Raw genomic sequence first — 126,167 nt, forward strand, 5'->3', positions numbered from 1 at the left:
CTCCTTGTTTACTATTTTAAGGTTAAGGTAGTTGAAATTTAAAACGTGCTTTTGGGCAAAACGGGTAGGGGCATAACGGGTGACTACCCGATTTGAAATAAGGGGCCACTTTCTCAATTGATTCCACAGAAAGCTAATCGAAGACAAAGGAAGCCACAGAGAGCTGAAGAAGTACTGGAACAGCGTGAAAAAGAAATTAAAATATGTTTTCTCTGATTTTTAACAAAATTATCTGCTGGTAGGATTATAATTTCAAATGTAACATTTAATAAAGTAAAAAAGTGATCTAGACTGATCAAAATAAGAAAACTGTTTAACATAATTAAGGAGACTAATTAACGATAAAGATTTCCTGGATAACAGGAGGCCAAGATACGTTTTCTAATTCATTTATCACATATATTCATTCATTACCTGCTTTGCCCAAAGGCGCTACCCGTTTTAGGACCCCCCTGAGGGCAAAGCGGGTATTTCGAAGGGGTTTATTTTTTTTGATTTTTTTCAGAATTTTGAAGAAGATTACTAAGACTATCTTATGTTTTCCAAAGTTTATTATATAAACAACCCTATGAGTACAAATACAAGTCGCATGTAATGTTCTTGGTTATTTTATTTAACATCTTCCCTTAGCTTACCCGTTTTGGGAACATCTCCCCTAACCTTTATAAAAAAAAAAAAAAATATTGATAGAAGAAACCTTAAAGTAACTTCTATGTATGAAATCTTAAAGCACAAAACAACCATACTTTTCCCTTATTATAACCTTTCCAAACTATAACTATTACTTTGGAATAGTTTCTGGTAGTGTGTAGCCTACTTAGGCTATCCAATCAAGTTGAATGAACTTCGCAAGGAGCTATGTATCTTAGCCTCATATTAGGACGGATAGTATCGGCAGCCACCAACTTTAGGATCAGCTCAACTTGTTGAGACCTGGTGAGTGGGATTGAATATTCATGAGGAACCATGATTAAAGTGAGAATCTTAAGTATGTCCTGAACATTTTATGATGTCCTTTCAATTTTGTAGTGGTAATCTTTGGGCGATTTGTGGACTCATTAACTCTTTATCGATTTAGCTACTTCCCACATACAGATAAAATAGTAGCCTGAATGGTTTTCTGAAACTTAAATCGATACTAATATTATAAAGCTGAAGAGCTTGCTTGCTTGAACGCTCTAATGTCATGAACTAGTGGACTGATTTGAAAATTGTTAGGTAGCCCATTTGTAAATGAAAGCTATGGCATTTTATGAAAGCTATTATAGGAAAGTATACCTATGCCACGTTTCTTTAAGATCCGTTCAGCAGGTTTTACGTTTGCCTAGAATCGTCATGATTGTCAAGTTTAAAATCAATTTTATTTAGGAGACTAATTTAGTGTTTCAAGATTTTATTGTTCTCACACCTTACCAAACTAAACAGTAAGACGATACTTAAACTTAGCCTTTAACCACAGTTATGAAACAGCTAATAACAGCGAAACATTATGACCTGACCTTATCGTGGGGTCAATGGGTCAATTAACAGCCAAGCTGCACCCCGCGGCTACGAGAATAAACAGTTGACTGCAGGCCATTAACTACTGTTTTGATAGATCAAGATTATTATTGAACATTCAGTCTATGGCTGGGAATATTCAGTTTATTGGTACTGATGTTGTTGTTCGATTGGACGTGATAATCTGAGGAATTGCTGGTCCGATTTGTAAAATTACTTGATGTACTGAAGGAGCTTTAGGCTTCTGTCGAACTGTGTTCTTTTATTTGGGTGTGTGATGTAGTTCCTAATGAACACAGGAATTAAAATTTTAGTACGTGAATGTGTAGTTTGCGGCTTTTTCATGCAAAAAAACGACTGAACTAATATTGCTGAAACTTTGCAGTCATACAGCTTATCATCATAATCATAATTTTTTTAGACTCTTTTTTATCCAGTTGTAATGTAATTTGTGAAATTCCTCCAAAATAAAGGTTAAGCTAAAACGTGACCGAAACTATCCCTAATAGCTATGAATTTAAAAAATATTTTGAACATTACATAATTATTATCTTCGCCATAAAGCAATCATTACAAGAAATTTCCTCAAACATCCCAGACAAGAAAATCTAATATTCCAACAATGAGCGACCGAAAGCTTCCTGAAGATGTTTACAGCGGCTGCAGTCACTTAAGAGTAAATTCAGTCCAAATTAAACAAGTGCCTGACCGGTACCGCTGTAGGACTTTCTGTTAGTGGTCTAAGGGAAAAGATGAGAAGAGAAATTAAGGTGTAGGTAGCTTAACTACACCTTAATTTAGTTAGGAAAATGAATGTTTAGCTTCTACCAAAAGGTGCTGCTTGCAGAAAAATCACTTTCAGTACCCGAATAAAAGCAGCCTATATGATATTCTGATATCACAATTATGAGGTATGTCACTGTCAAGTGTTATCAAAATACGAACGGACATCCATACACAAGTATAAATTAAATGTTCGTGTTTATAGGAGGACTAGCTTTTGCCCGCGGCTTCGCTCGCGTTAAGAAGTATTATTTATCACCCGTGGGGGTTGAATGGGGGTTGAATTAATCAAAATCGTATTTAAGCGAACGTCATCATAAAATTCTGATTCGTCATCAGGACTTCTTCATAAAATCTAAGATGTATACAAACTTTCATCCCCTATTTTATCCCCTTAGGGATGGAATTTATCAAAATCCATTCTTAAGGGTTGCCTACGCCATAGTAGCTTTATGCATGCAAAGTCTCAGTCCGATCGGTTTAAAATTGACAAAGTTTCATACAAACTTTCATCCCCTATTTTATCCCCTTGGGGGTAGAATTGATCAAAATCCTTTCTTAGCGGATGCCTACGTCATAACATCTACCTGCATGCCAAATTTCAGCCCGATCCGTCCAGTGGGTTCAGCTGTGCGTTGATAGATCACTATGTCAGTCAGTCAGTCAGTCACCTTTGAGTTTTATATATTTAGATGTGTGAAGTGAGAATAGTAAGTTCATTTTAAGTTACAGTTAAAACACCTCTACCGGACCTTGAAACACCACTATCAATCTTTTCTTTTATACATAAAAATTTTATGAATATTAATTATGTAGTTCTTTCGAGACTTTCAAATATTTTTTTTAGGCTAATAGATAATTTTTAATATTACATTCAAGAGTCCATAATTTTATCATGCAAATCGTTAAAAAATATAATTGAATTTTTGCTTTTTGTTATCTTTTATTAAATTACATTTTTATTGTCATGAGTTCGATGCAAAGATTAGATTCTTTTGTAAGAGAAAATAAAATTACCGTCGCAGCGTGAACAATGATGGAAATTCTTCTATGAATAACGTTTAGTTTTTAGGGTTCCGTACCCAAAGATTAAAACGGAACCCTATTGTTTTCGCTCCTCTGTCCGTCCGTCCGTCTGTCACCAGGCTGTATCTCATGCACCGTGATAGTTAGAGAGCTGAAATTTTCACAGATGTTGTACCTATTTCTGTTGCCGCTATAACAACAAATACTGAAAACTAGAATAGGATAAATATTTTGGGGGGCTCCCATACAACAAACGTGATTTTTTTTGCTAATTTCTGCTCGATATCGGTAACGGCAATAGGTAGATACGGTTTTATAAATAATGGTATAGAATCCTTCGTGCGCGAGTCCGACTCGCACTTGTCCGGTTTTTTCTTTTCTGATTAGACCAAAGGGACTCGTTAAAAACAGATTAAGGGCGTTGAACTGGTAACTTTGTAACCTACAGTTAATGAGTTTGTTAGTTCAGAATCAGCTAAACCTTTTGTAGGTGTGTCTAGCACATATAATTTGTGGTCAAACTCGTTCCTTTGATGTGAATTATTTTGCTCTGCAAGCCGATTTTACTTTATTTTGAAATGGAATATAGTTGATGTAGTTGCTTAGTTTAGTAACGCTCTTGTAATAAGATCTAGGTTCTAATTTGTGAATTTTTGCTGTGAGATAATGTGATGTTAGTGTTCGGGGTCTCTTTTGGTAATTTTTGGAGTCGTATTAAGTTTTACAATGTAATTGTTATTTTGGTATAATTTTGTACATTCCTACGAACAACATGAGACTACTTGTTTAAGTGTTCATGTTGCTATCTTAAGTATGTTTTTTATCTATACTAATATTATAAAGGAGAAGAGTTTGTTTGTAGGTACTAGTCTCAGGAACTATTGTATCGATTTAAAAATTATTTTATTGTTAGCTGGGCCACTTATTATTAAGGCTACATCATCATGCTTTTTAGCCAACCGCGGGAAGTCGTTCCTTTAGAAAATGGGCTTAAGCTAGTATACCACAATTCGCTGTCACCACTCTATTAGACAGTTCCTCAAGCACTTGTGTCTGTTGAAGATTCCCATTGTTTGCGCGTCTCCGAGGCCCTGCTTACTGCCTAACTACCGAGTCTCAGACTCACCGGCTTCCCCATAGAGCAATGTGATAATGTAACTCTTTGATAACAAACTTTGTGATTCCATTGAAATTTTCGAAGCTGGCTTTAAGATTAACTTTCGCAAGGCGCAAAAACTCATTTTATTATATCTTTTAATCCGCGAAATCGATGGGGCCAAAATTTTATCAAATCAAATCATCTTTATTCTCAGACAACAAAGGCCCATAGATAAATACCTTAAAACTAGCATACATATGATATACAAAATTGTTAGTAAATAAAAATGATAATAATAGTAATGCTGGAGGGTAGCAATTAGGTAGCAACTAATGGTAGCTGGTAGCAATTGGGTAGCCACTTGTATCTGGTGAGGATCCCCATTGTTTGCGCGTCTCCGAGCCCTACTTACTGCCTAACTACTGAGTCTCAGACTCACCAGCTTCCCCATAGAGCAATGTGATATTACACCAGCGGTGATAATGTAACTCTTTGATAACAAACTTTGTGTTCCATTGAGATTCGCGGAGCTGAGAAGATTTGTGTGCTTACTTCGAGAATAATAAAATTGTGAAGTTTTTGAGTCATATTTGTTGGTATCAAGTTAATACTACATATAAGCAGATTTGATAAGTAATAGTTATATGGTTCTATCATGTCATTTATTCACAGTAAAAATAAATACACTCTAATCCTAGGATTTTAGAGATTTGTTCATGTTTTTTTTTTCGGTTATTTGATTGTTCCAGTGCTATGTATGACTTTTCCAGAATTTTAAATTATGATGATCAGCTGTAATTTAATCATTGATATCCAAGACAGTTTTTAATGCTTACTTGACCTCAAATTGACCTCACACACCTAAGAAGCAGGTGTTTCAACAAACAGCTTTCAAAAACAAAATAATTTTGATTTAGCAATACTTTAAACACGGCGTTCCTAAACCATTCTAACCAAACCCATTCGATAGAAAGGTCGATTTCGCAGCCGTATTTCAATGTGAAAATATTGTAATGGAATATCTGGGCGGAGCGGTTTGTGGCCACGATTTTAAGAGTCGTATAAGAGAATTATTGTCGGTTACGGATGCTGATAAAAGAAGTTTCACGGGGTTCTGTTATGGTGGAATATGGTTTTCAGTATTTTTCTAACGTTAAACAGTTTAGGATTTAGAGTATTAGATGGAAGTAAGTTCTACTCCTGGTGTTTTCTTGTGATGTGATTAACATGATCCAAGTAAATGTGTAAAGAGATTCATAATTTTTGGAACTAAAGCTAGATATATGTACTGTAAGTTAGTAAAGATCGTTATAGATAGGTTGAAGATAGCTTTGTTTTGTGAAATAATTGAAGAGCAAAATATTTGGCTTCAAATACAATGTCATTAAAATCGCATTTGTGGCTAAGTAAAAACCTGTTTTTTTTATATAATGAAGCTATTTCCTCATATAATTATTTACTGGCAGCCCTAACCTAGATAGAAACATATAAAAGTCACGTGTCACCCACAAACTAACAAAAATATCTACAAAGTTACTTCTATCCAGAAAACTTACATCTTATCTCAAGTAAAACTAGTTTTATCAGAATCGAAATCTTTTTGCCGAGGCTAAATTTTGTTAGATATTTCAGTCTGCCTAGACCGAGTTCGTAATAACTGGTTGTCATGGTAACGAGCAAAAGTTTAAATGAACATGCCGTAAGGAAAGATTAAGGCGTTTTGGGAGATGTAGTTTTCTTCATCATAGTGCTTTTTAAGGTTCCGTGTCCAACCAAGTAGAAAAGGGGACTTATTACTAAATCTTCGTTGTCAGTTGGTCCGTCCGTTTTTCATCGTCCGTCGTGTGTTGTATCGTAAGAACTGTGATTCAGTAAATATTAATATAGGTAGCAATATAATTATTTTAGCTTTGTAAGTTTCTCAAATTCAAATCATTTTATTTTATTTTGGCTTTTACAAGCACCTACGAACGTCAAAAATATAAATAAAGATTCTAGTTTTTTCGTAGTTCAGATACTAAAACATCCACTATTTGGCTGTTATGTTTTTCGTACTCCTGTGTTAAGGCGTAAAATCATAACTTACCTTTAACACCATGTTTAAATCTGAAACGAAACTAATTAATAACAAGAGACATAACTTAAATTAATTCAAAACAATATTGAAATCAATATAGTTCTCAGAACTTATAACAGAGACATAAGTTTTGCTACCGAACAATTTGACTCAGGGTATTGTATTGAACTATCCTATTCACTACTGAGTTTCAAGTTTATAAATATGTCTGGAATCTTGCGTGCCTACTGGGATAATTGTTTAATTTGCTGTTTGAGACAAGTTTAATGAATTTCTAGTTAAGATTATTGGGAATCGGATATTTGGAAAAATATAAGGTAAAAGACCAGACACCTCAACAGAGGATTGTCAGATTACTACTTTCCACGAAGCTATGTATATTATTTATTGGTAATATAAAAATTAAACCTTAGTTGACGATTTGCTTTCCATATGCAGTAAAATGCCATAATAAACAAGAAATATTGAAAAAAAAAGAGAATTAATACTTATTTGAACACCTAATTGTAACTAACAGGTTCAATAAATATACCCTAGAATTTATAAACTCTTTTGGAAGTCATTAAACAATATTCATATAAGTAAACAGGCGTAAAGGCGTTAATACCCATAGATCTCCATTTTCGAACACCCTCGTAACATTTCCGCGCCCCCAATTTTAGCAGAAGCAAACCCCATGTGTTATATAGTAATCCCGAAAATATTCCTACACATACATATACGTAGGATAACAGCAAAAATCTTGTTTAGACAAGTTGAAATCTTCGTACGAGCGGCGACGGATTAAGCCGTAATAACATGCAAATTAGTCCTTCATTCCTTATTGCGCGGCTTAAGATGGCGGATGAAGCGACGGTGATGTTGAGGTGTTGTGTTCCTATTTTTGTGTACAAGGTGAGTGTGTGTTGTGTAGAGTGAGTTTGGTGATTATAATCACCGATAATTATTGGTGGCTTAACTTGTTGGAATAGTGTTTTAGGTCTGGTTGGTAATGTTTTGGAAGTGTTAGATGTACATTATTGAAAGTTTCTGTTTAAAAATCCAAAGCTCTTGCTATTCTAGTGGCCATAATCGCTTATTGGGTGATCGGACTGACATTTACACGGGAAAAGATAAAATATCCTTGCATTTTTGACGGTCTAGAGATATGAAATGCAAACCCGATTCAAGGTTTTAGGATTGTTTTGCTCTTAGGTAATTTGAAATGGATTCGTATGTAAATTGTGTTAAACAACATTGGGCTTGGAAGTATTTATTGATCATCTATAAATGAATCTGTGTCTGATTACAGGATTTTTTCGCACACCTCTTTAAGCTCTTCTGTCCTTATCCCTGTCAATTCTTATCACTGCACTGAACATGCGATCTCCATTCAAAATCCAGTTTGTCCCAAAGGTTATTGGCCATTGCCAATCCAGCTTGCTAATTCATTGATTTCTGTATTCCTCAACCTAAGCCTTCAGGGAATACATGCAACATATGTGAGCAATTCAATGCTACATCTATTCCATCTCTCAAGCCATAGGCTCGCTGTCCCCCACAAATTGCACTCCATAGACCCTCATACATAATTCATGACTGTAAGTTTTAGTTTTCAAGGTACACACACTGAGCAACCTGTGGGTTGCCTGTTGTTAAGCATTTAATATGCTCTGGCACAGTTTGATGTGGTAATCCGTGCTGAGGGGCAATTTAGCACAAATTTGTCTTGAGGAGTCTACCTGTAAACAATTTGGCTTTATTATCCTTCGGAGCCAACCCGGGGATTAAAGCTATCGATGTTACACGAGGACCGCAAATAGGTCAAGAAGATTTGCATTATCTTGGCGAAGTTTTGCCCTTGATTGAAAGCAAAATTACAAGCAACTACAGTACTAGTTTGGTTTACAAAGAAAATAAACTAGAAGGAAGAAAAGTAATTTTATTTCACTCAACTTCAAAACACTGAATTATAATCAAAAAGGTACAGAACACAGCAAATAATATAAAAACAACGAATAAATTACTACTGAATAATAAAAACGAAATAAAACTCCCTCACAACACGGTCGAAAAAAATATGGAAATCCATAAACAAGTTAATAAAACGCTCAATGTAAAAGTCGCGTTTTACGTGAATGATTGATTTGAGCATTAATAGGAAAAATGCAAGCATTATTTATTAAAGTGCAATCTCCCTTTGTTCGAAAGCTGAATGATATTGATTTTTAAAGTCTGGAACGGATATTTAAAAACGGATTGCGAACTGTCAACATGCACAGATGTAATAACAAGCGTACCGACTTGTATTGGATATTTATGAGAAACTAGCTTCGCAGTTTTGCTAACGTAAAAACTTTTACTGTGACGACGTGGAGAATTTTAAATATTCCCTATTGATTTTTGCAGTTTCATTTGAACGTTCTTGTGAAAGGGGTATTGGCAAGAGTATTGGATGCGATTTTGTTTTTATTGGTTGCAAACAAACTGACACATACCTTACCCATACAACCATTTTTGGTCGCAGATATGATAAAGATGTAACAAGTCGCAACAGTTTCGTAACAGGTACGACACAACGTGACTGTGTAGGGATTAGCTTTTATGTGTTGTAACGGTTCAGTAAAAATGTGACGGAAACTAGATTCAGTAACTTTGTGTGGTCGCTGTGTCGATACTTTACAGCTTAATTTGTAACCACACATTTTAGAAACTTTGCGTTTGGTTTGTAACCAGTGTGCAATGTTGACACAATTGTGTTGTAACTGGGTAGTAACATGGTGTAGTCGATGTTCCAGAACCCTTTAACACATTTAAAACATGACGAGAGCCAGTTATTCTCAAACTGTCTATGTTTTCTGCCGTTACCAACCATTTAATGAAATTTAAAATGAGTAAATAACCAAAAACCTTATACGTAAATTCCGATGGACTTCAACTTTTTACAGAAGAGTTAAAGAAATAAGTACCAAGTCCCAAAATATCTCTGGTCCCTAATTGTACTCGTACACAAGTTTTTCTTTATTATAATAATATTTTTTTCATGATGTTATATTGTTGGTAGGGCAAATTGACGGATACCCATTTTATTGAACTTAAAACTTATTCTTTTCTAGGCCATTTACAGGAAAACAGTACGGAATTTAGTGGAGGGGCTTAGTGGTATCGTCCCTAGTGCCAAAGTTTCAACTTTCGAGCTCCAAATCGCAGTTTTTTCTTTTTCTCGGCCAAAACAAGACGTCTTCGTCTTTAACCCAAGTACTCGGCACAAGCGATATTAATTCTGATGAACAATGCAAAAAGGCATGTTGACTTGATAAAAACTTTGGAAAACACTGTAACCAAATATTAAGAGAAACCATCTTAAAAATCTAGTAATTTTGTAACAATTTACTGTAACATGTCGACACGTGTCGACACATTATCGTAACTTTGTGACTAGTTGCGACGAGCATATTTTTCATAACAAACATCAAAAATGTTTTTTCATAGTTCATTATTTACCAATTTAATGAGTAAATCTTGCTAAAATAATTTGTATTAGGATTAAAATATTTGATATTGTATTTAAATGGAAGCTATTAAGCACTCGATGTGCATCATTTTATATTTTTATTTTATTTAACAAAAGTTTTTCTTTCGCCAGAATTATTAAAACATGATATTACGGTGGCGCGTTGGAAATATCAACATATTCAAAGAAATTACACAGTAAACTTTTTTTCCCAATAAGATTTGAGCATTATAAACCATATTAATTAATGAAAACTAAAACTTTGTTTACTTCATTATCATTATCATACTTCAACCATCATTTTGGGATTTCTTGTATTTTGTATTATTCGTCGTGTCACTCACGCACGAGCCAACGAAATTGATCGAACGAATGAATGATTGAATGATTAGTGGGATCTCTGGTTAAAATATGGTAACAATGTTACGACACGGCGACGTAAATTAGAAACCAAATGTTACTTGTTTATTGTGTCGAGATCTTCCCCATTTTTAGTTGCAGCGACGGCGCTAACACGGAACGTCGACGAGATTATGTTTCGAGATAGATCAGTGTCGACACTAAGTGTCGAAACGGTTACGTTATGTTCGCAAAAATGGTTATATGGGTACATCGAGCGGCAGAGAGCCTAAAAATACAGCAGCAGGTTGGTTGAATCATACTGAAATGATAATGATATTGAATGTAGATTATCATAATCAAGATGGTAGTAAACAATCAAAGGACGATTATGATTTTAGATATATAATTTTTCTTATGTAGGTATGTAAAACAACAAATTATTATAGTTCCATAATTAAACAGAGAGCACATGAGCCTTGATGAATATGGAGGGTGTCAATGTCAAATAAAACAACCATTTTAGTATTCCCAGAAATATCGATTACTTCCTAAAACAGTATCCACTCTAAACAATTACATTGCGAAACATTCAGAAAAATAGAATAGTACCGTTTATTTTTGTACCGTATCTTTAGAATCAATGAAGCTTGCCAGGTATCCGGTACGGTGTGTTTACTTTGTCAAATGCACTTTGAAACGTAGCCTTTGTATCAGCACACTGCAGACTTTTAGTCGGCCGATAGTTTGGGCTCTTAAATCAGAATGAATTGACTACCTCGTTGGTCTAGTGGTCGCAATCGACTGCTAAGACTGAGGTCTCGGGTTTGATTCACGGGTGAGGCCGAAATCGCTTTGTGGGTTTTATCAACTTTCACAAAGCAGCTCGTAGTCTTTAAGTTGGTGATTGACCTGTGCATTGGAGAGCACGTAAATGTCGGGCCTGCGCCTGATCTCTCTGCGGTCGTGTCGGATTACCGTCTTATCGGGCTATGAGAGTGAAGGAATAGTGTGTGCACTTGCCGATTTACTTTTAAAAAAGTTGCCAACTGTCAGCCGACTGTTCAGTCTTCAGTGTGCGGAAGCCCTTTGTGTAACTAATGTTAGAATAGGGATGTCGTATTTCGTTTCCTAAAAGTCTGTTCTGTGTTTCAGTTTGTATGTTTGTACGTTTGAGTAGAATGGATGTAATTTACTTTATACGCGTTTGTTTAGACTTGTTTAATTCATACTAGCGCATGTAATACAATTCATTTTGTTTAACTTTAAATTAGTCTGCCCTTTAGCAACCATTCCTAGAGTTCCGTGTTCAAAAAATGAAATGGGAACCTTTCATTAAGACTTCGCTGACCTTTGATTCTGTCTGTCCTTCCGTCTGTCCACAGACTGTATCTCATAAACCATGATAACTAGAAAGCTGAAATTTTCATTTTGATGTATTTATGTTGCCACTTCAACAACAAATACAAAAAACTAAAATGACTACGTCGTACCTGTTATTACTAAAATCCTTTCAAAATAGCCTATCTTACATACTTAACTCACATTGTCGAATTGAAAAACAGTAGAAAATTGAATAGGTTTTCAATAAAGCCAAAGAGACATAAATTCAGTTGTGACATTCTTATATTGCGGGCCTTAAAACCAGCGTGTCTTAAAATAACGCTAAGTGGCAGTAAATATAGAAATGCAATCATTAAAAAAAACATTTTAAGTGTTTTAAATATTATTTTTCATTCGTTTAACTATATCAAATTTTAGAAAATGATATCAGTTTTTTTTCATTCGTTTTCAATATCAAATTAGGTATGATATCAGTATTTCAAATATTTTTGTAAAATAAATAAACAAAAATATTTTTAAAATTTTTGCTTTTGCTCCGGCCAATTCCACGTTATCAAATTGCACGTTATTTTGTATCTGAAAAAAAATCATCATAGAACAAATGAATAAAGCTTTGAATGAACGTTGTTTTTTTGGTGTATGACAAAAACAGTATGATGGCATTTTAAATGTTATGTGCCTGCGGTATTTGTCAACTCCATAGGAATAAAAAAAACTGGATATACAGAATGACGAATTTTTCTCTAACCGTAATTTGACCAGTTATTGTGAATTCTTTTTTTTTATCGTTACCAAGCTAATATAAGCTAAGTTATTAAGCTGTTGTTTGTTTCGGAGGACACGGTAAACTGTAGGTCACTGCTGACATTGAACATTATTGGCAGTCCTTAAGGGTAGTCAGAAGCCAGTTAGTCTGACAATCAGTCTTAGACCTGGGTACTTGCCTGGGTTGAGCAGGTCAAGTAGGCAGTCGCACCTTGTAAAATACTGGTACTCAGCTGCATCCAATTAGACTGGAAGCCGACCCCAACATGGTTGGGAAAAGGCTGGGCAGATGATGAGGTTACTTATCTGAACTGAAATCGCTTCTTTAATAAATAAGTCGCTCACTTAGAAGCCCAAAACAAATGCCGGTCGAGATCACACCATAAAAATACTATCTAGTATCAATGAAAATGTTACCCAGTTTCATTCCTTAGGCTATTTTGGTATCTATATGTTGATTTTTGTTTGTAATAAATTATTATTCTTCTGTCTCGTAATAATAAATCCAAATAGTATGTTGCTTGTGTGCTTGTTTTTCCTGGGAAAAAAAGGGTATTTTTTTAGGTAAACATATTTGTTTTTGTCTAGACTCAAGTTTTGTAGTTCCTTCAACATTTTCCTTTTATCGCTGAGGTTTTAGGGTAATTCAAACCGGTTCAAGGAAATCAGCCAAACGGTCACAACAATTCCCAAGCACATGTACAAGACAATCGGTTACTAAAATAACCACATTCCTATATTATGAAGACGCTAAAATTCCGAAAAAGATTCTCATCAAAATAGATCCTATTGTATATCAACAACCACAATCCAAAGGTCATTGACCCGACAAAATTGCCTCTCGCCCACGTAGAGAGAACTCTTCTATTCTCAGTCGAGATATCTTAGAACACTTTGTTGTATTAAGTAGTAGTACAATGCAAGAAAACAGTTGAATACAAATACAAAGCAAGAACTCTGTTGTTGAGTTTCTATTTATTTGCGCTCACAAAGTGAATGTGGATGGTGAAAATAATTGTGTTTTCTGCATATGTTCGTTCAAAGCGAATTGGCATTCTCTTTTTTTTCATGAGACTATATCCCGACATACCTCTTTGATTGAGTTCCTACTAGCTCTTCTCTGCATTCAGATGGAACTATTTAACGGACCAGGATAAAAATTGTCTTTGTCCTTTCTCAGGCTTTAGCCTCTAAGTCTAAGTCATCTGCCTAACCTTTTCCCAACTATGTTGGGGTCGGCTTCCAGTCTAACCGGATGCAGCTGAGTACCAGGGTTTTACAAGGAGCGACTGCCTATCTGACCTCCTCAACCCAGTTACCTGGGCAACCCAATACCCCTTGGTAAGACTGGTTGTCAGACTTTCTGGCTTCTGACTACCCGTAACGACTACCAAAGATGTTTAAATGGTAGCCGGGACCTACAGTTTATCGTGCCATCCGAAACACGGAAGAACTCGTTATGACAAGATGGTCACCCATCCACGGACCGACTGCGCCAAGCGTTGCTTAACCTTATGATCGATCGATCCGCGCGGCTTGGACTTAGCCACGAGCTCTTCTTTAGCCTAGCCTCTAAGTCTAAGTAAATACACATAAACAGCGATCTAAACTCTGACTTTTTGTCCGATAGGTGTCTCTATGAAATATTCAACCCAAGTACAAGGCATCTTGTTTAAAAAAACTCCATACTCCATAACTCAATTTCATAATATTCATTTATTCTGTTCTCTACATTCACCTTAGTCCTTACAATATACCGCTTTAATGAACTATAAAATAAAATAATCCTAATGAGCACACAGCTAATTGAATTATTTAGAAAAATACAAACACAGTCTACTCTTAATAAAATTAAAATACAGTGCTTAGTTACTGTTAGTATGCTCATTAGCAAGCTCGTTTGTAAAGCTTTGATATTTAATGGAATTGAGCTCCACAAAATATATATTTTTAATTTAAAATTCTCAGGTTTTTCGTACCTTCAAAGGGTATTAAAGGTCAATCTTTGAGTAGCTGTGTAAGGTCAAATAACAAATGAATAAAATACTAGCTTTTGCCCGCAACTTCGTTCGCGTGGAATAGTGACTACCAGCAGATTTTTGATTTGACCAATAGATGGCGCTATATGTCCGGAATAATTATTATTTTTTTGTAATAAAAACTATCCTATGTCCTTTCTCAAGTTTCAAACTATGTCTGTACCAAATTTCACACAAATCGGTTCAGTAGTTTAGGCGTGAAGAAAAGACAGACAGACAGACAGAAAGACAGACAGACAGACAGACAGACAGACAGAGTTACTTTCGCATTTATAATATTAGTTTGGATGAAGCTGATATTGATATAATGCGAAAATATTTTTTTGGAATGGACGCTGAAGACTTTTATGCTCTTAGAAAGGTACTTTAGGTGAAGCCACGGGAGATGGGAATCCTACAGTAATTTGACACTATAGAGTCTATCTATCATCGCCACCCGCAGAACATCTGTCTAATAATCTATCGGATTGCAATCAGGAATATTGATACTGACTAATTTGCTTGTCTAAATAAGCTAGTTAACTGACAAACAGGTTGATTGACAAGTGATACGGCTGGTTGAGTCTATAGGGGATCAGCAGATAGGCTCAGAATCACATTAGCTAGTTTAATTAAACTCTGCGTATAAAGATTTATTTTTTTACCACATTGACATTGTGGTGGCAATAATTCAACCATTCGAAAATACTAAGATGAAACTAAACACACCCAAATGAAATTCGCCAATACCCTTTTGGCTATAAAATCTCACCATAATTTGGCCTGCACAGATACCAAAAACAAATGAGAGTAGCCTTGACCTATATCTACAAAACTAATTGTACCATTTGATACATAACATTATGTATCGATGTTTACGTTTATTAGGAACGGTCCGAACCCTTCTAACATCTTCTGCCTACAACAATATATAGACACGATAATAATGAAATTCAGTTGCGACTCGACTATGGAAACTTAATGGGGCGGTGTATGGCCGTTTTAATCGAATAAGGTATTCCACAGACTGCGTGCAGCCAATTAACTGTTATTGTGTTGGAGACTTAAGTGATAAGGCATATTCCGATAGATAGGCGGAACATGTAATCGAGTGATGAGTTGGAACGTTGCTAACTGTTGCTTGGGAGAAATTGTGTCTGGAACCAGACGGAATGGAGATCAATTTTGAGCCTCTTTTGGGAATGGAATCCGATGTGAGGCAATTGATGTCTTGAATGACACTGTAGGTGACAACATACGACAATGTTTTGTTGAACTCTTGAAGGAAAAATAGTTTTGTTTGTGCTCATAATGAGAATAATTGCGACGCTAACTTGACATTGAATCGAGGTTGAAAAAAAAACTCACTTCGAGGGTATTATTTACCTATTCAATAAAGACAGAATTTATGTACCCGAATTCCTGATTGAATATAAATGTACGAGTACAAAGTTACAATCCTAACATTACGAACTTTAAGTAACCAAAATACCCGAATCGAGCTCCTAATTTTACCCATTACCTAAGTATCATAATTCGTAACACTGAAGACAAAATTGCTCAGTATTTCCACGTAACTGGTTTAAAAGGGGTGAAGTTATTCACATAAAACTGAGCTTGGCCAGTGAAGCGTGGAGACGTGTCCGTTATGGGCACCCGCACTTTGAACTCGCTAGATTCTTTAAAATAGCCACTCTTGAGATTTTCTCCCAAGTGGACGGGAATGGCCCTGAGGATTGTATAAATAATGATAGAAGTAGACAGAAAGTAGAATCTATTGTTTAATAGATTTTTTAAAGTTAAGAAGGTAGAGATAACTTTTTAGAAGTAATCATTTGTGAAGAATATGACGCAAAAATGTGCTATAGTGAAATACATTGTGAAAAACTTAAAAACGAATTTTAGTACTACAAAATAAGACTTGAATGTTATCATGCATTGTTATATTTAGGTGTAGACAAAATCTTTTTTCACGGCCAAAGTTTCAACCAAGATCGTATCACACATACATTTTGCTCACCCCATTTTAGCCTATATTCTGCACTATTTCTACCACTAGCAGTCTGAAACCCCCACGTGCCTTCGATATAATCTTATTAGACGATACACGACCATATGTTTGACGATATACATATAGCTATACGAATATAATAAGATTTATTACGGGCACAATTTCTGCAGTGCTTACATTTTATGTATGTTTTACTGTTGTTTCTGTGGTGTCTGCTGATAATTTTGGTGTTGTGTTTTCGTCTTGAGGTACTGTTTTATGTTTGAGCTTTGATTTTGTGTTCGAAATTGGTTTTTCGTCATCAGTATTACTGTAATAAAGTAGTAACGTTCAAAGTAAGATTTTTTACTTCGGACTTAAGCCTGACTTCCGAGAGGCATGACTCGCGATAGCAATACTATTAAATTCGAGGCAACAGAATGTATGAAAATTATTCCGAGGCACTCAACTTCTATAGGTACTTATAACATTATATTACCTACTTATTATACAAAAATGAATTTTAAGCAGACCAAAAAAAAACTGGTGGCCCAGAATTTTTAACAGAAAATATCTGCATCATCAGTATAAAAAAAAAATATGCGCCCGCTCTAAAATCAGCAAAATATGGATACCAACTATTCTTACGCGCTTGGAGCAGCGCTCGCTTCAGTAAACCGGTTTCGCGTTGCCGTCTGCGCCGTGCCTACTATGACGACTGTGACAATCAGTTACAAAATAAACATCTTTCGCTATCAATAACTATACTTTTTTGTACTAAAACACAGCAAAATAAAAATATAGGTATGTATAAAACTTATTTAACTATAAGTTGACAAAGTTTTCACACTGAATACAGTTCATTCCTGTATTGTAAACAGGATTTAATAGATACTCAAAGGTCGTACACGACCTTTACAAAAAGTTGTTATCTATGAAACTTAATAAGATAACTAAGATAATTATTCCCGGTACTACAATACTGAACGAATATTTCTTCGTTTTATTTATAGGTACAATGGCTTGTAACGAAACCATAGCGCGTTCTTATTTGAGGCAACGCCATCTATCGAGCCATGTGTCTATTAACCTTTTTACATAAAAAGTAGAAATTTACCCGAAAAAGCCTAAAATAAAAAAACATTTGGGAGAACTTGAGGTTGCTGCTGTTATTTTTGTCAACGTCAGGATTGCATCAATCCGCAACATTTATGAATTAAATGGAAATATAAGATTGCAACTGCTAGCTACTGTTAAGGAATTCCTTAAACCATATTTCGATATCATTATACCTCTAGAGCCTGCAATGGCAGTCTTACACAACTCGGGAAAATTATCTCGTCAATATCTATATGCATAAGTGTAATAAATCTGTGAAGAAGTAATTTTTGTACATTGAATATTTTATATTAAAGAACAAATCGGCCAGCGTGCTTTATTAAAACCAACAGTAGGTATCTCATATTTCTAAAATTAAACAGGCTTCTTTTTAATAACATTTTTCGCCCCCAAAAATGTATGTAGCCTTCTAAATTACTAAGTCAGCCACAATTAACGAGCATCTAAATAACACTATCTCTTAATTTGTAGCATGCATTCTAACAGTAAACTTCTAAAATACTATTAAATGACATCATAAAATATATTTATTTAGCTTCTAATTTTTTAACTCAGTATGTTTAAAATGTAACCATGCAACATGCAGCAAGCATCACTTCTGTCACGGCTCCGGCGCTGCGGAGCTCCGGCGGTCCCATGCGAGCTTATCGTCGCAGATGGTTTTCACGCTCACCACCGCAGCTTCGGCTTGCTGGCCGGCTCAGCCGGCCAGCCACAGCCGCGTCGGCGGGCGTTAAAACTACCTGCGCCTCAGCTCGCAGGCCGCCTCGCCCCTCTGCGCCTACGCGGTTTTGAATTGCACTCTAGGGGTAGAGCAGACAAGACTACGTAGAGTCGGTTTTGCAGCGATTCGTTTTCGTCACTAACTTCAATTTTTAATACAATGTTTTTTAATTGAAGGTTATAAATGGCAATATGCTAAAAACGAGGCTGAGTTAGTAAATTAGATGACAATGTATAAATAAAAAGGACAAGTCTTGAAGCTTTCTATAGAATATTTAGTTGGCTTTGTAAAAAAGACGAATTAGTTTATTAGAGGCTATGCCATTTCCCCGTTGCTTAGTTATAAAATTAGAAGTTTAATCATGTGTCCAATAAATAATTTTGTGGCTAGACTTATAATTTCCCATTTCTAAATAACAGATCCAATAAAGCAATACTTTGATAATTCATAATGTTATTTTATTCTTATAAATACACTAACTTCTGCCAGCGGTTTCACCCGCATCCCGTGGGAACCTCTGCACAAACCCGGATAAAAAGTAGCCTATAGCGTTCCTCGATAAATGGGCTAACTAACACTGAAATAATTTTTCAAATCGGACCAGTAGTCCTGAGATTAGCGCGTTCAAACAAACAAACAAACTCTTCAGCTTTATAATATTAGTATAGATTTACCCCATGTCCTTTGAGGCTGATGAGAAACCTTTTTAGTATGAAACAACGGATTATTCTATTATTAGATCGACATAAAACCCATGTATTCGTTTCATCCGAAACATCGGTACCCTATTACTCTGCCAAAAATAAGGATAGATAATAACAGTACGAAGACACAAAAGTTCCGTCCATTAATATTCTACGAGCTTGTATCGAGAATGATGTATTAAAACTTCTGTTCTCGTTTTGGGATGAAAAATCGATTTTATTTTTTATTAATAGCAGATACACGTGTCCAATTTTTTTTTATAAACTTTTAATGGATATATTTATTTCTACTGGATTCATTTGTTTTCTAGACAATATTAAAATTAGAATTTACAGTACATACACTGATCCTTTGAAATGTTAAAATAGAATTTCACTATTTTATACCTAATGTTAAAATGTTATCCCTCGTATTTCGGATATCGAAAATTTCCTTTCAATGTCCAAATTTCTGTATCCACGTATTACTATTCCTTTAGAAATTATTCCAGTTTGTCGCTTCACCAGTCTCCTAGTCTCTGTCCTTTGGAAATAATTTATGACAGCCCGCACGTACGAAAGACATTCTGGGCCGGTTATTTGGGTAGGCGGAGTGGGATAAGTGAAAGGAATATTTCGGAAAACGCTCATAATCATTTATCCGTACGGGGTGTAAAAGGATTATGTAAGCTCTCATTATTTGGGTTGTTTGTTCTACAAATTAACAGCCAGCTGATTATATTAGTCTATTTATACCTAAATATTCCTTTGTGTAATGCCGAATATGACATTGTTGATGATGATCTACTTAGATTAAATAGGTGATAAATGGTTAGAAAAAAAAGACTGTGTGAATAAGCAGTGAAACAATTCCAACTCAAAACTTGGACCACTTGCGTCATAAACGTAGCGACACTCGGCTAAGCTCTAACAGAATTTGTATCAGGAATAAAAGAGGCAGAAACATACATAGATTACAAATGTTACCTAAATGGAACTTGTGAAAGGATACCGCCATAGAGACATACAATAAACGTTTAGGTTGAAAACGAAGGGAGAAGGATATTGGACATAAAATATTCCAAGACGGTAACACCTTATTGAAATTATAATTAGAAAATAATTGGATTTTCAAGGGAAGGATAACGTGCTTTGTTATCGAATGAAATCGATTTGCACCTCGCTTACATGGATGCTATTATTATTTTATACTATTATGAAAGGTTTTAGCAATATCAAACTCTGGGATTTCAGATATTGTGTCTAGGAATGTTTATGGTTAAGTGTACCGAATGTAAGAAGCCGTTCTGCACTATAATTTAAGTACCTCATTAAAAACTGCAAGCAAGACAAGTTGCGTCACACACGTGTTGTCTTAGCATAGACTGACAGAGATAGAGATACTTCATTATGTTACTTTTTATTATTTGGGAATATTGTCTTATGATAACGACACAGCATTATTGTGTTATGCTTGTGTAGTGGTGATGAAACAAATTGAAAATGCAAACTTAAGTAGCAATGCGTATTTCGTTCTACTTAAAATCGTGTACGATTTTTTATTTAATCTTTATTGTGCCTACATTTTCATTTCATTCTAACAGCTAAATACCTAATGACTCGTCTCTTTTCTGACTTTTATCTTAAAAAAAAAATTTCAATCCTTCGCTTATCCTCAGGCTCACAAAATTTTCCCTTGCCTAGTTTACGACATTTATTGTGAATCTAACCTTGAATTACTAAGCTACACGTTTACGTTATTCATTTGTGGCATTTATACAATGGCTTTAGGAAAATCAGTTTGAAACGGTGACAGTTTTATAGATTGAGCACCGGGTTGTTCCACATTTGCTGGCTAATCGTGCGGGAGGAATTAGTTCACACAATGTCCTGTCTGGTTTGTTTGTGTCATGTTTGTGAGGTCGCTTGTTGGACAGAACAACCTAGATTTGCTGTCAGTACACGACAGATAAAATAAACAATAATAGGATATTTTTCAATGTAGGTTTGTGAGATTTGTTACCTATATTTCTTTACTATAAAATAAAGATTTTTTTTATTTGTACTGTAAAAGCTACGAAACCACTGAAACTTTTTGAAAATTTTTGAAAATTATTAAATTGTTGGAAAGTTACACTTTTTGCAAGTAACATTGGCTACATGTTATCCCAGTACGAGCAATGGTTCTCACGGGGTGAAAGTGAAACCGCGGGAAAACTGCTAGTTCAGAATATTTTACTCTCAATTCGAGACACAGAAGAAAACCCATAGGATGAAGAAATGTTTAATCAGGAACATAATATTGCATAACCAAAAAGGGCAATAGAGCTTAATCACAAAAACCGTTCATAATTTTCGAACTATCCAAATTAATCTAATGCAGATAAAATTTAATTGGACCCATAAATTATCCGAACATAATAAATTTTGTACCCACTCTAAACTTACCAATTAAACAGGCTGATGAAATATAAATTAGATGATAGATTGCATTGATAAATTATGAATTTTAATAATAATATTATAGGTATTTTAATTGAATGTATGCAACTAGAATGGTTTAATTAAAAAGTAATAAAGTTTTAATATCGAAACATTCAGTGTGACAAAAACCTGATATTATTTGTAATATATAGTACCTAATATAAATACGCGGGAATTTAGAAAAATTATACTGTTACCTTACAATCCATAGATCGAGTATTTAATATCAGCTTCAGCCAGTGGTTTCACTAGCATCCTGTGGAAACTTCTGACGAACCCGGATAAAAAGTAGCCTATAGCTGTAACTCAACAAATGAGCTATCTGACATTGAAAGACTCCTGTTCCTGATATTAGTGCGTTCAAGGAAGCAAACAAACTTCATCTTTATAGTATTCTTATAAGTAGATTGATATATTTATTTATCGAACAACTAAGATAGCGTTTACTGCGTACTCAATACTCGTGCTTATGAATTTATCCACTGACCTGAATGAGGTCGAGTCTAATAAAATCACTTGTCAGACCCAATTAAAAACGGTACTCTTTCAACAATAATCAGATATAATTTTATTCATGTTATGCTGAGAATTTATGCTTTTTATGTTCGACGATTTATAAAAGGTCCTTTGAACCTTCTGCAAGATCAGGAAAGAGGTGAAATGGAATGGTTACGACTAGAAAAGCGTCTAAAATAACTACCATTCGGGAATGGTATTTGGAGGTGTACGGGTATACCACCAAATTCAGTAGCTGAATATAACATCAGGATCTATCGTCGAAGGATCGGGTGGCATTTCTTAAGGATCCACCTTAAAAAATGAAACGGTACCCGGTAAATCTTTCGAACAATCCCGCAGCCCGGACAAGAGTTGATCAGTTGAAGTAGGTATCTAAAAATCAGAACAATTGAAATCTGTATGAAATTCAGGCATATCACACTGTCTTGCAATTTATATACTGTGATGTATAAAGACTTCCATTTTCATGAAAAGGCAGAATGTTGATGCTAAAACATATCAGAAACTTATACACAGTACGTACATCAGCCAATATTTCTGCACTTATCCAATAAAATATGAAACATTACATGAAACGTTTTGCTCGTTCAAGTAACTCGTAAGTTTTCTTTGCTACACTGAACTTTTTGAGTAACTCTCAGGGTGTTTGAATAGCTCAATAAAGATGAGGAATTCAGCAAAAAAAGGATTCTTTGCTAAGTATATGAACGTAATGGCTTAGGAAACTTAATTCTTGGCGTGTTGGATTAAATATGTTAAAGGACTTGTTGGGAAGTTTTCGATTTAAGAGTTTCGTTCGTTATTTGGTACGAGCTCTTCCAAACTAGTTAAAATATAAACGTTTCTTTTTTGCAAACCTCATACATCTACAACAACCTACAACCATTTCATATTCGTTTTTTTTTTAACTTGATTTTATACAGTTTAACACGTCTAAATTTCGTATCATCATCACCATCATAGGTAGACTATTATTCCAATGTTAAAAATTACATAGCTTTGCGATTTAACCATACCAGTCTTGGCAATCACTATCTATTCACCGTCCACCGTCTTTTTCAAATCTTTCTTATAGCCGCTGTCAATGTCTATAGATACCTATCATTACTCGGTCCTACTATTTTTAACAACACCACGAATATAACAAAATGCTTACCAGTAACTGCTCCATAGGAATTGTTACCAGCTAACCACAAGCTTAGCGGTAAATCGATGGGATTTGGGGCTCGCGTAAATACTGTGTGGTAGATTGTATGTGCTTCAGTGATCAAAGGCCGGCCTGCGTGTGGTCGGCTAACAGTTTCTGTACAATGTCTATGTGAGGTGCTGTTTTTTAATGTTGGTAGATTCCAACAGCGGTTTTGTCTGCTTCCTGAGGGAAGTACTTACCGCACTCCATGATGAATAGCCAAAATTCTTTGCCTATGATAAACAGCCTTTCTGTTCATACTGAACTTGAATTTCATTATCATCCACCTAGCATTTTTGTCGACTATGTAGGCGTCAGCTTCCAGTCTACCCAGAAGCGGCTGAGTACCAGTGTTTTACATGGAGCCTGTTTGACCTCCTCAACCCAGTTTCCCGGGCAACCCAATAACCATGGGCAAGATTGAACTTATACAGGTTTTATACAATTGCAGAGAGATATATCTCAGTAGTAGTCAAAACCAGTCTCTCCAAAAAATCCGCAACAATTTATCAAAAAAAAAAATCTTTTTCCAACCATTTTAAAACATAATAAGACATTCATCTGTGAAATCCATTGATGTTACTGACGGCGTACAATTTACATTGTACAATGTACATGACAGCCTTAAACCCGTAACTTTACCGTCCAATACAGGAATTTACGTCTTTTAAAAGCCTTTTTGAAAGTACCGGAATGAAAACATAAAGCGTTGCCTCAGGCGAACGTTTTTTATTAGCCATGGATATCCATTGGTATGAGATGTGGGGAATCCTTTTGCTACTACGGTAGGTCGATTGCATTTGTCAGGTGTGTGTGTGTGTGTGTGCGTGCATGGGTATGTGTGACTTTAATATTCTAAAGGAGTACATAGGAAAGTATATAAGGAGAGTGAATAGATAAGTATATAGAGGAGTGTATAAGGGACTCCATGAAGGCGTACAGCATAAGCAGTTTTATGATGGAGTACATATTATGGGAGTACAAAAGGTTTGTACATATGGAGTAAAAAGAAGAAATAAGTGTGACGTGTGTTAAGTAAAAATTAAAGTGTTTATACCCGTAGTGCCCACTACGGCAGATCCTAAGAAAGTCATGATTATTTAATCTAGTACCAGTGAATTATCTTCCCAACAAACCTCCGCTCCGTATGCAATTACGCCCCTTAGCAATATTTGCGCAAGTTTCTCCTGTTTTGATAAAGCATAAAATACGTTTCCCTCTACGTAATAGTCAGCGGTTCTTAAATATTTCAGAAAGTTATACCACTTTATATGAATTTAGATGTAAAATTAACAGCTTAAATAAATGAATTAAATCTAGAAGTAGATTGAGCTACTTCAGGTTATGCTAAACGGTGACTTATCATCAGCTACAAAAATATCGAGAAAACCTGAGCTATCATTAATGGTTGAACATGTCTGCCTAGTCCTTCTCCGTGTGAGAGGAGTCCTTTGCTTAGTTATGTTGATCAAACAAAAATACCAAGAATGAGAAAGCCTGAAAATCTGCGAAAATTAAGGCAGTAAATGATAAACTACAGTGATAAAAATCCCAAATACATAACAAAAACTAGCGTCGTTATATTGATTATTGATTTTCTAATCGTAATAGAACTACAAAACAAAAGTTTGAGAACCCCAGCATTAAATAAATAAAGGATACGAACGTATGATAGAACTGTAGTGTTTATTAATATTCGCGGATGGGCGGGCTTGTGATGGTAAGGGGTGGCAGAAAATTATAACAGTCACATGTTCTTGCAATAATATACAGTTTATATACTATTGTATTGTTTAATTTGTAGCTGTGAGATGTGTTTCGTGTTTTTGTTGAAATTATAGAAGATAGTGTTTGTATATTTAAGGTTTAAGTTGGTTGGGAATTGCAGTGATGTAAAGTAATGGCATTCGATGTTGCATTTAGGTAAATAACAATTTTTTGTCTTCTCTATGTGCCAAATACCTAATGATAATGATGAAAATAGTTTTTATTAGATACGAACATTATATCTGTAAGCTCGACAAATAATATGTGTATTTCTAACTAATTAGTCTGTTGCTTTTACTGCGATACAAATCATGAGAGTCGTAATTCGACAATAAAATTGATGATCCACAAAACCCTTAAATTTTGCCATACTCCGTAGTATTCAATCACTTGCTCATAAGCTGAAATGTTGATTAAGAAGCTATACTACTATACTGTCTTAAAGGTCGTAAGTCCATTACCAATCACACAACAAAAAACGACCAAATTCTCCTTTCTTTAGAGTCCATTTATTTGTTGAAAATACCCTCTTTATCAGCCTCTTCGACATAACTAAAACATATATTACTCACGAACATAACTCTATTACAGACGAAGTTTTTTCCCTTCGTATTTACCAAAGTATTTTTATTAATCTTTGTAAATCGCCTATAAAGTCACCAACAGCCAACATTTTACGGCAGATGGATAAAACTACGCCGTTGGACGATAATATCGGAATTTATTAGATGTAGGTACATATTTTATTTGAGATCGTGTAGTTTTGGCTGATATTTATGAAGTATTTTTAATGCTTGTTTCTGTAGGACTTTTTTATGGTCCCTGTGGTACTTTTTGCAATACTTTTATATATTCTCAGACGTTATGTATTTTTATATGTCAGTTATTCTGTTATCATTATCATCTTTACTTATTACATTCAATTAAAAGTTTGTTAAAATACCTTCTATCACGAAACAAATATGATGAAAAAGATTGATCAACAAAATTGCTTGAGAGGAATTTGAAGATATTAATTATAATTTGAAGATATTTTTTTGCTATAATAATGCATAAAAACTAACTATGTTGGATACGGAAACGGTGCATAATGTCACGTGTAAGCATATACCTACTACTTATAATAAAATGTCCCACCCTTATCTACAAATATAGCACACTGAACCTTTCTTTCGGTCGACTTAACAATTAACTTTCCCAAATGCGACCAGAACAGAATTTATTGAAAGAACCGAGCATAGTTCATTCCTGCACCTTCACTTGAATTACTGAAGAGATTTTAATCAAATAATTGATTATCTCTTATTAAAAAGAGGATCGACAACTGAACAAAAAAATAACAATAAATCCATAAAACTATTTCACATAAAAAAGTTAAAACAAAAACGTTTTTATAAAGTGAGATTTCAAATTCACTGAAGCTCTAAATGTTTTTTCAAAAGTGGATTGTTTTATGGCCACTGTTAATTCAATTTAACGCACAGTAATTGCTCTAGACTTTACCAAAGTGTTAGTCTAAACAATTTGTGTACCCGCACACTCTAGAATAAACATTCGAATGACAGTTAACCAGATGCCTAGCAATTTTTTATAAAGAAAATCTTGATTCCAATCAGTCAGTCTGATACCGGTTAAATACCTGATCTTTGTAATGTGCGTACTACCATACATCTTCATACTTCTTTATGAGCCCAAACAAACTATCGGCCGACTAAAAGTTTGCTGTGTGCTTCACTGTAGTCTAAACAATTATATAAAGGTAGAATTCCGTGGATAGCGGCTACGACAGCCGCGCGCGGCTTACGACAGTCGTCGGCCGCGCGCGACAGTAGTCAACCTATGAAAATGTATGGCACCGTTGCCGAGGTCCGCGACAGTCGCGCGCGGCCGACGAATTTCGTAAGCCGCGCGCGGCCGTATGCATCTCAACATGGTCTAGCGCTAAAGGTAGAATTCCGTGGGTCGCGGCTGACGCAGCCGCGCGCGGCCTACGACAGTCGTCGGCCGCGCGCGACAATAGTCAACCTATGAAAATGTATGGCGCCGCTGCCGAGGTCCGCGACAGTCGCGCGCGGCCGACGAATTTCGTGAGCCGTACGCATCTCAACATGGTCTAGCGCTATAGAATCTTAGAAAACCAGAATTGAATTGTTTTTATTTAGTCGGTAAAACTTCCTTTCGGTTTTCATTACAATACAAATGCTTTTGAATCAGTATTTGGTAATATCCTTCTTCATTTCTACTTTTTAAAGATAGGGTCGATTGGTAATCTATTTTCATAATACAGCCACAGCAGCACGTCATCCTCCTCTTCTTCAAGGATATCAATTAGCACTTGGACTAGAGGGAACGGACGAACAAAATCAAGACAATGCCGCGCGCGGCTTACGAAATTCGTCGGCCGCGCGCGACTGTCGCGAGCCTCGGCAGCGGCGCCATACATTTTCATAGGTTGACTATTGTCGCGCGCGGCCGACGACTGTCGTAAGCCGCGCGCGGCTGCGTAAGCCGCGACCCACGGAATTCTACCTTAACAGAATTTGTGTAGAGGTGTTCGCTGCGTTCCCATTGAATCAACTATATGGTTGTTTAGAGGTGAACCGTGAAAACTATTTGAGCGTAAGAGTGAATTCTAAACATATACGGAATTCGCGTCAGTTTGAATTGCTTGAAGCGTTAAAGAAAATGTAGGTAAGTAGGACGTTACCGTGCTTAAGAAAGTTGACAGAGATATGAATGGTTATGACTTATGCAACTTTGAGCTTTCTGATTTATTTGGATTAACATGGATCTTCTGCAAAAAAGGCCTAATTTCTACAAACTAATACTTACATCTCGTTGCAAAACTCAATAGCTATGTGTATAAGTAGAACTTCTCGCTTTCATGAGTTGGTTTTCGTTAATTTGCCACTGTATTAAGTACCTAAGTAAATCACGCATAGCAAAATACATTGTAAATACACTAATGTAAATCTATATGTACCGTGTATAGATTAGGAACAACATTGAAGTTTACTTAATCCACATTCCAAGGGAATCCTCATAACATTTGTTGAATATTTACAACTTTAAACATGATGTTTTCGTTACATACAAATCTTTAAAGCACTATAACCCTGAACTACATATTGTAAAGTCACATTGATTCACAATCACGTATCTACTAACCCCATAAACGTCTTGAAAGGCAACCAGAATATATGTTTACGTATGACCCGAGTGACGCACAGATCTTTATTGCTCTGTTTATCGTCGACCCACCCGGGGGACTGTTTAAGTAAAACTTCGGGGTTTCTATGATACTCTCGTTAGTTCGTATTGTCTCTTTGGAAACTTTGGTATCGACTGGGAAAAACCTTTTGGATCAAACCATGGAGAACAAAATGACTAGTGGAGGCACCATATCGGAAAATCTTGTAAGAAAGTAGCGTGTCAAAATGCGGGTATGTGAGGAACGAGGAACGTTTACTATCTTCGCTCCTACACGCCTTCTCGAGCCGATAATTTTTTGTAATGAACTGAGAATAAATTATAAAATATTGAGAACTTGAATGCTTCGTTAATGAACTCTTCACTAATCGTTTTGGTCATGTTCACCGTCCATTTTTGACCTAAAAGAAGGCGCTTGACCTACCTGCATTACGTCATCTCCGCTCATCTTCCTTACTCCGTGGTTCCCCCCAATTTGAAAATAAGTAACTGGTCATAGTAGTTGACATCCTAGGAAGAAGAACTATTTGTAAACATTGGTTTCTCCTTTTTGCCTCCTGGGGCTGACATAGATATGCGCAGAGCATTTACTGTCAAACTGTTATCGACATTATCTTCAGTAAAATAGTATCTAAACTGTTTGATGTTCTGTGAGCTGGTCTCCAGACAATAATAGTTTAGAAATGCCTTTGGTGTTGTTGATGGTTATATTATTCATACATTACCATTAATCAGCCCATCTGCCACGTGGCGGCTCCATTCAAATTATTACATACGTAATGGATTTGTAGATATATTGTAAGCTCGGCTGTGGATTTAGTACTAAAAAAACTAAGAAAGATAAACCAAATCACAATGGCTTGAATAAAAAAAAGAACAAAATTTTTATTCAAGTTAGCAGCTAATGGAAAAAAGTTCAGATGAAAAATCTAAAAGCATCACTCCTGCTTCTACGAAACGTAAATAGTCGAATGAATGTAGTGTGTACTTCAAACGCATTCAGCTCAGTTACTGAAAGGAGCAGCCTTTGTTCATGATCAATATTAGCTAGTCATTGGTGAAATGGCCCTTCAATACCATTATCTATTCAAAAAACTACTCCGAGGAGTTTTTATGCAAAGTTAGATTCCATCAAGTACTCTAGAAGTAAGTTTACAATCCAATTAGTGTGGTGAATTGATAGCATTAGATGAAGTTTCAATTGGCGAGTTTCAAAATGATTTTAGTCTTCGAAACATAATTTTGAGTAACTTTTTCACTTGAGTGAAACTTCAAAGTCTTATGATCTGTTTTTACTAAAAGTATTTTTGAAAGTTCCAACTAATTTAGAGGATGACATAAAAACTACAAGTTATGATACAATTGATTTTATTCGATAATCATATTCCAATGTCGGAGAAAATCGATAACATTCCTAAAAAAAATCTCGACGCCCTCTTAGTTACAATAGTATTTACAACCATACAATTACACACACACTTTTAATCCTGTAATGCAGAGTCAGATGGGATTAACTGTCACACTCTCATTTCGTCAATGGCGGCTTGCGGGAGGTTCGAGTGAAGGGAGGCCTTCCCTCTCCGCAGCGTCGCGTGCGCCCCCCTCGCGTCCCCCTCCCTCCCCGGGGAGTTCTGCGCCGTCGATCCGTTCGGAGGCTGGAATTTCTGTTGCCGTAACTCTTGCAAAGGCGGTGAGTTATTAAACTGGCTCAAATTCTTTGGCATAGTCGCGTAACCCATCTGCGGGTAGCTCACGTTAGGTATTCGGAAACTGTTGCTTCTGCTCCCCAGTTTGCTTGGAAGCATCATGTTGTCCATACTTAGCGTTGGACTGGGAGGAGACTTCGGAACGTCTAACGGACCCTTGAAGTTTAAATTCGCCAGATGATCTGAACTCATCATGTGCTTCTTTCTGTTCTGTCTCTCAACGTCCACTACTAAGCTTGGAGCATGCGTTGGATCCATATGGTAATGCGAATGCTTCCCAGAAATTGTCTCAAAGTGTTTTTCATTGAAACGTTGATTCTTCCCACGCGATCTTGACTTATCTCTCTGATAATAAACTCCAGCGAAAATTAGGACATTCAAAATCAGTAGAGAGCACCCTATCGCTATAGTAACACTTAAGGCCGTCGAATAGGCGGCATAGCCGGCCGCTTCCAAATTAGCCAAAGTGTTTTCAGTAGCGTTCAATGTTTGCAGATCTCTTCCTGGCAGTATTGTGGCGCACGTCGCCAGTATCGTATCAACGGTCGTTAGGGCTGTGTCGGTGTACACTGAACCGTTTGTACGTCTGATTGCGTCATTATCGTTGATGTTCCTCGCCAATGGATCCGGTCTGACGATGCCTTCGTACAGATCCTGCTCGTTGTGGTTTTTGAATAGGTTATGCCTTGCTGCCACATCCTCCATCCCCGCTCTGTGGAGTTCGGGAACTAAGCGAAGCCAGACGGAAAGTTGGTGCGCTCGGTAGTGGTTCTTGAGACGAGGTTTCATACCTATACAGAAATATTCATCATTACAATATGAATTATTTAAACCAACACAAGGGAATTTAATGTGCGTTTATTTCGCATGAATTACAATTGCGACTGTCTGATTGAATTTTACTTGTCATATTAATAGTAATTTACGTCATGTCTGTATTTTACACAACTCGAATGTTATCTTAATTTTCATCGAGCTGTTTATGGAAATATTGGTATTTCAATTTTTTGGAATAACTGAATATATAAATCAGATATTCACTTATAATACCACAAGAGCTTCAAAATTATCGGGTATTTTCCGATAGGTTCGTTGCAAACAAATGAAGGAGTCAAGTTTTTCAGGTTAAAAAATAACGAGCGCGAAGCGCGAGTGATTTTTCCTGAAAAACTTGACGACTTTATTTGTTTGCAGGGAACCTGAGGGAAATGCCAGATAATTATGAAGCTCGTGTGGTATTCGGGAGATTATTTTTCCGTCCCAAATGTCGGCCACAACCTGTCAGTTTGACGTAGCAACGACCAGAGAAAATATTCAAAAAATTTTCAGTATAATACCATGTAGGTTGTACCACGTGACGTCGAATGGTGCAATTCTATTGGTCGATATTTGGGTCGGAAAAATAATCATTTTTATTCTTCGAAAGTACTATTTAGTCTTAAAAGTTTGAGTTGAGGGAATTTGTATAGTAAACTTTTATGAACAAGTTTTTAAAGAGTCAGCGAGAAATGGAAACTTGATTTAATACGCTGATGCCTAGATACTTAGCTAACCTAATTACTCTAAATAAGCCTGTGTAAAACTTAATTGGGCGCTTGCTGTTTAGTTAATTATGCTGTTACTGTGTAAAGCCTGAATCTAGCCTAAATATTATCTTACGAATCAGTCGAGAGCTCTTACGAAACAAATGAAAATACATTATTAAATAACCAGACATTGTATGAACTCATTGTAATTGAATATTCTGTAACAGTGGAATAATACAAGTAATAAAAAAATATTTTCAGAAAAAGAAAAATCGTTTTGTTATATGAATTTCCACAAGCCCTAGTAATATTTGCTTTGAAATTCTTAAAAAGAAATGTAGAATAAAAAAATGAAAATGTCTATCTACATTTTATGTAAAATCATCAGTAATATCAGGGTCTTTATAAAAGAGTATGTCCAGATATTTTCCAACCATATTCCTGCTAAGTTTGTATGTTTATATTTGTATAAGAGAATATGCATGCATTCTGACATTACTAAAGTATTCTAAAGACCTTTAATTTTGGGCAGCAGCAGCATAAGACGTGTTTTTTTTCATACAGTTATAAAAGCACTTATCATCAAATATATTTATGGATCAACTCGTATTGTCATATATTTGTCACAAAGATTGGGCTGTACTATACACCGCGACTTTTTAGTCGTCTTACAAAGGTGGTCCACTGAATGTATCCGACATAAAATACCACTAGACATGATTATTAATTTTATAGCATTAATTAAGATAATAGGTGCAAAGAAAAATAAATAATACATTAGAAATAAGAAACATCCTGTTAATAATGTTTACGTATCAAACGGTAGAAAGTAGTACCTTCCCAGCGCTCGAGTCGAGTGATCGTTCCATCTCCATTTTTTACGAGACAAAATATCGTAAGCCAATCTAGCACAGTCCACGTGGACTGTCATCCAATGAGATTCATTCCACGAGCGGCACGACGGCACCGCCAAAGACGACGACGGCACTTTTCAAAGAGTCCACGTGGACTTTGATAAATGCCGCCTTTTACTTAAAAATTGGTTTTAAAGGTCATTCTGTGGCTCAGTTGCCGTCCGAACACCGCAAGTGGAAGTGTGCGCGCACTACCGGTAATCAAGTGTTGTTCGCGATCGCTACGAGTGAATAGGGTATACGTCTTGCATGATGAGTGATAGGAACCGTCGCTACTCGAATATCGAGTACCTACAAATGGTACGCGTGCACGCAATAGCTGGTGACAATTTAAGGGAAGCAAGAAGATTGTACGCTGCGCCTAACAATCTAATAATGTTACGGAACCGAGGAGTGATCAACCCGCACGAAATAAAAATAATAATATTGTGTTGCGCGCGGCGCGTGTGACTGTTGTGCGCCCTGAGCCGCGTGGGGCTACCGGTAACCCAGCGAGCGGTAGGCATTTATCGCGCGCGAGTACAGAGAGTGACAGAGGCCTGATAATAGGTACGTCATTGTCAACTTACATCACTTTGTTTTGTTTTATTACGAAAAATGTTTCTGACGGTCCTAAGCCCGTAAAAGTATGAAGGAAGAATTGGAATTAAGTGTTACAAGTTAAGTAAGAGTGCAAGTTTACAAACTGCTACATAATGAGAACATTAAGATTGCAATAGTAAGAAACTTATTTTGCGCTAGGGTGAATGAACTTTGATAAAGATGCCGCGCCGCGCCGCTCCATTGATAAAGACTCGGGCCGCGCTCACTACAGGGTGTTTTTATAATCTATGTCATGCGTCATAATAATGAATTTATTTTTATTTTTGAATTATTCAAATGTCATAAATATATATATTTTCTTAATGAACGTGTTCTAGTCATTGGATACATGAAGTGGGCTGCCGTTGTAAGACGACTAAAATGTCACGGTGTATAGTACCGAAGGCCCTACTAAAATGAGAACCTTTCATAAGACCCTAAATCCCAACTTGAATTAACATATTCGAATCTGAATACCATCATCAGCTTTAACATCTAAACACACGGCGACAAAAAAATAAGGCTTAACAAGTTAACAATAAAACAATTTACCTATTTCCAAGTACTTCTGATGAGTGGAGTCATATTCTTCCCAGTTGATTCCCCTGAATTTATTTCTCTCCCTCGAAGCTGGGAGCAGGGACTCTTGACGCGCGTTGTCGTTCGGATTCCTGTGATCACAATGTGCTTTAGAAATTGGGAAAAAGTTATAATTTGTGTAAAACTAGTGTGGGTTTTTTGTATGTTAGGTTTAAATTATGCATCTCAAGTTTAGTTAGTTCAAATAATATTTCAAATAATTTAAATTAACTAGATTCGGCTGTTGGTTGGTTGTTAGTAAATATAAAAATAATACTCTATAATATATCGAAATACTTTTTTACACAAGAAATTATATTTGGATGTATTTCGTTTAAAATGTTAAGTCTCTCTTTGCACAACCCTTCTCACTATTACATTTTGTATATATTATACAACAGTATTACATTTTGTAGTACCATAGCGAAACACTATTTTCGTAAAAATTCTCTACGTTTTATTTTTCATGCAGGCTATAGTTAAACGCTGCACTGTTAAAAGCATCACAGTTTAAATACCACGAGAAAACAACGTTCAGGAAATAGACCAGATAAAGTTTCAAATGCGCTCCATTTTTGACTTAAATCAGGTAAACTCCACTCGCAGTAACAGTTAGTGTCTCCCTAATGATTATAACCCTCACTAAATTACAGTAATTATTAAACACTCCCAAAAATTTAAGGAATATAAAACACATAATTAAAGGGAGAGATTATCGTAAAAGCAACGTACAAAGACAAAGCTCAGTGTAATTCAAACCTTAATAGCGTAGGCACAAAGTTTATACTTCTTTGTATGTTTCCGAAACTTTCGGAAGCTATTAAACACAAGTTCAGAACAAGACATTTAGAGCATCAAGTGGTGCTTATTCCCTTATTAATAAGGCTCAGGTTGCTGAAGCAATTAGCGACGCTTTGAGCAAACTTATGTTTCGCAAATTGTTAGATGTTATTAAAGGTGACATGGATTTGTGCACCTTTGCCTTGACGTCAAGATATTGCGAACTTGGAGTTAGCGAGAAAACTTGACTTGACCTATTTTCTAAATTGCATTTAAGAGTTATGACTATATTAAAATTCATGGTTTGCAACGAGCTTAAAAAGAATGAGAATTATGTTCAAGATGGTACTCTTTCTGTCTGGGAGAAGCAATTTCGAGAATATTAAAGGTAGCAGTTTAAAACTTACATCAAAACTAAGTGCACCTTTAGATCTTTTTCACAGTAAGATTTTTTGTGTACCTTGCTTTTTCGCTGTATTTTCGTGGGAGCATAATCTCAAAAACCATTCACATGGAATATTTTGGTGAACTAAAAATGTCTTTTTACAAAAATACTCACCCAGTCTTCACAAAGTTCGCCACGAACAACATAATAGATTCTGATAAAGCCACTTCAGACTTGGTATAATTCTGAGGGAAGTGACCAAAGCCGTCCACTAATGGAGCTCCGAGGACGTAAGGCAACTCTTCACCGTGGATAGCACCCATTCTCTGAAAATAAAATAGTGGATAAATAAAAAGAAAAATATCAATTCTTGACTACTTATAGGTAAGATCATTATCATCTATCGGGCCTTTTCCTAACGAATTTGGGGTCGGTTGGTTTCCCTTTTTACGTTGGAGACGATAGGTAAGGCTATAGGTAAGATATAGGAACAAAATAAGATCATAATAGAGGTTTGCAGTTAAGAAAATTAGCAATGGTATTGGTAGAACAATCAAGGTAAAATGATTAATGCAATAGGTTAGTGAATAGAATGATCTACAGAACAGTCTCTTTGTAAGGTAGGCTAAACTGATCCATCACGATGATGGCTAGACAGGAAATGAAACATGTATTATTTTGATAACTGGATTAGGTAGGTATGTATAATTTTCTTATGGTTTTGTAGTTACTGTATGTAGAATACAGTGAATGTGAATTTCATTCAAAAATATTTGAAAAAATAATAGGCTTAATAAAATGTAAAGATATTCCTGCTATAATTGGCAGTCGTTACTGTTATCTGCTATTCACGTTTTCACAAAACGACTCAGTTAGATATAGTACGCGCCCAAAGATTTAAGCCGTCATTGATATTCTAGTCTCGATGTGATTAAATCCATCGCGCCCTTTCCAATGCCTGACCGAAATTGATCTGTTTATCTGTAGTCAATTCATCTGCTTCATCGATAATATCTTTAACAATATCGTTTACACTTCCAGGAATATTATAAATGGGTAGAATTATATTATAAGGTGCAGTAACTTTTCATTCGTTCAAATATTATTATCAATTACACATATACCAACAACCTTGGGTTGCCTGGGTAACTGGTTGAGGAGGTCAGATAGGGCAGTCGCTCCTTATAAAGCACTGGTACTCAGCTGCATCCGGTTAGACTGGAAGCCGAGCCCAACATAGTTGGGAAAAGGCTCGGAAGAAGGAGACTAACAACATGCTTGGAAATCAAAAACACGCAGCTCAAAAGTTATTTGCTCATCCACACTTAGGTCAAATTTGAAACTTATAGCTTTGATCACATGATTCAATTTCCTACAGTCAGATAATCTTCCGCTTTAGCAGAATGCAGCAAATCATTTACCAACCTCATATTACTTTGAATTGGGTATGTTCCTAATAAATCCATTACCGTGGATATCTGTTTAGAACCAGATAGTAACTATTACATACATTGCTGCTATACCTGTATCAATAATTTCACATGTATCTGTTTCATTGCCTGCAGCTAGTAAATTTTGAATTTTGCCTTTAACATGACTGGTATTGTAGTTAATTGCATGTTTATGATATAATGAGGTAACAGCATTCGGAGGTATTACCATGTTATTATATTGACGGGTTTTTGAGTAACGTTATGTTCGTGTTTTGTATTTAATGCCGGAATTTGATGTTGTGCCCATATTGTGATGATGTCTAATTACATTATGCATTTTATTGAAGTTCACACATAATTTATGTTAGATTTATAAAATTGCCGTAATCTATAAGATCATTTTCTCAGCCCTTATATGGATGTCCCTTTATGGATTTGAATATTAAATATAGTAATCCTTTCTTGATTCTCAACTAGTCTAACCAAGTTCCGCTGTTTTATTGTAAAATCATTAAGAAAAACAAAAACGAACCTATATTTTATGATTTTTTAAATAATTTTCATCATCCTACCCAGAGTCTTTATTAGACCCAATGACCCTAATATGGATCGTTCATTATCGCCGACTCTGCGACTATGTGCACACGCTTCATTATATACCTACTGAAGTAATTAGGCCGGCCAAACAAGGTAGTAGACTACAACTGCATAATAACAATTTTCGTATTTCTAATACTTTTACTCGTTTTGCTACCATGATAATACGACTTAATATTTGCCAGTTCAAGCTCTAGTGGACCAAAAAAATCAGGATCGAAACGCAACCCTACAAAACAAAATAGCGTGGCAACAGGATTAAACCGAGATTTATTTCCTTAACAAATACCCCACCCCTTAGAAATATAATACGTATAACATAAGATATTATCAGGCATGTAACAAGCGGGAATTAGGAGAGAATTGTTCGGGCCAACGTTACATAAGTAGTGACAAGCTAATCTATTGGTTGGGTACCTACAGCATTTTCCTTGATCGTCCTCAAAAAGTTTCGTAGGTAATAAACGGATACAAACAATGAGGAGTATATGGGACGGGTATTTTCGGATACACTTAAATAAAGAATTAAGTTTCATGTAAGATTTGTATCCGTTAATCAGCTATATAATCACGTTAAGAGCACACTACAAACTTTTAGTAGGCCGATAGTTTGTTTGGGCTCATATATCAGTATGAATATCAATGGTAGTACGCACATTAGAAAGATCAAGTAATTAGCCGGTATCAGACCGACTGAAAACTTTGATTGGAATCAAGATTTCAACTGTTTAGTGCGTTGTGACTTTTTGCCTCGACAAATTCAGTAGACACCATTCGTTTTAGATTAACTTTTATGTTCAGATTTTGTATCGTTTTGTTGTTAATGTCATTTTTGCTCTAAAGTTATCTTACTCCTCATGTAAATTCAATTAATCCTAATGACAATATAGCAAATGTTTCTTCTTAATGGGAATCACACAACTCCACTCAAATCGACTTAAAACATAATGAAGGAAAACATTGCGTGAGGAAATCACGATTTATTACCCAAGAATGTTACGTTTATTGCTTTTTCTAATTAGAGTGGATCCTTTGATCCGCGGTGGGGTTGTTAAGGCGATATTATTATGTTGTTATAATTGTCTTGATCTTCATCAGATTATGCCAGCCTTAATTTAGTATGGATTTATTTATTTCTGTGATTTTCTTTATCTAATTGTAATGGTTGCATATCATATATAATGATATCCTATAATGTCTTCATGTAATTTAAGAATATGGAAAATACGAAAGAGAGTTCATTTTTAGGTATTACTGAGTAAAAAAATCTGTAAGCCATCGTATTCATCTTAATTGATGATTTACGTGTCAATAATGTTCTTATTAATATTGATTAAGCTTTACATAAGCCCGTGTCGGCCACAATTCTGAGACCTTTGCGGCAAACCGACACATAATCCTTCAAATCAAATTCGCAGTAAAGGGATTACAAACAAACAAAGCTATTAACTCAAATTTAGATTTTCTAGAAATATAATAAATTAACATTCGCACGCCGAGAATGTATAATTACTAACGAAAATAAACAGGTTTAATTAATTCTTGTATTTCAGTCACACGTCAAAGGTGTAATTGAGATTTAACGTCTTAATTTTCAGAGCGTAGAAAATATTGCTTTAATTAGTGTTAGTCATTAAGTTAATACTGAAATCTCCAACTCAGTTTTGTATAATTATCTCTGCAATTTTGATGTTCTCGAGAAAAACTAGACCAAAAATGAATTTGAAACTGCGATAGATAATAATGGCTTACTAGATTAAAGTTTAAGAAAAGTCGTAAAAATGTGATAGTGATTATGAACATGATCGTTAAAAACATATCTGAAGAACTAAAATTTTATGTCAATTCTAACGTTAGTATAATCTACACCTATACTATTAAAGTAAACACCATACCATCAAAATTCTATGTGTTCCGAAGTAAATACGAAACCCACAACATGATGTATGGCAAGGATTGATTCAGGCTACCCAAGTATAATTAATTTCCTTTAATGAATCGACGAAACGAGGTCGGTTAACTCCGTCCTTGAATATTACCCACGTGTTAAGATAAATGGAGCCCCACGTACGTTTGTATTGAGCAAATAATTCCAAGCACCCAAGCAATAAATGTCACTTGTTTTTGCAGAAGCTCAACAAATAACAAGCGTCTTAATTGTTTCTGACTTCACTGGTAAGGAGAGTAACAATTCTGTCACACTTCGAGACTTAGGCAAAATGTAGGTTACAAAAATAAGCCTCTTTTAAATACCAGAATACGGAGGAATATTTTTCGACCTTGAAGACAAATTTTCGGGTTCAACAACAAAGATATTTTTAGAAATGGGAATGTAAAGATAAGATAGACCTTTACCCTGAAATATACTGACATAGATCAACTACGTATTTTACCTGTGGGTAGAATCCGTCCTTAGTCTGGTAATCGAATACATAGAAGAAAGTCTTTGTAGGTCTTCGCGGTCCATCTTCATCATTCGGAGCTGGCTTTGGTCCTCCACTTAATAGATCCCCACTTTGAACCAAAGGTGCTACGTATTGTGCATCTGATAACGCTGCTACCGTTGCATCTCTTGTATTGATTGGATTCTGTTGAAAATTATTGGCGTGCTGTACATTCTTAGAAGTAAGCTTAATACTGTTTAATATATTATTGGAATTCTTGCTCAGATATTGTCAGAAATAACGTCTACCAACAATACTAACATGACCTCAAATGCGTCAAGGGACGATAACAAATCTATGGAAATGAGCTTATGGCCTTGAGCTCAAACACATACAATAATCGTCTGTATTTCTTGAGACATTAAGATTCAAATTCGAACAGGACTAACTTCGAGTTTTGTTACCTTATTTAATTTTGCAAGGCCTGTCGAATATTTGAAGAAGTAATACGAAATCAAATCTAAGAGAGATTGGGGTTCAACCATTTGTGATTTAGCTTTTATATTCGTTCAGAATTGTTATTTGAGATCTACAAAGTATAATTCATATTTCTGACAACTAATATCGTTAAGTGAGATATGATTGGGCTCTTTGGCGTGAGTTCTGAAAACGTCTTCGTCTTAAAATTTATGACGCAGTTCTGTTCAAGTTTTTGGTGACAGACTGTTTACTTGGTAGCCAAATTAGATTTCTTGGGTAGGCGTTAGTTATAATTCTTCTTGACACGTCATTTCATTTCTCGCTTCTGCCAATATTATTCTTTGGTAACTTTGAAGCTAAGTTAGTCAAGTGAAAAAACTTAATTTATGTTAAGAAAGCTGTCACCAAAAAGCCTACTTTAAGGAATATTTAAAAGAGCAATTCATCATTCACAAGAAATCAGAAACGTAACAAATGAAAGCGAAATTAGAGTTCAAAGATTTCCTTACAGACACGAAAATACTAAGTAATTACTTTGGAGTTATAAAAAGAAATACGAGTATAAGGGAGAACTGAAATTCAATAGCTAAAGACACTGAATGTGAGCTTAGAGATAACGAGAAAGGCTTAAAGGAGTCACATAAGAGTCTCGAGGAGTCTGACAATATCTCTACGTCTATAGATAAACAAACCTCTACCGTTCTTTCCCAATCCGTGTATTCATTGACGATGGTGTAGAATATCTCGCTCAGGTGATAAGTGTAGGAATTTCTCACGTACGTTCTGAAAGAAACATTTTGCTATTAATCTTTTGTCGAGACTTTGTTTCGTGCATATGTCGTGAAATTGAAATTTACTTTGTAATACCAAAATTATGTTTGTTAAGAACCTTTAAACGGTGAATTAAATCTATGCTTAGTAACTGAGTACAGAACAAATTATACGTACGAGTATGTGTAAGTACACAAAACGGTTCAGAAGTAACATCGAGGAGGTTCTTGTTCTTATTGTGTGGCTTTTTATGAAAGTAAAAACTAGGGGCTTAAGTCCACCCAAACATTTTAGTACATTTATGACGCAACATACAAAGTACAGTCTATGCTGGGTGGCAACATGGTTAGCCGATTTCGCCCCGTTTGGCTAGCTCGCCCTTAGTGAATGTTATGACAACGGAATTTGGGTGACAATTAGAACAACTGGCTTATGGCTTATAAAAAATGCTTATAGAGGAGCGATATCAATATAAAAGTCACTAAAGTACTCACCTCAGCATCCGATCCCTTTTATCTGGTTCAATCCCATTTTGCACATCATGTGCGGAGAATTTCCACAAAGCTTCACTTGTAACTACTCCGAACAACAAATCGTATTTATTTTGAAACAGCCTCCTCCCACTATCACTCCTCTTCTTATGAACATTCAAATTTATATTCATGTTATTTAGAGGTCCAAAACTTGGGAAGTCTCCCGTTGAATACATCGTTAGGAAATCTTTTGCAAAATCTGTTTTGATTACTACGCCGTCAACTGATGGTCCAAAGGCAGTGAGAAAGTTTGGTGGAGATATGTCTGCTGATAGTAGTTCTTCTATTGATGCTTCTCTAAGGCAGTCCACTATGATCTCATGGTCTTTTGCAAGATCGTCCGGTATACTACAGTTCATATGCTTCGCTAGCTTCAGAGAATAGTAGACAGGGTCATCAACAATCGCCCAAGAGCTAAGTGCTGACCCGGACAAAAGGATTGCTCTGTGGAATAAACCTAAAAATGGAATTCCGGTTAGAAGGTACAAAAGGTATTATTTCCAAAGGTATTTGATAATACAATATTTTTTTCTTTCAGGATTTGCGCCTGAAATGTATTGTTCATTTTTGGAGCTCTTCAGAATTTGTCGGATTTGTAACTCTTGGATCCCTTTCAGTGTGTCCATGAGAAAGGATCAAATCTATAGAAACTATTGTTAGTTGATCGGATTTATTTCGCGTTTTTTCTTTTAGTACTTTCTCGATGTGTTTTATATTGGGCTTAAGCCTCTCTGTTTGGGAAATTGTTACGATACGCTTTCAGCAAAATGGAAATGAAAAAATCTTGATTAAAAATAAGAAATAATAAAAAAAACGTAGTAGGTAGGTACGTCATTTGATTGCCCCAATCTTTACGTTGGGGAAATCAATTATCGAAATAATGATTTAAGCAAAAAGAACTTGTAGGTACATTTCGTTTGTAGAAACCAAAGAATAACAAATCTCCGAAATGTAATGTAATTGAAAAAGTTCTCGGATTCTGAGTCTATGATTATGTTCGGGAATATTTTAATACAGAAACCTATCTCGAGAATATCGCAATTTCCTCCAGAATAATAAGTTTTGTTCTAGTATGTAATTTTATGAAAATATAAACTTGACTGCCAATGAAGTTTGTAAGACTGATAGGAAATTCTGAATATTCATAGCTTCATTATAGCCTTCAGTTTCGTAGTGGCTTCTAGAGAACACGATCTTATAAAATATTACCGCTATGATTTACTCTGATTTATTTTGACCCTTTTCACAGTAGCGTTACAGAAATGACAGATAGTAAATAAGAGTTACTGGGTCTGTTTTGCATAAAAGGATAGATAAAGATTCTTTATACTGGACAGTTTTGTAAACACATATGAATAAGGGTGATATTGCTTCAATGAACACTTGACAGACAACAAAAATATCGACATTATAAAGAACCCAATTTCATTTCTGACAATAATTCGAAAACAAGAGCATCGATATAAAAACTCACAAGTACGTAAAGTATCATTGTCCAAATAGTCAAGTACCGAATAAAACAAAGAGCATTTTAATTAAAAACAAACATAAAACAAAAGCTAATCTCACCAGGCATAACGGTTGGTGATATCATGAGGAAATTGATGCAGGCGGCCCCAGACCCGTGCCCCATTAATGTTATGTTGGTTGGATCCCCTCCAAACAGGGCTATATTCTGTTGCACCCAATGTAAGGCCGCTATCTGATCCATCAGGCCATAGTTTGCTACCCTGGCTTTTAGATGCGGCGCTGGATTTGCGTTGAGAAAGCCTGTAAAAATTTGTGAGTTTAGAATGGGGAGTTTTGGACGTATCCTACATTATAAATGGATAGGTGCTTTGTGATTCTGGAGAGTTTAAAATCATAGAAGTGGCAAAAAATCGAGATAAAAGGTCCCGTCAAAAAATATATTTATGTTCCTGAATAAAAACGCTCATTCATCATAATTGATATCACATAAAAATCGCAATGTAGACAACTCAAAAAATTTTGCTGCGCTACAAAAATCATTTATCCAATTTAACAACAGCAAAAATGTTAAGCCTTTTTAATAAACAGAACTCATCGGGCCGTAACAAAACGCTGATTACAACGATTCGCTTTCACGAAGCGCCGGCACGCTAAATAGCTGCGAATAAAATATATTCCCAATATATTTTCACGTAGAACTATCCTCAAGGGATCGGTTTAATTCCAACAGCGGTACCATTGAAATGAATTGAAATGGAACGAAACACGTCTGTATGTACAACATGACGAGAAAAAGTAACAAAATAAAATCTCGTTCATTACGCACGAATGTGCTTTGAAAACTTTTGCTTGGGATATTTGTGAAATGTGTAGTACGTATGGTTATATCGTGAGTCTCGTCACCGTTGAAAATGGAGAGTTCAGTGTTGAAGTATTGTATTTCGGCATTTTTGTTAGGTACGTGTTTGATCATTTTCTGACTGCGCTGCATGTAAATAATATTTTTCTTTCTTATTGACAGTACTAAATCACAGTCACTTTAGTAAGTAGCTTTTATTTAGTGAATGCCACGTTTCTATACCAAAAATAATACAATTTTCGAAAGCTGTTTCAAAAGTCTGATCTTCAGATTGATCTAATACTTTTGTTTTTATATCTTTAATTTGCTCCATTGATCTAAAAGTCGAATGAAAATGCGCAATATTAGCTACATTCTGCACAATTTGTTAGTCAACTGAGATGAAACAGATTACGGAACGGTGCCTGAAGGCAACAGTCTGGCGCTTGCTTTCTATTTATGCAGGTCTGATTCTATTTTGTTTGTTTATTCAATTATACTTTGAAACAACTTGGTATAAACTAACAAGAATAATTCTTCTATCTCCACTAGATATAAATAAGCTCAAAGATGATTACGTATATAATCCAACTAACCATTAATTTTGTCAGTCGTGACTTATATCATAATAAGACTGGGTTTTAATTAAGAGCACTTAAGCCGTCTCAGAGACTATGATAACCTAACTGTGACCACAGATGTAAAGGTTAAACCTAAAGTCAAGTGTCCAATTAATAGTAGTCCCGAAACGCAATTAATGTAGGCACCTATCTGACCTCTCTTTGCAGTGATAGATCATAAAGACGTAATACAGTATGATCGATAACCACAGGGAACAATATTGTATCAGCCGCGTCCACCAATATTCATCTTTGTTTCTATACAATCGGAAGTTGATTGGCAATTGACACAGCTGTAACTGAATCAATGTTACTATAAATCCGAACATTTAAGCTGCAAATTGAATTCGTTCGACGATTTCTGAGTCAATAGTAAATGGTTGCTGAGGTGCATTGATTGATTTTGATCTATGAAAGGAAATCGGAGAAATAATTATTGATTTACATTAATGTAATTCTGCCAGTTTCTTTGCTGTTAATTAATTTTTATTTTATTTTATCTAGCTCTTACTATACATTATTCATTCACACTCAAGTATATCTGATTCAAAAACTTATCTCTTTTACTTCGATGTTTCAAATTCTTAAAGATTTGGCGTTAGAAAACCCTCCGACAAAGTCCCGAAAATTGATGACATCAAAACAGCCAATAAACTGACCGAACTGTGTTCTAAGATGAATATGGAAATAATACTTGATTATATTTCAAGAATTCTACCAACTTCATTCGGGCTGTTGAACTTTCAAGTATTTTGCGAAATAAGACGTCGACTTTATGACGTTCGCTTAATTCACTTATTCAAATGAAGATGAATCTAAACTTTGCTTTGGACTCTTAAATTGTGTAGACTTGATTTGTTTAAGTGGTTTAAGATTTGATTGTCTTGTTTAATATTGCTTACAAAGATGCAACTCTATCTTAAAGGTGAGTTTGCCTTTTATTGCATTTAGAATTTTTGCAGTCGTCATTTTAGATCGTAGTCTTTTATAAAGAGTTGTTAATTTTACAAGCTATATTCAAGTTCGTTTTGTAGTTGGTAGTTGGTCCTTTTTTACAGACTTACTTGTTTAGTATCTTCTATTGTTTTTATTATTTACCAGACAAATGTTATATAGGCATTTGGACTATTCGGTAGAAGATAAATACCTTATTGTTAAACTTGCAGCTTAATAGAAAAGTTGATAAAATATTGGATCCTAAAATAAAAATCTTCATAAACTTACCTAGAACACCAAGTCTGAAGTTGAGGGTGACGACGATGAGGTCCGTATAGCTGGCGAGTACTGCACCATCGTATGGATGGCTGGAACTTGAGGAGTAGCTCTCACCATGGATGTACACCATCACTGGGAGTGCTAGCTTCGTTTCGTCCACTGAAAGAAGAAGATTTGTTACTTCATGCTATAGATTGAATGAATTATGTTAACCTGCAGATGAATATCTTTAATTTGATACCAATAGATTCGATCCAAAGGTCCATAATTTGATATTCTATGAAACATAAAGATGTGGTATGATTCGGAACCACAATTCATAATTGCATATGACTCATCGCGAATTCCTCAAAATTTTTTAATGTTTGTAAGATTTAAATGAAAAGCAACTTCCCAAAGTTTTGACTACCAAAAATGTTTAGACAAGCAAATGGATATTCGTAATTGATTGCTTAAAATAAATATTGTTTCCAACAAAGGGCACGAGTCTATTCATTAAATTAATCATTTTGATAAAGAAACAGTAGTAACAGATGTTTGTGAAGGCTTAGATAAAGTCTGTTGTGACGTCACTACCTTTTGTATGGTAGCGTTGAAAGGGATAATCTAAAACTTTTATGGTGATGCTAGAGTTTGGCCCAGTTTGAAATTTTTGTTGTTCAGCTTATAGAGTTAGCGGTAGTTTATTAATATTAATGAATGGGTTATGGTTATGATATGGGCTTTTGTCTTCAGTAGCTAGATTGGTATCTTTTGTTTCGTTTTGTTGTTGTGTGGGTTTAGTTTACGTCACGATAATTTCACGATAACCTAAATAAATGAATGCAGTAGGTATCATAGCTTTTGTCTATCTAACAATTGTGTTGAATTGGTCACAATAAAATTGCCTATCAAAATATAACATTTGGAGTACTTACTTTGCAACGGAGCGAATATGTTTAAATATAGACAATCTTCACTTTGATTCTTAAGATAGGGAATCAGTCTTTTCAAATATTCTAGTCTGCCTTTAGGCATTTTCTCTAATATGGTCCTTTCGTCATCCATGTCGGGTATCTTCTGTGGGCATGCAGGACCTGGTCTGTCGGAGACGCGTACTCCGTCCCAAGGGGATGGGGTTCGAGTTGGACTGAACCTAAAACCAAAAATCGATCTCAGTGGCGTGCACTTGGAGAGGCCTATGTCCAGCAGTGGACTGCGATAGGCTGATGATGATGATGATGATGAAAACAATAGTGAAGTATTTTAAAATGAGAAATTGAAAAGGAAGTTAAAGAAGATGAAGAGATCAGTGGACAGTAACAAGGTAACTAACTGGTATGAAATTACTTTTACACTTTTGCGGTAATATGACTGAACCAATTGAGATAAAATTTGGTATGAAGATATGTGGTATGTAAGAGAGATGAGTAACCTAACATTTAACAACCTGAGTGATTTAACACACAGAAAATACATATCCTGTATTAATAAAACGACTATTGTATCAATATCAATATAACGCGGATAAAAGAAGATTATAGGTAAACCCGCAAACACAGCTTGAGCAAAATAAGGCGGAACTCACCATATAAAAAACAAAGTAAGTACAATAAACGCCAACTTCGTCTTCAACAATATAAGGATGTGTCCAAAGTTTACGAAACAATTTGTAGGTATAATAAAAGTTATAGCAAGAAATTTTACGTTGGCCGCTAAGAACATTACTTTTGAGCGGTTTTGTTCTTTTTTTGGAGTTCTTATCGTATTTAATGCTATTTTGAAAGTTATACCAAAACCGGTAGCAATAGAAGAAAATGTTGTTGTACACGTTAAAAACACCGAAGTAATAGCTTAGTCATTAAAGTAACTATCTCCATTAAGTTCAGACTGTGCTAAAATATACAACGAACGCCGCAATTTTAAATCCAAATGGACTTTTTTGCTCATGTTCTATAATTAAGACTACGTTCCTAGATTGTCCATAAAGTTTTAGTGTTAACATTGATCTTTTTGACTAAAGTATTCGTCAGACTGACTATTTGGAATTGATCGCCAATCTTGACCTTAGGGACTGTCTTAGAAGCTATTTTCCATCGATGTGTAAAAAATAGGTATAACCATATCTGTGACTAATCCACCTCGTTATTAAGATCCAAAGTAATGAGATTATAGTCGGCTCCAATTCAACTTAATGCAGCACAATTTTCTATTTACACAAATAGCACTCTATTCCTTTGTACAATTTCCGTTTTTTAATTTAGCACCCATATGTACTCAATCAAGCGTTCCTCAAAGCGAGCATAAAATTAAATGCTTAAAACGATCTAAAAGTCTAAATATAGCTCACCTGTTGGATCCGACCGGCGGTGTAGCGTACGGTACGCCCAAAAAAACCTCAAGCGGACTCAGATATCTGTGTTCATCCATAGCCAGTACTATCCCCTGTAATTTTCCATACTTAGTCTGCACTATCTTACTACTTATCTTAAACTTAACATTAGATTTAGGGACTGGATTAGAAGGATTCAGATAGAACTTTTTATAGTCTTCGTAATTGCTATAAGCGTTATTCTCGTTATTGTAAAATTTTGTATTTAAATGTAGAAAATTTTCACTATTGTAGTAGGGGTTGGTATCGAAATTGACATCTGGGTGTGAGGGGTCGTGATCTTCATAATTGTCGTCGGGAGCATCATTCTGCTTTGTGTTGAAGTATTTTACACCTTTTTCATTAAAATGTTTGTTCATATTTGTAGTGTTTGAATTAACAGTATCAGCTGAGAGGCATGTCACGACGAGGATGAAGTAGATATTGAAGAAGACTACTTGTTTTGGGTATCTGATGTGTGCACATAAAGCGACATGGTTGTACATGCTCGAATCACAGCGGCTAGTCCTGGAGCTAATGCGTTTGTTTAACATATTTCGTCATGTTATCATGTTGTCGCGAAGAATTCACGATCAACTGTTTCTTGTTCTCCAATTATTGTATTGACATCTGAAACAAACAGTAAAAAGTATTGTTAATACTAGTTAAATGTGATCCAATAGTTTCAGAGAGTAAAAATTCGGTTAAAACAAGAACGTCAATGCCCGAGATAAAAGCGTAGATAAACTTGTTATACATTCTTTATCAAAGAGAATTAACTCAAACATTTATTCAAACCCAAAAGTAAAAGAACATTACCATTTTAAGACAATAATTTTTCACGTTATTTCTAAAATGCTAAATATAATATTTAAAGTTCCACAAACGACTGTAGCGTTTTATGAAAGTAATAAAGTTTTATTTTACTGCAGCGAGTTTTTTGGTCAAAATTTATTTTTATGGAGTTCTCTCATTGCCCACTCCGGCCTCTTCGCTTAAATGAAATAGCTGGTAACAATTTACTAGACTTTTTCGTGGTAAACGACTCAGATTTTCTTGTAACGCAATTTGTGATCTTAAATGACCCAAATAATTATAAAAGGTGGTAAAAGAGAAAAGTCTCACGAAAAATGTAACAAGTCATTGTATAAGTACCTTTTGTATATAACATAATGTAGGTACTATTTACCATGGGAGCATCATCATCATCATCTCAGCAGTATAAAGTCCACTGCTGACTAGGCTTTCTAAAAGGCCCGGTTTCAAGAGGATTAAATCTAGCACCTACTCGCATAAGTGTTTGTTACTAGACAGTACACAATATCCAACAGTAATACCCATATGTACGAGACGAGATGTAAAATATATAATTATGTAATTAGCTACCATAATTAATGCAAACCACAACATTAGATTTAATTTGGCAACTGTCACTAACAGATGCTATACCTGTATCATCAACGATACCTAATTAATATTCATCGAAGTCTAATATTTTATCAGAATTGACCAAGTTCCCTTACATGACGAATGGAAGAGATGAATGCAGCATGGTACTCTTTGATTAAATATTTCCCTTTGCTTTGCTGCACGTGAACTCCAATTTAGCAGAAATTCGATACTGAAATCAATTTATTTGAAATCCGAACTCGGTTCCGATACTCAGATGATAGCCTCGCGGCCGGGCCTAGCACCGGCCTTTTATACGCCTACCATGTACGTGGGTATGCGGCTTAAACATGGAGAACAAAATGACTAGCGGAGATGCCATAACGAAAAATCACCTTAGAAGGTAGCGAACCAAAATGCGAGTGAGCGGGGGACGAGGAACATTACTGTTTTCGCTCTTATAAGCTTGGACACTACTATTTTTATTAAAACCAAAAATCATTGACAGATATCTCATAGAACCCAAACGCCTCGTTGGTTCACTAGTAAATTATCATTTTGGTTCCACTTATAGTATGAATTTGACCTAGAAGAAGACGCCTGACCTATCTGCATTATGGCATCTCCGTTCAATTTTCCCTACTCCGTTGGCTGAACCGTAGGCAACTCATTAAATCGAGCTTTTGGCTTTTAACAAGGAAATATTATACTTCTTTGGGTAACGAGTATATATGGTATTGTGGTATATATTTGGTTTTATAATCATGAAAGGTTGTCAAAGGGTACGTTCATACATTGTTCTATTTTCGTGCAGCTATGAAATTTTTCCTCGACCAATTTTTGCAGTGAATATTTTGACAGCATTGTATTTTTAACCGACTTCCCAAAAAGGAGGAGGTTCTCAATTCGTCGGGATCTTTTTTTTTTATGTATGTTCACCGATTACTCGGAGACGCCTGAACCGATTTGCAAAATTTTTTTTTTGTTTGATAGGGTTTACCTCCCAGGTGATCCCATAGTCACCAGGTCAGGATCTGATAATGGAAACCATGAGAAATCGAGGGCAACTTTCGAAAATTGTAGGCATACGTAGGGTAAAAGCTTGACACTAAGGCGTATGTCTGATAACACTATGCAACAGTGAAGGTTTGAAGCTGACCTGATGACGGAAACCAGCGAAGGTCGAGGGAACTTGACAATTGAATATGTAAACTACCTCGTGTTTGGGCTTATATTGTTCGTATTGATGAGAACTTTCCATTGCGGATATGACATACGGATAGTGACAACTATGCTTGTCACTGAAAAGCTAAAAATAAAAATAAAAATTACAAAACAATAAAACCGACTCCCAAAAACACTGAAAAGCAAAAAAAAACTTTTCTTAGGTGCATCGGCCTAGAAGTCGGTGGCGAAATAAACTTAGTCACATCCATTAGACACTGACTTCTAGGCCGATGCACCTAAGAAAAGTTTTTTTTTGCTTTTCAGTGTTTTTGGGAGTCGATTTTATTTTTTTGTAAAATTTTTTTTTTGACGAAAGTCTGTAAGTTGAAGCTTGGAGAATTGGTCCTTCCAGGCGCTAAACAAAGAGTCCACTATTACCTACTCAAAGTTTTATAGATTTTCACCAAAATTGAACTGTCAGTCAATCCAATTACTACTGAAAATTTTAAACTGAAATATTTACGTACCGTTCAGGGTTTTACAAAATCCGATAAATTAAGTTCCGAAGGTTCATTAGTGATGAATATTAATTAAGTCTGATTACAGGCCTCGCGATTTTAATATGCACTTAAAAGTTATAAAATCCATTAAAATGTTGTGGTTATAAATATTTACAAAAGGACCTTTTAATTTGGTTGGTTTGTGTTGTTACTTTGAGTTAATGAATACAAATATTGATAAAGTTGTGTTTTGTCAAGTTGCGTTTTATCGCTTCCATTTGCATTGTATTGTTAATCGGGGATTATCGTTAATTTTGGTCTTTCTTTAACTGACTTCTACTCATTTTTAACCCCCGACGCAAAAACGACGGGGTGTTATAAGTTTGACGTGTCTGTGTGTGCGTGTGTGTGTGTGTGTGGCATCGTAGCTCCCAAACGGATGATCCGATTATAATGCGGTTTTTTTTGTTTAAAAGGTATGTTAGTCGGGAGTGTTCTTAGCTATGTTTGGTGGAAATCGGTTCAGGTCTTCAAGGTCATCAGCTCGATTGTTAGGTGTGATAGGAATGTTACACGCTCAGTTTACTTGCAAGCATATGTGGGATCTGAAATTTGAAACACTAATGTCTTCTGGAACCACTGAGCTGGTCTGCTGGAAGGGCACGAAGGTAGGAGACGTAACCCTGAACTGCCTTTTAGGAAACCCATCGAGTTTCTGATTGACGAGAACCTGATGCTGGAAATGGGAGGTGGCGGATGAAACCCTGGAATGCCGGAATGAAACGGATAAACCGATTTATATTTTTACTGAAAATCTAGAATGACCAAAGGTTAATCTTTATTGTTTCTCAATCTGTGCAATTCTCCCAGAGCCAGTTTGTCATGAGGATTGTTAAACAGCTTCCTTTGGCTGAGATCGCATATAGCGACCCCATCTTAAGATAAAAGAAATTAAACGAAAGAAGGAAAAATTAAGGAGATCCTTCAAAAAGCATGAAATAAAATTAAATTATAAATTTAAAAAAACCCCCGACCCAAAAAAAGTACGCAATAATTATGACAGAAGGTAAAAACGCTGAACCCTATAAAAAAGCATAAAATAACATTTTGACATGTCGGGGGACCGCTTTTTACCTTCGAAAATACTTACATAAATTAAATGATACCTACCTAATTACAACATTCGTATAAAAAAAAAACACGTATCTAAAGTAATGAATTAGAGCGGTCCCCCGACACGACAAAATTTAGTTTAGTCTGACATGCTTTAGTTGGTACTTACGTAGTGTTAAATGTTATTTTATGCTTTTTTATAGGGTTCAGCGTTTTTACCTTCTGTCATAATTATTGCGTACTTTTTTTGGGTCGGGGGTTTTTTTAAATTTATAATTTAATTTTTGATTAGTATATAATATTATTATACACCATTACTGTTCATTTTTGACGATAAACCAATGAAATGTGTAAATCTTATTTAATGTTTATTAAAGTACTCGTAATATTCAGAATTTTAAAATTAAGTCAGTCAATTTTGTGAGGCGACGCAAGCTTGCAGACATTGTGTTAATTTGTTTTAAACTTTAGGGTAAATAAAATACGGTTGCTATTGTCTTGCATTTTGAGCCATGGTGCGTTTAGCTTTTCCGGGTTCTGTACGATCTCTTAGAAGCACGTTTTGTAATAAGTTTAGAACTTCCCTATTGACTCACTGTGGTTCCTACAGGACCCTATTGTTTTGTTGTTGTAACCGCAAACTAAGTTCTTGTTTAACTAAATATTCTATGGAGGGTTCTTAGAAATATTAATGTTAATTAAACTAGCTGTTTCTTGTGGTTTTACTTATAAAATGAGGAAACAAATCTCTATTAATCAAATAAAGAGGAACCATTGTTTTGTTTGTTTGTACTCTAAAGGCTCCAAAACTACTAAAATGATTTGGAAGATTCATTCACTGGTGAAACTGTTTTTTAGTAACACAGGCTCTATTTTATCCCGGTATGGGCAGTAGTTTCTTCGCGACGCGTTTGAAACCGCGGGAAAACGGCTGTTAATCTTCATATAGAAAAGACTTTCTTGTCTCGAATATAATCGTATTTTTTTTACTAAGTGATTTCAACCTTGTACTATCGGCTATTACCTACGCGAAAAAGTGTCATCAAAATCAGTACATCAATTTACTAAAATTATTACTCTGAACAGTCATGCACGAATTTAAAAATAATTGTCTCACGTAAATGAAGATTTTTTTAAAGCTGCTATTTAAATATTACATACGAGCTGCCACAACTTTTCTTCGTACATAGATATGGGTCAAGTAAATAGGTTTCTACACTCGTGGGGCGTCTCATGCATAATTATGATTCCATTACAGAGCGCTCTTATTCATCTCAAGATCGATACTGAAGTATACTCTGTTATATTTGACCTTTTATAAGGAAAAAAGGTATTTTTTGTAAATGTAATTTTTACAAGTTACAAGATCTCGAGGCTAGGTAACAGCCGCGTAGAATGAATAGCTAAACAACGATTGAGGCAGTTATGCGTTATTTGGAAGCGCTCACTAGTGGTCGACTCGCCGAATCATACAAAGATATCGTACATTTCCTTTCCTGAGAAATCTTCAAATGACTATTCCCGCTGAGGGTTAGCAGCGTAAAGGAGTGTCGGACTCTTACTGACTAAACCCCACCATGTTCCTTCTTAAACCCTTTATGTACCAGGGTCGCTGTAACTCTTTCGGACAATCTTATCCTGCAAACTCCTCATAGGTCCCCACTGGGGTTTCACACACATACATCTGCAGATAAAAAAACATGCACCTACAAACGCACACAGTCATACAAAACACACTCAAATACATATTTATGTGTTTCACCTAAATATTTCTTCTGCGTTCAAACTTCACCCCACCGATAGGCATATGAATGTTTTTCCACGGAACAATTCCCAGGATATATTCGCATAAATCACATAGTTTTTGAGTTATGAACAGACACACATATGTATTTTGTTGTAGGAAATGTTCGGAAGTGGTCGCCGTATATTATTACCCACCCAAAACAAAAATGTGAAAGACTGCCAAGTTCGATAATATGGGAATGCTTCGCCTATAAAAGAAGTGAGATCTGAATAAGTACCAAGTTCCATACACATACCTCAGTTAAAAATAGTTACTTTTTAATGATGTTACTTGGCAAGTTTTCATACACCTTGTTATAAACCTACTAAACGCAATGAATCAAGTATTTAATTTTCTATTAAAACTTGCCAAGTAATCATCATTAAAAAGTAACTATTTTTAACTGAGGTATGTGTATGGAACTTGGTACTTATTCAGATCTCACTTCTTTTATAGGCGAAGCATTCCCATATTATCGAACTTGGCAGTCTTTCACATTTTTGTTTTGGGTGGGATTTCATTTATTTTTGTAAGGTTGTTTATTTTATTTTTTTCTTATGATGAAGTTAGTTAAAGAAATGTCTCATTTATACTATCTTTTAGATTTTTTAATATGCACTATGTTTCTTACAAAGAAATGAACTAGATTAACTATGACTAGATTTACCAACTGACTGACATGACATGTTATCATATATTATGTTCGTGGATCAAAGTTACACATTCGTTATTTTCGAAAGTGATTCACACTTGGCCGTTTTCCGATTTTTACTTTACTTTGACTAAATACAAACCTTTGTACCATTCGAAGATATATTATATAAATATAGATAAATTTAGTTCGTTTTAGTTCCTTAGGGGTATAAATTTACACCGGGTATAAAACACCTTCATTATTTTGAAACCGACTCACACTTGGCCATTTTCAGATTTTTCCCTTTACCTTGACATAAAGACCTACCTCCATGCCAAATTTCAAGTCAATACGACCATTGGAAGTGGTCTAGGTTTTTGATGAGTGAGTCAGTGAATCAGTGAATCAGTGAATAAGTGAATAAGTGAATAAGTGAATCAGTGTATAGTAAAAATAGCGATTTTCTGACGTCAATATCTCAAGACCTACAATAGGTATATTAATGAAATTTTGTATTTTAGATAAGCGAGGGGGTCTCAACAGATACTAGAAATTTGATATGCGTAAATAAAATAGATTTTGAGTTACAGGGGGGTCGAATTTGGCCCGAAATGGTTCGTGTAATATAACCCACGGCCGGTGTGTCGCCTTTTTTGCTCGAACTTGGCGGACACACTGCCGTGTGTCTAGATTTAGGTCAAATTGTTAACGCTGTGGTATTGAGAAGTTAAACTTTGTGTAGTGATAAAATGATGTAGGTTTGTATACAAGTTGTGGAATCTAATATTATGAAGCTGAAGAGTTTCGTTATTTTTATGCTTGACCGCGCTAAACTCAGAAACTATTTCAGTGTTAGATAGCCCATTTTTGCAAAAGGCTATATTCTTAGGGCAAACTGAACCTTATAGTTTAAATCAAGCTCCAGGACAAAAATAGCAGCAGAAAAATCCCTCTTTATTTATTCTACAAAACAAACAAAAATCCCCTTCAATGGTAAAACCGACATAAAAAAATCAAAGCATGTTTATTAAGTGAAACAACTGGTCATTTCCCGTTTCGTCCCACAAAACAGCTACCTAGAACCGGGTATAATAATTCAAAGTAATATATATGCTGACGAGGAAAAAGAATGGACGAAAATCCTTCCCTACCATTTACCCTTACCATTGAACAGTACAAAAAATCTATTTCCAAAAACAGGCGATTACAATGCCGCTTTTGTTTACAGAAGACGTATAGAGCGAAAAGGAAAACGCTCAATGGACACCGTTAAATCGGATTGGTCCTTTCGATCGCAAACTTGACCGTAGCGAGAGCCTGATGGTAGATGCTTAAGTAAAGCTATGAATTCGATCGAAGCGGGTCTTTCTGCTGAAATACTAGCATTCTATTTTAAGGTATTAGCCCTGTTTTATTTGTTGGTATTACCATTTTAATGGTATCATCAATCTGGATAACTTTTAGATAGAACTGAAATGTTCTAGGCGAGAAAATAGGTACTTTGCTTAATGCTCGGTCGGATGCTTGATAACAGCGGTAACTGAATGATAATGAATTTTGATAGCAATGAAGAACGTCATCTGAATATAAACGGCTGGTGAACGCATATAAATGATAATGGCAGATCTCTTACCATTTCTGGATGCCTGGTACTTTCACAGACTTAATATACTGGAGGAGTCTATAACTTTTGTTTTTAATATTAATATTTTGTTATATCAATCAATCTTTAGAGACCACAAAAAACTTGATTGTATTTGATGGCATGTTCAAATAATTTTTAATTGATTGATTGTTAAGAGATATCTATTAGTACACTGTCGCGTTTACAAGCCAAAATAGCACAAAACAAAAAGAGAAGTTTATAGAAATCCCCTCAAAATTAGACAAAACAATTCAAACTAATTATACCTACAAACAGCGTCCTTCCAAAATTAAGTTGTCCCTTAATCACATTAACATAATGAACATAATGTTTTAGGGGACAACATTTCCAGTGAAGCTAAATCCACTAAACAAATGTTTGGTCTAGATCTAATCTAAAGCTGAGCAAATAGCCTTAGGTTATACCGTCAAATAACATACGTGGTTAACGTGTAATACTCCCGTTGAAATTAACCGAGATTAGGCCGTATCAGGCTGGTTGCCCAATAAACTCATTTGATTAGGACTCAAAGGACCAGAAATTATGTTTGGTAAAGGTATTAGGACCAATTTTGCCGATATTGTGGATTTTGTTTTTTATGGCCACTGTTGTTAATTAATAAAATAGGTTACTTGTTTTTTTTTGCAATTTTTTATTTGAGTTGTTTAATGAAATAAAAATATTTTTCCTTGCCATTAAAAAATAAACACCTTAAATCTTCAAAAGACAAATGATATAATTTATAGAAGACAAGAACGATTAATCTCAAATTAAAATCAAATTATAACAAGCGAAAAATATTCACAGCATCCCATAAAACGTTTTCAAATAAAAGTCAACGTTCTAACTTTAAAATTCCCCCGACAATGGTCACAAAAGCCTTCCTTTTCATTGTCACAGTGACTTATTAAGTTGCCTTCGGATTGCTCCAATTTATGGAAAGGCAAAAGTTTATCATCTACATAAAAACATTCCATTAGTGTCAACCGAGTAGGAGGGCTATGTCAAATTAGCGTCGACCCTTCGTCGCCGTCTATTTTAGAAGAATTTTATGGACGTAAAGTTACGACGGAAAATATCAATTTTGGGAGCTGATCATGCATATGAAACGGTCTGAGTTTTTGGGGATTTGAGTTTTATGGGTTACGCTTTTTTAGTGAGAGATGCTACTGAAAAACAAACTTATGTATCTTATATAATTGGATAAGCCTAGGAAATAATGGAGGGAAAACCAGGATTGTTTCAATTGAAACTGGTGAGCTCGTTTGAAGGATCGGGAAGTGTGGAATTGAGATGGGGAGACCTTTGCCCAGAAGTGAACTAGTGTAGCTTAAGAAAAACGAAGCACACCCGTAGAATGTGAATGTCGTATTTAATCTTTAACCCTATCTCCTCCCAAAAATATATTACTCTTAATCCAAATCCTCCGTCCTCAATATACTTAATATTCTAACAAGAACACGAAAGCTGACGTAGCATTTAACATATAAATAGGACGAAAGCATATAAAATGTACTTCACACATCCCAATCAGATGCGATCAAAATGCTAAAGAAAGCATTCCTGTCACGCGACTCGACCCCTCAGGACGCGGGGCGAATTCCATTTGAAAAATGTCAATTCAAATCGAACCCTAGTAAATACAAATAGAGTTTGAAATTGAATGTACCCTCAACGTCCAGGATGTTAAAACGATGTCAAAGGTACAGAAATTGAAGATGAGCATGTTGAAATCGTCCCCTCGAGGGTTTTTCGTCAGACTTTGCATAATTATTAAACTTGATTTAGCGGATTGAGTGCTTAGGTTGAAATAAGGGTATCGTTACTGTCAGGCAAATTGTATGGATTACAAGCACTTACAGTAATTACAGGAATAAGAGGACTCGAAGGTTCTGGAACTCGATCTTTTCTGTTTGGCCGTCAAATTATTGTGGTAATCTTAACCATTGCTTTGGATGGTCCATTTGGCTGACTTTTGATATCAAAAGTTTGTAGAGGTTTTCCTCAACAATGTAATTTATTTTATAAATATTTTGAATTGTTTAAAAATGATCATCAATTTGGACCTAGTATAGCACGTTTCATCATAGTTCTGAATCAGATATTTATTGCATAGGTGGCACAATTGATCCTCATGTCAACTCAGCGCATGCTGGCATTTTCAAGCACTACATTTCAGTTGTATCACGGATGCGTTTGCAAACCTATGTTACACATGAATAAACATTCAATTCTGTAACTGTCTGCAGTACTGGAATATGATATTCGATGTAGGAATTAATTTGGAGAGGCCTATGGGCTTGTCTCTATCTGCAGCTTCATACCGTATGCTGGTAACTATGATAAGGAATTTAAAGCTTGTCAAAACTTCTTTCTTTTCCATGAGACCAACTCTTTGGAATCATGCAACGTTTGACGTTGCTAAATGCTAAAGAGCTTTCATAAGCCTATTTGAAACAAAAAAAAAATACTTTGACTTATTACTATCATATCTCTTTGAATATTAAGTTTACAAAATCATACATTTTCATTCTAACAAATCTGCAGTTTAACGGAGCAATTTAACTGGCATTCCGGTCGCGTATAGCAATCCCGTTGGATTCTGAATAAGTTATGCTGGCTTCGGCGTTTAGGGACCTAACCTAACCTGTTGGTGGTTTGAAAGTTTTATGCGTAGTTTATAGTGCTGGTTTTGCCACATCATTTAGTTGAGTAGACATAACATGTAAAACATGGGAATTATTTAAAAGGTATTTATGACGGTTCCTATTGAAAGTTTAAGTCAAAGTTCCAGTTCGCCAATGTATCTTTCCATATTATACCAATGTACTTTCTTAGTAGGTACATCTTGGATTCTAATGATCAGTCAGTATCTACACAGGTATAAGGGAAAATATCTTGATGATACCTAAACTTCGTGTAAGCCTGAGATCGCCGATCTGCCTAGTGTAAGCGTGGAAAATAACGTTTCTTCTCATTTTGAGAAGGAATGAATATATGGGAAGTATGTTAATATTGCATGGAATAATGTCTGTCTTATAGTGACACTAGTGATGATGTTTTATGTAAATAGTATTATGAGTTTACATTATAATATCGTCAGGTAAATGGTAGCCATTTTCAATTTTATTAACCAGGCGTGCTTTATCAATAGCATTGTTCATAACATTCTTCAGAATATGAAGGGGTAATTCTAAATACTTTAGATTAAACGTGTCAGCGGCTGATGAAATATAATGAATTTAAAAAAGTACGTGACTTTTGAGTCATGTTTTTTTCGAATTGGGTACAAATTTGTTAACTATTTTAACTTCATATTATGATATATTTGATGGTCTGCAGATATAAAAGTTTCCATACTTTTGTCACATAAATCTTTATCTTTACAATCTAGATTTTTAAGCGTATTTTGGGCATTTATTTGCTCCACTAAAGTAACAATTCGATTAATCTATTCGTATAAAACGTAATACATTTTCATACCGCAATCGTTTCGTATAATACTTTTATTTCAACAATCGGATTACGCATAAATAAATAATTGTCCAAACATGCAAAATATTTGAAAACACTCAACAAACATTAAGTTTTACCTGGAATTGGTCAACATTAAATTATACAAAATAAGAGTTCTTGGATTATATTGTTTGTTAATATAATAAAACCACTAATTAATTTGTCCAATGTTTAACCCAATGTTTTTAACCCATTAAATATTACATACAAATAATGAGTGAATGAGTTTTTCCAAGAACATCCGAATAACATGTTAATTCAATAAGAGATTTTTTTGTAAATGGTTTATGTAGTAATTAACATTTATATGAAAATATTCCCTTTAATATAATATTCTCGCATGCAAAGGAGTTTTTAAAAGCAAAATAAAGATTTAACTGAGTCATGCATGGCATCTCACTAGTTTCCGATTTGTTACCAAAATCCTAAGAAGGGTTGTTTAAAAAATAAGTTCGTAAAAGCTAAAATTTATGTCACAAACATCAATGTCAAAACTTTGACGCTAATCCATAAGTATGAAAAGTGACACCTTCTAAATTTCAGGATATTGGAAAAGATGAAAAGAAAAATGTAATATTTGAAATTAAGTATAACAGAATTATATTTTAACGGTATATTTTTAAATTTGTTGTTATAGCGGCAACAGAAATACATTTTCTGTGAAAATATCAACTAACTAACTATCATGGTTCATGAGATACAGCCTGGTGACAGACGGACGGACGGACGGGGACAGAAGAGCGAAAACAATAGGGTCCCGTTTTACCCTTTGGGTATTTAACCCTAAAAAGCATTTTTTTTGTGTCACCAAAACATAAATTAAATTATTTTCTGCGATAAATAAAAGATGTTTCATCTCATCTCTAAAATATGACGCTCCATTACTTTAATTTATCTTGAACAAATTGTAACTCAATCGGAAGCTTCCAGTTATTCGTAATTAAGAAGGAAATATGATACGAAATTTATTAATTGAGGCCCAAGTTTGGTCGATCGCCAACATTTTATATTGGGTTCAAGCCAAGGGGTACAATGATTGCTTCCGCCATTATTGTACGTGTGGCTTATTATTGGTCTGTAGTTTATATTTTGATTGTAATTTAACCTTTAGAAAGTATATACTATTACAACCTTTACGTGCTTCGCTACGTAAATAAATGGAGAACCATCTACTAAACAGTCCGAACATTGCCGAACAGAGCCTAGGACTGGGACTAGGACTTATAGTGTTTGTACAACAGATACAGCTTGCAAAATAACGAATGAAGATGAGATAAGATATGAAGAGTTTGCTCGAAGCAGATTGGACTTTTATATATTTCATGTTCATACTGCATGAGTTTTCATCACTGATTGTTGTCTGTGTCTAAAGTACACAACATGATGTCGTTTCAAGAATTCACTTTAATATACCCAGGTTTTGTACTTAATAATTCGCAGGTTCCTGCGGTGTAGACACCCAAAGCCACCTAATTTGCGATTTCACATCACTTATTCATAAAGGTTCCAAGTTGAATGTCTTACAAATTAGACCCTTAGAAAACTGAGAGCTTCCAAATCCAATTCACTCAAATGCTTTACGTACCAATCTAAACCACGTTTTCAGATGCCGAATGCAGTACATCTTCAAAGGAACGTTTCTGTAAACAAATCTGGTGAACCAGTAATCCTTGGATTTCTTATTTCAAAATTTCACCTCTTGAGGTCTCGATGAGTCCGTCGGTACTTGAGAGAGCATAAATCAATATTGCGCAGTAAACATCCAAGTGGGAATAAATAAATGTAATTTCTAGAGGTACCGGTGTTTGTGCTTCAAAAGTCCTGGCGTAGGCAAACGCTTTTGATTCGGTTACGTTCCTGCAAAATGTTTTAGCGGTGAAGTAAATAAGTCCTGTTGATGTTTGTTTTATACTGGTTTTATGGCTGCTAATTTTTTGTTCGAAATTAGCTCTTGAAGAGTTGAAATAGAGTTGATTTTGAATTGACAGCAATTTTGGCTACCTACCTTGATGTGCTAACAAGGAATACGGTATAGGGATGTCCAATTATACTAACTAGGTAAATTGCGAGAAATATTGTTTTGAAGAATATCACAAATATGCTTGCAGAACGAATATTTTGTAAGAAACAAAAGTCTTCCTGTAGCAAGAGTTATTTGTATGAAGCCAGAATATGTATGTGAACAAGGAAAAGCAGAAATATTAATAACACTCCAAATAGCACTATACCATCCAAGAACCAGCAAATTAGCAAAAGTAGCTTACACAATAAAATAACTAATTAAATTACGTAACCGAGAGCAAACTAAGAAAACTGTATAAAATATAATAATAGCGCACATTCGCAATTTCAGAGCCACATTACTTGCACCACATGGCTCCAAATACTCTAGGAACGCACTTACAGTAATTAATGGATGTCGAGAACTTTCTAGAAAATTCTAAGAATGTCGTAGAGCAACCGGCGCAAAGTAGCTTATGTAATACTTTGATTAATACGAAACTCCTGGTAATCAATCTGAAATTTCCTCACTTCCAAGTTATATGCGTTTAATGAATACCCAATAAGTATAAAAAAGTTACAGCTAAATAAACTCGCTCCAGTTTTTTTGACTACATTGGAATCCATTTGCAGCCTACAGAGTTCGGGCGAATTTCGAGATTTTACGCAAAGGCCTTGCCAATTAACCTCTGTATCACAATTACTGGGAAATATCGATGTACTAAGGGATTTGAGACAGGTTGTCAGATTTTTTGGGCTCTTGTTTGTAAAGGCAGAAAGGTATCATAGGTATTTTGTGGGTTTACCGGGTTTGACACATATTTCTTTTTGACGATCAACAATTTGTTGAAATGCAGTACGATTCCAGCACGTAGTGCTAAGAAACAATTATTGTGTTATTTCCATTAAAGTATCTAGGAAACATTCAATATTGAGCAGTTACACATTCAAAGCCTTTGAAATATTGTATAGCTAGCTTTGCTTAGTTTTGTGACACAATACAAGCTCTGGTGATCTGAAATTATATTAAATCTAGATCCATAGAAATATTTGTTATTCAAAGTTTTACTTTTTCACTTATCCTAAAGAAATAGCTTCAAGGTAGCCACTACCGAGATGTATTTTTAGTCTTTCGTGAAAACAGCTATTTCCATACCTACCATGCAAATTTTTTCGGCGGCTTACAACGACCTTTAGCTTTTTTTGCATTTCTATTTTTAGAAAAAATATTTAGTTTACTTCGCAAATCAACCGATTTATTCAAGTCACGAGTTTTTTGAAGCGAAGTTCCATCTCCAGCTATGTACACTCAGCGGCACGGAATTTGGCCCAAGCACATTTGGGCCTTATAACCATTATTTATGTGAAAAATCAGAAATTTTATTTTAAAATTGTTTAATTTACTCATTTTCCAAGAGAAAATGACTAACAAACAACAGAATTGTGAGGATTTTCATTATGTTTCATTGAGTTAGAAAACAGAGTCCTTTACCGCAATAATCACCATAAACTTAAAATTCAACTTTTTTAACAAAACAGAAAGTTATCGAATTTTAATAACGGGTGTTTCTTCCTCTTGATCTGATGACTGCCTGCATACGATCTGGCATGCTCTGGATGATGTTTTTTACCAGCACCTGAGAGATCTCCTCCCAGGCAGCTACCAGCGCGGTTTTCAGTTCACTGAGAGTCTGTGGTGGGTTACGACTTGCTCGGACCTGTCTTTTAAGCATGTTCCAGACATGTTCTACAGGATTCATGGATGGGTTTCTTGCAGGCCAGTCCAATTTTTTTATACCGACCTCGAACAAGTAATCGGTTACGCAAAGAGCTGTGTGAGGTCGAGCATTGTCCTGCATTATACGAAATTCTTCACTTCCTATCCTTCTCTGACAGGGTAAAACATGATTTTGAAGGATCTCTTCAATATACGGCACTGTTGTCAGACGACTTTCGACAACCAATAATTCAGTGCGGGCTTCTAAACTTATGCCTCGATGATGACCAAACCAAGATGGACCCACTATGAAAACCAACTGGTAGTGGTGGGAAGAAACCATTCTCCGCGCTTTCTCCATTCACGTTCACGGCCGTCTGGAGCTTTTAAGACGACTCTGCATTCATCGTCCATAAAATTTTACTCCATTGGTCATGCGTCCAATTTGCATGTTCTCTTACAAACCTAAGTCTGGCTTTGCGATGGAGCGGGAGAAGTTCCGGGCATCGAGTTGGTCTTCGAGCACGCAGATTCCGTTCCTCCATCCTTCTTCTTATTATGCAATTACGGACGTTGACTTCTCTTGCTGTTTGCAAAGGCTGGCGTATCTCAAACGCAGTGAGAAACCGATTTTTCATTATTGCACGTACGATAAATCGGTCCTCGTGCGCAGACGAACACCTTACACCTCCACTTTCTGGTCTTCTTGTGTAAAGGCCAGTCTGGTCATGCATTTTCTATGCATATCTTTAACTTGTACGCGGTGCACTTAAAGTTTCAACCATCTTCCGCTGTGTACGCACTTGACGTCTTAGCAACACTACTTGAGCAACTTGAGCTGCAGTAAGGGTAATTTTCAGATCAAATTGTGAAAAAAAGAGAAACAAAAAACGATCATAATCATTTTTTTTTTTTTTTTGGAACGTGCTTAGTACTTCGGCAATTTCTATCTGAATTTAAACTTAACTTTCTGCTTTGCGTTCCAACAACGTAATCTGTTTCTAGTGTTATAAAAGTTAAACAGACACACATTTTTCTGTATTTTAATTAACAATTACGAAAGGACTGACAATATGTCATATGAAATTAGAATTTACAACAGCTATCTGGGCCGATATCTACTTGTGTTTGTTTGGGCCAAATTCCGTGCCGCTGAGTGTAGTTAAAACTATAAACTGTAAAGGTATTTTTAGCTTTCCTGTCGCGAGCAAAGCCGATAATCTCGTTAGAGACGAATCGTACTTCTGCAAATATTAGCTGGCTCCGCGAGATAAAAATGTGAATTGCTTTTTTTTTAATATTCATAATACTGTTTTTATTATATTACCTAGTAAGTAGAGCGGTTTGCTTTTTGTATTAATGTTAAAATGGCCGGGTTTTCAGTTTGTGAATAAAAGTTTAATTTTTGTTAGTTGTAATTTTTAGTTCGGTTATATTTTTGTTAGTTTCAAATTTTGTATTAATTTAGTCAGTTTGGAACAAAATTTCATTTCCAAAATGTACTCTATATTTTTGGTTCTTTTTTTTGTCAAAAAATAAAATTGTTTTACTCACAAAAGCACTATTTCATTCAAATAAAAGTAAACATGATCCATCAACGTAGAACGAGCAAAAATTCTACCTGAACACTACAAATAAGACCGCTTCGAAAGACAATGATCGAACATGTAGACGTAACCAATATGTTCTAACCTATCGTATCACCGTAACTGAGTGTAAACAGACCAGGGATTGTTATTCTCCAATTGGGCGAACGGACGGATGAGCGGTCAATTGTTTTGTATTATCCTTAAGGTGATAGTTCTGTCTTATTGTTTCTTAAATATCTTCACATATTATTTTTGGATATTGTCTTGGCTGAATTAGATTTGTTTTTGTGTCTACATCTCAATTGTTATTAAAGCCTTCACTTATTTGAATATACCTCGTTTTCTAAAATCAATATTCTCGTTAAATTAATTCTAACACCAAACAAATCATTTATTACATGTGTATTTGTGGTGTTTCCAAGTAATTCATTTGTAGATATTGGATCAAACAATTGTCCCGCAAAGCTTCGACGTATATTGTATTTACAATGTCCATTCCAATCAAATGTTTGCCACGATCCAACCAGATCTGTACATCCACTGGAATGTCATAGCAAAGCGTTTGTGTGTCTAAATCCTTTGTATTTGTTTGCGAACGTTCACAGTCCAGTACCGCTTTAATCTTTGGTTCGCGAATCCTCTTTATGTTGTATAAGTAGAAGTGTATGGTATCGGTGTCTCTGGGACGGGGTTTTGTGATCGGTGTGTCTATATGGTTGACGTCGATACAGGACGTGATGACAGCAGTCCTATAGAACGATAAAGTTGCAATGTAAGGGTTGATAGACAGTGGGTTGGGTAAATAACATTTGGGAGTTCCGATAGACAGTCTTGATTGACGGTTTTGAACGGTTTGATCGACGTACGGAATGGTACGTTTGAATAGTGATGACAGGATTGGCCTATTTAGATTGCCTTTCGGCGTGGCAGTGGCAGTTCCGTTTGTGGGTGAACTACTTATATATTCTCTAACAGTTTGAACTTAGTAAGTGACACGTGCAAACAATGGTCGTCAAGTAGGTATGAGAGACATACAGATAATAACGTTAAATAGGATTCAACTTATTGGACGAAAGTTCCTAATGAATGAATCAAAATTATATTTTGAATTGGTAAACGATCCCACCCACAGATAAACTCTTATAACCAATAAATTATGTATGGATGTAGGAATGACCATTGATTGTATCCAATTCTTCTAGTTAAGAAATGATTTTGTACACCATCATAATATTGTTACAGAAACTCCAACATTTGATCTAAAACAACCGCCACCTATTATTCTATCACCCAAAAAAGACAACAACGTTTACAATGACATATTAATAAAGACGGATGGCGCCAGACAAATGGCAGCCATGTAAGGCACATCCAGTGAATACCGAACTTATATCTGCGTGATCGATGACGTAGATTATGTCGATGGCTGTGATTAATCGAGAGAAAGGTTATCGATAGTTCTTGATGTATTGTAGACGATGTGTTGGGTTATGTAAAAGTTATCTAATGTTGTGTTGTAAACTGCATACATGTTGGTCTCTCCGATCTTTCGAAAACAATTTTCGTATAATAATTAGTCAAAATATTAAGACATAAAAAGTGCTGTGAAACTTTGTTAATCTTCCAGTCCTTTCACTTGATAATGAGCTCCAAAGTTATTGAAAGGAGAAATAAATTTCAACTTTCCTGTTATTAAACACAATAGTAGTAAAAGGTTATAGAAACATGATTAATTTCTTGTAATTATAATTAGCATATTTTCCAAAGTACCCAATTTTAACACCTTGCAAACATTAATCCTCATAATAACCTCTTTAGTTCAAATTTCAGCCTATTAACACACCCACCAACTTAATAATTTCTTCCCACCAAAAACGAAAGCAATAACGTTACAAAGGCGCATATTAAGGCTTAATTATCAAACTTGTTTCAACCCAACAATTTTTTCCATCGCTTTACTTAATTTCAAATTAAAATTTCCTTACAAAGGCCAAAGAACAGTACCGCCGAAACCGCTAAACAAGAAAAAAAGGGAATACAAGGAAAAGTGAGGAAAATGGAAAATTTATTCATCGTCAGCACTTAGATTGGTGTCGCAAAGAAAATGGCGGTACAAGCCATTGAGCAAAACGTGGAATTAAAACTTAATGGGATGTGTTAAGACGGACATGAAGAAAAAATAGCAAACTTTCATTAAAGGGAATTAGGCTATTTACTTTTTTTGAGGAAATTAGGCTCGTCGAGAAAGTCTTCTTCAAGAAGGTGCCTCAAACTTTTTAAGTAGGCTCCAACAAAACAGATATATCAACATTGTAGGTGCTCTTTATTTCGCCTCTCGAGTAACTGGGACAGATACACAATATTCAAACTTATAATAGAAAAAATCGATTCAAATGATTTTAACAGTAAATCAATTCAACACAATAAAACTGCTTATCCACATAAAAAAGAATATAAAGATACTACCAAACTCCATAACAAAACTATTAGTTCCCATGATATAGGCATCGTAAAACTGAACGTTAGAGCAAATGCACTTACAGTAGGCGATAATCAAGATGGCGGCTAGGGATTTGTAAGTGAAACTGAAGCTTTATCTGAACGGTCAAGGTTTGATGAGGACATCTTTGGAGAATAAAATCTTATTTAGACTGAAGTATTGGTTGTGAAAGTAGGTGATGATATTCGAAAGATTTTTGGTGAACTGGCGTTCTTCGGGTGATGACTGTAAATGGGAATGTGTCACTTTGTCAATAACGGTTAAGCTGATTATGATGAAATTAAGTGTACAAGAGTATACATATTTCAAATTTTATCAGGTGCCTGTGACGATTTAAGGAAAAGATTTATTATTTAGCCAAAAGGTGTTTATGCAGCGACCTATTCTATCCATTTATGCCTGAATTAATTGAGTAGAATAATGCAGTGAAACTGTCCGTTGTCTTCATCTAATGAATTAAAGTTATTACGTCCAGTCGGAATTACTTCTAACTTCAGGAAAGCTACAAGAGATAATTCAACGAAGTTTGTTGAGGGAACTAGTGGACAGTACATTGTTCTCTATTCAGTGGTAAAGCGAACTTTCTAGAAGCAATGAAGTTACAGTTCAGATAGAGAAAGATGAAGCTGGTAAAAACAACATTATATCCATATTATCCAAAAAAAAAAAACATTTAAATGAAGCAAAATATTTAAAAAAAATAATTTAAACGAAATTGAACCATTCTTTAAACTTCAAGAGAATATGGATCATGAATAGTCTAACCAACCTTGTTTACCTCTCAAACGTTTGATACACAAGCAATAGTTTATTCAAAACTTTGATACAAACTAATTTAAAGTTTTAACATAATCAAATCTTTTTCATCAAAGTTTGGACTTATCCATTCACTTGAATCGGTATCTTGAAGGAACTTTGCGAATTCATCGGGCCAATGCATTCGATAGAAAAAATGTCGTAATGAATATTTATCAGCACGAGCGGCCATTTTTTTTCTTTAGCTCCTGTTTCCAATGGCGACTCGGAATGCAAAAATAATAGAAAGTATCAGCAATTTAGATTAAGGTCTTTTTCTGAAAAAGTCAAATGAGGGACGCATATTAATTAACTGTCTTTGTTTTGTAAAGGAACAGTTTCCTTTGATTCCTTGTAAATATGTATAGGATTTTTATGCAAAATATTTAATTTATTTACGAATGGAAAATCGGTTTCCAAGTGGAATGAAACAGTAGCTACGTAAGCTACATTTTTAATATTCTTAGATCCATTACATTTTACATATTCATTCATACTAAAACCCAGTCTTACTTTCGAAAATAACCTAATATTTATGATAATGAGATACTATTACTGCTCCTTCATGTGTAAAGTTATATTAACTTTTAAAGAATTTTGTTCTGGGCTCAACAAACCATGTATGAATTACTTTGATGTCTCTTTAAATACTTGATCTTTATTATTCTATCAAGGAGCATTGGAAAAACGTTCAGAACACAAAATTAAATTCATGATAACTTCAAAGAATTTCTTTTAAAGATAACAAAAAGTTGCTTTCACATAAAAGGTTAAAAGTATTCTTTGGTAGCGAGTCGCGTGGGTAACAAAATTGGGAGCGAAGAATCAATGTGTAAAAGGTTGGCAACATCTGTCTTATCTGCACGACGTAAACTTTGCACAGCGCTACACTCTTCACACATATTCACTTCTAGCCAAACCTAGCTCTTCAAATCGAAATGCGATCGGATTCTCGAGGGTAAGATATACATTTGTATGCTAAAAGGGTAATACAGACAAAACAGTAGCCGTTTGATAGTATATGCTAAAAAAATACAATAGTTTCGTGTTACCCTTTACGCTTTGAAAAGGTTACGGCGTACATAATGTGTTTTATTCAAAAGATTTTGGATAAAAAACAACCAATTGGGTTTATTATATGTATTCCGAGTTAGCTTTTTCATATTGGAAAATATTTGTATTCGGATGCTGATTGGTAATGAGAGAAACAGAAAATTGTTGATATAAAATTCGTCGTAAAAATCAATTGGAAGAAAGTTGCTCTTAAAATATATCGAAAGAAAAGAAACGAAAAAACATAAGCTAATAATACAATGAAAGCAAATGAAGCGAAAATAATGAAAACAGAATTTTACGTAACTACATTCTCGTGTTCTTTTTACGAATTTATTTTTTATATCTTGCCAATGTTTTGGGCATTGTCGAAATATTACAAAGCTCCTACTGCGGTTTCTCATTCTGAACAAAGTGCTTCCATACCATTCCATAACCTTTTCTAAAATCTATTTGAAAATGCTATGCTATGCTGCGTTATATGGTAATGTCCGTCTTCACTAATAGCATTTTTGATATTCAAAATTAATAAACCAAGTTTTTATATACTACCAACTTAGGTTTCAATATAATAGGTACCTAGATACCATTTTTGGGTCACAACTTCATATTTCCAGTGTATCCTTGCCTTTTGAAGGTGATCGGTCTATCAGCTTGAAGGGGCTACTCCACTCAACGACTCGTTTGAACAGCCGTCGGTCATTTGATGGATATGGCTGTTCCACTTCAAACTGTAAACTGTGTAACCGATTCGATACTTCGGTCTGGAAAATATTGGCGATGTTCTTTTTGAAAGGTTTTGGTCAACTTTTAGTAATATTAAACTCGAGGCAGGCAGATTTATTTTGGTGCTATAATTTCTACAACATTTCATTAAAGACATGTATGGTCTTTTCGAAGAAATAAAATAACCCTTAGTTATAAGTATTTCAAGGAAGTTTCATGACCTCATTAAAATAACGAGAAGAATAGTTCTCCTAGAACATGTAACCCTTTAGAGAATTCTGGGGTAATTCTCAGAATCATTCACGTTTAATGATCAAATGTCAAAACAAGAACCAGTTAGTTTAACTTGTATTACAGGGAACAAATAACTAATGAGTGATACAACACTGAATAAGATGTATATAGTAACGGCATGAAACAAAAATGACAAAGTTACAATTTAAGTCAAACCAAAAACCAACAAACACGTATTTATACAGATCAATTTTTATTCCATTCCCTAAATTGAAACGCCATTTACGGTGAAGCTGTGCAAACATTTCTTCCGCACAATATAACATCAAACACACATAAAACCACGACAGTTTTTGTCCACACAAAATAAACTAGTTTCAGGATGGAACGTGACAAATAGTTTGACAGTTCATTCATCAAAATCTATTCAGAGATAAATCCGTTGCGGAATGAACAAGTGATAGGTGAATAGATGTATTATAACAATACGTAATACAGTGTTCATTCACTCTCGTATTCAGTACATTACATAACACTCTTCACGCGGGTTTGCAAATAATGGTAATGCTCTTGAATTCCCGCTGTCTCTTGAAACGCGAGTGATGAAAGACCTTCTTAAATTACGACCCGCATGATAAAATCTAATGGCACCGATCAATTTACATCTTGTCTTGATTCGCAGATACAAAGGAAATCACAATTTGAGCACGTTTGTTCACAATACTGATGCCATGCAAAAAATGGCGCTTAAACAGAAATGGGGGCCTGTTACCAAAATGTTACTTACACCCCCAAGTAATATAGGCCTGATGATCCATCATGATAATAAAGCAAAAGGCTCACTTATTGCCTGCCGTGATGAGCATCGTAACGACAAGGAAGATAGCACAAATAACCATAATTGGCATTTTAGCGAAGGTCATCAAAAAGGCAATACAAAAACAACCACATAGAAATTAATGTAGCGAAAACGAGAGAAAAATGGCGTTCTGTATTAAGAAGTGAAGGGACAAGAAAAAGCGGTAATTAGGGTTCAGTTGGCAATCAAAAGTGAATCCCTTCAGGACGGAAGGCGAGATCGACGGCAATTTGCAACGCGGTCCTTGGAGACGCATTAGCCGAAATGTGTTGTTGACCCATTTCGCTACATCTGGGCCTCCCTTAATCTGCGTCGTGTTTACTTTCCTTGTCGTGGATTGAGCTGCTGCTGTAATTGTAGCACCGATGTGTGGTGTTTGTCTTATGCGCCATTTGTTATGCTAACAATTAATGGTCTCATTGGCCCTTCAATCAAAGTAACTGCATTATACACAACAACGGCAGATTTCATTAACTCAACCTCACATTCATTTTAAATTACTCCAAAAACAACATTTGTCAAGTATGTATGTACGTATATAAAATCAGTAGCTTTTGAACTTATCCGTATATTAATCAAAGAAGAGCCTGAATAAACTACAATCCAATAAAAAATAAATAAAAACCTTAAATCTTTATCCATATTTACAAATAAGATTGGATATTATGCATGCAGGTATCACTATGTTTTTCTATAAGTTCGTATATATTTTTATCAATAACTCTTGACCATTTTCCAGCTTTGGAACGTCAGTCAAGATTCCCATCTGTTTAAGCTGTTCGCTTTGTATCAGTTACCCTCGATTTATCTCGTCACGTTTAAAATATTTTATCTCTGTATGTTGGCTGCGAGCCTGAAGGAAATGGTGCCAGCTCCTTTGTTGGTATGCTGAGGTTGACTTAAATAAATGTTAGGATTGTTTCATATTTTTGTGTGGGGTATGTTGAGATTTACGTAGTTAGATGTAACATAATGAATTATGGTTCTATGTGTCATTTTAATATGCCGACGAAAATAATAATATTCAATTACTTTATCTTAAAAATTTAATTTAAAAGTAATTATTAAAATTATTAAAGCAATGTTAATTGTGATAAATGTTTCACTGGACATTCGATTATTTTTTTTTAGTAAGAGTAATTTATATTTTTAGTCTGTGTGAGATAAAGGCTTAGCAGCATTGTGAAGACTCCATTGAAATCCAGGACCACAAAAATATGTACATGGTTATTACCATTTCTCATTACTAGACATAAAAACTTTAAACAATGGCAATAAATTGTATTCAACGGTTTTTACTAATCGCATATTTCAAATATTAGGTACTTCATCAAAACTTCACATTTTATCAAGATGGCTCATATCATATTTCACGCCAAATTCATACTTATTTTAAAAAGCATTTATTTCGCTGTCTTTGTTGGATGCCAAGAAATCTACTTTGTCATCATTCCTTTTGTTTCGGAGAAATCTCTTTAAACGATCATTTTACTAGTTACTGACCTTCGGAACTCAACAAGGCGAGAAATAAAAGTCTGTTTCTACCAAATTGGAATTTGTAATGCTGATTACGTGAATATAATTTTATATTATATCTGTAAATGTGAACGACGATGAAGAAAATTGTAGTAATTGTTCAATTTAGTGCTAGATTAGAATATAATCTGTCAAGGAGTTTTGTTTTACCTAATTTGGCTATTTGAAAGCTCATTACTTTATGGTTTGAGTGATTCAATGGGTATTTCAGGGTAGTTTACAAATTATTATAGCTATGTAAACAGCTCCACAAACTATTCATTAACTTGCTAAGTATCTAAGCATTGCATGCGTGAGAAATATTCTATGTAGGCAATAGACTTTTGCCTTCGGCATTTTGCTTCCTAGTACGATAATAATCATACACAGCGTCTATAAGACAGGCAAGAAATAACACCACTAACGCTCACAATGGACCATTCGGATAGCAACAAGAAAAATTCATGAGACAAAAAACTTGGGACATAAAACAGAAATCGGTTGGCTGTCACAAATTCGATATCTATCCGATATAAGCGATGGCGATATCGCTATGAAATTCCTTCGACGTATTATTTTTACGTGCGACTGGTCACAGACGTGAGGAGCAAACAAATATTTCAGCTAGTGTTGTTTTTATTAAACAAGGCTTTGATACATTGATGGGCAATTTTTTATGTAAATCCCTGTTATCTTTTGTTTTTTTTGGTATGGATTTTGGAGGATACGTCATGTTTATGTATTTGGTGGCGTGATTTCGTTGACGTTTGGGATTATGGCCTACTTGGTTTCAAGGCTTTAGCGTTGCTTAAGACTCGTCCGAGGAAAACCTTAGGTCCAGATTACGAAGTGACCAAAAGCTATTTTCAAGTTGGATGTACTAGACTTCTAAAAGTTTGCTTTTTAGTGGATCTTTGCAAAAATGTATTATGTTTCTACAGAAGGCATGCAAGTCAAATGTATAAAATATCATATATCATAGTCTAACATATTTGTGCTAATTATTATATAGAAGTAATTTAGGTTAGTTAAACGTAAAAAATATCACTTTTATTTTACATAGTAATAGTTTACCATATTCGTGCTAATTATTATTTGTCGTGTAGGAAGGAGTGGTTTAATAGGCGTATAACGAAGATTGCTGAAATGCACGCAAGAAACATTATGTGTTGTTTTATGATAATAAATCTAGTTAAAATCATGTTTTTTCATGTTAATGTGTTTAGCCCTGACATTATTCTATTAACTTTATTTTTATTTATTTTACATTTACCAACCATTTTTTCTTTAGATTGGAGATTAATAACAGCTAGGATGACCTGTACCTCGTTAAGCCTAAAGTTGGTTCTGCAAAAAATTAACGAAAATATTTTTAGATCCATATCTATTATAAAATTTTTTGTTTAAAAAAATATGTTAAGTTAACTTATAATAAAATAATATTACCTATAACATATTTAGATGATGATTGTAAACACGTAAAATACTTTTAAATTACATGCAAATTAAATAAAGCACTCAGATCCTAAGAGACGCGCAAAGAATAGACAAATGTTCACATCCTCACCCTTTCTCAAGTAAATCTTGAAAGGTATAAAAATAACAATATCGTGTGTAAATTCAATGAAAACTCGTTTGTTGTGCCTGCGCTCGCTAAACTTTATTTTCTTAGCAGACGGGACTTTAAGTTTGTTATTATGCTGAACTGAGTTCATTTTGATGTGTTTTCTTAGACAGGCATGTTTCGAAATATAAAATTCAGCTATAAAATTCTATGGCTTTCAACTAGGATTTTTGTTGGTATTTTTAAATTTCTTTAAAATCTTGTATTCCTAATCCGTCATCTCACCTCGTCATTACGACCCTTTCCTAACTATATCTAACCAGTTACATTTACATGGATGACTGATTATCTGACCTCCTCAACCCAGTTAACCGGGCAACCCAAATCCACCAGTAGTCTTAATCAGTAAAATATGAAAAATGTTTCCACCTGGAACCTCAATGAAAGGAACGAAAAAAACACTATAAAAAACGATGAAATTGTGAAAATTAACGTTATTGAGGCCATTGAAAAGGCTCCAGCCACCCGTCCAGCACAAATTGCAGCCTTAATTCATTCAATTTCTGAAGCGCTAGTGCATAACTAATTGATAGCAAACGGAATAGATATCGATAAAATTTTAACTGCACCAGCTGTAGTCACAATGAAAAATAATTCTCGTAAAACCTACAATTTATATGCGGGGTTTATAATAGAGTTTAATTAGTAAAAGAGGAATGAAAGCGTGGTCAGTGATGATATGGCGGTGTCCTCGTTATATTTTTATGAGACAACACTAATTTTCACGGAATGCTGCGTGTTATTGCAATTTAAATATCATGAGGTTGAATATTTGTAATATGGTTTTAGGTTAGCCGACTGCAGTAGCAGTTATTAAATGACCCGCTGAGTGGCCATAACAGTGGAATTTAGTCTATGTTATGATTTTGATAGAAATTGGTGTAAAAATATCGGATTCAAATTGACAGATGTCGCTTTAAAAAGAAAATAGGGTCACCTGTCATCCATTCGATCCATCGGAAAATATTTTCGAGTAGGTTCTACCGCTTCAGAAAATTCGGAACCATGCGTTAAAATTTCATATCGAACGTTCAAAAAAAATGGAATCCGAATTCGACACGATATTTTTTTAGACTTCACAACTCGATATAATACCTCATCCGTTCACCTGACAGCTTCCATTCAGTGTTCATAAAATATACGAAGCTCGGGTACTGCAGTAGGTTATTGATTTAGAGAATATTTTTTGGCGGATTACGGTATGCCAACCATTTTGCTGTCAGATTATTACTTGACGCCATATTTGTATTTTGTTTATGATATTTTATATAACCTTTGAAATAAATGTGAAACATTCGAATTTATTTGACTTGTCACTATATAAAACTTTAGGTATATTGGTCTACTGAAACAGACCCCTTATACCAAAACAATTGATTACAAACAACATCAGATACCCGGAACCAATCAACGTAACCCTTAGCAAGCCAAACACTGAGACACGAAATGCTAATTCCTAAGGCCAAACTCACAAATTATTCACTTAAGTACCAACTAAACTGTCAATACTTAATACCTTTGACTTTATTATCATTTGGGACCATATCTCCCTAAATGGGTCCTTTAGTATGTTCCGTAGTGCTCCGTCCCATGCAAATCTGGTTCGTTTGCTTGCTGAAGGGATAAAGTCATTCGACTTTGAGGTCTCGGGTATTGGAAGTTAAATATAAAGTATTGTGCGGATAGTTGGGAGGTTTCTTTGAAGTTCGAGGATTAGCTGCTTGCTTGTGAGATCGGATTGGCAATTGAGGAAAACGAGTCAAAGTGATTGATTCTATTGAGTAGATTGGTAGGTTTGGTAGTCAACGTGGATTTCATTCATGAACGTTTGTTAATATACTATTGAATGCTGCTTTTAATGTTGGCTGTTAGTAGTAGGACACAATTTTTCGATACCGTAGATAAGCCAAATTTTTTCTAGGTCTTTTCTAAGATTTATTTTTCATTTTTAAATTTATTTTTAGGTTACTGGTTTGCTTCCTATTTTTAGAGATGCGGTTACGAAACATGCCTCGGGCTAATATCCTTCCAAAAATATCATTATCTTACTAACTGAAGCATAGTATGAAGGATTTTCCGGGTCGTGAATACCCGCTATCTCCTGATTCAATAATGCAGAAATGATTTGTGGGCCCATGATACGAGCACCAAAAGTCTTTCCGATGCGAATATTTCGTCCAACGAAAACGCGTCATATAAGTCATGGAAATGACGTGAAATATATTTAATACTTTATGGGAAGCTCTTTTATATTACTTCCATTCACGAATTTACTTTGAATATTATGTTAGCGAGTCCCAGTCTGGGCGCCAATATTAACTTTGAACATAATTTACTATTTCGTTTAGACTTATACTGGAAATACAAACAGTGATATTATAATTGATTGCTTTATGCTGAAACAACAAAGTGCGATGCCTAAAATAACAAATTCATTTTGAACATTGTTTCAGCCCCACGTTGGGCGCCAATAAAAACTTTGTGTAACTGTTGGGTGTCATTTTGTTTGACACTTTATTTACTTTAATTAAAATGTAAAATATTACACCTACTAAGCCTCCTAAGCCGAGTCAGTTAAGTTTCTCATGAAAATGAATTCAGTAAGTCCCTGAAATTAAATTTCAGTCAGAAACACATTTTTCAATTTAACAAAACTCGTCACGTCAGGAGATTTTAATAAAAATCGTTTCGTCATTTTAGTTCGTGTCAGTCCGATTTCTGTATTAATCATTCTAACAATTTCAAAAACTAGATTATGTCAGCATATGACAAAATTATAAATACTTTCATTTAGCCATTTCGGCAGAAAATTCCCAAAACCACATGACAATCTACCCTCAAATCCATCATCCTTAAACCACTCTCAGTAAAATTAAAAAGAAAGTCACGAAAAGGAAGGTGACAGGCGAAAAGTACCGTCAAACGCACCTGTGAAGAAAAAAATATATTAAATGGAGGGTAATCCTTCGGTAAGCCTCTTAAACTGTCACCATAACGAGTCGGCCGGCGATTATGAGATATCCTACAGATGGTACGCCTGTGTATATTTGAGGAGCTGTTTGGATATGAAATGTTGTATGTTTCAATCCATAGGTAGGTAAACCCAAAATATAGTTGCGTTGTATCCAGTAATGGAGCTTGGATAAAGTTGACATTTATTTTGGGGTTCATTTGGTCTCAAAATTACCTTTTATAGGTTCACAATTTTATGACACATTATATAAAACTACCTACTTTAGTTCTGTTTCTGAGGAAAGTCGGAAGCAGCAATTGAGTGATAGAGCTGACTCATATCTGACCTGATCCATCAGTTATTTTAAACCCGGTTGATCTTTTAAGGCTACTTAGGACGCAACCAATTTCAAAACCGCTATCAGTCTTTTAGAACACATCTTGCCCCAAAAACCTAGTAAGACTTGCTCTTATATCCTACATCTCAAAAGGCTTTTAAGTCATCCCAAGGTGGGGTTAAACATACCCCAATTAATTGTAAGGGCAAGGTAGAGGTATGAGGTACGTTCGGCATTAATTATTCCATGTAAGCCCAAGATGTCTGGGCGCAACTATTATGGGCCCATTTCAAAGCTGTCAGATAGCATCAAGGTGATTAATGGTTCAGTTTCTGTTAGATAAGTTTGTGTTTGAATAAGTAATTGGCGGGTGATGATGTTTTTGGTCGCCATTGTTGGTGGAACGTGTCTGTGTGTCTAATGGTAGTTCAGAGATTGATTTTCCGTATATAACATTTTTACTTACTAGGTCGAGTAACTTGGTCTTTAAACTATCTAGGATTATGACATTGTCATCGGAATCTTTAGTAAAAAGTGATTCTTTAAAAGAAACTTTTACCTTCAAATGACAGACAAAGTCAAGTTATCCTGTAAAAATATTATCTCTCTTATTTACAGCTCCAAGAAAGTAATAATTCATCGAACACTTTCACAACAATACATCAAAAATTAACACCTGAAATCGACCCCCAGCCATCTGGTTTTGCGAAATCGCTCTCGCTTCACACAATCGCTCGGCAGATCCATTCATCGACGGTTCTAGACGCTACCTCCCTACAATGGAGTCTAAATTTCTATTGAAAATTATACGCCGTCGGACTGCCTTGGAATAAGTTAATTAAAGCAGTAATAAGAAATGATGCCAAAGAATTTTGCTAGAGTGATCGTATTTTATTTTTCTTTTCTTATTAGATTTCCTTCGTACTTGTCTTAGTAACTGGTGAAAGTAATTTGCGATGCTAATTCGATTTGTTGCTGATCAGAAATTTTGTTTTTGGGACGGTACAAATAACAACTTTAATTTTTGTTTTTGTAAGCACTGAAAGAGAAACCATTTTAAACAAATAGGTTGTTTCAGGGAAATATTTTACAAATTTTAATGGACCCTACTAGAATAACGTTTTATTTTATCTTTTTGTCGGTTTACCAGGAAAAAGTGGTTGGATCAAAAAAAATATTTTGCTGAATATTTACTTTCTATTATAAAATGTTCACAGATGAACTCATCCGTACATAACCTTTTTTAGTTTCAAGACTTTTCTTAAAAAAAAAAAAAAACAAATAGCATCTGTACATACATTTGGCTAGAACAAATTGATATTAACTTGCGGATAGGTGCCAAAGAGCGACTTAACACGTCATTATCAAGTTGGCAAGCTCTTTGAATTATCACTTGGAAGATAGTTACTTGTTTTTGAAGTTCATTCTGTTTGTAATAAAAATATGTTCAGGTAAAAATAATTTCATTGGTGAGCAAAAGTAGGTAGATGGTTCAAACTGATTATTTTGATCGAGTGATTCATTCAATTTTTTTGCAATAAGGAGCTGGTGGTTAAGTAACAGCTAAATGGGTCTATCGATCAAAGCTTATGCAATATTTGACCATCTATCTCAAAACGAGTACGTCCGTGTTTTGGGAGGCACTTTTATTTATCGGTCTCGGCTGTCGTACATCATTGACGGTGGTCAGAAGCCAGAAAATATTGCGTGAATCCAAGGGGTCCTAACTAGGTTAAGGAGTTCAGATAGGTGTTACTCACTACATATAAAACAAACATGGCAGATACTGTAATTGGACTCACTCATGCGTATCACTTTACTAATTAGCCAATTATGTAATTATATCACGATCTACTACTACATTGTAATACAACAGAAGACTGTACTAAAATAAAATGCTCTTCTTTCCAGGTGGGTAACTAATCTTGTCGTCGGCAAATTGGAAACTCTGGTAAAGTTACGACGCACAAACGTCGCGTAGAGGGACGACTTACGATTGGTTTCGCAATTGCTTGCAGACTGAGATATTATTCGAACAGATAACTATAAAAGGTAGACCATATTAATGTAATGTAATTACTTTTTTGAGAAAATCTTTGACTACTACGTTTGGAAATTAGCTGCTAGGCCTTGAAAACCAGTTATGAGCAGAAATCTTATTTATGATTAAGTATCAGGAATATTTTCAACAAAACAGAAGCACTCATCAAACATACAATTTTGTTCGCTTATAATTATTTCAATGAAAAAAAAACTATAAGCAGAATGTCAATGATATCACGTTAATTAAAAGTTCAGGAACTGATGCGCATATGGGATATTTCCCCTTTGCTGCGTACGTACTCATCATGATTCACTGAAGCATTTATATTATGTCATATTTTTTTTTGCGTTGCTTATACCGTTGTGAATTTACTTCTAGACATAAATCTTAAATTGCAGAAACACTGTTTAACACAATTTTTCCTAAGGGATTTAGAAACTTTCTAGCAGTAATCCAAAAGTTTACTTTCTAAGTCCCAGGCTACTGGAAGCTTGTCAATTTTACTTAAACATGCCTAAAAAAAGTAGTGATCCTTGTTTACTTCAGTGTCCAAGTCTCATCAAAATGCACCGTAAATTAAAGCCATATCATCAAATCCAAAACTTCTCCAAAACAACTACTAAAATAAACAGACGCCTTTTCCTACATCCAGTCCATTCGTAGAGCATCAAACCGCGCTCCCCACAAACACTGACCAGTATTTCTAAATTAAACGTAAGCAGAATAAAAGAACCGCTAAAATAAAACCGCAGTACATTTAAACTTTTCACTGTGAACCAATCAGTTTTGAACAAACGCGTTTCAGAGATTGTTTTAAGCATGTTTTGGGCGAACAATGAGCTTTCCTATATTCAATTGGGTATTCGTTTTTCACTGAAACCTTGGGTGATGCGCAAATGTTTTCGGATTTTTTGTTCGGGTTCTTGAGTAGATTTTTTTGCGCGTATTTTGGGAGTTATTTTAAGACTGTTTTTAAATAGAAAAGGGTTAACGATGAAAACAAAGCTTTAATTAAAAGTTGTTTGTTTATTTTTCTTAGGGCAAATTACTAGTTTTTTTGTTGATGCCAAAGACAAAGTTCCATTTTAGTCATTTTTTAGATTCAACCTAAAAATGTTTTGCTTCTCTGATAACAACGGCAATGACGTCTCCTGTTGGTTCAATGATCTAAGATTGAGGAGCAGCGTTTATTAAAAAAAAAGTTACACCCGCGTAAAGCCGGCCCTAGTAACATACAAGAAGGTTATACGTGGCATGTGTCATTCCATATTGACAGTACCCAATAATGTCAGTGTACCTGTACTGAGAAAAACCCTCGTCTTCAGATCACCTGGACATATTGAGGCCAAAGATATTGAGGTCTGAACGTGTGTAATAATGTGTCTTTTGTTTTGTTTTTTTGTTACATAAAGTTATGATGTTATAAAAAGTTGTGTGATGTGAGCATATATAATTGTTATTTTTGCCATAAAATAAAGCTTTGCTAATATTATGATGATGTTGCTAATTAAACTAAGAAAAATCCTCCCTACTTTAACTCGACTTTTATGATAAAGCAATCTCAAGACGTGAACAAGACCGTGAGAAACAGCTATTTTTATAATAAAATTCTCTTTCAAAATTACAAAACTTGAAGCTACGGTCACAGTGTGCTCTGCGCCTTACTAAATGATGAACGGACATGGTCGGCTACAATTTATTGCGAGGCAGCTCAAGTACTTAAACGCCTCGTTTCGAGGCTGCCTCGTTTCAAGGCAGCCTTCAGGGAAGATTCTCGCCTTGAAACCGTCAGTATCTAGTTTCAGCCAGGCTGTTATTCATCCTACTTTGTTTTTGTATGAGGAAATTTTTAGCTAAATTGTTGTTTGAAATTTATAAGATGGCGCGTCGGTCTTTGGGGATTTTATTGTTTTGAGATGGTTTAATGGTATAATAAATTTGACGTTGAAAGCCACTACGGTTAATGCCTTCATCATCATTGCTCCTTTACCAAGTTTTATTACGGACTCTTCAAAACGAAATTCAACTTCGAAGTAACTATCACGTGTAAGATCCACTTACTACTAGATTTCATCATAAAGCTCAAAAATACGTGGGAAATAGGTATGTAACCCTTACACAAAGAATAATAAGGTCAAAATTACGAACAGGAGCGGCTTTTCAAAATGTAAAATAAGTACATTTTAAAGGTATCTATTACCTATTTCTAGCACGATAAAAGGAAATGTCAAGATTATAATATTATTTAATGTAAGCAGCACCGAGCAAGGTCAAAGCCAAGACGTAACTCTGGCTCGCTAAGATATATCTCAGAAACAAAAAGGCACGAACCAAGTATAAAGAAGCGTAACATACGGCGTTTTGTCACTGGATTTATTAAAACGTTGAATATATTTCCGTAGCCCCTTCTCAGGAACCTTTCACGTTCCAGATGCGACCCAATGCCTTTAAGCCGGTATATTTCACCGGGGGTGAGTTCCACCCCTATATTTTTAGTGAAACCAACCCCATTAAGTCGCCCCTTCCTATAACGCGAAATGGTATTCGACATTTTTGTAAGTATTATTTCTTTTTGGACCGAAGTTTTTAAGGGCAGTGATGCGTGAGTGGAGATGGGGTAAAAATAGCCCTTTTACCGTGTCCGGTGAATGGAGGTTGAAAGGCGAATGGGGGTTAAATATGGATGCCATGAATTAATCAATTCTATGTTACCTCCATTTGCAACGCTTTTCAGGTTGAGTGCGAAAATTTTTTGTTTTTGTTGGACAAAAGAAACGCGTGGTTTAAATAATCTTGTTTTTAGAAAGCTTAGTATAAAAGGGTTGGGCAGTAGAATAAATTAACCACGAAAAAATGGAACAACGAATTATACTTAACATCCCATTCACCTTATATTTTTGGCACTTATGAGTGTCCTTTTCAAAAAGCTCATATCTAAATATACTTAAAGTCTACCTAAATCAAACTCCAATGTTGCCAAAAATGAGAGCAACACAGCCATAATTTTAGCAATTTAAAGTGAGATAATTTACAAACCATAATACAAGCAGCGCCGTAGTAGAATCTAGTACTCTTTAAGTAAACAGAACTCAGTGCTTCGTTACATTAAAATCCATTAGCAGTTTCTACGACGCTCCCGGGAGCTGCCGCGGTTGTGTATTCATTAAGCCAGTGTAAGCCTAAGCGCTCGTGCACACTGGAAACTTTTAGTCGGCTGACAGTTGGTTCGGGTCCATGAATCAGTATGGAGAAGAAAAAAAATATACTCAAAATAACGATTGATTTATCCGATATGAGCCCAACTAAAAACTGTGATTGAATTCACACTTTTCTTTTATTTATTTTTTTAATAATCAACGGACCAACTATTGGTCGGCAGTTGACCTGATAGTTGGCAATTGTTTTTTTAAAGAAAATTTTGTTTCGAATGAAATTTTTCTGTCGGTGTGACACCAGCCAAATACCTCATCTTTGTAATATACGTACTACCATTCGTCTTCACACTGATTTAAGTATGAGGATAAAATAACTGTTGGCCGACTAAAAGTTTGCAGTCTGTGGGTACTCTTAGTGTTCTTAGATATTAATAATTGTGTGGTGTGAATTGATCATTAGTATTGTAATAATAATTTGATGTTAATTGAACTGTGATATGATAATTGTGGTTATTATAAGCCACGCTACACGAATGGAAAGGTAGAATAAGAAATGAGTACATTATACATAGAGAGCCAGTTTGAAAGAGAAAATAGTAAACGAGAAGCTATATGGGAAGTAGCTATCATGGCACGGGTGTAAAATATGTTGCAGAGGAATAACAGTCACGGTTTGAGGAAGGTCTTCACCATGAATAAGTTTTCAAGTTCATCATCGTCTGCCTAGCCTTTTCCCAAATATGTTGAGGTCGGCTCTCAGTCTATTTGTGAGTAGGCAAGTAGGTACCAGTGTTTAAAATGGAGGGGCTGTCTATCTGACCTCCACAAGCCTATTGCCCGGGAAACACGATACTCCTTGATAAGACAAAAAAATATCCCTTTCATGTTTTGGTAAAACGTTTTGGCGAACCACAATTTTTGGATGGTTTCATGAACTTTTATTTAACTTAAATTAATAGAGCATCTATTCATTTTCGCGTTCGAAATATTCAAGTCGTAAATACCCAAACAAAATATGATTTACGACATCAAAACGTACTTAAACCAGATTGGCTTAAACATGAAATAGGGTTTCTCAAACTTCTTCAAGGTCAAATAATAAGCTTTTGGACTAACAGACCCGACCTTGAGTGTCAGCAAATGGTAAATATTCCGTCCCTAGTTCCACATGAATGGATTCTAACTAATATTATAAATATATAAGGGAGTTTGTTTGTTTGTAATAGTTTGACGATATCGGAACTGATTAAGATACAATTTGGTATTTCTAGTACTAATGTTACCTTGATTGCTAGATGGCTAGATACCTATCAAATAATACAGTTTAACTATATCTAAAGGTTGTCTGGAAGAAATTGCTATTTATTGATAAAATAGTCAAGCTTTGTACTTGTAATTTTCAGTGCTTATAATAAAGATAGTTTATACTATCTACCTATCTATGGCTTCTGACTTGATAGAAGCCGAAATTGAAAGCAAATATACTTTTACGCCAGCCTCGGATGCATTTTTTTCGTAAATCCACTAAGCGATTTCTGATCGACGATCCAGGAATTGAACCCGGGATCTCATTATCAGCAGTCGTATGCAAACGAAGCCGTAAACTGATGTGTTTTAGCTTATGACGTCCTGGTTGCTTATAATTTATAGTTTTTAAACCTGAAGCCAAATAGCTACAGAAGACTGATGATTACAATAACGATACTATTCTAATAGTTGTTGAATAGGTAATACATATTTGTTTGGGTGAAAGTTTCAAAACGCAACAGCCAATTTTGACAATCCCCTCAAAAATGATGACCACGAGCCTAAATGTCACAGTTCCATAATTTCCCAGTTGATTGCTTTGTGGGTGTGAAAAAACACAATACAACCCAGTCTTGTAATAATACATAAGCTTATGTGGGAGAATGATAGTCATAATGTCACAAGAAAATGGGTGAAACCACATCAAACAGCCTATGTTGAATAGTTTTTAGTTCCACATGACCTGATATTTTTATACATTGAAAGTATATTGTGTTCTTGGTATTACAAATTCAGAAGGTATCCTTTCCTTTTTTATTTATATGTATCTGTGTACATATTTATTTAGGTTTGATAGTTTGTTTGTTATGTATGCTTTTGTATTGAAGTGTATTTCTGGAATAGTATATGTATTTATAAGTATTGATGTTATTAAAATTACTCTTAATCTTATTCACTATAAAATGTATCAAGCAAGAAATGATGTTGTCTTCCTAGCCGATTATCGGTCACGACTTATGTTCTCTTATAAGAAGATTAGTAAACTGCATAGGACATATTATAGTGCACACGCATTTGCGTAAACACAGGTACACTCACTATTCCTTCACAATCCAAAAATCAAGAAAGCTGATATTTCTTAAGCAAGAAATATCAGGTTCTTCTAGAAATATCAGGTATAAAACATCTGTAACTATGAACCTAATTCTTATTATCTACTCCTCATTAGTTCTAGCTTCATAACAAATAATATGGCTCCAATAGATCAATAACTACTACATATACGTAAGTACGTACACAGACACACACACATACATACATATAACAAGGAATAAATCAAACTACCTACTGATGAGCATCAAAGGAAATCAAATTTCCATTCGATCATCTGAAATACTCGGTAATCATAGTTTTAGCTACATAGCCAGCTATATTGCCAGGTTATAGGATATTCCAATGTAGGGAAAAGCCTTTCCATTTTATGATACAAATAACTTTCTGATTGATTGGTTGACTATAATAAGTGTTCGTTAAAATATAATTTCATCATTACTTTGTTTTCAAACTTTGGGCAGCTAAGCAAGAAAAGTATTGTATACTGGGGCATTTGCGCTCGTGGTAGTTATTTTTGGTACTTTTGGTATTTGTCGCATATATTTTGATGCTAAACATGGTAAACCGGACTCAAATTCAAATAATGGAAACTGCAAACGCAACGTATCTAAAATTATACTGTTGGTTTTCATACGAGATTTTCATTCACTGTTAAGAAATCAATGGTATCCATCATACACGAAACTTTTCCAAACTTAAGTCGACAGAATTTGAAACCGAACTTATACAAATATTAGCCACTAATACTTCCCACTAACCACCACTCCATTAAATGAATACGAGAAATATGTTCATAACAATCATTCCTATAATTCCATATGCCAAATATGACTTTAGGAATGCCTTTAACACCCCTCTTGTATATCTTTTGCATCCAAATTATACTTAAAATCTTTATTATGTAGTATTTGGGGTCATAAATCAATTCTGTGGGATACGTTCATGACTATCATACATGTAGATTCTGCATTTTTTGCCACCATGAAAAAATAATGGGGAAAAGCAGCAGATGTTTGAATAAGATAAAAAGATCTTTAAGATCGCTTTCAAAAGATCTCTCTAAGAGCATGTAACTTTTCATCACTGCAAAGTCTTGCACTGTATCTATTTTATTGCAGGAAGCTGACAAACGTTAGGCAAGATTTTCATAACTTTTTCACCAGTAAATCGATTCAAGAAGAACGTTTATTTATATAATTTACAAGCAAGCCTGTATCTATCTAAAGTGGGTATCCACTTCATTATAAAATTACTCTATCAGTTAGTTTGAGAATGCACACTGAAAGTACATCAAGTCTAAAATAGTTTTTATCTAGGTGAGTTTGGATGCGGGCGAAACCGCAGGAAATACGTACTTAGTTATGTTATAATGAACTCCAACTTAAGCCTGCTAACATAGTTCATAAACTACTTAGATGGAGCGATGATGTAAAATATTCCCCTTTTTAATACAAAATACCTTATGCCATTAGTTTACTGCTTAATTAGAAAAGCTTGAAGATAAGTTTCTCAGCGGTTCTAATGACTGTAACAAGTTTCACGCTAATTCGATTTATATCAACGTTGAATTTGGTGTAGCTATTTCAAGGACGAAAGAAATGAAAGATGGCCATAGGATTAAAATACCTACTTATTGAAACAAGAAGTAGGATATCCGAAAATTCTTTTATAAGTTTCCGATAGCATAGTTTTAGCCTATTATTAAATTGGCTTGAGGCGATATCGTTTAAAATTTTACCTTGTCATAATTGGTCTAGGCAAATAACCAATCCTCTTATAGCAAGATCCGTAGGACCAAAAAGGATTATGGCAGTTATTTTTCTTTGTTATACTTTCAAACTAAAACGACTAAACCAATTGTAGATAGGTGATACCCTAAAAACGGATATAGGTAAGCTACTTTATTACCGAGTACGGGACATAGTTCCTCAGGCTATAAACAAAAATTGCGGGCAAAAATACAGATACTATAAATAGGCCACATTGTTATTCCAGTCCCCCCACATTATTTACCTACATATCGTGCTAGATATTAAAGAAAAACATTTCACTATCACATCGTGAAGGAAATAGGTCGGTGCGTTGCTCGTTGCCTGGAGGTTAATAACCTCACTAGGGATTGAAATATTTATATGAGAAAGCCTGTTTTTTGCTGCCGTCATTATTTTTAGTTTTGTTGTGTTTTTTTTTGTATGAATTTGTTACAAGGTTTCAATATTGTGATTAAGTGGTCCACTTTTTTATCAAACAATTATGGTAAATAGGCTAGAGGAGTTTAGTGAGAAAATCTTCCGAATTTTTTCAATAAAGGCGTACTCCAAAAAAAGAAACAAAACCGGCCAAGTATGAGTCAGACTCAGGAACTAAGTTGGTACTATTGTTTGCAAAACGGCCAAAAACCCAAGTTTGTTTTATAAAAGCCTCCCAAAAGTATTTAATTTGTTCTAGTTATCAATTCTTAACCGTTGTTATACTAGCGGAAACTATATAATAGTACCTACATCATCTGTAAAAATTCCAACCGTCTCATTATTATGGTTCATAAGAGGCAGTCTAGGAAAAGAACCCTAAAATTTATCGCTAACCTCATTCTTTTCCAAAAACCACCAGGGACCAATGACATTTCATTGCAAAACTGTCATAATTTCGCTAAACAATCACAAGACCGTCGACCAATCATATCGATTGCTTCCAACCAATCGCACAGGTCCGCCGGACCGTTTCAATCGGGCAATTGTTTCCTCATAATTGGATCTCGACGGGATCCCAAATTAGAGTTTTACAATTATCACGATAGATAAACCGTGATTGGTTTTTGTAAGTTTCCGATAATCGATTTCTGAGGAGGTTTTTAACCGACTTCAAAAAAGGAGGTACTCGATTTGACTCGTATGTATGTATTATTATGCGCAATGGCTGAACGGTTTTGATACGGTTCAGCATAGCCACTCAGGATAAAGTACCTATATATTTGGAGGCAGTTTTATATTTCAGTTTTTTTTTAAATATTAAAAAAAAAACACACATTATTATGAAAATACATAAAAACTTATAAGTACTGATTGCACACTTATAACTGATTGCAAACTACCAGTAAGCGATCCAGAAATAGACATCTCCTCAAAATAAACGCACACACAAGAAAACAAAGAGAATTGTTCATACATTAAAGAAATAAACGAAAGACAGGCTTAGAATAATCCGACATCAAGGGAATACACTATCGTCTTTCACACATACCCAAATCTCTTGACAGCCACTTCAAACAACTTACTCGTGTAACAGATATTATTTACCTATGTAATACAAGTAGATAACACTGTTTATCTATAATACTAACTGCTTTCCGTGGCTTCACCCGCATCCTGAAGGTATTTCTTGCCAGAATTGTGAGAATAAAAGGTGTTACCGAGACTTTACAAAACAAAGGGTTCTAAAAGAGACACACTGTACGTAAGAAGTTGGGTTATAGTTGGAAGGACTCGATCTACCCTCTGCATAAAGAGCAATTTTAAAATTTTGCACCTACCAAAAATGGTACAACTTTCTACACTCATCTGTCTAGCCTTTTCCCGACAATGTTGGAATTGGCTTCCAGTCTAACCTGATGCTGCTGAGTACCAGTGCTTTACAAGGAGCGACAGCCTATCTGACCTCCTCAAACCACTTACTGGTAGTGGGCAACCCAATACCCTTTGATAAGTCTGGTTGTCTGGCTAGACTAGACTTCTTTCTATCCGTAACGACAGCCAAAGATGTTCCAAAGTCAGCTTTACAGCCACTATAAAACCTCAATAAGTTCACCTGTCTATTTACCGTGATGGCATAAAAAACAAACGAACCCACTTTCACAATCATTATTTTACAAGTCAGGATAAAATACTTGATATTAAATAATATCTTCAGAGGATAAAAACGCCGTCTATCTGACAGTTGAAATATAACTTCTCTGATTGAAGTGCCTTACAGATCTGAACTCGAGGCTAATCTCTTCCTTTGAGAGAGTTCAATGAACTCTGAAGAATTGTAGTACCATTTCACGTACGTCGATTTCTTTCTTTTCGAAGGTAAAATGTGTTCTGACCTGAATATGTCCTTGAGATACCTGACCTGTTTTGTCTTTTCAAATGTGTTACTTTTGTCTTTTTTGCTGATTTTTGTTACAATATTTTGCTATAGCAACATTATTTTTTTCATTAATATTGATTTTGGGTCTTTTTTTTTCTTATGAGGACAAACTTGGATTGCAAAACTCAACATTTTTTTTTATCTACTGTTGTTTGCAACTGTTCATTTCTGAAAATTAGGTCTTATAACCCTACGTACCTGTTAATATTTCCCTAGAAAGTTATTTTGGAGGTCCCATTTGAAAGAGCCCCCTTAAGAACCATAATGAAACTGATTGGAAAACACCTAAATCAACCAAAAAATAACAATAAACCAACCAATAACCAGTAATACCGTACACCGTAAAACAAAATCTTTATTACATTAAAATCATTTACGTTCAGCCTCCATTACCATTATCCGATGCTAAAATCATTTATTTGTGCAATCAATGGTAAAATATGCAAACGAGTCTCATAAAGCTATACAATATTATATTACCTCCTTTTGTAGCGCATTTGGTGAAACTGGTCCAAATAAAACTGATATAAATCGGTATTCATTATTAAGGGATGTAAGAGATTAGGCCTCCAATACGAAGGCTTATGTATGTATTTTCGTTTTCAATTTTATTTGATAAACGTTTTGAAGGTTTTATTGGTAGGGATATTGTTTTGGGGTCCGAGGTAAATGGGTAAAGGGGACGGGATGGACACGTTTTCGATATTAAATTGTAATAATATTATTTGGGGTCCTGATTCTGTTCGTTCTACTGTTTCGAAAGGCTAACCATATTTTAACTCGCTTAGGTTATTAGGAAATATAGATTTATGTGTTTGAGGTCGATTTCTCAGGTTATGAAGACTGCATACTATTTCCATCAGGACCCAAGAAATTTTTGACGTTCAGATAATAAGCAGAACATTAGCCGTCCAGGTTTACATCTATATCAAACTTCATTTCAAGCGAATTAACAGATTTACACTGAAAGAGCTACAAACAAACTCACATTTAAAATATATCCCAATTTTTTTTTCTAAAATATTCTTTCGCACGTTCTAAACCCTTTTTTTCGCCACGTTTTACACACCTTTTGCCCACAAGTGTTCGCAAGTATTCAGAGCAATGTGCGATCCATTGGTCGGTCCTATGAGGTGAGAGCACGTGTAACGTACGTGCCGGGTGCCGAGTGTGTTGGGTCGCTGCATTGAGCAAAGAAAGATGGTGGAAATGCCATATTGCAAGTAGGTCAGGTCCCTTCTACTAGGTCGAATTGGTATGCTAACAATGACCAAAACTTACAAATGAACTAACGAGGCTTTCGGGTTCTTTGAGACATCATTTTTGGTATAACGAAATTTATCGGGTCCAAAGAAGGTCTAAGATGGCGAAGACAGAAGCGTTCCTCGTCCCCCGCTTGGCTTTGGCGCGCAACTTTCAAGCGATTATCCGTTATGGCACCTCCGCTAGTCATTCTGTTCTCCATGGGTCGCCGAGTGTGTTAGGTCGCCGGGTGTGTTAGGGTCGCCAGACTTATAGATGGGACGTTGGTGCCCATGTATAATGGGAATTGTGTTGGAAATGATTTGATGTTGTTTTGTTTATTTTTGCATTAGCTGGTTTCCTGTGTTGTGAAACACGGTGTAACCAACGTTTGTCTCAAACTGAGGTGACGCTTGAGACAAATAGTGCTTTACCTTGCAGATTGACCAATTATAGCACTAGTATTGAGTACAATTTATTTGTATTTCAACTAGATTTCGCCCGCGACTTCATTTGCGTTCGCGGAGTAGTTACTTTATTTTAGTAGTAGTAATTTGTAGTAGTATTGTGTAGGTATAGGTTTACAAACTTTATTTGTTTCCCATAGTTTTAACTATCTCATGGGTACTACATCATTGCACGGGGATAAAAGACTTATTTTTGGAGCTCTTACCACTTACGCATTTTCGCATTTATAACATTGGGAATTTAAGGTGATTCTACTAATAAAGATCAAAGATTCTCCTAGCAATTCACTATAGCGTATATAATTTACTATACCGTGATACAAAGTATCAGTAACAAATGGCTTACTCCGGAAGAATACAGGAAGATACAGCGGAACTGATGTCAAACGACAACGTTCGGGTCAATATACAGGACCTTGTGCTTTCTGTATCTTGGTGCAATCGATATACAGGACGTTTAGAAACTTCCTAGTGAATGTATAGTCAATTCATTTAGTTCTATGCCATCATTAGAAACGCACCTGCCGAATATTTTACTATACTGTAATTAAGTATTTGTATTTATTGGGGTAAAGTAAATAAAAATATGTATTTAATCGCATTGTACTACCTATATGAAAATAATATTTGGAATATTCAACGTCATTTTTAACATGGGTATCTGTTGGAAATAACATAAAATAATAACTTTTTTCTGACGGATATTTTATATTACTTTTGATCCCGTGTTTTTTTTAAATTTGATAACCGACTGTAAATACGTTTGAGAATGACGTCAGCATTAGAAGTGCTTAGTTTACAGCTACAAGACTCGCCACTCTACCAGACCGTTGCTTACAACTTGTTACGGGTTGCTCCGTTGTACCCTCAAATTCTCACAGCTCTGGATGTAGCACATGTTTCCCTCTGGTTTTAAGGAAAAGCGACTTTATCTTGTTAATTAATTAATTCAACTTTTATGAATTACAAATGATTAAAAATAGCTTGAAAACAAAATCATGGCCATCATTATCCTCTTGCCTTAATTTTTCTTCCATAAGTACCTACATATTTTCTTTCGTTAAAACAGCAATACATTCGATAAAAAAGTTGTGAAAAAATATAGTAACTAATCAACATTACTGATAGTATATTGTTGAATTGGACGTGTATAACACCATCACAAAGAACGCTTCAATATTAGCAATCATTATAAAGACAAAACATTGTATCCAGAATTTCACTTCCCATCAATATTCAACGAACATCTTTCCTAACAAATTGTCATACACGTCTGACAAGAAGACATATTTCTGAATCCATTTCAATAGCTAATCAAAATACAAAGACAGGAAACAAATTCAACCTTCTTGCTACTCAATGAAGCGCACACAATGATAATACTGAAGACTTACATTACTGAGTAAGGAAAGATGAGCGGACATGCCGTAATGCAGGTAGGTCAGGCCTTCTTCTAGGTCAAATTCGTACGGTGAGCATGACCAAAACGATCTGTTACGAGTGAACTAATGTAGGGTCGGGTTCTTTGAGACTTTCTTTGGTATTTCAAAAAATGATCGCGTCCAAAGAAGGCGTACCGATAAGGGCGAAAACAGTAATGTTCCTCGTCCCCGCATTTTGACACTCTACTTTCTTCTGCGATTTTCCGCTATGACACCTCCGCTAGTCATTATGTTCTCCATGCCATACATGAATACACACACATACATACATAGACAGACGGAACATTTATAACAAATATGATATTCTCTGAATACGAGAGTACAAGGAAAACCTCTTGGTACAGTCCATTGCTCACAACTTGCGAGATGTTCAAAATGAGCTTTTAGTGGAAAAACTAGAGTGATACTTTGTAAAATAGTTGGGTAAGATAGTGGCCTTTTAGGTAAAATACCAATGTTTTTGGCTGCCTTTTAGATAGCAAGAACAATCTTTGGACTGAAGTTTTTCATAGTAATTTAGAGAATTTTTAACTTTTATTCAGATACCTACTTTTCAAATATATAATACTCGTTATTAAACTATAATAATTTCTCAAATGATCCCATAGATATCTTTAACACCTCAATATTTCATAATGCAATAAGTACTTGTACGAGTATTCGAAAAAGTACAATAACCTAGAAAAGTCACACTAGCACTTAGTAGGTTCAGAACCACCATTTATTCTCGCAAACTGAAAACCATTGTACAACATACATTCCCACTTTAAAACAACCGACCACAAGCATTCAAGCCAAAATAACTTTAATTTTTCACGCTACAAAGCTGACCGACGTTAATAATTTAAACGCCAAAAACTTAGTTTTCAGTTTTCCTATGAAAATACATGACAGTGATTCTTTTTATTTTGTTCGTTGCTGGCTTTCAGCAACCCGCACGTGTAAGCTAGTCTTTATTTATGTATGTACATTTTCTGACTTTCCTACCGAATGTACACAAAATGTTTTTTAAGTTAGGTTGGCAGTGGGTTAGATTTTTTTGTGTTTTATGAAGTTTTGTGACATTTTTATGGGTAATAGACTGGTCGCTTGCAAAAATCGTGGGCAGTAGTAAAGGTTTCCGAATACATTTGAAATATTGTGACATCATCAATATAAAGAAAAACAGGACTGAAAAAGGCATCTTTACTAAAAATTTACATAAATACCTGTTACTATTTACAAAGCAAAACATAATAACATTTACAGAACAAAAACACAAGCATTATGCTACATAAAATACTAAAAAAACTTTTATTTATAAACAATCCACTTGAAGCACTGAAAAAGTACAAATACAACATTACGTAAAAGAAAGATTAGAAGATTTTAATTTATATAAAAAATCTAAACAAAAAAATCCCACGCACACCCTATACCAATCACAACCCCCACAATTTTCAATGAAACAAAAACTATAAACAACATATATGTATATATAACAATTTACATCAACTGCAAATAAATTCACCATACTACAACTAATAAAATAACCCCTCGAATATGCAGAAGATTTTATTAAAAACTAACACGTTTTACGATCCATAGTAACTGTAGAGATTTGTCTAGGATAATAAAATGTTAGACTTTATGTCCCTTGTATACAATCTAGATTTTTCGGCTTATGTACGTGACGAGAGTGCTGAATTAATAATGTAGTTCCTCCCGCTTGATGTAGAATGTAGATGGTTTCGCGAAAGTTTTGGTAATTTTAGTAGTGAAGGGAACGAATAAAATGTTTAAATCTGGATGTTTTTTGAGGTTTTATAGACTTAATAGTAAGGCATATACCTAGTATGCTATCTCCTGTATGTGTTGGTATACCTCAGGTTCCAATTGCATCCCGGGCGCACCGAGTAAAAAGTAGCTTATGTCTTGTCTCAGGCATTAGGCTATCTATGTACCAAATTTGGTTTAAATAGGTCCAGTAGTATGACGTGAAATTGGGAAAGGCAGACAGAGCTACTTTCGCGTATATAAAATAACATCGGATTTCATTCCATTAGTTCTATCGTTGTTAATTCAGCGATTGACGTTCGCATTCAACATAAACAAAATAACTCGCTCTAAAAGCCATGGAGATCATCAATCAAATCATAAAGAGCGATTTGCCAATAAAAATGAACTGAACTGATGGATGGACATTCACAATGAAGTCCATCCAATTAAGCCCCCACAAAAATGAAAGGCAATGAATTAACAGACCAATAAATAAGAAAAAATGGACCTTATTTATATAAGATCATCTCAATCTCCGATTTGAACTTATTTTGTACGTCAAACTGATTATTTTTATAGAGGGGAGCAAATCGGGGGATCACAGAATAGCGATTCGCAGAATCGTTTAAAATTGAATTTTCTCTTTTTTCTTTTATTTGCGTTTACGCTTAAACCGTTCACAGTTTGAAGTGAGAATTGGAAATAACCGAATTTTAAATGTTGATCACGGTTTTAATAAAATTCGAAGTTCGTTTTTGATTACTTTTTTCTATTAATTAAATACTGAACATTTATTTGGTTTCAAGTGGAACTCGTAAACCGTAGTTTATATTTGCATAAAAGTTTCAATTTATTTTTTTCGAAAAATCATATTTGGATTATTTTTATACTTCTATGATTAAGTATTTATTTTTTATCTCCAGTTAACGAACAGAATTTTCCGAGCTTACAATTCAAAGTCCCTTCATCCAGCAATACCTTTACATAAACATTTATTTTTCTAATCAAAAATAACTTTTTCCAAAACAAACAGATCTCCATCCAATTTAATGCCAACGTAACGAGGAAAATTTTCTTTTCATACAATTTATCTTATAGTCCGTTCATCCACTTTGGAAACAAAACATTGTGCATAAAGGATGTCGCCTAAATCCTTAAAAATATGAAGGATTTGGGCCGAGGCTTCCAAACGAGGAGACTACAAAGCGGAGCCGCTGCCAGAATATTAATAAAGAGGCCAGATTCTATTAATATTGATGATGTCACTGAAGAACATGACGGATTGTGTGTAGCTGAGCTCTCAATCACTGGACCCAAGTTTGGGGGAGGATATTTCTTGTATCAAGAAGACTTAAATTAAGACTGTAGATTTGGAAAGTTTGATAATGTTTAAGTGGGTTTTTAAGGCTGCTCTTTGGAGGAATTATCGCACCTTAAAAATGAAATTCTTTGCAGTAAGAACAAAATACCCTCTACACCTACCTACCACCTACCCTCCTTGAGAGTCATTGAATGACGTCCAAAAATCATATCATAAAATATAGGCTTTATAATCTATATCATATGTATAATAAAAGGCAAAATTAAAAATAAATAAATTAAATTAAGTATTTACACAGGAATTTCTAATTTAAAAAGCTTTTAATTTAAAAAGGATCCGAAGCATTTAACAAATTGACGTCAATCAGTTCTAAGACACAAATTAAAGGATGATGGGCAATTTTGTATGAACCCTGGCCTGATAACCAATAAAGTTCTAATGTATGTTATATTATTGCTTGTACTCTACAGTTACTGAAACAATACAGTTCATGTCAAGAATCTACCGGAAATAAGTACAGTCGGGCACAAAAGATTTATACTTTTTGCACCCATTTTTTTTTGTTAAAATCAAATCTATAGTAGAAAAATTCATTGTATGATGTATTTTAGTCAACATATCACTTATTGAAATAAGCCTAGGGTAGACTATCAATAAAAATCGGTCTTAACTAGGCATAATTGTTTTAATAGTAAAACAAAACTTAAAAACTTTTACTTCTACCACCGTATACTAATTCCATTATTGGAGATAGCATTTCCTTGATCTGCTGCACCAGGATATTCGGCCCTAGGTTGTCGAATTATTAAAAAAAGATTGATGCCAGCACACCTCCAATTCCACAGGATTATATTTCAATTCAAGTACTCACGATAAGTATTTGCATTAAATGGGCTACGAACTTGACTGAACTGATTCGAAAATCTTTCAGTGGTAAAAAAGCTGCGTTATTTATAATAAGAAGATAGGTTGTTTTTATATACCATACTTGCCAAAGTGGTTTAATTCCATAGGCTGTCCTATGCTATCAAGTGTTATATCTTCGTTCTCCGGTGGTTTACAATATTTTGCCCATAATAAAAAATGAAGCTTAGGGTATAAGCTATCATTTGATATGCAAACGGTTTTCATTGATTATGCCGGTTAGACTCACCAGAACGGCGGAATACATACACCATACGTTGTAAATACTACCTGCTAAATAATCTTTTTTTTTTCAATAAACTTGGAAAATATGGGCACAGACACCTTCTGTGACTCGTTCTGACAATTATTGACAATAATAATGCACTTAAACATCCCTCCGATACGCAATGAAGTGGTTCAAGTCCATGGGCTATCCTATGCTATCAAGTGTCATATCTTCGTTCTCCGGTGGTTTACAATATTTTGCCCATAATAAAAAATGAAGCTTAGGGTATAAGCTATCATTTGATATGCAAATGGTTTTCATTGGTTATGCCGGTTAGACTCACCAGAACGGCAGAATACGTACACCATACGTTGTAAATACTAAATGCTAAATAATCTTTTTATTTTTCAATAAACTTGGAAAATATGGGCACAGATACCTTTTGTGACTTGTTCTGACAAATATTGACAATAATAATGCACTTAAACATCCCTCCCATACGCAATGAAGTGGTTCAAGTCCATGGGCTATCCTATGCTATCAAGTGTCATATCTTCGTTCTCCGGTGGTTCACAATGTTTTGTCCATAATAAAAAATGAAGCTTAGGGTATAAGCTATCATTTGATATGCGAATCGTTTTTATTGGATGTACCGGCCAATTTTACCCATCATCCTTTATTTACACGCCGCGCCGCCCACGTATCGAAGCTTTCGAAACATTGATCTTGATAAGTATCTAAGTACATTTCGCTTAAATTGTATTATGAGAAGTGATACAGACATTACACCCTTGCGAACGAAAGCATGTTCGATATAAGAAGAGACAATATATCACAAGCGAGATAAATCTTGAATGAATTGAGGACACAGTCGAATACAATATCACCAATCAGAGAATGAATATACAAGGAACATTAACGTCAAAGTGCTCAGTACACTCGCATTTAGCGAAGAATCAGTGCCAAGTACTTTTTTCAGGCTCCAACTCTAATTGCTCGACAGAAAGATTTATGCACTCAATCGACAATTCTGTACAGAATTCCGCTTGAAATGTTCCCGTATTTTTGTTGTTTATTTCACAGTGATTCAGTCCTTCGAGGCGTATTTTGGTCCTTTCTCTCTTTATTTGCGTAGCTAACAATACTTCCAAATGATGCTTTGAATTTCGTTCGTCGCGGAATTTAAACAATGTCTCTTTTGTTTTTTAGAATTTGATGAAGATTTATGTTGCACATGAAACATTGTTACGTGTGAATTACCTTTGAAAAACAATAGAAGGAAACACAATACCTACTCTGACACAAACAAAAGATTATATTACAAGTTTTTAGGAACCTCATGACACGGTGTCTGACCATGATGAAAGGAGCAAATATCGCCAAAATTACACCAGCATGATTCCCGTAAGATACTGAAACAAACAACGTTATCCGTTCCCAATAGAATAGAGGAGAGAAACAGTGAAGCTAGCAATTAAGTAGGAAATGAGAAGCACGCGTGCAAACACAATGTGATTAAGTAGACGGAACGGTGGGAGAAATTTTGTTGTTAACTTTGGTCCTATGTTGTATTGAAGCGGGTCAGAGGACCCATTGTGGTTTGCAGGCTAGAAATAAATGGTTGCTCGAGCATGGTAAAGGAAACTAGGTTTTGGTAAATGGGTGATGTGAAATAATGAAGAAGTAAAATCTGTTGGTGGTATTTACGTGAATATCTATACTCATATTATATGAGTTTGTTTGTTGCCTTTCTTTTTATGTGTGCAAAGGATGCTTGTGAAACCAATGGCGGCAGTTAGGTTAAGATATTTAAATATGTGTATAACATTTTAAGTACTCAATACTCATACACATAGTTAGTAATATATTGTCTTTTTCAAACCCTCGAAATTGCCCATTTTGCTTTTTAGTTTTCCTTATACGGTAAAAGAAATCTGAAAAAGACTAGTGATACATTTTTCCAGGTTCACCTTATATTAAGTGATTCTTAGGTTTCAAGAAAAAACTAGTCCTAAATCTTTCCCCAAGATTTTTCGTATGCGTGTATCGCACACACTTTTATTCGTTTTCCCTTGCGAAATAAATAAATTACGTGCGAAGACAAACACTAAGTTCTACAAATGTGTTTGAACTTTCTAATGTTACGAAAGTAGATACTTCTTGGCAGTGTGGAAATAAATTGAGATGTCCTCTTTTATCAATAATAAAGGATGTTTAGTTAGTTATTTTTTACCGTCGGTGATACACCGATGTGGTGTTAATATGTATATCAAGCTATATGCTATATTCCAAGCCAGCATTGCGCATGAAGTCAGTTACCTGTATAAAAAGATAAAAGTTTTAGAAGGCTCATTTAAATACAAACAATAATTGTTTAATCATTACTTAAAGTATTTAAATTATTTATTTTTACCTTCTTGTATTTATTTCAAAATGCTATAATTATAGACTCTCGTATGCGTAACAAGAAAACAAATAAACCTCCACATACTTATACAGATATAAAAGTTCTTAAATAAGGAACCAAAATGTTATATAAACTTATAATTAACTTCAGAATATTTGTTGATATTGAAAGTGAGTGGGCTGTCTACTATTGAGAATTGCGTAGGTTGCTATGTAACATACGTAGGTATTCAAAATCCTTAGGGATTTTGTATCTATGTATATAAAAGACTAGCTTTTTAGCGTGTTTTCATCCGCGGATATTTCTTCTTGTACCTGGATGAAGAGCAGCTAATGTCCTTTCTTAGGCTCTTATTAATCTGTGTACCTTTGGTTTAATTCGGTCGCTTGCCACTGTGGCTATTACACAGCCACGATCTCCTCCATCATATTGTAGACAGATTCCACAGTTATGTTGGGCATTCTATACTAAATAAATGCGAAAAATTGTCCATGAACACATGGAAGTTTGTTCATCGTTAACCCAAAAACTACTGGATGGAGTTTGAGTAACTTAGCGATAATATAACTTATTTATCGTTTTAACATATACCTACTTTTCCCCGTTTGCGAGCATTTCTCTCGAGAAACAAAAATCAAAATCAAAAGTCATTTATTCAAAGTAGGCTGAAACTCAGCACTTTTTGAACGTCAAATCTACAAAAGACAGACCCCCAGAACGCCCGCTCTTCACCACTTCCTATGTGTTTTTGCTGGGAAGAAGAAGTAAACCACAACAAACGAATGAAACCAATGCCTAGCCAGTGACTTACTTTATAAAGAAGGGCTTTCATTGGCTTTCCCACAGATCTATAGGTACTCATTATTGTCTGTAATTGTTTCTGTGCAAGGCAATCTCGCCTTCTCACGTAGAAAACGAATGGCTGTTGATTACTCCGCTAGAATTACAACCTATGTACATACATATGTACACTATGTAGAGAATTCATTTGTTTTTTCTTAGACGCTTTTGTGACCTACGAGTGTCATTTGTTTTGCATCAACTTTTACAAAGGTGTGATAGTTTTTTGGGTCCCGTATTGAAGACAGAAAAATAATTTACTGTCTGGTGAACATGAACTTAGTGGTAAACTGCGACTATTATATGTGTTCAAAATGTTTTGTTTTAGTTTTTATCAATGTTTCAAGAAATGGAGCCGACAAAATTTCTTTTCTATTACTTTAAGATTTCATTTGTTTCTAATTACCTAACTAGCAAACAGACTAACTTACACAGTCTTCATATAAAACTGAACTGTTAAAATAAAAAGCAAATCAAAACAAGACAACACAAAATACCTCATTCCAACGCTGAATAAAACAGAACTTTGTAACTCCACATTAATAATATTAGCAGGAAATATAATTGTGAATTATAAAGCGCTGAATACTGAAACCAACGAAGCCTAATTCCATATTTAAGCGTCTTCAAAGCATTTTCTTTAATAATAACCAGAGGCAAACATGTTTGGAAACACAAATTTAATTATAATTTCTAAAGGCATTTACATCAAAGGATATTCCATAAAACTGCTATGGGAAAAGGATTTTCGAATATGACATAAATTATTATTCTTGGATATTAAGAAGAGGGTTTGTATGTTTTTGATTCTGTAGGGTTCTAAAGATCCGAATTTTATAATTCTTTAGTCAATAAAAGTCCGCAGTATATGTAAGTGTGGGTATAAAATAATCAAAGTTACTTTCACCTTTCTGAAAGTTCAGACAAAAAAATCTCTCAATAACACAATATAATACGTAAAAACTGCTTGCTCGAACGTAATAAATATTTAAAACCAGCATGCACGGAGTAGTGTCGAAAATACACTGCAATAGAAAACGTGTATTTGAAAAATTCCCTATAAAATACATACACCAACTCATATCTGAACTATAAAACGTCAAAACGTATGTTATAAAATTGTCTTCCCAAAAACCAGGAAAGAGAATCTATTCGTCTCAAAAGACCACTCGAAAATTCTTACAAGTTTCGTTTCGTTACAAAATACCCGATACACTGTTGACCCAAATAGGAAATTGTCGAGAAAAGTCTCGCATAAATTTTGTTCTCCCACATCTCATTCACAAAATAATGGTAATTTATTCGAAAATTTATTTATAAGATTATGGCTGAAAATACTTTTTATGATATCTTCCTTAATTCAAAATGTTGAAATTTTTGGCTAACGAAGGATATTTTCATGTACGTAATATGATAAACATGTAGGATATCGAAATACGAGTTAAATAAAATATAATTGAGGAAAATGTACCATTTTATGTGAAAAAGAAACATTATTATCGGCTTGGTTGGAGCACAAATATGTTGTAAACTCGGCTGTGTCAATTTGAACGCAGACAAATTGTCATAAAATATTCACCATGCTTCCAATAAATGTCACCAGACCTCAACATATTAATCATGCAGAAAAATACCTTTGATTTTTTTTCTTCATAGTAAACTTATGCAAATATTTCTATGTAGAACGTTCAAGACAATACATACCTTTTTAAAACCATGTCGGGGTCTCACACATCCATTCAATTACGATCATCTCACAGGAGACATAGCGTCACATCTATCGAAAGGCAAAAAACACTTCCTAAACCTAACTTCACTTTAACTAACACGTATCTAAAAACTACTTATTACAAGTCACAAAACAAAATTTATAACAACAAGGAACTTCGTCTTTACAGTTAATGTTTTAAAACAAACACGGTGTCGGATTTAGAATTTAAAATTTTCGTGCCACGAGACGTGCTCTCGGGGGCCCGGTCGCGAGGCGACTGAAAATATTACCAAATATGAACCTAATTTTCCCTAGATCTGTGCGTGTAGGTGGGGAGCAGCTTGCGTGCAACCTTTTGTGTTAGTTCGCGTAGCTGATAATAGATGGCGTTGTATAAGGTTTTGCGAATGGTTTGGGGTTAAAATATCCTTCGCGATAATTATAATCATTTATCATTTGATGCGGGTTTAGGAAGTAACTGAGATAAACGTTTGCTTTGAGGTAAGAAATTATCAACCACGTACATTTCTTTGAGAGGAATTAGGTCTAAAGATTAACGTTAAGATTAGAACATAACAATATTGTTCGTATAATTTTATCACAAAATTAATTTCTTCAGCTAAACAAAAATCGCTCCAGTTACATAAAAATTCGACGCAAAAAAAATATTCCAATTAAAATCTTTCGGGAATTGTAATTCAATTAGTCGTCTACTAATTAACTTTTTCTCCACCATTTTACTTTGAAACTTAATAAAAACAAAACAGACACAAAATATGTAAATATTATGCTAAATAATCTCAGAAGATAGATAACCGGATCTTTATTTGATTTTCGTTCTAAATAAGATTTAAATGTGACTCGGGCGAGCCTAAAAAAATAAAATGAACGGTATAAACTAACATTACTGGATATTTTGTGGAAATATATTCCTCTTAGGACCGTTGATATTATTGCCGTTTTATGGCTGGTGCAAAACATAAGCTGATCTGCGGATGAAAGGACCATTTTGGTCTTTAGTGATAGCGGTAGGACCAATTCATAGGCTTAGAGTGTATGGTCCTTTTTTCGTTTTTGGTAAAAATTGCTTTAAATATTTATATGTTTTTGTGATGATGTGATTTTGTATTGTATTTTAGTTAATAAGACTCGTAAGGGGACTAAAGATAAAGTTCAAAAGGACGTGAGTTTTCAGAAAAAAACTATGTTGAGCAGGCGTAGTATATTTTTTGTGGAGTTTAGGACTATTTAACAAATGTTCTTTTTGACTATTTAACAAATGTTTTATAATGATGGAAAAATATAGTTTTTGTTTGATGTGGCCAAAAAAACTTTGAAGATAATTTTTCAAAATTAAAACCACAGCCACGTAATGTGCCCAACAAAGTAGTACCACTAATCAAAACTAAAACCCTTTGTAAATATCATCGTACGACACGCAAGGGAAATTATGAAATGATTTATCCTTAGCCAAGTCCGCACCGAGAGTTACGGCGTAGAGTGCCATTGTAGCACTGTTCACGTAGTACTCTCCAAGTCGTAGCAATGATAGTTACGAGGCTACGGCGTAGCATGTCTACGGGCTACGAGTGCTACGAAACATCTATATGGAGCCTAGAATTATAGTTGAGTTTGTTATGGCTGTTTCAAAGGGATTTTGTCTGTAAAAGTGTATTTAATGTTATTAGATATGTGTTACCTTTGAATGGATGAATAATGGAATGTTGAGACTTAAATTAGTTGAGAGTTTTTAATTGTCACTGTCTTTAAGTAAAACTAGAACTTTCCATGTTGTTTGTACTGTTGAGAGTGTTTTAATTTTCAATACCATTAAGTATAACTAAAACTTTCCACCTTTTTGTACTGTTTGGATGGATTATAATTGTGTTCTATTTTTGTGTTTTCCTCATAGTATTTTACTAAATAGTTAAATATCAATCTCTAAATTTCTTTAAAGCCTATATCAAAGAATCATTAAGATTAAAAACCATATTAAGAATTTAACTATTTCAAGGTTAAAAAAAACATTTTGACCTTGGCGTTTATACTGAATTTGATCAAAAAACAAGATAATCTAATCCAACCGCCAACATCTTATCAAACACATCTAGCATTAGAATTCCGTAAGAGTGGGATATTTTTTGCGCCATGGACACGATTTAGTATCGTTTTTATTTGTTTACAAGAAATATATACGGGTTCTGCGGCATTAAATATCCACGTTTTCTTTTATTTCTTACTTTTTCCCCCTTTTTTTCTAAGGTTACCTTAATATTTTTGGCGTGTTTAGTTCTAGCAAAAACGTTCGTGAGTCATGCGATTTTATTGTTTGGTTAAAACGTTTATAATAGGGGTAAATAGATGTATTATTTTTATATTAATACCTGGTTTTAGCTGTGATTTATGATGAAAAGTATTTACGAAAGTAGGGTTATAGTGGACGCCAAAATATGACTTAAATCCATAGTGAAACCGACTAAAATGGTTAGTCAAAATTGTTGCTAAAATGTCGTAGCTAAATAAATTCATAAATTGATGAATACATTAGCTTTTATAGGCTCATTGACCTGACTGTTTCATAGCCTAAACTTTTTAACTTACAGAAGTACCTAATTAATTAAGAGTTAAAAAAATATCGATTATACAAAACCAATTTGTATGCCAACATTCGACAAAATTAATACCAATTACAAAAACTAAAGGGGCATAAAACGTTCCGTCTCATAGCTAACTAAACAAAGTTCACAGACTGCAGTATCAAAAGAACATTTACCCCTTTCAGCTACATACCCAATCCAATCCATTCAATAAAACAACTGGAAAAAGCGAATCCAACTGAACGAAATAATAACAAAAAAACCGGCCAAGTGCGAGTCGCACTCGCGCACGAAGGGTTCCGTATCATTATTTATAAAACGGACAAAAAATCACGTTTGTTGTATGGGACTATGGGAGGCCTAAAAAAAAATTATTTAATTCTAGTTTTCAGTATTTCTTGTTATAGCGGCAACAGAAATACATCATCTGTGAAAATTTCAGCTCTCTAACTATCACGGTTCATGAGATACAGACCGGTGACAGACGGACGGATAGAGGAGCGAAAACAATAGGGTCCCGTTTTACCCTTTGGGTACGGAACCCTAAAAACATACAAACAAAATCGCTGAAAACGAACGCTCTAAGTTGTTGAGATAAATTGGTTTCCTTAACGCGAAACGCCATCTTGAATTTATAAAACAGATAAAAATTTTCGTTGAAAACTTCGCTATTGCACACGTGGGATTTTTATTTATCGGCTTTGATCAAAACTTGGTGGGAAAAGCATATTTTTTCGGACAGTTTTTATCAAAGTGAGTGAAATCTATTGACGGACATTTAAGCTCTTTTCAATGTTTTGATAATACTCATTAGGAGTTTAGTTAGTTTATTCGCCGAAATAGTAAATAGTCTATGCGCTAGAAACTGGCCTACTAAGATTTTCATAATTTATCTCACTTTTTATTACATGTTTGCCACAAATGAGAAAGTTATACCGCGTATCGTGTTTTTATGCTAAAACTTCTAAACCAATTTAATTTATTTATATAGATGTCCTAACAAAGGGGAATCTTTGTAGTCAAAATTTTTATTCAGATGTTACAAGCGCTGTCATGCAGTTAGAATCACGGGTAAAAGCAAGTTTTACTTTAACATGCAATATTAGTACCCACTTCATACACACAGACGAAGTAGCACCCACTAGCTAGTCGAGCGCACATTGGCTTGCTCGCCATGCAACTATTCTCGGCGCCCTACAACTGTCAGTAAGCGACTGTCTGATACTCGCTTCCCGTGCATTGCTGAGTTAATGACAGCTGATATCAATAGTCAACAGTTTGTGTAAATAAATAAAGTGAAATGTTATTATTAAAAATATTATGTTATGGTAGTTAGAATTCGTAGCATTAAAATATGTAATTTCTCGTAACAGCACAAAAAATGTTTCTATTTAACAATATTATATAGAGTTGGTGCAGCATATACTACTATAGATAATTAAAGTCAAATAACACATCCATTATTTCTTAGGAAAACTACTGTTTTTGGCGAAACTCATGCATTATTTTTGCTATGGTCATGAACAATTTTTTCATGAAATTTCTATGAAAAATAAGTGAAACACTGAGCAAGAATTCGTCTTTGAAACACACAGTATTAAAAATACCACCTTTAAAACAGCCGCGTAAAAATGGACCAGAATATCTGACCTTCATCCGCACTGCGAAAAAGGACCAGCACAATACACTCCCCGATACTCTTACCAGAAGACAATACATTAATAATACTACAAACAATCGCACAAGTAAACAGGATACATTCATTGCAGTAAGGTCTGCCCAATAATCTGAAGCGTTCCAAGTTTTCAGCGACGTAAATCAAAGTTCAACAATAAGATGGAAAGTCTTCCTTTGGGACAAAGCCTCCTAGACCGGGATCCTGAACAAAACCTTATGTTTTGACTTAAGTTAGAAGCTTAAGAGGGATTAAAGCTATGGAGATGTTGAGCTTCCCATGTTTCATTATCAGAACGGTCGATGCCAGGGATGTTCTTTACGAGATGACGTTAGGCAGAGTTTAGAAGAACAAGACCTCACTGCATCCTTATATAAAAATTGGACAAAAGGCGAGAGGATTTTAGGTATTACCAGAAAGCTAGAAGCAATAGTTTTTCTAAAATTCAATTTAAAAACCAAAATCAGTTCCACTTGTATAAATATTTCAATATATCTTGTTTTCTGGAGGCTACTACAAACCAGTTACACAAATATAATATTTAGAAATTATATTTCTAACCCAATTCATTCTAATTTTCCTGCTTCGTATTCAATTTCCACGTAATAACCAAGGTCAATGAACTCCAACCCGTCAGTCGATCACGACTTACGCCAACGTAAAGCCACTTAACGTTTTGCACTTACCATATTTACAAGCACTCTTTATGGCTATGTAAATAAGGTTCATTCGAACTGCTTTAAATATGTTTGTGCCCTCAAATATTCTTGTACTGAGGGAGGTGTAAGTGTGAACAGATGGAATGACTTAAAGCTGAGAATATCTTTGCTGAAATAAAAGTGACAGGGTAATATTTTCATGTTGAAACTCCAATGGATATAAAATGTTTTAGTGCTGCCTACATCTCATGTCTGTAAGGCTTAGTGCAGTTTGGATTAAGGTGCAGGTTTCAGAAGGAAATTTTAAAATGGCTTTTAACGTGTTTGTAGTTACATTATTATGGGTAGTTCTGTAGTTATACGAGTAGTTCTGAAAAGCCTCGCATTACGAATTCATGAGAATTTGTTATCTGCTATTTGAACTCTAGGTAATCCTAGAGTTCAATTTCTCTTATGAGGTTCTGCACATTTCATTGGAAAACGGTGTTATCAATCAAATTCACTATTCTGCAAAAAATAAAATTACTATCACTATTTCATAAAAAAGATTGTTTGGAAAAACAACTTTCACAAACGATTCAACAGTTTCAAATAAAAACCACTTCGCAAAGCAATGGAGAATCAATAAAATATCCTTAATTATAACGATTCCTACGAAATCGTTACCAAAATAAATTGGAATCGAATAATTTTTATCGTAAAACGTGAAACCAAAGATATACGATCCAAAGTCTGCAGTCAATGGGTAATTACAGGAGAAATCATGGAGAACAAAATGACTAGCGGAGGTGCTATAACTGAAAATCTCCTAAGAAAGTAGCGCGGCAAAATGCTGGTGTACAAGGAACGGTACTGTCTTATCTGTGACACGCCTTTTTTGGACCCAATCATTTTCTGCAATACCAAAAATCGTTGACAGATGTCTCAAAGAACCCGAATGCCTCGTAACTGATCATTTTGGTAATGCCCACACCGTACGAATTTGACCTAGAAGAAGGCACCTGACCTACCTGCACTACGGCATCTCTGCTCATCTTTCCTTACTCCATGTTAATTCATTCGATTTTTATGGGCGGCCAGTTTTTTGGCACCCCAGTTTATTGTTGGAGTTATAGCCGAGTTGTTTAATGATATCTCGACTGATGGATGCGTCCGATGAATTACAATTGAGTGCATATTAAGTGCTCGTGTGTATTTGTGTGGTCGTTATTTTTATTTACTCTTCGTGTTTAATTGTGAGGGTTAATTGCAGCGATTTGTTTTTCAAATGTTGCCTTTTCGTCATGGTTGTAATATGTATGGTACAAAATGTACTCCAAAAAGTACTATATTTACAAAATGTAGGTTGATATCATTGTGGAGGTATGAGAGCAGAGAGTAAAGCTCATCATACCTCGCACTAAAGGGAGGATCCTCCAACCGGACAGGTGTTATTGTCCGGTGGGCTACTGCCCGACAGTTGTTGTCGGGGTAATCTATGCGTGCTACTGAGCGCGCGAACACTGCATGTGCGATGCAGGATAGTTGTGTCGGCGACTGTGTAGATGGCGGTGTTGACAGTAGTAGTAGTACCGCTACATCACTCCCCTCCGGAGACCGGAGGTCGATGGTACAAGTGCTTGAGGTGCTAGCCAGGTTTGTTGCCAATGCGTTGCCGCGAGGTTCTCGGTGAGTCGGAACTGGCTGCTACGGCGGTGCTGCGAATCCCAGTGAGTCGGGACCGGCGCTGCGAGAGTTGCACAGCGCCGCGCTAGTGGCTAGCGACTGCTTCGGCGAGGGAGACACTCGACCGGCCGAAGTGCAGTGAGCTGGAGCCTAGGTCGCTGGATGTGGCTGAGGGTGCTGACCAGGTATGCGCGTCCGCAACATGCTGGTGGTCAGGGATACCCATTTGAAGCTGGCTGGCTGAAGAACTCGTCGCTCGAGAGCTTGAGGAAGGTCTTGCTGATGACGTCACGAAGCTCGAAAGTTGCGTGTTCATATCACGTCGGGGTCACCACTGTGGAGGTATGAGAGCAGAGAGTAAAGCTCATCATACCTCGCATTAAAGGGAGGATCCTCCAACCGGACAGGTGTTATTGTCCGGTGGGCTACTGCCCGACAGTTGTTGTCGGGGTAATCTATGCGTGCTACTGAGCGCGCGAACACTGCATGTGCGATGCAGGATAGTTGTGTCGGCGACTGTGTAGATGGCGGTGTTGACAGTAGTAGTAGTACCGCTACATCATCAATTAGTCACAAAAAGCCACGAACATTGTAAGTACTAAATTAAAACTTTCGTAGGTTTTTTTCCAGAGAATGGTGTCCAAAATAGATAAAACGAATTTCATTGTGACTATACATTGTACCAAATAACAAAACTTCACATCACACTATATTTCATCCTTCATAGCTCATCATTCCTTCATTTAATACCGGCGCTAAAGTTACACTTCAAAACCCACTCCACGAAAAAATAAAGTAACGGAATGAATATAAAAAAGATAGGCTAAAAAGTACTAAGTGCAAAATTGATCCATTACTGCTGAAGTGCGAAACGGGAGCGCGTGTGAGTAAATACAAAATGGGGGGTTAATGGTCTACGGATCACATCTTAATGCAAAAGCACCAATTAGCGTTTTCACTCAACAAAAATTGTGCTAAACGAAAACCTACCTTATGTCTACAGCAATAAGGTCGATATCAAAATTAGAGTTCTCATCTCAAACACAAGGTTACGTGCAGTTTTTCAACTGTTTTAAATTTTAAACTTTGCGTAGTGAAACTAAGATTGGTTTTTGACTGGCTGCATTTTATAGCGGATTTACATTAGGGAAGTGGGAGTAAGAGGTTGCAAGACGAAAATGCTTAGCGTGTGTTGGTTTGAATTACAGTCGGAGCGTATCCACTGTTGTATTTTGTTCCATATTTTCCCAACTGTTCGGTTTACGCGTTATTTGATTTGTGACGTCATAAAGCCTTTGCCTTTGACACTGATGTACTTTTAAAAGGGGGGTCGTGACGTCACTAGCTGTTTGATTTTACGTCTCTTTGCTTGTTGTTTTGTGTTCGGTTTCTCACGAAATCTTGCAATGAAGATTTTACTGGTACTTTATCTGCAGCGTGTTTTATGAATAAATACATTTTTAAATCTGCTTTCTATGTTATTTTGATTTTTATTTTATTTACATTCTGAAATTAAATTAAATTTTGTACATTGTGATGATAACCTATTTACGTAAACTATCACTAACTTAAACTATATTGAGCCTCGAAACAACGATAAGACAAGTTTCTATGAAGCTGTTGTCACCAAATTTTTAATCATTAGAAATATGGACTGTTCACAAAAATATCTCCAGAGTTAACTTCCAAATTTTAACGGCTGAAATAATTCAAATAGAAACCCAGTCACAAACCATTTAAAATACTTTAAAAGCCATAAATACGTAACACCAAACATTTTGGCATCTAGCAATAAGCTGGTGCAGTTGGCGACAAGTGTCGACGTGACCGACATCCGATGCGGCAATACTTGAGCTCGAAGGCTAAGTTACAAGACAAGACGTTTAGATATATGAATACAGAATGATTTTGTGTATTTGTTGGTGCTGACTAATAAAAGGTAAAGATAAGAAGTCGAAAATTAGCACGTTTTGAAGGTTCCTATGTGTTTGTGCTGGGAAGAAGAAATGGTGGAACAAGCTCCTCAGCAACACAATTCTGTCCGTATGGTTTGATCTATTGAATAGTCAAGATAGGTAACCATATAAGCACAAAAATAGCTCTGTCTGTCTGTTGCACTTTCATGTCAAAACTACTACTAAACCAATTTAATTGAAATTTAGTACACAGATAGTCTAAAGTCTGAGAACACAGGCTATTGTTTCATACGGATGATTACTGATTTTGATGTTTACTTCTGAAATTTGATCCATTCAAATTGTCTATACCCAGACTGACTGAACTGTTGGCTCTAAACTGGGAGATATAATTTGATATATTGATAGATATATAATTCATAAAGCTGTTGTACAGACGTGACTGGTATCAGCTGTTGCAATACTTGCTGAACTTGCATCTAACTTGCTCTGGACAGCAAAACGTTCAGTGAAGCTTTAGATTCTATAGTAAATAAACTGTTTATATTTGTATGTTGTACTGGTACATAAATACATACAAACGATGGCTCTTAAAGAGACACGTAAGACTGTAAAATTTTATCAAGAAACTCTGTTGAATTTGGGTAGCAGACCCCAAAAGGAATTGACTAACAAAAAAAGATTGACAACCTCCTTTTCGGGAAGTCGGTTAAAAAGTAATTAAAAGACATATATCTTTGGAAAAGCTACCAGTTACTTTTTAATATAAGACAAGTAATAAACACAGAAGATTAAAATTTAATCAACCACTTCACTTCTTCATCCAAAAAGTAACTTTATGAAGTCCATTAAACATTCTCTTAAAGCCCCGTTTTCAGTGAACTACATAATTAAAATAGTCGAGATAACTCAAAGATTTCCTTTGGTAAAAATCATAAATATAAAACGGAGTTCGTCCACAGCCCACAGCGAATTAAACTTGTAATTACAGTGATTGCTTTGCGCCACATTCGATGGTTTAAAAAGAAGTTTCTTGGGTTGGATGCGGTAATATTGATAACGATAATGTGTTGGTCGGTTAACGGTAGAAGAAGTAAGAAAATACGTTGACTTGTGAAAATATGACGCGAATACCAATCAAGAGTGAATTGAAAAAAAAAATACAAAAAGGGGATAATAATATATTTCAAACCGCTAAAGTGGGAGATAAATAAGTTGCTATACTGGAAAAGACATTAAACAGTGAAATTGATTATTTCATATGACTTTTTATTTAAATGCAAAACAAAATACCTGCGCAATAAATTGTTTGAGGCGTCAAGTAGCTAACTTCAGAAATTGCAAAACGCAAATAGTAACTTTTTGTGTTTCATCAAAACAACTTCAACTCAGATAATGTACCGAAATTTCAATCTTGCAAACGCACAACCCAAAATTGCAGCACCCACACATCAAAATTATAAGCTCATTTCACATCAAAATTCCTGCTTCAATTCAATCCAGCGATTTCAATTCAACATATACGCGTATATGCGTATCTGTTGCATCAGCGAAATTTGCTTACCCGTACCTAATTAGTAGGATTTTGCTCGTCGAATACCCGCTTGCGAATTTGAATCCAGGATATTTCCTGTATTCTGCGCTAGCTGGTTCCATTTGTGGCAGAATATGTCGACTGTGGACATAGGTAGTCTGTGACGACTTATGTAGCGTTGTTGGTTTCATATGTGACTGGTTTTCGTTTGGTATATAAGGAGGTTTCGATGTTTAGAGACAGTTTGAGTTTAAAATGTAGGACAATTGTGTTGATGGACTAAAAAAATAATATTGAAGAAACCTGAAAAGCCGTAATACTAATAAGTGGTGAAAGGGTGTGTTTTGGGGCTGCTGTCCTTTTGTAAAGACGTGAAAAACTGCTAAAAACTAGCCAACTAATAAACGTTTTTGACTTTGACTCTGCTTAAAGCATTTACCACTAAATTCTAGCTTTTATTTATTTCAAAAATTAATCTGGGAAATAGGTATTACCTACCAACATAATATGTACATAAATACCTTATCAACCCCTTCCAACATCTCAGCTCCCAGCAGCCTGAGGCAGTGCTCCCCGAAGAAGTATAAAACGGGCGTGTCAAAGATAAATTGGGTTTCGGGATTTACAGAGCTTGACCGTGACGTAATTTAGATTAGCTTGCCGAGTTAAATAGCAACTTGAAATATCGAGCCGAAGCAACTGCGCATTGGACAAACAACTCGACTGGAGCGCTTCCTCAGAAAGTTGCATCAGAGGTTTTAAAGGAATTTGTTTTGTGAGCTCTCAATGGATGGGTAGCTGTTTATATGCTTCAAGTAGATCTGTTGAGTTAATAGAATTTTGTTATCACTAAAGTTGGGGTTAAAGTTTCTAATTTATTGCTGAGAGGATGAGAAACTTTAAAAGGTTGAAGAAACGTAGGTATTGAAATGGCTTTGGGTAGCTACCGGTGAGAGTTTATCCTTTTGAAATAGAAAGTTTCTTTGAATTAATTCTCTTTGCTATTATTTATGTATCAATTTAATATGCATGTATTTCACCACTATTTCGCCTTATGCAATATCTTAAAAGACTAAACACATAGCCTCAGCTCGAACATACATTTAAGGTCCTGATAACGAGTGAACGAAAAATCTAAACCCGAAAAAAACATTCTACTATTTAAATGATTGTCATTTATATATTAGAAGGTACTTATGTACGCCAACTTTCTCTAGACCTACATAGAAACATAAGCAAGTTGTAGGTCATTATAATTCCGATACCTCCTTCTAATTGACCCTCAGTGGAAAGGTCATTCAATGATTTCCCACCTACCATACACCTAAAGTACCCTGAACAACATACAACAGCAATTATGACCGATGTATTCAAAAGTATAGTATCAAAGAGCATTACAAATTACAGTTCACTCATGTTTTCAAAAAGGTCAAGAGGAGGGGACATTTGGGCTCATTCCTTTGTTGGTTGGACCTTCAAATCCCTTTCTGATTCCCCTTGTAATGAAGGGCGATAAGTAACTAGAGGTCCGGATTTTGGGTGTCGAGATTTTGGTTTTAGAATCTAATTTTCATATTTTGAAAATTTGGATGGTTGGGTGTTGCTGGTCAGCTGGATAAATTATAAAAGTAAGTGATTCTGGAAAACTACATCTAAATTAAATTTTTGATAAAAAAATTAAGCTAATTAAAAATTACTGACACAAAAATGCAATTAATAACTTTTTGTGTAAACCGTTTTTCCCCGCAAACAATAACAGACGTATATCATTTTACAAACTACGAGTATAACATAAATTCAGAACTCAGTAAAACTGAAACTTTCCAACAAGGACATAAAAACTAATATGTATGACATATGGCTTTAAAGGTCATACAAACCCAACTTTAATAACTGCCTAGAGGGCCCATAAATGCTAACTGCCCGAATGTTAGTCATCAAAATGTATTCACGGCCTTATTTCTTAGGTAGTTTATACACAGTATATTATCGCCATATGCGACAGCCTCCCTTTCTAACCATGTTCGAGCCTCCTCTGACCTCTGCATTCGTCATCACTTAAACGTAATATTCTGGTCACAAATATATCCCAACACTACATTCAAATTTGCACCTTATAACATTGTAGTTAGGGTTTGATTTAGCTTGTTAAACTAAACGGTGCTAAATCGACAAGTCATAGAGAACGGACACTTACATTCCAATACCGACTTTCAGCTAACGAAATAAAGACCAATTCATTTTGAATACCCCATCAACACGCAACTGGCATAATTTCAATTTCGAATTCGCAAATTTAACTTTTAATCCAAGGAGATAAGGTTGCTTTTTGAGTTTGTAGACAAAATGGGCTTAAAGAAAATCTAAAATTAGATGTAGGTCATTGCATAGAGGTTCGTTAATTGTTGGGCGTGCGTTAAGGAGCACTCTGAAGGCTTTTAGAGGAAAGATGTTGCCTTGTAAATATTTTACTTAGTTGTATGTTTAATGTGAAGTTGAGAGAAAAGTTTTTGGCTATTAAGTTGCAGTGATGTCACTGTTTGAGCCTTGTTTCGTTACCGTCATAAAGGGTTGGGAAACTTTTGGGCTTTTAAAGTTTTAAATATTCCGTATGTTCCGTGATATATAGGTAGCAAAAACTTGACTAATGGGCTCTTTCTAGAGAGAATATTAAACAAGAGAAAAGAAAATGAAAATCCCTTATAATATTATGAAACCAAATCTGGCTTTATATAACTTTAAAAATATGTACCTATTTGCATTTTTTTTAAACGTACCAATTAAAAATACGACATGAATAAATATTGCTTTGTTTTTTTTTTATAACATTCCAAATACCTTTACGAAATACCCACCTCTCTTTTACTCTAAATCACCGTCAATCTCAAGAATCCGAAACTCCAAAAAAACACCGTTGCAAAAACCGTTTTTTCCCTTCAACAATCCCCAAATTACACGAAAAAAAACGAAACGAAAAACTCTAAAGAACGTCTTCTATGCAAATAAAACGCAACTCAGACGCGACATAAAAAAGTTTTCACCAAAATTGAATTAGCCGTGAGAACAAGTTAAGTTTTAATCGTTTCGTGGTTACATTTTTTGGGGTTCTAGGAAAAATACTTTGTTTAAGGTTTATTTACCGCCCGTGACTTCAACTGCGTGGATTACCGTAACGTAGATGTGTTCTTTCAAATTATAGTACAATAGATGTTATTTATTTTTGAGTCGGGTTGCGAATTAAATACTAAAATGAAATAAAATGGTCACCTTGCTATAAAAAATCTTGAACATGGCAGAGGTTTCGTCACATCAAAAATAATTACCCTTCCAAGATGATGGTGAGAAGCAAAAACTTTGAACTAATTAAGCTTGAAAGACTTTTAATAAATCAATTAAGTATTAAGGTACGGTCTTCAATGAAAATAATAATTACACAGTTAAACAAACTGACAAATGTCACCGTTTCAACAGGAACCCTCGGTACAAAAATTCGACTCTCGTTTAACCGATTTTTTTAAATTCCAAAGCGATTATTGGATTAAAAGTTTGGCATGTTCGCAACGTGAGCCGAATCGGGATCATTGGGGATCTGTAATTACCGGTCGATGACATGCTTTTTAATTACGAACCGACGCTAATTGGATGCTTTTTTAATTATTCATTAATTGCGCTGTGATGGTCTATGTTTGTGTTAGGCTGAATTAGTGATTTATGATAAGTTGGATTAGTGGGAGATTAATGAGCAATGTGAAAAATATTTTTTTACAGATATTATTTACAGGTCTAAAAACTGAATATTTAGTCTAGAAACTGACTGCCTACGAAGTTTTTCCCAACAGAAATCTGTCTGTTTGTCTGTGGCACCACAACTTTTGATCGGATGAATCAATTTGATTGCGGTTGTTTTTAGATTAAATCTCGTGGGAGATCCTAGCAATTTTTATCAAAATTTAACCAACATGCTACCAAAAAAATGCTAGTATTTTAGGAATAAATTTTCCGATCATTCAACGAAATAACAACATTATAAATAAGCAAATATCTTCTAAGAATTCTTCAACTAATGGAAAGCAACATTATCCGACAGGGCTAGGGGCAATGTTTTGTATATTAACAACGAGGAAAAAGCTTCCAGCAAAATATGAGTTGTAATTACATTAAGTTACTACATGCGTACTTATTAAATAAGTAGGTATTTATTTAGAAGAAAATATAGGCATTAGCATATTTAGGAAAAAAATGTGGTGAGAGAGAACTCTGTCCTCAACTAGCGGGATACACGAGTCATTTTCAAAATTCCTGTTTCAGTTCTCGTCAAATTAATTTACCACTTCGAACCGTCCAGGACATTGAATTTAGGAAGCATACTGTTAAGGAGTCACTAACCGCCATTTTAAGAGCACAAACTTATTCGATGAGCTGTACCTTTACACCTACCATCTCGTGAAAGGATAAAAAAAACGTTTTTAAAAGAAATAAACATTGAACAACAATTTAAAGAGCAAACAAGTAATCAGACGAAATTCAGACGTAATTATTTCGCTCAATTTTGTCAAAGCATCGCAAATAGTTCGCTTCCCTGTTTCAAGTCTGTAATGTAATTGGCAATTCACTTAGCGTTCTGACAATTTGTTTACTGAATCACTGACTAAAGAAACGAACACGAAGTTTACACAAGTTTTAGTTTGAGAAGTATAAGGAAAATAATTTAATTTTCACAGTTTCACATGTTCTTACATATAACTTCTTTTACCCGGGTAACCCGATACCCTTGGTAAGACTGGTTGTCAGGCTTTCTAGCTTTTGATTGCCCGTAACGACTGCCAAAGATGTTAAGTTAGTCACATAGGGGTAATAAAAGGATAAAAGTGATTAATACAAATTATCATACCTACGCGTATATGAAAATCGTTCACCAAAGAATAATTATTATCTTGTATGTCTCTACCAGACCGCGGGACTATAGAGTCCCGGATTTTTGGGAGGCGAACGTGGGGCCGAAGCCAACACGCTGAAGCCCTTTTGAGACAACTTTAATGAAATGGTGACACAAAACCGACGATTATCCCTGTATACACTATAGAAATGTACCCAAGGACAATCCCCGGTTCTGTGCTAAACTATTGCTAACTATGGATGAAAACTACTTAGGCTATTGTGATGGGATGCTAATGGACTAGGAATGGGGAAACTACGGGAACTATGGCACCTGCCGATAACAATGTAATAAATACACGTAAAAATGGCAGGTGGAGACTCGCCAACTCACTTACTGGGCCCCCGGGAATCAGTCACTGAAAAGCAACAAGAGGGCAACAGGTACATGAGCGGCTGAGAAGGGTGAGGATACCTCGGCGGACTTTAAACGCAGATCACGAGCTCCCTGTGGGTCCAGCATAACCGGCCCACTCGCCACTTACCACGAGGCACCTACCCTCCGAGCATTGCTCTAGCGACTCCACTCTGACCGGCCGGTGAAGGCAAGCCAAGAGGCGGGAGACCTATCCCCCGTCATGCTTCACTCCGGCAAGCCGGAGATGGGGGACAGTATACTCTCCCTGGAGCACTCGGATATATAGCCCCGCGGGGTCGCTACTCCCCGTCATCCGCCTCAGATGCCCTGCGGGGCTAATTATTATTATTATTATAAATGTATGTCTCTTCCAGACCTCGGGACTATAGAGTCCCGGATTTTTGGGAGGCGAACGTGGGGCCGAAGCCAACACGCTGAAGCCCTTTTGAGACAACTTTAATGAAATGGTGACACAAAACCGACGATTATCCCTGTATACACTATAGAAATGTACCCAAGGACAATCCCCGGTTCTGTGCTAAACTATTGCTAACTATGGATGAAAACTACTATTATTATTAAAACCCACTATTCTATAAAATAATTCACACTCTTTAACATACAAAAAAAACCCCCGACCCAAAAAAAGTATGCAATAATTATGACAAAAGGTTAAAAACGCTAAACCCTATAAAAAGCAAAAAATAACTTTTAACACTACGTAAACTAAATTTTGTCGTGTCGGGGGACCGCTCTAATTCATTACTTTAGATACGCGTTTTTTTTTTAAACGAATGTTGTAATATCATTTTATTTATGTAAGTATTTATGAAGGTAAAAAGCGGTCCCCCGACACGTCAAAATTTAGTTTACGTAGTGTTAAAAGTTATTTTTTGCTTTTTATAGGGTTTAGCGTTTTTAACCTTTTGTCATAATTATTGCATACTTTTTTTGGGTCGGGGGTTTTTTTAAATTTATAATTTAATTTTATTTCATGCTTTTTAAAGGAGCTCCTTAATTTTTCCTTCTTTCATTTAATTTATTTTATCTTAAGATGGGGTCGCTATATGCGATCTCGGCCAAAGGAAGCTGTTTAACAATCCTCATGACAAACTGGCTCTGGGAGAATTGCACAAACTGAAAAACAATAAAGATTAACCTTTGGACATTCTAGATTTTCAGCAAAAATATAAATCGGTTTATCCGTTTCATTTCGGCATTTCAGGGTTTCATCCGCCACATCCCATTTCCAGCATTAGGTTCTCGTCAATCAGAAACATGAAGAGAACTCGTCAAGACAAATTCAACGAGCCCAAACTCGATGGGTTTACTAAAAGGCAGTTCAGGGTTACGTCTCCTACCTTCGTGCCCTAACAGCAGACCAGCTCAGTGGTTCCAAAAGACATTAGTGTTTCAAATTTCAGATCCCACATATACTTGCAAGTAAACAGAGCGTGTAACATTCCTATCACATCTAGCAAACGAGCTGATGACCTTGAAGACCTGAACCGATTTCCACCAAACATAGCTAAGAACACTCCCGACTGACATACCTTTTAAACAAAAAAAACCGCATTACAATCGGATCATCCGTTTGGGAGCTACGATGCCACATACACACACACACACACACACACACACACACACACACACACACAGACACGTCAAACTTATAACACCCCGTCGTTTTTGCGTCGGGGGTTAAAAACAAACTTTGCCATCCGTATATTCAAAGCATACAAAATAGAATAAATAATGTCATAATGTCACCTCTTTAAAATTCAAAATACTATAAGACTGCAGTTTTTGTAGTGTTTGACCCAATTTCCGAGCTATTCGTGGTGTTATAAGGTCCCAAGTTCGGGCGTTAAGAACTAAAGTTAGGACTTTGTCTAAGAATAGAGGAATATGACCTCTATTGTATGTTTATAGTGAATTGTATGTTGAAGAGCTGACACCTGATATGATTTTGACATTATTACTGTTGTATATTTTAAACAATTTAAGAATGATTTTGTTTCACTATATTTTGTTCTTTTTGCATTAAGTACTGAAAATGGATGTTTAACTGATAAAAATCTAGCGAAACGAATTTCACTAATTAAGATAGACTGAGAGCTAAAGAAAGAAAAATATGAAAGCAAAGTATTCTAAAAATTTCGTTCTTAAACTGGTCCTAAATCTTGACATTTTAAAACTATCTTCCTCTCACCCACTTGAAGCCACGACCCTAACCTGGAACTCTTCACTTAAATAGGTGCCGTCAAAAACCTGAGCCAAATTGATATCATCGATTTTGTTCACCGTATCGTCTGCAGCCGAGGCTCTTAGAAAAACTGCAATGCTCCATAAACGGTGCAAGATTTATTTTACTGCATACAATTTATGTATTGGAGAAATCAATTTTCTTTGAAAATTTAATGTCTGATTTCTTTTTTGTTATCTTTTGTGACAATTAGTTTCATGTCTTCTTGAATGTTTATTTTATTTTTTCTCTAAGATATTCTGTGATGCAGCTGCAGTATTAATTTTACTTAGATAAAAGTCTGAAATTACCGTAAATCATAAATTACTCTGACATTTTGTTTTAAATTTATTTTAGTTTACATCATTGACAATAAAATCCTTTACAAATTAGTGTCTCTTTCCAATTTACTATTAGTAAACCCATTGATATATATACTAATGTAAATATTCTAAGTTTAACACCCAGATTTTCACCTCAATATTAAATAGCGGAGACACTCTTCGAGTTAAACTTGCCACGTAAATGCCGGGTGAAAATTTTACTTTCATTTTGCTAAGCACGTCTATCGTACGTGACTCACAAAAACTACTGGATTCGAATTTAATGGGATCTCCGATGTTACACCTCGCTAGAATCTTTGAAAACTCAATGGGAAAGGGTACAATTTGAAGTGTTGAGTTTTGACTGAATTTTGGATGGCACGCCCGTTATTCGGTTGAATAAGTTGGGTTAGAATTTGTTCTGAATAGAATTTTGTGCAGGTCAGTACCTACACCTTGTTCTAAATAGTGGTAGCGAATTGTTTGTATCAAATAGAAAAAGTCAAAAATTGGGCTTAGATTAAAAAGATAACTTTAAAACAAATACTTATTTTTATTCTATCTGAAACAATTTGACAGCTTTGTATACAACTTTCCAAAAAATACAATGTAACACGCAACTGGCGCTGACGTAAAATATACAATATTGAAAATACTGCCAATCTCTGAACTGTATTTTTCTAATCCTAAAATAGTATCAATATAAAACCAACACTACAAAACAAACAAAAGCATAAAAATCTATATTTTCAGCATTTTTATCCGCTATATGTCAACCTAAAACCACTTTCACACTAGCGTAATTTACGCTCAGTATTTTAACACGAAACCTCTCGAATCGTACGCACAATAGCAACTACCAACCGACTCAAATTTTATCCGAGTCCAATTTTATCGCGCTCCAAAAATCCACCAGTATGAAAGTGCATTTAAATGTCAACTTTACGACAGACAAAGTTTCAAAATGTCAAACCAATTGAACTGATGCAGCTGAAGTTGAAGCACGATCCTGTTTAAACGTCATGTCAGCGGATTATAGAATTCATGACGTCACCACTTGAGAGCGAACGTGACCGCGTTGAGGCACCGGTCTCATTCTCAGTTGGTCTGACTTTGGAGTTTCAAATGAACGTGTTATGTGCATTATTTTTTAAAATTTTAGCAGATTTTTTATGTTCTCATTATTGTTTATTTCTGCATGCCGATTGGACAATTTAAATTACACCTTACATGTATGTGTATAAAGATAAAAGCCAATGAAGTCATTTATACCAAGTAGTCCGAAAATCATCACTTTTTGAAGGTTAAGTTTACCACTTCCTATGTGTTTTGCTAGGAAAAAGAAATGGTGGAAGAAACTCCCTAGCAAAAATACAAACCCCCAGGTAAGTTTACCAAAATGTTCGTAAGCTTGCTTTTTAATAGCAGATTTTGATAGCTCTCTCGTCTAGATTCTCCTTTACACAAGCTAGATGAATAAACCAAACCAAATCATCGACAATGTTAATTAATAATTACGCGCAAAAACAAAAAAATTACTCGACCGTTCCCGATTTAATCTGAGGCCAGCTAGAAGCTTTAATCCCAAAGGTTCTCAGAGATTAGTTGCGGACAGACGAGCTAAATTATTTACACTTCATTAACGTTTCAATGGTTTTCCTACTTTTACTTTATCCTCTAATTATAGCCTCGTATGATGTGGGAGTTAATGTTTTGACAGCTTATGTTAGGCTGCGGAATGTAAATTAATTTCGGTTGAACTAATAATGTGTAGTTCCGGGTCTTTGTGTTCTATTTATGTAATATGGGGGCTTATATTAGTTAACTATATTGTTGTTATTGTTACGTAGTAATTAAACATGCCTATTTTAGTAAATAAATTAGTTACTCGTTAGTTCACTGTAAGAACTTAGCGACTCAAAGGACCAAATTTTTGGCCCTTTGTTGATTTAATGTAACAAATATTAATGCTATGCTATTTATACATAGGTACTGTGATAAAAAACAGTTTCAACAAAAAGTAGTGACTAAAGACATAGGAAAAATTCTTCAACTAAAAATGTCACGTCAACAATACACCATCACATTATCATAAACAACAAAACAAACATTATTTACCCACTAACCCCAACATTTCCCACAATTTTCGTTACAAATGTACCTCCCCGAATTTTTCCTCAAAGCACGCCTTCGGTTATATACTGAAATTACCAGTTTTCCCTTGAAAAAAAGGCATTATACCGAAGCAAATCCGCAACATTAAACAATGGTGGACAAAGGATAGCTTCCGTCGACCATCCCCTTAAAGCATGGGAGATTTATCGTACTTTTAAAACTTCGCTTTTTTTGCTCCCAACGCTCTTTTCGCGCTCGTTTGAATATAAATTTTGATAATGTATTCTTTTTTTTCTCGTATTTTTTTATGTGGATGAATAATTATAATGGGTTTGTGATCCTTAGTTTAATATTTGATGATGGAATAAATTGTTAGGTGGTTTTACAAGATTAGGGTTTACAATGTAAAAATATGCAGGTTTCTGCGAATAAGCACCTAAATCCCGTACCTAGTTTACAAATTGTTGAATAGTAATGTGAATTCTAGAAAGATCAAAATCCTCTAAAAGATAACGATACGAAACAAGAGAAAACTTTAAAACATTGAATTATTTAAGTGATTTACCACTGCATAATAGATTTGACCCTTTCAATCCGTGCCGGTTCTACCCTGTGGCTGGGAGGACCCACTGAAAAATAAATAGTGGAATTTAGATGCCCATCTGAAAGCTTCATATAAAACTATGTGTTCAAAAAGATTAAACTATTTCTTCATATATTTTTTTTCATAAATTATTTTAATAATGAATTTTCGTTTACACTGAATAATTTTATTTAGTTACCATTTATACAGCTAACTATCCCTAAAAATACCGAATAATATGCTAATTCAACTTATAGCGACATCTGTCGGAAGACTTACTAAATACTTAGTCAACGCCCTCTAACGGCCGACTCGAGTACTATGAAAATTCAGACGAGGGCTGCAAAGGGTTGTACCATATTTTACTTAGTTCTCTTTTAGTTTCATCCCTTTTCTGTTGATGGCGTTATTTCAAACTATGATAATTCAATGCTTTAGTTCAGTTATAATACCGAATTATTGTGTTGCAATAATAAAGTGCCAGTAAACTTGATGGAAATCACGATATTGATTTTATGGTATAGAGAGGAAAAATATATCCTCCTCATCATCATTCTAATGTCCTTATCTAAATATTTTTTTAGGAAAATCACCTAAAAGTGAATACCTTCTTATTTTGTGATAAAAGACATGACAGATAATTTAAAGTTGTTAGATCAATCAATCAGCAACTGAGTGATACTATTTTATGCTCTAAGCGATCATTTCTTAATTTTCCAAAATGTATTTTGAGATAGTTTTTCAGTATTTTCTGTCAGACTTAAAATAGCTCGACCCAATTAATTTTAATTAATCGCCATGGGAGACCCACAGTCACCATGGGTTAACATAGTTAACAACTGTCAGTCACAGTTTATCAATACAATAATAAGTCCAAAACTGAACCCAAAACCCTTTGAAAATGGACCATAAAGCGGATTTTACTAATCTGTGTCAATTTGCCGAAGTCAATGAATTTAAGATTAATTGGGGTACGTATCTCACGATCAGGGGCCTCTTTTGAATAATTAATAGGGATGTCACGCTATCTCCTTTTAGTACATAACTCTGTCCCGTTTTTCGACTTTAATTGGATAAGAAACAGGTAGTCTGTTTTCATGGAGAACAAAATGACTAGCGGATATGTCATAACGGAAAATGTTTTGAGAAAGTAGCGCACCAAAATACAGATGTTTGGGGGACCAGGAACGTTACTGCCTTCGCTCTCATACGCCTTTTGTAGCTCAACCAACCAAAAGTCTTCCTACAGATGTGTCAAGGAACCCGAGCGCCTCCTTAGTTCAACCGCAACTGAGTGTTTTGATGACACCTTTCGTACGTTACTTGACCTACAAGAAGGCGCCTACCTGCCTTATGGCACCTCCGCTCATCTTTCCTTCCTCTATGTCTATTCTCGATACACGTAATGTTGGCTGTTAATTCTTGTTGGCCTGATGGAAATTGCGTTTGTTTCTTCGTATTGTATTTTTTGGTCCTTTTGCCTTCTTGAGTTTTAATTGGCTTAGAAATGCTAATTAATGTTGTTGATTATCGCCAGGTACTTGCTTTGGGTTTTATGTACGTTTTACATGATAATTCTGGGTAATCCCCTGAGAGTAAGCATTGAAAAGATAAAAATAATTTTGTAAGGACTACTATTCTAATGCTGGGAAGTTTGTTTTTCACCACTTCTTCTTCCCAGTCATAACACCAGCAAGTGGTGAATTGGGGGCGTTTTGGGGGTGCTGTCCTTTTGTAAATTTGACGTGAAAAATAACTAAAAACTAGCCTACTTTCAATAAAAGTTAGAAAAGTGCGTAATTTAACACTCTGAATCTTGCTTCTCTGGAAAACATTAAATAAATGTTTTTCACCCATTACCTAATGTACCTAAAAATAGACGTTTTCCGTAAAATATTTTCTAAATCCACCAACCTGTTAAACCCCGACCTCACGCTTAAACCATAATATGTTATGAACGCCGTGAAAATATTTAGAACTAAATATCAGTTAAGATTTTCTATCTGAATATGCAAAGTGTATGAGTTTTCTGAGAAAAGTAGATATATTGTGACGCTCATAAAATATGAAAGCATGAAATATGTTGCAACATTATTCAGCGATGTTTTAATCCGAAGATATTCATGCGACATGAAACTCATTATGTATAACGTAACTAGCTGTGACCCGTAGCTTTGGTCGTTTTTTTAGCTTTTTGAGTTCGTCCTTTTTGCATGTTGCTAAGTTATAGATCAGCTTACGTTGATTTGAAACTTAAAATTGTTACTTTTACAAAAATATATGCCCGTAATCAACATGGAGAATTTATTATTAAAAATATATTTTTCGATACCAGCTATTAAAAAAATCTTTGGTTAGATTTCCAAAATAATTTGGTCAACTGTCCATTTGTCCATCCATAATTCGCTCAATCCGATATTCTTATGAAGCCAGTTGACTTAAAACTCATCCACTGTAACGTATTATGAAACACATTTCTTATATTACTTAAATACAACCCGTGGCAGTAGCAAACATCAGTTTATTTTGCCGTACCTCAGCCTCAGTCCTTTGATCCCGCTTGTCTCAAAGGATTGCTTTCAACCGTACTATTTATGTTGCATACTTACGTCAAAGAAATAACGAATATGACTTCAGAAAATTTTAAGTCAAATTGTATGTGTATCGTAGTAGCTTTTTAACTGAGTATTTTGAGTACTGGACGGTGTATTTCTAACTGTGATGCAAAATGTCTATGAGGTATTATTTTGACCGCATATGTCTGTCCGTATGTTCGTGTGTCTATTTTTGCCACCGTAGCTCATAAACGGATGCACTGAATTTGTAGTTTTATTATAGTTGATGCATAATTTGTTATATCCCAGAAGAAGAGTGAAGAAATGGATCTGTAGCATCACTTTACATCATCATCAGCCTTTTATACTGTCCCAATCTAAATACCTTTGGGGTGTCTGAAAAATATCACTGGGTATACTCCTACAACTCTACGAAAAAAAAAACTTGTTGCCAAGCCACATCTGCCCATTCTAAGTTCTAAGACAAACCTTGTTTTTACATACACCGGTCTAATACCTTAGTGTTTCTCACAAAAACATATTTTGAACATGAACCAGCAAGAACAGTTGTCTCGTCAGCATTGAAGTAAATTAAGAGAGATCTCCGTCGGGACCCGGCACAAGTATAGCTAATATCTTTTGTATTAAAATTTTAAATTAAAGGAGAAAGCGGACTGACGAAAAATGAATCACGTACATGTTCATAAAATTATGATTATTCGTTCCATACTTGCTACAAGCAATGTCATTGCCTTATCAAAACAATATGTACTTATATTTTTTGATTCTCGCTTTAGGGAGCCTGAGTTTAAGCACATGATGAAAGTTTTGATTCTGAGTGTTCGAGTGGAAGATCGAGAAAAAAAACTGGAACAATTTAATGCTTTAAAATTGCCTTGTTTCACCATCGTCCAAAAAACCCTGTTTTACCCCAATACCTACTTCCAAATACTCTTAGAGATACTTCATTCTCTTTCAAGTCGCTGTCACTTCTTCCTTGGGCTAAGGTCCACATTATAAGGTAAAGTCTCCCTTTGACTGCGGGTCAGTCCCGGGGGTCAACCTCAATGTTTTATGATAATCGCCTTGTTTAATTTATGTAGGCTGGTCATAATTGACGTAAACTAATTAAGGGGTACATGTGATGAAATTTCCTGTATTCCTTAAGGGGAAGAAGATAGGTTGTATTCAAATTGAGGTAGTTTCAAGTTCCGGTATTTAAAATACTATTAAATTAAATTACTTTACAACTACATTGGTGGATCAACAGTTTGTTTACTTATCCCAAAAAAGGTTTAAAAATATTAAAGGTGCGTTCTAGACCCCTGAGTTTGTTTCGGCGTTTCTTCTCAGGGATCAGTCAGTTAGGAAATGCCGACCTCAGCGTTCTTAAAATGACGTGTAAAAGTGATGTAATGTCCAACTTGCAAAATAAACGATTTCATTTCATTTCATTTCATTTCATTTCTAGCCTACTTGTACGTAGTAAACTTTTTCACCAATTCAATCACTCAATATGAAACTTACACAAAAATGGAACTTAAATTACACCACAAATACTTAACAATCTGAACTGCATACAAACTTTGCCACAAGCAACAAAATAAAAATAATAATATAACAATCAAGAACCACTGTTTCCACGATTACCCGGGCAAGAGTGCTCATAACGGGAACTTACATAAATTGTCCGATCACAAACAAAAGTTGGTGTTAAAACTCGCCAAAGTGTGATTGTGGATCTGTGGCTAAGTACTGAGTATTCACGGGGGTTAAAAATGTCGAGCGTGTGTGGTGAAGTTGGTCACTTGGTCAGCTTGGGAAAAATTTGGTCGTTTTGGTCAATGGTTGATCTATTGATCAATTTGGTGACATGTGATTATGAATGAATCGACTAGGAGGTCGTAAAGAAGTAAAAATGGTGATCGGCGGAAAAAATAATAATGACCGACGGAAGACAAAAACCAAAACTGTTATTGATTTGAGACTATGGCAGATGTACAGTTAAATGCGATGGGCATTTAGATAACTGTGTGAATCAAATGACACTCAGT

At 35.1% G+C, this 126,167-nt stretch overlaps 1 protein-coding gene across 2 annotated transcripts; it reads right to left on the reverse strand.

Moving 5' to 3' along the window:
* Positions 1–29,509: 29,509 nt before the first annotated feature.
* On the reverse strand, positions 29,510–101,218 carry LOC110380453 (neuroligin-4, Y-linked). 2 transcript variants are annotated; one of them, XM_021340454.3, is made up of 11 exons: positions 100,947–101,218; positions 47,272–47,922; positions 45,860–46,077; positions 44,952–45,101; positions 42,369–42,569; positions 40,761–41,256; positions 40,188–40,278; positions 39,025–39,219; positions 34,776–34,927; positions 33,410–33,528; positions 29,510–30,626 (listed from the first exon to the last, which is right to left on the reverse strand). In XM_021340454.3, exons 2-11 carry the CDS (start codon positions 47,844–47,846, stop codon positions 29,647–29,649), a joined length of 3,177 nt encoding a protein of 1,058 aa, XP_021196129.3. In that variant the 5' UTR covers positions 47,847–47,922; positions 100,947–101,218; the 3' UTR covers positions 29,510–29,646. The 2 variants fall into 2 exon arrangements, with proteins under 2 accessions (XP_021196129.3, XP_021196130.3); XM_021340455.3 differs by having other exon boundaries at positions 29,511–30,626; positions 40,194–40,278.
* Between the last annotated feature and the right edge of the window lie 24,949 nt (positions 101,219–126,167).

This window comes from Helicoverpa armigera, chromosome 5, assembly GCF_030705265.1.
Source record: "Helicoverpa armigera isolate CAAS_96S chromosome 5, ASM3070526v1, whole genome shotgun sequence".
Taxonomy (NCBI): domain Eukaryota; kingdom Metazoa; phylum Arthropoda; class Insecta; order Lepidoptera; family Noctuidae; genus Helicoverpa; species Helicoverpa armigera.

Coding starts and splice junctions, on each gene's coding strand:
- LOC110380453 (XM_021340454.3), bottom strand. CDS start 47,846: ATGTTAAACAAACGCATTAGCTCCAGGACTAGCCGCTGTGATTCGAGC. Junction 34,928..39,024: donor AGGACGGATTCTACCCACAG/GTAAAATACGTA, acceptor TTTTATTTTCAG/AGAATGGGTGCTATCCACGG. Junction 33,529..34,775: donor GCGAACTTTGTGAAGACTGG/GTGAGTATTTTT, acceptor TTGTGATCACAG/GAATCCGAACGACAACGCGC.